This window comes from Echeneis naucrates, chromosome 20 (assembly GCF_900963305.1).
Source record: "Echeneis naucrates chromosome 20, fEcheNa1.1, whole genome shotgun sequence".
In the NCBI taxonomy this organism is placed as follows: Eukaryota; Metazoa; Chordata; class Actinopteri; order Carangiformes; family Echeneidae; genus Echeneis; species Echeneis naucrates.
In genome coordinates this window covers 2881794-3011444 of record NC_042530.1, presented here as the reverse complement: position 1 = coordinate 3011444, position 129651 = coordinate 2881794, and the positions used below count along the sequence as shown (strand labels likewise).

Below are 129651 nucleotides of genomic sequence, written 5' to 3'. Positions count from 1 at the left end.
TAAACTGGCTGTTTAAGTCCAAATGAACAAAACAAGAAGTGAAACTCCTGACTCAATCTTAAAGGCCACAAAGGCTCCTGTAGAATTGAAATGATGCAACAGCAAAAAAAAAAAAATCTAAAGATAAAAAGCCTGAATATTTTCCTTATTAGCCAGATTTACTGTTGCAGTACGACGTTCTTTTGAGATGAGTAATAATTTGGAATTGAAAACATCGATCCATAAAGTTGGGTAATCCTACAGTTCCCATATGAACACAACTAATGTCCTTTTACTGAAGCTGTTTGCTGCGTTGAACTAGAGTTTTACTCCACACTTCCATCTTTCTGCCACTCATGGTCCTCTGAGTGTGAGATGTGAGAGAATTACTGTCAATATTGTAACTTCACTCAGAAAAACACAGTCGCACCAACATATAGATGATGATGGCAGGGGTGGTGGGCTTACTGACCCCGGTCTGTCCCAAAGGTCTGGGTGTGATGGATGGTTTTCCAAAGCCAACTAGAGATCACACAGTCTAAATTCCACTTTCCCCTTTAAGTCTCTTTAGCTGGAAATCAGAGGCTATAATGCGCATAAACGCATTTAAAGCAGCAGAAGGGGAATTTATTTATTTGAGAATAACTCATTGTGTGTGTGTGTGTGGGGGGGGGGGGGTATGAGGGACAGAACTGAGAATAACTTGGCTGCCATGAGGTGCAACAGGAGGACACAACGTTTTATATTTAGACAACCAGAGACGTTTCAGCCTGTGCCAGGGCCTGATTGCGTCCTGCAGCCGGATCAAACCAAAGAGACAACTTCAGGGGAAGTCTCCGGGGGATCTAGTCGGATCCAGTCTGGGGTTGGGGGGTTGTAGGGGGGGGGGGGACTTCTTGGTGCGAGATAATCGGCGCATGATGTGAGTTAATGAGGCGGAGATGCCGGCTGACAAACTCAGACGCGACGTCAGGTGCGCAACAAGTGAGGAAGAAGCCGGAGGAGCGGACACAGAATAAAGGGAGTAACCCGGAGAAGGAAGGAGAGCAGAAAGCGTGAAGAGCAAACAAACTCCTCCGGTTCACGGAAATGGAAACCGGGCAGAGCGCGCAGGTGGCCGACATGGGAGGGGAGCACTCGGCCGGGCTGAGCGTGGACCGGGACCGGGAGAGGGCCGAGGTGTCCAGCCCCAGCCCGCCCTTCAAGCAGCGCTCCCTGCGGGTGGTGTACGTCCTGAACGACGGGCTGAAGGCGGTGATGGCCAGCAGCCCGGAGTCCGGAGCGCTGCAGAGCCTGCAGAGAGCCTGCGACTCGGAGAGCGCCCTGCTCACCACCGTCACCTTCGGCCGGCTGGACTTCGGAGAGACGTCGGTGCTGGACAGCTTCTACGACGCAGGTGTGTTGAAGAGGTGTTATTGCTTCTTAACAGCGCCAGAGCTGAGATAGTGAAGCAGAAAGTGGCAAAACCAAATCTCTGCAACTTCATTTTTTTTTAATTTCTAGCCAAATCGCTGAACTGCTGACAGGACAAGTAAGAAAGAATCACAAACACCCAGACAGATCCTGTAGCTTCATACCGAATACACACACACACTATGTTTTAATATCCAAGAGATATTATCATTAAACAATCTTCATTCATGTCCATTCTATTTAATAGTCAGGTTAAACCTGCCTCTTCATTTTTCTGTTTATTAGCTGAATCTCAGGTGAAACTTTCCAGATATACCTCACTATCACCACAGCTGACACCATGAGACCCAAAAAGTCTTATTCCGACTGGGATTAAATATTAACTAAGCTGCTTCTCAGTCACAAGTCCTGTTTTATTGCTCCTGGCTTGATTGGAGCGGTGAAACTAAAGCTCCTGTCAGAAGTTGATAATTGTCTTTTCGTGTTCCGGTGCAGGCAGAAGGTTTAACTCAGTAAACAGTCGTCCTCTCAGCTGTGTTTGCAGAAAGAGTCACATTCAGCTGAAATGGATGTAAAGTCTTAATAATTCAGGTGCCAGTTGTTAAACTTGTCTGAGCAGGTGAAAGACAAACGGTTCAAACTTTGATCCAGTCAGGACTTGTTAGTGGTTTTAGAAGCTTCGTTTGTGATGTGGCTCCATGGCAGTGTCAGTCTGTGAATCCCAAAAAGTTTAGGACAGTTTTCTTGGATCTGACAGGGAACTAAAGGGTTTATTGGCCCCAGACAGACTTGTTTGTATTTCTGTCAAATAGTTGTTGTTGTGTTGTTGTGTTGTTGTGTCATGTTGTCATTGTTCTAATCTTCCAACTAGACATCGCAGTTGTGGATATGAGCGATGTTTTCCGGCAGCCCTCCTTGTTTTACCACCTCGGTGTGAGGGAGAGTTTTGACATGGCCAACAATGTCATCCTATATCATGACACTGACCCCGACACTGCCCAGTCACTGAAGGTACGCACACACACACACACACACACACACACACGTACAGATAGACACTTGAATCTCATGTTGGTGTCAACAAAGTTCATGGATGCCATTCCTTCACACCTTCTCAGAACAAAGTCATCCATTAAGTTATTTACAGACTAGTGTGAGTCTGTATGAGTGTATATATTGGTCAGTGTGTGTGTGTTACACAGTCAGTCCTGTGCTGTGCTGCTTTGAGGAAACAACTGTTTCATGTAATTATCTGGCAAAACAACTCAAGAGCACACACACACACACATATGACCAGATACAATCTGATGTACTTTTTGTGTTATCTTCTTGCAGGATATGGTGGTGCAAAAAAACACAGTAAGTTTGTGCGTGTGTTTTTGCGTGTGTATGTTTCAGTGTCATTTGTGTGTGCCCAATTTCTGGTGCTATTTGTGCTGTTCAGTTTGTACAAACAAATATCTACTTGATTTCTCTCTTTGTCCTTCTCTCTCTCACACACACGCCATAAAACGTGTTCCTAAAATATACACTTTCATTATTAATGGAGATTTTTAATGTATGTATGGTGTGTTTGTGTGTGTGTGTGTGTGTGTGCGCGCGTGGAGAAGGCCACTCGTTCTCCAACATTAGGTTTTCCCTGGGTTCATTTGCCTCCAGAGTACCGAGGCTCTGGATTGAGCAAAGTAGGTACCTTACTGCACCAAAGCATGCTGGGAGATTCTGTCAAAAGCATGCTGGGAGAAGCTGGGAGCGGGGACTAAAAACACGGACTGTCCCAATGCGATGTTGTGTGAATAGCAAATTAAATCCCCTAACAACGTGCGACTCACAAAGCAGCAGGTGTGTAGGATGAATTTGGGAATGTGGTGGACACTCACAGATATTCACAAAAGAAGAAGAAGAATTTTTGCTGCTGAGTAGAAAGGCGACAAAAAAAATTTCTCCAAAATAAAATAAGAAATGCACAGAAAGTAAATGAGTAAATGCATTTTTTTTTTAACAGCGCCTTGTGTTGCTTTGCTCAAGTCGTGTCTTGATGTCACCAAATACTCTCAGTACTGAGTAATGATCTCCTCATGAATCACTCTAATCCCATCAAACCCCCCGATAGTGGCCTCACTATCTGGCATGAGGGTTTATCTGATATATTGCTATATATAGCTCTAATACATTTGAAAGCATCTCCGGGGCTCGTATGTCGATCTGAAACTAAAAACTAAAACTAAACATCCCCTGCTTTTCTGCTTCCAGGCATCCAGTGGCAACTACTATTTCATCCCGTACATAGTGACTCCTAACCATGAGTATATGTGCTGTGAGAGCGACGCCCAGCGCAGGGCCAGTGAGTACATGCAGCCCAGCTGGGACAACCTGCTGGGGCCGCTCTGTGTCCCCCTGACCGACCGCTTCACCAGCCTGCTGAAGGACATCCACGTCACATCCTGGTGAGAGCTGTACACAAGTGGAATTGGTCTGGTGTCAAATTTAGGAACCCAACATCACATTTAATGTTTTTCTTGATGCCTCGCTTTCCTCATTTACGGCCGTCTCTCCTCTCGCTGCGCGCCTTCTGCAGCGCCTCCTTCAAAGACACGCTGCTGAATGACATCAGGAAGGCCAGGGAGAAGTATCAGGGAGAGGAGCTGGCCAAGGAGCTTTCCCGCATCAAACTCCGAATCGACAACACGGAAGTCCTCACACAGGACATTGTCATGAATCTGCTGTTTTCCTACAGAGACATACAGGTACGAACACAACATACTTTGGCCTTCAAGAGACGTATAACAATCCAATATAATTAATGAAGTCTGTCTGACTACCAGGACTATGATGCAATGGTGAAGCTGGTGCAAACATTGGAAATGTTGCCCACTTGCGATCTGGCCACTCAGCCCATGATCCAGTTCCACTACGCCTTCGCACTCAACAGGTACGAAACCTTTCTTTTTCTAAATTCAAATCTCATTACTCTCTGTCTCTCTCTCTATATATTAATATATATATATTACAACTGAACAGCCCAAAGCACTAATCCACGTGTGTGCAGGAGAAACAGTCCTGGGGATCGGGAGCAGGCTCTGGGAGTGATGCTGCAGGTTTTACAGTCATGTGAACATCCGGCTCCGGACATGTTCTGCCTCTGTGGACGAATATACAAGGACATCTTCCTGGACTCTGACTGCAAAGACACTAAAAACAGAGACAATGCGATACAGTGGTAAGAGAACAGGAAATAAATTATGTTTACGTGTTACTGCTTCCTCCTGTGTGGTCATTTTCGTGTTGCCCCCCGCCTCCAGGTACAGGAAGGGCTTCGAGCTGCAGCCCACTCTCTACTCCGGGATTAATCTGGCCGTCCTGCTCATAGTCGCTGGCCAACAGTTTGAGAGCTCAATTGAACTGAGGAAAATCGGTGAGATGCAATGAATGCAAAAGCATTCAAAACACAAATAAACAAGAAAATGTTTTTTTTTTTCCCTGCTAACTGATAATTGCATGTGTCAGGTGTGAGGCTGAACAGTTTGCTCGGGCGCAAAGGATCCCTGGAAAAAATGAACAACTACTGGGACGTGGGCCAGTTCTTCACTGTTAGCATGCTGGCTAATGACATCCCCAAAGCTACTCAGGCTGCAGAGAAACTCTTCAAACTGAAGCCACCTGTTTGGTAAAGAAAAGGGTTATAATCTGTCACTATGGACTTTTGTTTAGTGAAAATATCCTTTCCTTTTGGTTATAAAGCAAGTCTGAGGTTGCAAGCGGTAATGTCCAGATCATATGCATCCTTTTTATATGAATGCATTTCGTTTATATTCAGAATTATTATCTAATATTCTGCTCAGTGGATATTTATTCTTGACTAAATATCAGCAAATGAATGAGTAATAACTGATTTCTAATGACATGTGTTTTATTTTCTTCTCACTCTTCCAGGTATTTATGCTCTGTTGTGCAGAACCTGCATCTGATCCAGAGATTTAAGAAGCAGACGGTGGAACATTCGCCTCAGCGGGAGAGACTCAACTTCTGGATGGACATCATAGTGGAAGCCACGCAACGCACCACAAATCGACTGCGGTTTCCAGTACAAACACGCACAAACAACGCAATTAAATTTGCTCCATCAGCTTCAGAATTTCGAGGCACGTGTTAAAATGCTAACACTTCCTCTGACCGTTACAGGTGTTGATTCTGGAGCCAACCAAAGTTTACCAGCCGTCTTATGTGTCTATTAATAATGAGGCAGAGGAGAAGAACGTCTCTATCTGGCACGTGTCTCCTCCTGAAACAGTAAGAATATTATTAACACTTTGTCCACCTTTATTTTTTTTATTTGTTTGTTTGCTTTCTTCTTCTTCTGAAAATAAAGCATCAATAGCTGTGATGTTTTCTATCTGATTTTATGTGTATTTTTAACCCAAAACTTGTTCAAAAAAAACAAGAACAATAAAAAAGTCGTGCATGCCTGAGGCGTGGTGTTAAAGATGGTGCAAGTGCAATGAAAATGGGAATAAATCATGTCTGCACATGAAGCTTGTGGCTTAAACATCTGTGAATGTTTCAGGTTTGACGTTAAATGTTTCAGCAGAATCAGGCGCTAATCTGATCTATATATATATATATATTTACACAGACTGGACACATGTATTTCATAAGTCCTAATGGATTGTGGTTGGATATCTGCTCATTCTCAGTAAATATCTGACTGTTATCTTCCGTTACAGAAAGGGATCCACGAGTGGAACTTCACTGCCATGTCCATAAAAGGCATCAGGTATGAAAAACGGTTTGATATCATCCAGATAAAAACAACCATTTGTTTGCATTAACCCAAGATATTTTGTATTTCTTTGCTCTTATTTTTTGAGAGGTATTCAGATACTTATTGTACAATTTTGGGCCAGGCTGTATATTTATTGAAGGTTTCCGATTACCTTAACATTATAAATATCACGAGAGCAGACATAGTAAAGTTTTGAAATTCTGATATGACGACATTGTACGTAAGCTAAGCTAACGCTCCTGTCTGCAGTATCAGTAAGTTTGATGAGCGTTGCTGCTTCCTGTACGTCCACGACAACTCCGATGACTTCCAGATCTACTTCTCCACTGAAGAGCAGTGCGGTCGGTGAGGACACACACACCTCTAGATGTGTTTGTGTAGGTGTGTGTGTTTGCCCGTGTTTGCTTTCGTACAGTAGGTATGCCCATTGTATCGCAACACAACCTGGTGGCCATGAAGTGGGGATAATAATAATGTCTGATCCTGTCTTGCTGTGTGTATGTACCTACTTCAGGTTCTGCTCCATGGTGAAAGAGATGATATCGGATGGTACAGGAAATGCGGGGGAGCTGGAAGGGGATGGCGATGGAGACACACTGGAGGTCAGGCGTGTGTTTGTTACATTTTACTGTACACGTTCCAGCTTATAATGAATAATGAATGGATTTTTCTGTGCTATAGTACGAGTACGACACAAATGAGACGGGGGACAGGGTGGTGCTGGGGAGAGGAACCTATGGAGTGGTGTATGCTGGGAGAGACCTCAGCAGCCAGGTCCGAATTGCCATCAAAGAGATCCCTGAGAGAGACAGCAGGTCGGTGTTTGTAGCTGTGTAGAAAAGTGGCATAAAGAGTCAAATAACAGTCTGTGCTTGTTCTCCTTCTTGAAATCTGAAATTCAACTCATTTCCACAAAAAGTGACAGCAGGAAATGTATTATAGCCACTTTGGGATAGAGCGACTTTCACAGAAAAGCAGTCATACATTTTTTTGGCGGATGTTTCGTAAAGTAACTCAGCAACAGCTGAAAGCTGTGAAGCGGACTGGATGATAAATTCTGACAACACTTTCTTTGCCTTCCTGTCTTGGTGTATCAGGTACTCTCAGCCCCTTCATGAAGAGATCGCCCTTCACAAGTACCTAAAGCACAGGAACATTGTTCAATACCTGGGCTCCGTTTCTGAGAACGGATACATCAAGATCTTCATGGAACAAGTGCCTGGAGGTGTGTTTGTACGACACAGAGAGAGATGGTGGAATAGATACCTTGTAGTGCAATTACTGTGTATGGAAGGAAAGTCTGCACATTCAACAATATGATGTTTACTCAGGTACAGGACATCACACTTTATGGCTTGATCTTTAAATAAATCACCGTATGCCATAACATCAATATTTCCCTTAAAGGTGCCCCTTTTCTAGTCAACACTCTTTTTTTGACATACGTTGTTAATCATGATGGGTACAAATGTCTCTCTCATGAGGTATTCACAAAGACCTTCTGACATGTCTCTGCTGTGGAGGAGTTTTTCCCCTCAGTGTAAACCGGGTCTGTACCTCTAAATACCTTACATTTCAAGTACTGAGTGACATTAATGTGATATAACTGTATTCAGTCGAAAGTGATGGAATAAAGTGGAGCGGCAGGAATCGGGTGTAATATCCACAAGCTAACAAGCTAACAGGCTAAAAAGAAGTGGCTCTACTGTCTGATGAGGACAAAGAAAAAACCTAAAATCAGAACCTTTAAAAAACAGCTCCAGGCCATCAATAGACCGGCACGAAAATATCCCTAATGAACACCAGTTCTCCATTTGTTTTGTGCGATTATTGTGCTGATAATTTTGTCTGGTGTGTTGCAACATAGTTCAGCAGCAAGGCAGATATTCTTGAACTGACTAATTGGGTACAAAAAAAACATAATTCAAGGACTCAAGGCCTGAAGAGATCGATGCTTGTGACCTCTCGGTTACTGGACGGTCTCTCTAACTGCTTGGTCATCTTCCCATTTCATGATAGGTTTTGGACACTCCTTCTCTCCTTTCTCCAGGAAGCCTGTCTGCATTGCTGCGGTCTAAATGGGGTCCATTAAAAGAGGCCACGATAATCTTTTACACCAGGCAGATCCTGGAGGGGGTCAGATACCTGCACGAAAACCAGATTGTCCATCGAGATATCAAGGTACAGGTTGGACGCCAAACTCACTGCACAGTCTGTGCGTCAGCCGCTGTGAGATAGCGTTCAACTATTTCTCCAGTTTGTGATCTTGATCCCCACAACCTCTGAAATCTTTGTTTTGTTCTTTTTTGAATTTTTTTTTAAATTCAAATTATTTCCATCAATCCAATATTTACACTGCTTTCCACGCTGGGTCGCAGGGGGCTGTACCCAATCCCAGAAGGCATTGGGAAAGGGGGGACAGGTCCCCAAAGTTTTTGGTGATCATGTATGTGCACATGTGGGAATGCTTGTTTTTGAATGAATCCCTGTATATAAACCCTGCTCTGTCCTGTCTGTCTCTCTCTCTCTCCATCAGGGTGATAACGTCTTGGTGAACACCTACAGCGGTGTCTTGAAGATCTCAGACTTTGGAACCTCGAAGCGTTTGGCTGGAGTCAACCCCTGTACCGAAACGTTCACAGGTGATTTGATGAGATGTAACTGGAGAACATCTGCCTACAGTGATGCGAATGTCAGAAGCTGGCTTGTCAAAGCGAGCAGTTAGTGGTTAGTCTGCCGAAGTGTATTCCATTGCACCTCAGTCAATTGTTAACGGAACGAAATAATCAGAAAAACAACACTGGATACTTGTTTGCCTCAGTCAGTCTCAAGAGTTTCAACAAAGTGCTGTCATACATCAGCAGTCAGTAATTCACTCTGAGCTGCATAAGTGGATTGTAGAAATGCCGTGCTCTCAGACTCGGACTGTAAATATCAAATGACCCTCAAAATGTCAAGAGCCGCCATCAGCATCTATGGAAACTCTCTCACACACACATACACTCCGTGCAAATGTGTGTGTGTGTGTGTGTGCACGCACATATGGACACACACATTCTTTGGCCATCTGGCCTTCTTCAGCAGCCAGCAAGGTGTGTAATTAGATTAGGTAATCAAGCAGAGGCAGAAAGGTGTTTACCTTTCATTAACAGGTATGTGTGTGTGTGTGTGTCCTTATCTGTTCCCTTCTGCTGCTTCACCTTTCTCTCTCTCTCTCTCTCTCTCTCTCTCTCTCTCTCCCCTCTGGCTTTTTTTTTTTAAATCTCTCTCTCTCTGTCTCTCTCTGTTTACTTCAGCATTTCGACCAGAGTACAAATGCCAAATCTGCTCAGATTTACAGTCAGAGCGCTTGCAGATAAAACAGAGACCAACAAGCAGGTTCTTTAAAACAAAAACAAAACTAAAGTGCCTCCATCTTTGTGTTTTCAGCCAGAAAAATGTGTTATAATGTCGTATTTTAGATTTTTCTTCCTCACTTTGGTTTCAAATCGTGCCGTCTTGATAGCTGCTTTTACAGTACATGACCTTCTTATCTGTTCTGGAGTAGTTGTTAATATCTTTTCTCGGGCTCCAGGCACTCTGCAGTACATGGCACCAGAAATCATTGATAAGGGCCCTCGAGGGTACGGGGCCCCGGCTGACATCTGGTCCCTGGGCTGCACCATCATCGAAATGGCCACAGGGAAACCCCCATTTCATGAACTGGGGGAACCGCAGGCAGCCATGTTTAAGGTCAGTATCTGGTATCGCTCTAGATTTCCGACATTCCCAAGTCCCTGAATAAATACCCCCCCCCCCCCCCCCCACGTGACTGTGTGTTACAGGTGGGCATGTTCAAGATCCACCCGGAGATCCCAGAGTCTTTGTCGCTGGAGGCCAAGTCGTTCATCCTGCGCTGCTTCGAGCCTGACCCTCACAAGAGAGCCATCGCCTCCGACCTGCTCAGAGACACTTTTGTGCGGCACCACACCAAAGGCAAGAAGAGCAAGATCGCCTTCAAGCCACCAGGTTGGGAAACATACACAAAGAAAAATGGTTAGTTATGACACTGAAGAGTTGAACTTTCCAATTTTCGCACCACCTGCTGTGATATGAGATCATTGTCTTAAAAAGCACCGTGTGAATTCGATCCTTCAGTTGGTTGTGTTTGTTTCCTGCAGACTACTTCCACAGCGTTTCCCTGCCCGTGCAGTTGCAGTGCGAGGCCACCGGCAGCAGCAGCAGTGAGCACGGCTCTGTGAGTCCAGACTGCGACTCCAAACATGATGTTTTCTTCCAGAAGAAGAAAAGCTCCAGGTCCGAGAACCTGCTCAAACCCCCCAACTCAAACTACTTGAGGTGAGTATGTGTGTCTAAGTGCAGTTTGTGAATTAAATCCAGGCGAGCTGGGCCAAACTTGATGCAGAGAAAACTGCTGAACTACTTACAATATTCAAACTCCATGTTACCGTCACAGTAAAGATGATGTGTAAAAACATGTGAAATAATGTGTGTCTGTCTTCGTGTGAGTGTATGAGTGTGTGTACTTCACTGCCAGGTGGCCTTATTGTGCTCAGTGTGCTCTGCTGCACTTTACAACACTGATATAATGAGGTCTGATCATTTTATGAGCTTCAGCTGGCGGCTGAGCACACACACACACACACACACACACACACACACACACATCTATGTGCACACATGCGTGCACGGCTTGTGGCGCTGACTCACGCTGCCTGTGCACTTTCCTGGGCACACACAGTAGCCAGGAGAGACTTGTATCTGTAAATAAACCAAACGGCGCTCCACATTGTTATAAATCATCAGTGCACCAGACTTTTTGTGTTATATTGCCATGAGATCACTCTGCGTGTGTGTGTGTGTGTTGCAGCGTGCCGGACGAGGGCTCAGTGTCAGAGGACCGCAGTGCACCCCCCTCCCCCGAGGACAGGGACAGTGGCCTGTTCCTGCTGAAGAAGGACAGCGAGAGACGAGCCATCCTGTACAAGGTCCTCAACGACGACCAGGAGAAGGTCATCTCCAACCTCAAAGAGAACCACATCCAGGTGTGTGTGTCTGTCTGTCTGTGTGTGTGTTATTGACAGAAGTAGAAAGTCTTATTAAGTAAATATAAATCATATAGTAGCTCTGTTTCATACCAAAGACCAGACTCATCACGAATAAACGAACAAACTTAAGTATTTAGGCGAATGCATGTCTTTTTTCAAACATTGGGCTTGAACATTGTGACTGCTAGTGACTCCCAGTGGCAACGCAAAGAAAAGAGAGTAATAAATAAACAAATGGGTCAGTTTTCATGAAAATGACAAAAGAGACTGAGGAATGGAGGGATGAAAGAAATAATGTCTCAATGCTGATGTCATAAAAACTCGTGCCATGAGAGTCACCTGAAGGTCTTTGTAACCTTATTACATCCATTTATTTGAATAATTTTGGGATTATAAAAGCTTTATAACATTTTTTTTTGCCAAACCCTGACCGGCTCAGCATGCGTCAAACTCAAAAAAGAAAATGCAGAACATTTATGCAATGTTTCCACCACTGGGTGGCACAGAAGGCACATGATTCACATTAAAGCGCGCTTTGAAATGAATCTCCACTGGGGAGACTCTAAATTTGCAGCATTTTAATTATTAAGTTTATTTCATGCTTGATATACTTACACATGTACTGATATTAGTTTTAAATGTATAGTTTGGTTTCTTCTCAGCATAAATCAACACCTTGCTGAAATTCAGCTGTGTGTGTGTCCAGGGCAGTGAAGAGCTCCAGCTGTCTGTCGACCACATCAAGCAGATCATCTGCATCCTGCGAGACTTCATCCATTCCCCAGAGAGGCGCGTCATGGCGGCCACCATCTCTAAGCTCAAGCTCGACTTGGACTTCGACTCCACCTCCATCAACCAGATCCAGTTGGTGCTCTTTGGCTTCCAGGACTCGGTCAGCACACGCATACGTCACACACAGCTGGAAGCTCACGCACCAGCTTGTACGCTTCAGTAAATGGTAGCAAAAATACTTTTGACTGATTATAAATTTTAAAACTCCTCACATAGCGCACAAGTGGCACAATGATAAATTAGATTTCTGGTGTTATTTCAGATTTAACTCCATGAAATCAAATTATTTCAGGAGAAATGTTTTCATTTAATCTTGAGGACCACACAGTTACATACACAGGAGCTAATTTAGTTTAATCAGCGTGTAATTTCAGGTCCTTTTCTATTCATGTGTGGGTTTCTCAGGTCAACAAAGTCCTGAGGAATCATCACATTAAACCCCACTGGATGTTTGCCATGGATAACATCATCCGCCGAGCCGTGCAGGCAGCCATCACCATCCTTATTCCAGGTCGGTTTCACGCTGTTTTTGTTCTTTTTGCCGTTTTGTGGCGTTAAACTTTAAAGTATAATGTTCAATGTCACCGGAAAACTCCAACGGAATATTAAATCCAATCAAGATCCTGCAACTAGTTCGTATTCACAGTATGTGACCTTTGACCTCTCAATCTACAGAGCTACAGACCCACTTTGGCCCGGCGTCAGAGTGTGAGGGCGCAGAGAAAGAGGACGAGGTGGACGAGGAGGAGGCCGAGTTCGGCCCCGTTCTTGCTCCTCACACTGATGACTCGGGCACAACCGCCGACCCCGCCCACTCCGCTGCCAGCGTGCTCAACTCCGCCCACTCCCAGGAGCACCAGCGCTCGCACCATCAGCTGGGAGCTCAGCTGGGAAGGCTCAAGCAGGAGACAAGCAGGTGCAGTCACACACGCTGAGATCACCTACCCCTTTCATTCATGTATGCAGCGAATCTGCCGTTTTTCCTTCACATCCATTACATGGTGAGGCTGCATTCCAGTTTTATGCTGCTAAAGTCTGGAACAGCCTTTCAGAAAAGGTGAGACAGGGCTCAACTGAAAACACTTCTGTTTAGCTTTTAATTTATTCAATGATTTTTTTTTTTTCATGATTCTTCTTGTAAAAAACATTTTTTTCTGTATCTGTAAAGCACTATGAATTACCCTGGGTACGAACTGTGCTCTACAAATAGACTTTCCTTACCTTTCCTTACAAAGTCAAAGTGACGTAGCAAAGCTACGGCTTTTGGCAGCAGCTCAAGAATTCGAATGCCAGTACAACATTCTGGGTGACACACAACTTCCGGGTGGTTAGTCTAGTTTTTCTTAGGTGTGGTTGCACAGGTTTGAGGGATTTTGAGATTTCAACACACTTCAACACACTTCAACACACTTCAACACACATTTCAAGACACCCTCACACACGAGAAAGTCACCCACGCTATCTCTGTCAGTGAGAAGAAGTTATAATAATGATGAGAATGCATGCATAAGTAAACCCACAGGGCTGGGCCGGCAGATTCACATGTAGGCCAACATATGTTGCATGCCATGAATGCAGCAGCCGCAGGGCTGTGTGTCATAAACATCTTGATGGATGTTGTCCTGATGATGACATGCCATGAAAGTGACAGTCTTTTGGTTAAACATATTTTTTCAGCATAATCTATTACATACTGTGGTGTCGATTTAACGCTATCATGACGGATAATTTTTAAGGCAAACTGATAAACAGAATGCAGTTTTTGTATTATCTTTAATAGCCAGGTGAATGTCTCACTTTCAGGCACCTTAGAAATGTCACAGCTGTGATGGAACAAATGACACAGACAGAGCATAAAAATGTCTGTTGAACTTATTACACACAGTTTACTCCAGGAAAGAAATTCACAGTCCCTAAGAAATGCAATCCGCAAGGGGAAAAAAAAACATTCCTACATTCATCTGAGAAAACCAAAGGTAACAAATGTCAAGGTCAATGTGTGCATCTGGAAGTAACTCATGACATTAGTGGCACTCAGAAATAAATGGGATGATACAAGTCCTACATGTCTCTGTTATTGGAAAAAATTATTGAGGCTTCACCACTTTTTGTTTCCTGTGCGGTTTGTTGCTGCAGTTATTCCACTAAACAGAATCAAATGCTGTTTTATGGCATCCACGATCGTGTCTCCTCAGTTTGTGTCATTGTTTATTAAGTATTTATTACTTAAGGCTCTTTTGTTTTTCGTCAAAAGTGTGATTGATGAATGAATGAATGAATGTTTGGCAGTGTGTTATAAGACTACACCCAAAAACAGCGGGCGTTGGTTGATGCAGTCCCTCAGGAGAATGTAGAGCTAAAACCCTTTTTAAAGTCTGAGAGCAAATAGATTCACTGGCAATAATCTTAACGTTTTCTAAAAGTTAAGATACAGATAAGATATTAGAGTAGATAAAATAAGATAAGATAAATATTTTTTATTTATAACCCGCACATAGCCAGCATGTTCCCCCCTGCTCCTGTGACTTGCTCTGCGGAGCATTGCACACTACTTCTCTCCTTGCTATGAGGCATTTTATTTTTCTCACCAACATAGCTCGAGCAGGTGAACTGAGTTGTAGATGTTTTTGTTTTCTTAAACAGCGGAAAGTCTCAGATTACACTGTGTGGACGCCTTGTGTTTAAAATTGGGGATTAACAGTGCTGGAACCAGTTCTGCTGTTAAGACGCACAAATTTAGATGTCAAAGTTTTGTTTTGTTTTTTTTTGTTTTTTTTATTTAACGGCGGCTTTGTGATTAGACTGCTCTCTGTGCAGTGAAGTTTATTCTTGGACTTTAATCTGCATTTCTTTGCTTCACATGTCACGCTAGACTTGAAGCTAAAGCTGCTGACATGTAGATCCATCCACTTCAGCACAAAAATCTATCTACATTAAGCAGTGTGTTAAATGAACCAATGAGTGAGTTTGATTCACCTTTAGACAGTTTTATTTATCCCACACAGGGTCAATTAATGAACAGCTTCACAGGCCCTACTTAAACTCCACTTAATGACCTTCCTTTAATAATTGGCAGGTCAGTGTTTCACAACTTAATAGCCGAAAGGATAAAAGATTTAAAGTAGTGATTTGTTCACGTTTGGAAGAAGTCTGCTTCTTTCTTGTTTGACCATGCAGCTAATTCACCTGTCTGGTGCTTCCTGCATGATAACAGATGTTTCCCTGTTGCTTTGTTGGGTCCCGTAGGCTGCTGGAGGAGCTGCTGCAGAAGGAGAAGGAGTACCAGCAGGTCCTGAAGGCCACGCTGCATCAGAGGACACACGACCTGGAGCTGATCAGAGTCAGACACAGAGCACCGGGTAAACACTCTGACTGGCTGGCCTTTTTCCACTTTCCTTCTTCTGCCTCATTATTTTTTTTAAATTTCAGACATTTCACCTCCCTCCATCTTCCACATCCCAGCAGACCACGAGCCAGATAAGCAGCTCACTGATTGGCTGAAGGAGCAGGGAGCCGACGCTGGCACCGTAGACAAGGTTGAGCATCAGCGCGATCATGTCCATTCTGTCTGCTCAACTTTAAATAGTATGAGATTTTTACCTTCATATGCTTCGACTGCACCTTCAGTCTTCAGAAGTGTCATTTGACGTATGTGACGCTTCTGACGAAGACTGATGGTCCAGTCGAAGTGGAAACACGTCAAGGTAAAGAAACACCTCCTTAATCTCACTGTCTGGAAAAAAAAAGAGAAGAAACCTCATACTATTGAAGGTTAAGTGCCTTCTGTCAACAGCTTCCTTTTTAATTTCCATCACGGCACACAGATTCACGTGTGATTGTAAAACTAATGGCAGCTTTTTCTGTCTTAGTTCGTGCTGGAAGAATACACGCTGACTGACATTCTCAATGACGTCACCAAAGAGGACCTCCACTGTCTATGTCTACGGTATTGCCTCTTTCATATTTGTGTGTCTTGTTACAAATGGACAAAATGTACACGCATAACATCAGTCTTTCTGATCTACACATCTTTCAGGCTTTTTTTTTTTTTTCTTTCTGTTTTCCAAAAGCATACAAAGAATCAAATTACAAACTTCCAATTTTCACACATTTACAGAAACTGGTCCATTAGTGACAATAGAAGCACGGCTCATTAACAATATGAAAATTAGTCCAGTGAATGAAACACATACAGGTCAGACTCCGGTGATGTACCATTTCAAACGTGGGTCCATTTAATTCAGTTCCAGATTGTATGTAACTCCAAGAAGTTCCATTCGTCTCTTCCATTTCTGCTGAAACGTTTGAATCCTCCCATTGATGTAAAGTCCCAGTTTTTCAAGAGTCACACCCTCAGATATCAGCGATTTCCACATCAGAACAGAGGGCGGTTCATCTCCAACCCACTTTACCAGGATTGAATTCCTTAGCAACATTAAGAGTGATTTAATCACTTCCTCAAGTTGTTTAACAGAATTGGGGACGTTTCCAAGTAAAAGTGGATGTTATCCACGCCAGAATACCTGAATTAAATTCCATTCCCACGCACAGTGCAACCTAGCGCCTGCCTGACTCTTACATTCGGGACAATTTGGTGAAATTCCTGCTGTATATTTACTGTAAATATATGGCGATATATAGAGATTATGTAAGATATTATATTGTAATTCCTTATATCTGTTGCAAACTGAGATTCTGGAAGGCAACCGCAGGATGCCCTTCCACATGTCGTCATTAATCACACATTTCAGTAAAGTATGCCATGATTTTCGAAGCCATGCAAGTTTATCCACATTTAAATTTAACATTTCTAAATGAAATTCTGACAAAAAATGTTTTTGCTCTTTGTGAATCAGAAAAAACATCCCTAATGGGAAAGAGTCATTGGAGTATTCCAGTGATTTGGTTTTCTCCTGCACGTAATGTCTGACCTGTACATACTTAATGATGACAGAATCGTCATTCTTGGATATGTGTTACTGTGTTTGTAGTGATTCAAACGTTCTGAATCTCCCCTTCTCAGAGAGATCACGCACTCTGGTAATGCACATTTCCTTTCAGTGTTTTCAATATACGAGTCTCCCTGATGATTTTCCTCAGTTTGCTCCATGTCCACAGTACATTGGTTATCAGTGGCTTATTCCTGCCACATGTGTATTCAGTGAAAGTGAAAAGGCTTCACAGCATTATTTCTGATTTATCGAAGTTTACTTTAAATAAGTTCTGTGATACACTCTATTAGGGCTGGGAGTGATCTGGCTGGGTCTGTTAGTGTCAGAAGGACATTGTATGCGTAACGAAAAATTTTATTTTGTTTTGTGCCAATATCAACTCACTGAATATCCAGATTTTGTCTAATGGCCATTGCCAAGGGCTCTAGAGCCAAATCAAATAGGAAAGGAGAGCGTGGACTTCCTTGAGCTTGACCTCTTGCTAAGCTAAAGGGAGCAGATAACAGACTGTTCGTCAGAACTGAAGCTGAAGGTTTATTCCACCTCAGAAAATTTGATCTAAATCCAAACCTTCCCTTGATATCAAACATGTATTTCCATTCAATTCTATCAAACGCCTTATCAGCATCCATAGACGTAATAGCACTTGGTATTTGATATGAGTTAAGGTAGTGAATAATGGTGAAAAGGCATCTTGTGTTATAAAAGGAGTTTCTGCCCTTAATAAAACCTCTCTGGTCCACATCCACAATATAGGTTACAACTTCAATAATTTCAATCACGGTCACCTCTCGTTTTGTTACATAACAGTCTTCTTCTAACCTTTTTATCTTCCTTTCAATTTCAAGTTGCTTTGCTACTCGCTCTTTGACCTTCGGCTTGCATATGAAATAATCATGCCCCTCGTATTGGTTTTGTAAGTATCCCAAACAATTCTTGGGTCAGCTGCATCCTTAAAAGTAAATCTGTTTGATCGTTTAAATATTTAAGACATTTTTCATCCATAAGCAATGTTGTATTCATTCTCCAAGAATATGAACATTCAGTGGGCTTAAGTGGTTTATTTTTTGTGCTCCTCACCACTAAGGTGTGTTTCTTGCAGGAAAGCGATTTGAATTTGATCTTTTTTAAGAGAGTTCAGGACAGATCGCCTCTTTACCACGTTGTTAGAGCCCTTTTAGAGTACTTATCTTAATGGACATCAATGAAAAGTTGTATTATGATTTCCGTGCTGTATGCAACCATTAAACATAAAATGGACCAGTTAACATCATTGAACTTAGGAGTGTGTTCCAAGCATGAACACAACCAAAAGCTTTGAATCATCAATAACGTAGCACATAAAACAGACGTAACAAAAAACAATCAAATAATAAACTAACTTACTTAGTTGTACTTTAACTTTGTATAATGTACAGCTGTGGGGGTCGATTGACCAACAAGAAATCAGACCTTCACTGGATTGCTATATGATACCAGTGTTCTTTTCTTTACAGTTAGTTTTACCATCAGACAGGTTTTGTCTTCAGTTTCCTCTTCATGGTTCCTTTTGGTTAATTTTGTCTCATACTCTCCATTCGGGACATGTAACCAACTCGGTGATGAAAGCCTGTGAAACTCACATTCAATGAATTCTTTCAAACAATAAAAAGCAGAAAATAAAACCTTGAATATGAGAGAAAGAGAATTTCAGAATTTTCTGATGCAGATGAAGCTACGGTGAGGTGACAACAGGTTATCCTAACCTCTACCTGCATGAAAATGTGTTACCATCATACGTCAAACAGTCACGGTGATTAACACATATTTCCCCTCAGGGGCGGAGTCCTCTGCCGCATCTGGCGAGCCATCCAGCGGCACCGAGAGCGAGAGAGACTGAGGAGTGACAGATGCTCCGAAGACGATGCATGATGGGGCATGTGGACTTCAACTGCAGGAATCTGTTTTGCAGTAACACGCACATCCACATACACGACCAGCACTGCGTGGGCTCCCCTCGGCCCCCCCCCCTCTACTGTGCCTTCTCTTATTCTCTGTGTCAGGTGCACAGCACTGACTGAGCCTTCGCCATCCATAGTCAAACAACCAGACCAAAGCGCTTTAGTGCAAGCACTTCTCTGTGAATCTTAATGTGCACTTTAATGTGTATTCCTGCCACAATAGGAGTTTGTGCTTGAGGTGTTTTCCAAGAAAAGTGTATTTTAGAAAACAAGGAATCCAACAGTTCTTTCTATGATGGTCAGGGCTTTAATGATGCCCAAACCTTTGTCTTATGGTGCCTGAAAATGAAGTAGTGTCTGTGATCTGTGACCCGACAGTTTGTATGTAGCATTAAATGTTTTGGCCTTAGTTAATGTGCACAGCTCAAAGAAGTCCAGCCAAAAAGTTGTAGGTAAGAAGAGGTAATTAAGTATTTCACATGAATCCCCTCCTGAAGTCTATCTCGTTTATTTCTATAAATGGTTTAACACTTGCACTAACTAATGAGCAGTTTTCACATTTGATTTATCATTTTCATCTTTTTCACCTCTAGTGTGATCTCCGTTGCCTATTGACTTTGAAATTTCTTTGAAATCTTCCATTTGAGTTTACTGCTTAGTTTCCTTCTACTAAAGTGTAACCACAATAGCTTGAAAATGACGTTTGGCCATGTGATTATTCCAACATCGCTGCAAAAATTCACACTCAAGCAAATGCATGTTATCTTTGTCACTCAATGCCGTAAATCTTATTGACTAATGGAAACACAACTGCCAGCGCACTGCTGCTTTTATATTTGTATGCGTTCTTCATCATTATTTATTAATTGTCAGACTTTTGTCTTTAGTTGTTTTGTTTTGTTTTTTTTTTTTCCTCTCTGTGTATCTCTATCCATTTTTTAAATTCCAACCATTTTTGTGTGCTTGTCTGTTTCCTGGTTGTTTTACAGCCATAATAAACACAAAAAAAAAAATGCTGAGGTATTCGTGTGGGCCGTGTTTTGGATCGTTTAAGATAAAAATGTGAACCACTTTGGCATGTCTCCTTTGCCAGATTATCTATACTTCCTCCATATCTGAGTGTTTGAGTCCTTTCTTCATTCATTTCCTCTACCAATGAGAGACTTAACTTTTACCTGATTGAAAAATGCTTGCTTCCTATAATAGAGCATAAATTCACTTCCTCAGCTGTAAAGATTTCACCGATAAGCCATAACATGGTCACCAACCTCTGACCTCTTGACCTCTGCAGCTGAGCGCTGCTATCTGGTTTAAGTCATTACCTGGATATTTTGAGGTGGACAGATGCCAGGTTGGATATAGATCTGGGGAATTTGGCGCCAAGTCAGACTGGTTGTTGTTCTTCAAATTGCTGGCATTAGGAACTGCTATTTCCATGAAGGCCTGAGCCATGTTTAGGTAGTAACACCTCCACCAATGGCAGAACCTCCCAGCAGAATATCGTCCAAATGATGCTGCAGAGCATACCTTTTCCCCAGGTCAGCTCACAGAAGCTGAGGATAAGTGAGAAAACGTTTCCTCTAAAGTTTTGGTGAAACTAAAGAGCTTGAAGAACATGCTTTTGCCCTATTAACAATTGGTTAGTGTCCTATTAACACAGATTTAAAGACAATGGTTTCCTGGATTAAAATTATAATCACCAGATAATAAAGTTGTTCTTATTGTAACCATCTGCAGTCTGAACTATGGCAGTTGTGATCCTGCAACGTTTGAGGCCTCACCCAGAAACCTGGCAGCAGCTACGTCCTTTTGGCAGCGACAGGAGGAATTATGTAAAGAAGAGTATGTTTCCCAACCAAACAAGTTTTTATTTTCATACAGATGGAACATGGAAAAAGAGGAGTTGTGCAGCTCATCTGAGGAGAACAGTTGTACTTTTATTGCAGACAAGATAAACATAAATACATCAATGAGTGAGGAAATATAAAAACATTTCTCCAACTGTTGGAAAAAGCCAGTGCAATCCAACTGGGTTCTTTCTATTTTAATTCTACGTATGTGAATGAATGTTTATGTTGTGAAAAGAAAACAAGCAATAAAGAACGACTCACCAAAGAAAAATGCTTCCACACTTTTTTAATCAACATTTGAATACACCTTTTTGCATGATGATGAAAGTCTACCTGAATAAAAGCAGTGAGCAATACATACCTGAAAAACAGGAGACACACAGCAGTTCAAGATAGTTAAAAAATAGCAGGAACATTTATTCATCTGTGTCGGAAAAAGTTGGTTAGGTTAATGTACACAGTGTAAAAACAGGAAATATGCCTGAAAGTACCTCAGTAACTCACTATATCCGTTTTTTTTTTATTCTGTATATAATTTAAATGTAAAAATAGCAGGTTGTTCTTCCTGTTTCTAATCTGAATGGTGAGCCAAGTTAACCAACAGCTGACTTAATTCTTTTGCTGAGAGGCCATTCAAAAAAATTCCCTGTCTTGATCAGAGTGCGGTCCATTTCTCTTTGTTGCTGCACACGTGCGTGTAGTTGTATATCAGATATCAGAGATTGACACTTGTATAATTTCAAGTCTAAAGTTATTGCAGTTTTTTAACCGATATAACTTTAATTGTGACAGCGTGGATGTGTTGATATGGTTGTGTTGTACCACGTCTTTTGTGAACCTGGCATCATCACGCGGTTGCACAAAGGTGGTAAAACAAAATGTACCTGACAATTAAACTGTTCTCAGTTGACTAATATGTTGTGAATAAAGGATAGTTGCTCAGATTTTAGTTTCCCTCCTGTAGGGGCGGCCAAGGTTTCTCACTCTGGTCTTAGCCTTTTGTCAGTGTACACCAGAGGGGTGTGTCTGCATTACTGCACAACGTCAGAGAGGGTGTTGCATCAACATTACACATACAGGTGTAACAAGTACAGAACGTAAGCAATTAGAGAGCAGGTTGTACAAATATGTTTTACTCTTTGTGGATGTGGATATTTTAATGACGGGTACATTCAGCACAGACAGCACCCAACTTAAGATGACGTTGCCCGTATGAGTAACAGGAAACCTTTTGCTGTGAAAAAGAAAAAGTACTTAATTCACTTTTTTTTTTCTCTTTACTGGTCCACACTGCACTGTTACTGATCTTTTAATAATGGGCCCATTTTATGGCTGACAAGCTATCAGCCTCTCGTTTTTTAGCATGCAGGTTATGGATATAGATCATTAATTTAGAATCATTCATTACAGTATTATAACTATGCAGATAATACTACCTAATTTTTCGGAGTGTTGCTTAAGAACAGGAGGATTCCTCAGTACACGCTGAACCCATATTGGAAATATTAAATGGTGCGAACAGGTTCTTGAACATAAAGTCCCCCGAAGCTATTTGCTAATCAAGTTCACACACTTACATTCCTTTTTTAAGTGGTAGCATTGTTAATTGTGGCCTAGATTAAAGCACATTAAACCACATTTTTGTGATTGGGTTAGTGTTTTTGGCCATTACATAATGTTGTCACATTAACGTGTGAATACATTATGTAATAACTGAAAATTTGAAACTCCAATACAAAGAGGTACTGGAGGGGGGTAAAAAACTTTCATTGTGCATTGTTAGACTGCGTGTGTGTCCATTTTAACACAAATTTCCAAGCTGTGTCTTCTCAGGTGTCAAATCCACAAATATTTGATGACCTTTCTTTCTGGTTTAATATGCTTAAACAGGAACAATGTGGAGCTGTTGTCAGGATCCTGTAATAAGGACCAAAAGGCAGGGCAGTGAAAATAATACCAAACAGTGTAAGATTATAAATCACTGTCAAAGAGGGAGGAGGTGATGTGAAATTAGAAACTTGTAAACTAAAAAAAAAATAAAAAATGGGTCATCCTGAAAGGAAAAGATCTGGTCCGAAGAGTCACATCCTATATCATATTTACCAAAGTATTTCAAAAAGATAATCTTACACAGGAATCGCTGTTTGCTTCTTCTTCCTATAAAAGAGTTCAGCACTGCCTCGACAATGAGGCCTTTACAAGAGCAGCGAGACCTGCACAGACAAAGACGACATCTGATATTCAATGTTAAATACCGCGGATACCATGTCGAAGGCTGTTGTTCATATACCTTTTGTAAGGTGTGACTATCCACAGATGTGTTTTGTGTTTCAGGATAATTAATGTCAGTCGTTCCCTGAGATTTAGATAAGACACTGACAGAAGAATGTAGAAGAGAAAGCACAACGAGCATACACCCACGGCAAACGGCATTTGTGTCACGAAGACAAACTACATCCTCCACGCTCAGTTTTTCACCATCCAGAAGGAATTCAACATATCCAGTTTGTTTTAGGCAAGTCAGCAAATTCAACCGTCATGTAAAGAGCTGCCGCTAGTCTGCGTAACCAACACTGATGACATCCTACGACTGCGTTGAGGAGTTTTGGACTCAAAAATCTACAGAAACCGATTTCGCTCCAGACATAATAGCAATGTCAGAAATACTGTGATCAGTCTGAAATCATGTCCTCTGGAAAGTGACAGCAGTTTGCATGATTGTCAACAAGACAAACTGGACAACAAAAGGAGAAATTGGCGCATTTGAAGCGGATCGATGTTAGCTAGTTTGGATAGAGCAGCTTAGATTTCTAACATGGAGAGCAATCCAAACTTTGTACGGCTTTTTTAAGAACTGAACTGTATCATGAGCTCAATTCAAACGCAAAAGCAAACCTTTGAATAATGAATTCATTCGTTCATCTCTTACCGCTTATCGTTTCCTGGTTGCGGCAGCTGCTCACATTTTGTGGGTGGGTTCATACTGGACAGGTCGCCAGTTCTTTGCAGGGCCTTTTGATGAAAAACTACCTTAAACAGTTGTATTTGTTTGAAAATGCTCGTTTGGCAAAAATCTCATGTTGTGTTCGTACTGTAGGTCTGTTTTTTGCCAGCTGTTGCTGAACTTTCTCTGTGCTGGACTCCAAAGATGACACAATCAGTTGAATGAATCATAAACAGATAAACAAAACACTTTTTTTTTTTTTTTCACATTTCCAACCATGATGTAACTTAAAAAAAAAAAAAAAAACGAAACTCTGCAGAGGTTACAGAAAAACGAAAGTTTGTTCTGTACCGTTCATAAGATTTTCAACAGGGAGGAAAATCAAGGCAAGGCACCTGCTCCATTCTTTATTCTGATTGATATATTAGGAATAGTTTCTTAATCTCACAGGAATGTCTTGCTGATGTCGCCTTCCTTCCTCCGTCCTACAGGAGCTCCCTGACTGAATGTCCATTGTGCAAACTATATAATAAAATAAATAAGAAAGAAAAAGTTACAAACCCATGAGGTAAGCAGAGGAATGGCCGTGTACAATCCCAAGTTGCAGCACTGTAATCTCCAGTTGCTATTTTTAGCTCTCTGCGGTTGCGTCACCAGCCAGAAATTGCAGGACGTGTAAACAGAATTGGCCACAAGGACATATTTACAATCTGTTGCTATTTAAAAATGTGCTGCTATTTTTAGCTCCTCGAGGTCTATTATAAGCACAGCTCTTAACCTCAGAGCACTTCGTCATACATTGTGACGTCCAGCAATCAGGTCACAGAGTTTCATGAGGAATATGAGGAAGCTCTTCATGGTTCTGATTGTCACACAATTCAATGCAATTCGATGATTATTCTGATTGCTATTGAGCATTTCTACATATTTTGCCACAGCCCAAAAAAATAAAAAATAAAATAAATAAACTAACAAAAATAAATTAGATTTAGAGACTTTGGAGAATAACAACTCTCAAAAAAATCTTTTGCAGTGCCACGATTAAATGTTAAATGCTTACTACAAAATTCTAACAAAACAAAATGTGTGAATTTACCACTAAGTCCACTCATTGTAGCTGTTATTAAAGATCTCACTGTTCCCACACGCAGGTGAATGTGTCATTCAGCAGGAGCTGCCTTCATGTGTAAGTTTATGTAGTCACATTTTGAAATGATACAAAAGAGTTGACATGATTCATGAAAAGGCATTTTCCGTGATGTGAGATGTGTGATGCATTTTTGCTGCTCACATGTATTTCCAGAGAAAATGTTTCACTCATGGTTTTTCCTGATCTGACCTGAGACCAGCCACTAGAGCACCAAACAGCGAGATTTATCGTCTTTGGTTTGCAGTTGCAGACAGTTAAGAAGCCAAATTAAAGAATTTCAGCAACTAAAGTGTTCCAACATTTAACCCCCCGTCGTCGAAACAATCAAAGAGTGATATAACAAACAGTAGATGTGTCTACAGAGTTCACTCAGGGGGAAGAAAGGAGATGTTTTTAAACATCAACAAATAAACGGCACATTTCTGCAACCATCATCAAAGTTGAATGCTGTTTTATGATACATAAAACCTGCTGCATCTCATTCAAGGCCCGCACTATAGCAATAAAGTGCATTACACTTGATTGTGAGCTTGGACACAACTGGCTGGAAGCGTCACACTTTGACTTGATGTGGAAGAATCTGACTTATTAGAATTAGACTTATTAGAGTTATTTAGAAGGTATGACGTTTATAAATCATTTGATTTTCGGGCAGCAGCCTGTTATTGGACAGTGAATCGTGTGAAAGGAAATTCCTTCAGGGATCAAAGTGTGAGTGTCAGACGCTTTAATTAATAATTAATCTGAGAATGAGCACATACAAAAATAAATGATGAAATTATTGCACAATATAAAGGTGTGGGCCTTTCTGCTCTTTTTATCTCCCCACTCATTGTTCAAACATTCCTACTCCAACGCTGTTTGCTCACTTCCTGCATACAGAGCAACCAAACAAATTAAATTGAAATTTTTATGATAAGTCCTTCATTTGAGCGTATTAGTCACTCTGGTGACTCCAAACTTTCCAGCTCTTAGGGTTTGGGTTAACCCTAACCCTAACCCATCCGAACTGAACCATCTGTCCAATATTCAAGGCCAACACAATCCAAGCTATAGCAGTGTTAAAATGAGTGAACAGCAGGTTTTAGTAAAAAGGAAAGGGTTCAAATCGTACCTCAAAACAAGTCTAACACAAGTCGCATCAAGTTTTTGCTAAGACTTTATATCCAGTCAATATAATGACAGAATTTTCAGGGTTTATTTTAGATTTGTGATTTTTTTTTTTTTTTTCCCACAAACTAATTTTAATAAAATGGCTTAAAATTTCAAAACAATTAAATCAACCCTCGGTGAAGTTTAACCTGCACACTTCACTGATAACAATCAGTAATAAGTAACGTAAGAAAACTGATTCATGTGTAGATTACAGCTGCTTCATTTCTGACACATTCCGATTTCAGCAACATCAAAGTTCCTGCTGTTATCTGAGGCTGTTTCCTGGCCGGCGTCCAAACAGAGTCCAGCCCAGAGGGAAAAACCCAGAGAGTCCTATTTAAGCGCAAGCTCACTGGGACTCTCTCATACTCTGACTAAATGCCCTTGAGCGATTGATACCAGATAAATAACAGAAGTTGACACAGAGAAAACGAAAGGCAGCGCAAACCTATCGACTGCAGAAACATGGCTACAAGCAAAGCGTGTCTCGTGGCAGCTCTGTGCTCCCTCATCATCATCTCTGCCTTCATTGATGGCACTCAGTCAGGTGAGTCCCTCAGTTTCTATTTTTTATGCAGGTGAAATTTGACGGCCATCACTGTCAAAGTTTTATGATTTAGGCAAGTGTGAGCCATTTGAGGCTCAGACCAAAGGTTTATATTGTTTAATTTGATGAAACTTAATCCAGCAAATGAAACATGCTGACAAGATCGTCTGTTTTTGCGTTTTTTTCACTGACAGTTTGTTTTCTGTGTGTTTTTACAGCCAGCTGCTGCCTCAGGTACACCAGGAAAAAGTGGACATGCCGTCAGTTGCTGGGATACAGCATCCAGAACATCAACACTTCCTGCGACATCAGCGCCACTATGTGAGTCTACAGTCTCGTCTCGCCTTTCCCTGCAGACGATGAAGCTTTATTCATTAGAAATCACAAACCGATGTCTGATATTTATAATGGATCTGCATGCAGAGCAACGTGTTTTAATTGTGAGAGGGGTTAAAGCCAACTACCGTGTGAAATGTTCAATTTGCTGTGATGTCAGGCGAGGAAAAGTTTACACTCAAAATGTTGGATGTTTATCAGCTTCCAGAATCGTAGCAGATTGATTTTTTTTTCTGTTAATTGATTCTTTGATAAAGCTTATTGTTGTGTGTCAAATTAAATTAACAGAAGATGTTGGAAAAAAGGCATTCAGAACAGCAACTACAAAACATGTGAAATATGAGTGAAATAGGCAGAAGGCAGCACCAGAGTGATTAAAAATCAGAAACAGAAACAGATCGAAATGAAGGCATTGATGTTTTTCTGCTGCAACAGCTTTTTTGTAATAAGTTACGCCGACTATTCTTTCTGAACCACCTGCAGAGTTGAAGTTAGCTTGTGGATCAAAATGCCACATTCCTTTGTTTAAAAAAAATCCAAAAATTCCCAGCGTAGTCCTGAAGGTTGGGATTTTCTGAGAGCGGCTGGAGTTAATAGATAAACTGGAGGGAGATTCCATGTGTTCATCCATGTGACTCTTTTTCTTTTTCATCCAACAGCTTCCACCTTCCTGAGAGGTTTGTGTGTGCTGACCCTTCCATGAAATGGGTCCAGAAAGTGATGGCATGTCTCGAGTGAGTACAACCATTCAAAATGATTTTGCTCTCCAGCATAACCGTTTCATATTCTAAGAGTTCTCACTGAAACAAATTCTAACTTCCTTTTTTGTTTTTTTTTTTTTCTAGTGAAAGGAGAAAGAAGGCAGCAGCGGTCACCAAAGACAACGTTCACAGCACCACATCAGGATGAATTTATGGAAACGCGATTCCTGTGTGACATTTATTGAAATATTCACTCTGTTTTATAAACAGGAAGATGTAGTATTTTTAATACGCCAGCATTAAATACAGATGTACAAGCTAAGCTTTAACTGCAGGAAAAGAGTACTGCAAGTAAATATCTATTTATATATGTATTTTTTGATTGTTTCAAACTATGAGACTTGACATTAACACTATAATTCCCACAATGTGTGAATGTTTGACCGTATGATATTCAATATATCTTTAATAAAATATTAATATGGATTCACTGAAACACTTGAGTAAAAAGTTTTTATTTCTTCAAACAAATGATAGAATATTAAATATAATGCGAAGAAAGACTGGCAGAAAAATGTTACACTGCATTTATGCTGCTACTTTCATTAGTATGTTAGTACTACAATTAAAATCCTGGGCTGTGAAATATGCAGTTATTTAAGGTACATTATAATCTTCACTCTGTTCACATCTTCATTCAGTATTTTAACATCCTTATCATCTTTTTTTTTTGCCACAAACTAAAGAATTGTGCAGAGTCTAAAGTCTAAAGAAAGAATTATTACGTAAACTGTAAAACGGCTAAAAGTGAAATTTGCATCAAAGCACTCGTATCCTTCAGCAGATAAATGTACTGTCTGACAAATAATGGCCGATATTTATGTCCAAATAATTTTGAGTAATTGTGACACAATGCTGAGGTGAATGGAATATATTTAACTACTTAACATAGTCTATAATTTTCTCCTTCTTTCACATGCTGCTTTACCGTTCCATAAATCTTGTTCCACTCTATCCAGTCATAAATACTCACTGTGACAGGTTACAAGACTGGTTAAGCTGCTTTACTGTTTTATTGGCACTCAATCATGACTTATGTTTCCAGTTTGGTGTTTGGTTACATACAACTCTTGATTTTTCCATTCAAGTAGAATAGTTAGCAAACCTGATTTAATTTGAGTGTCAAGATGGACCAGACAATGATTGAGTCACAATCCCTCCAAAAAGTTTTGGTAATGGATCCCATTACAATTTGTGATCCCAACCAACTGAAATCAGTGAACAAATGGCAACAGAAACATCTGATCATGGTCTGTCCTACACAGCGACCTGGAGGACGCCTTCACCATGATCTTCTCCAGTCCTCAGAGCCTGACGGAGCTTCTCCCAGAACAGCGCTGGGTGCTTTTCAGCTCTCTGCCAGCTCAGGTATGTTCGCTTCTTCAGCAGCTTCCTCATGCGGAAATAAGGAGACAGCTCACAGGTGGGAATCTCCTCCAGGAAGATCAAGATCAGCACGTCCTTCTGCTCATCGAACAGACGGAAGCTAGATGGGACAAACAAAGATGGGAAAGTTTGTTGGAATGCACCTTTCACGACCCAAATTTAAGGCAATAAAAGGCAACAACTACATATGAATGAAATTGGTTTGTTTAATTTGATTATTGACTTTGCATCCAGTTCATTCAAAATCTGAGCGATAAAAAAAAAGTATATATATATATATATATATATATATATATATATATATATATTAATTAACTGTAAAATTTTGCAAAGAAATATGTGTGATGTCTTAATGAGGTGTTGGAACGTCTCTGCAGTGGTTTCATGGCACCTGACTGAAGAATTGGCACCACTAATCATTGATCTCCTCTAAACAATAGAACCACATTCATCTGTATATGGTGAAGACTCTAAAATATGTTGGTTTCATTGTATTTGGACTGAGACTTTTATGGTAATTAAGATCAGCTTAATTTATCCAGCAGACGTGCGTGACATTACCTGGCCACCTGGATTTCTCTGGAGCACCACTCGCTCTCAAGGTATCTTCGACTGATCACGCAGATGGTCTTCCTGCTTCCATAGATGGCATCTGTGATATTGTCTATGATGGGTTTACCTGAGGGAGAGAGGAAGCCGTCCTCAGTAAGACCATAGTCACTGTTCTGATCAGTAATATGGTGCCACCTACTGAAGTCTGGAGAAAATACCAAGTGAGAGAAAATGTTTGCTGATGAACTGTTGATGTTTGAAGCAGGGGCTTTACATTATCTGGTTCATTTTGATTTCCCTGCCAAAACTTAAAATGTTGTTGTATGCAAGAAATCCAGAAAACGTGGAAATGTCTGTTCGAAATCTGATTGTTACGCGGCTGACCAGGTCCTAACTGGCGAGTGCAAATTTCAAGGTGGCACTATAAGAAAAAGTCACGTGACTGCTCACATGGCTTGACTTGCCATGTCACAGCTGGGGCAGATTAGAAAGCAGTCTTACCCGGCTCGAAGTCTCGATGGTGCAGACACAAGCGCCACCCTTGTTCTCCCTCCAGTTTGGGCAGCAACTCTTCAATGATCCAGGGCTCATCGTGGGTGTTGTAGGAGATGAAGGCGTCGTACTGATTGGGCACTTGCTTGTTTTTATGTTTTTTGTCAGTGAGTAAAGCCAAGAAGAGGTAGTAGGCGTAGACCAGGTGCCACCTCAGGAAATGGTAGGTGTAGGACACCACCATAAACAGGAGGATTGCACTCGTGGTGGAGATATAGCAGATGAATGCAATGTCTACTGAGCAGGACCGGACGTCGATGCTCAACAGCTTCTCACCTTTAAGTTTAGCAGGATAGTTGCATGCGAAGCTGTACGCATCATAAACTTGGGTTTGGCTCTTTTCTATCCACTGAAGGAAAAAGGAGTTATCACAGTCACATGTGAAACTGTTGCCTTGAAGATCCAAATAGACAAGAGCTGGCACAGACCTAATCACTTCTTCTCTGATGATTGAGTATTGATTCTTTCTCGCCTGCAGGAAGCTCAGTTTGGTGAGGTTGGCATCTATAAGGAAATCTAGAGAACTGAGACTTGTTCGGGAAATGTAAAGGCTTTTAAGGTTTGGAATTGGGGAAAACAACTGATCAGAGAAATCCAAAAATTCATTTGAGCTTATGTCAAGCCTCTCCAGCTGTGGCGTGTAGGTAAATGTGTCTTTGTGCAAGGACACAAGTTGAGCATTCCCAATGTCGAGATTCTTCAGATTTTTTAAACCTTGCAAGAAGTTACGTGGCAACTGAGCCTTCAGCCTGCGGTGTTGTGAAGGAAGAGCAAATTTCTCCAGATGGGACAGCTGAGAAAATGGTGGATCTTTCAAAGCTGAATCACTGTCATATTTAATTTTATTTTCCCTAAAATCCAGTCTTTTTAGATTGATCAGGTCATTGAATACTCCTGGAATCAGTGAGTCTTCTTTAATTTCATTCTTCTGGAACAGAATAAGTGTCAGATTCCCCAGTCCAGTGAAACACCCCTTTTCAAGTTTACCTATTTGATTGTCATGTAAAGTCAAGTTCTGGAGGGATTGTAAGCCTGTGAATTCTCCAGATTCAATCGTAGTGAGCGTGTTGTTGTTCAGCTGTAGCTGTCTAAGGTTTGTCAAGTGAAAGCTTGAAAGCTCCTTGAAAGCTCCATTTAACTTGGACAAGCGGTTGCTCTGTAGCTTTAAAACTTGCAGTTGCACCAAATCTTTGAAAACACACTCTTTCAGAACTGTGATCGAATTCAGATACAGGTTGAGCTGTCTGAGTTTTGTTTGGTTGGCAAAATCGTCACATTCAAGTTGGCTAATGCGATTTGAGCTCAGGTCCAACTCGGCAAGAGCCGATAGGTTCCTCGTGGCAGCTGGAACTGATGAGAGCCTGTTGTGACTCAGACTTAAGAATCTCAAACGCTGAAGAGATCTGAACGTGTTGTCGCTGATGTTTTCTATTTGATTGTACGCTAGATCTAACTGTGTGAGGTTAACGCACAACTTGAACAAATCTGAGCCGACATGTTTGATCTTATACTTGCGGAACTGCAGGCTGGACAATGTTGGGATGGAGCAGGAAATGTTGATCAGTGCTGCACAGTTATGTTTAATTGCATTCATACTTAAAGTCGTTAGTGAGGAGTTCACAGTCTGTAGTAACAGTTTAATGTCATCTAAAGCCATTTGAACTCCCGTCATATCTACAGTAGACACTCTACCGAGGTAAGTCTTGTTTTTCACATCCCATCTCATCTGGTGCGTTACGGAGGAACCGCTGATGTTAAGCCAGGTGAGATTTGGTAAAACATCTGCAGTGATCTGAAAGATCTTGATGGGATTCTGAGACACATCGAGATATTTAAGTCCTACCGAGCTGTTTGTCAGCTCCCATGAGTGAAAAGAGGTGAAATGGTTGTTTTTAATATACAGCTCTTGTAGATTAGGTAAATGCCGTATTATAGAATGAACTTTTTTTACGTCCTGCAGTTTGTTGTGAGAAAAGTCCAAAAACTTTAAGTTTATCAAGGGCCTGAAAGACGTGGCTCCTACAACTTTTATGCGATTCCCAATAATCCTGAGCTCGGTGAGGTTGCTCAGACCGTTAAAAACATCCTCTCCAAGTTGGACGAGTTTGTTATTGTTTAGATTTAACCTCTTAAGGGAAACCAGATCGGAAAAGGCACCGTTATCTATCTGCGAAATGAAGTTGCTACTTAGACTTAACCATGCTAAAACAAAAAAATCTTTGAAATCTGATGTTTTTATGGTTGAAATGCTGTTGAACGACAAGTCAAAACCTTTCACTGCTGGGGGAATATCTAGAGGGACTTTTGTCAGACCACATTTGTCACATTTGGCAATATCATAACTGATTTTGCAAGTCTTCAGTGCAAACCCCGTGACTGGAATAACAACACTGCTGATATTCAGCAAGCAGAGAAAACAGAAGACGTGATGTTTTAAATCTTGTCTTTCTCTTGTTGCCCTTCTTTCATCCATTTCTTGGTTTTACTCCAACTGATGACTAAAACTTCAGAAAGCAACGCTGTAAATGGAGTAAAATAGACAAATAAAGGCCAAATATTCAGAATTCCCAACACATGAATAAATTCTAATCATGTAACATCTCATCTCATATGGAGACTTTCAAGAAATAGAATTGAAGATTATATTTAAAACTTACTTTTTCTTTCCCTTCCTCCAAATTTCCTCGTCCTGGTTTCTTCCATTAAACCTATAGTTAAGTATAAGTTGGAAAAGGTCAGCATTTTATTGCCGGCTGCATCAAAACTCATGACCCAAAAAAACTAACAAATCAGAATTTAATTAGAATTAGACCTTCTTGTTATGACAAACATTACTTACTACATCATGCAGAGAACGGCTGCTCGGACTGCTGGTTTAATCTTCCAGTTGGATCCGCTTTCACGAGTCAAAGAAAACGTGTGTCAGCTAAACGGAGTAAAAAATTGTGTCTGTTTATTTATATCAGTTCGAGAGTTTGTACTGCTGTGGGATTTAACACTTTTACCATCTCTTTACCCTGTTTCATAATGCAAATGAAGGAAGTGAGATTTCACAGCTCGTGTTTTTTGTTTCAAATCCTGATGCTGCTTCGTTGTTTGTCTTTTCATTATGCTGAATTTGCTATCATCGTCACGATTTTGTTGATCCATGTTGGAGGATGCTGTACAATTCTGAAAGACAAAAAAAAAAAAAAAGTTAAACTTGAGGTCCAAAATTACTAGATGTTTATGCAAATTCTTAATTGAGAGTTTCTTCCTTATTTAACCATTTTGTCAACCCCAACTTCCCTGAAAAGTACAGCAGTGACTTCTGCATTGGTGCAGAAATGCACAGACACTTCCTCTTTTCTTCTGACTTGTAGACTCTGTACCTCAGCCCAGATAAAACTTAAACAAAAGAAGCGGAAATCATTCATTCTTGTGACCCTCTATGCACCAGCGAATACACTGAGCATTGGTTTACTTAAAATAAGTGAGTTTGAATATCATTTAAATTTACTTCATGTGTTTAGGAACGGAGTTTGCAGGACATGCTGTGTGGCCTCGAGCTGAAGAGGCCACAGAGACAGTTCAACGTGAGCAGATTTGTCAAAGATGATACATTCCTGCATGTTTGTGTTCTTCCACTGTGACTATATGGAAACAAAGCCCCACGTCACCTCTGCCAAAGGCTACTTTGACACTGATCAGCCATAACATTAAACATCCTGTCTAATATCTGCCACCATAACCAGGCCTGGACTCATCTAAGCTGAGCTGTGGTATCTGGATTAAGACATTAGCAGATGTTCCCAGCATCACGCTGTCTCGATCAACTTGTTTCCTTCCCGTAGTGGATCCTGGTGCCACGTCTGCCACAGGTGGGCAAGTAAATGTAGAAGTTCATTTACTGCTCTGCGGTCGCATTCAAAGGACCAACTTCAAGGACAAAATGTTCATTTGCTGCCAAACATGCTGAAAGATACATTAATGTCATTATTTTATCCGTCACTGGTCATAATGTTATGGTTGTTGTTGTCGTTCAAAACGTGATGAAAAATGCTACTTTAAATGCAGTCACAAATTTTTGTGGTTTTGTTTCTAAAAGCAACACATTTTACACACACAGCTTTTAATTGCTGAGTAAATTGATTGTTGAAGAGTGAAAACTTTAAATCCTGGATTTGAATTTCAACAGGTATGACAAAGCTGTTTGTCTCTGTTCCCTCTGAAAAGCCCAAAAACTTCTGCTGGTTTTAAACTAAACTTGAAAAAGACAAAGGAATATAAACATGCCAAAACTTTTATTCAGTATTTCTTTAGAGTGAGTTTGCACTGGAGCTTTAACACTGTGGCTCAAACTCAGTTCAGGAAAAAGAAACTTAAATGGCATGATCCAAGGGACAGCAAAATGTTCTTGCTTTTAGTCTGCAGTTGGTGAAAATAAAGAAAAAAGAGATCCACTCAACAAAATGTGTCATCTGTATCTAAAAAAAACCCAAAACAAAACAAAAAAACCTAAATAATCCAAAAACAGCTTTTATTTATGGGGGGGGGGGGGGGTTAATAATACACCACAGATTTTGCATATAGTTTTAATTTTCCCTTCAGTGTGGGAAAATAGCATGATGTGAATGTTCATATGTTCTCAAATCCCCTTTTTCATTTCCTCATCTGTGTTTTATATACTGATAGTTCCTTGAACAAGATGTCCCCCCCGTGACTGCAGCAGTGGTGGAGGTGAATGTGAAAGTGAACAACAACAAAAGTTTAACTCTCACACAGAAAAGGTGGGAAATAATTGACAAAGAAAAAAAAAAAAAAACCCCTCCATTTCCACATAGAGATGTCATCAGATCTGAGGATTATCAGGAAGTTGGGGATAGTTTCCACAGAAATGGGAACAGTTCAATAATAATAATACATTTCATTTATAAGCGCCTTTCAAAAACACTGAAGGACACTTTACAAAAGATGAAACAGACAGTAAAAACACAGGTCGAAAACTATAAAAAATAAAATGGAAACAGTGCAATTACGGAGAGCGTGCAGTTTTGAAAGGATGAGTTTTTTTGGTTTGAAGGACTCCTGTGCTTTTCTGGTTGTTTAGTTAATATAAGAAGGCTGGTCATGAATAAATATCTAAATATCAGAGACATATAGAAAAACATCATATTTAATACATGACAGCAATAAGTAATAGTAGTGAAGTTGTTATTTATCAGTGTCTGTCCACCACAGTGAGCTGGAAGGCGTCCTGGCCAAAATCGTCTCCGGCGGTCAGAGCCTGGTGAAGTTTCTCCCAGAAGAGCTCGGTGTGCTGTGCAGCCTGAGGCCAGCTCAGGTAGGTCTGCCGCTTCAGCAGCTTCCTCATGCGGTAATAAGGAGACAGCTCACAGGTGGGAATCTCCTCCAGGAAGATCAGGATCAGCACGTCCTTCTGCTCATCGAACAGACGGAAGCTAGACGGGACAAACAAGATGGATGAGAGGCTACGAAGGCAAATCATGCCAAGACAATTCTACTTATAAACTTCATTTGTAGAGACGATATCAGGCAGAAGAGAACTATGTCTTAGCTACAATTAAAGTCATGTTCAATCATTCCCCCTATTCCAAGTCGAAACATCTGCTCCAATGAATCTTATTTTATTTATTTTATCTATTCTTTTGGCTTCTTCCTTCTCCTCTTTGGCACTTCTAACCATTTCTGAATGAACACACAGGCTTAGGGGAAATATCTGAAAATACTGAATAAAATAAACAGTCTCTTATAAAATATATATATATAAAAAAAACCCAAACATTTGGCTGAGTCTGCTTAGTTTTCAATAAAATAATAAATAAAAAGAATAAATGAAACTGTGAGATCAAGACTTTTGTGGCGGGGATTCATTTCATCATTCATTTTCAGTGTGTCATGATTCCCTCTAGTGGCTTGCTTACTCTGCCTTTTTTCTTTGGCCACCTCACCACTTCCTCAGTTTCTTCTGCTGCTCAGAGAAATTTCCATCAACTACATTTTACACCTCCAGCCACCAGATGTCCCCGTATGCTTCCTGGGTTCCTGATCACCTGACTGGCCCTGTCCACTCCCACACCTGAGCTCAATTTCCCTAATCAGGGCCTCCATTATTTAAGGCAGCCTGTGTTACAGCCCCCTGTAAGACTGTCAGAGCTGTCATGTTCCATAAGTAACTCCCAAATCAGCTTTTAAACTGAGTGTGTCTGTTCAAAGCAACAGCTGATGACGTGTGTGGATGTTAAACATTAGTTTGCTTCATGCAAGCTGGGAGCTGATACGTTACCTGGCCACCTGGATTTCTCTGGAGCACCACTCGCTCTCAAGGTATCTTCGACTGATCACGCAGATGGTCTTCCTGCTTCCATAGATGGCATCTGTGATATTGTCTATGATGGGTTTACCTGAGGGAGAGAGGAAGCCGTCCTCAGTAAGACCATAGTCACTGTTCTGATCAGTAATATGGTGCCACCTACTGAAGTCTGGAGAAAATACCAAGTAAGAGAAAATGTTTGTTGATGGACTGTTTTAGAAATCGCTAACTGAAGTACTTGAGGCAGAGAAAGGGGAAACAGTCAGCAACCAGTAATCCTCTGAAGCCAGTTTAAAAAAATAAAATAAATAAAAATGCAGTGATATGGTGACACCTGCAGGTGAATGAATGGAAGTTGAAACTGGAACCAGCAACATTAGCTACTCTGAATTCAGGATTTTTGGCTTGTCCTTTACTCATGTATTCGAACAGAGTTGATTTTTGTCTCTTTTTTTATTTTATTTTATTTTTTTTTTATGATATCACTTCTTTAGCTGCATGATGGGTCTCTCATTGTTTAACACGGTGCAGCTGGAGCAGATTAGAAAGCAGTCTTACCCGGCTCGAAGTCTCGATGGTGCAGACACAAGCGCCACCCTTGTTCTCCCTCCAGTTTGGGCAGCAGCTCTTCAATGATCCAGGGCTCATCGTGGGTGTTGTAGGAGATGAAGGCGTCGTACTGATTGGGCACTTGCTTGTTTTTATGTTTTTTGTCAGTGAGTAAAGCCAAGAAGAGGTAGTAGGCGTAGACCAGGTGCCACCTCAGGAAATGGTAGGTGTAGGACACCACCATAAACAGGAGGATTGCACTCGTGGTGGAGATATAGCAGATGAATGCGATGTCTACTGAGCAGGACCGGACGTCGAAGCTCAACAGCTTCTCACCTTTAAAGTTCACAGGATAGTTGCACTCAAAGCTGTACGCATCGAAAACCTGCGTTGTGCTGCTGTTTTTAGCCCACTGGAGAAACCAGGAGTTATCACAGTCGCACCTGAAACTGTTTCCTTCAATATCCAAATAGACAAGAGCTGGCACAGACCTAATCACTTCTTCTCTGATGATTGAGTATTTATTCTTTTTCGCCTGCAGGAAGCTCAGTTTGGTGAGGTTGGCATCTATAAGGAAATCTAGAGAACTGAGACTTGTTCGGGAAATGTAAAGGCTTTTAAGGTTTGGAATTGGTTTAAACCACTCTGAAGTAAGACCCACAACTTCGTTTGCGCTCATGTCAAGTTCTTGCAGCTGAGGTGTGTGTATAAATATGTCTTTGTTCAAGGATAAAAGTTGAATGTTCCTGATCTTGAAGACCTGCAGATTTTTTAAACCTTGCAGAAAGTTGGTAGGCAGTCGAGACTTCCCCCTGCCGCGCTGGTAAGTTAGCTCCAATGTCTCTAGAAGGGACAGCTGAGAAAAAGGAGCATAAGGCAGAACTGATTGGTTTTCATATTTAATATGGTTGTCTATCAAGTTTAGTCTTCTCAAATTCACCAGATCATTGAAAAGATGTGGATTTAATTCATCCTCTTTTATTTGATTCTGCTGTAGCAACATATCTGTCAGATTCCCCAGTCCAGTGAAACACCCCTTTTCAAGTTTACCTATTTGATTGTCATGTAAAGTCAAGTTCTGGAGGGATTGTAAGCCTGTGAATTCTCCAGATTCAATAGTAGTGAGCGTGTTGTTGTTCAGCTGTAGACGTCTAAGGTTTGTCAAGTAATCCTTGAAAGCTCCATTTAACTTGGACAAGCGGTTGCTCTGTAGCTTTAAAACTTGCAGTTGCACCAAATCTTTGAAAACACACTCTTTCAGAGCTGTGATCGAATTCAGATACAGGTTGAGCTGTCTGAGCTTTGTTTGATTGGCAAAATCGTCACATTCAAGTTGGCTAATGCGATTTGAGCTCAGGTCCAACTCGGCAAGAGCCGATAGGTTCCTCGTGGCAGCTGGAACTGATGAGAGCCTGTTGTGACTCAGACTTAAGATTCTCAAACGCTGAAGAGATCTGAACGTGTTGTCGCTGATGTTTTCTATTTGATTGTACGCTAGATCTAACTGTGTGAGGTTAACGCACAACTTGAACAAATCTGAGCCGACATGTTTGATCTTATACTTGCGGAACTGCAGACTGGACAATGTTGGGATGGAGCAGGAAATGTTGATCAGTGCTGCACAGTTATGTTTAATTGCATTCATCCTTAAAGTCGTTAGTGAGGAGTTCACAGTCTGTAGTAACAGTTTGATGTCGTCTAAAGCCATTTGAACTCCCGTCATATCTACAGTAGACACTCTACCGAGGTAAGTCTTGTTTTTCACATCCCATCTCATCTGGTGCTTTACAAAGGAACCGCCGATATTAAGCCAGGTGAGATTTGGTAAAACATCTGCAGTGATCTGAAAGATCTTGATGGGATTCTGAGACACATCGAGATATTTAAGTCCTACCGAGCTGTTTGTCAGCTCCCATGAGTGAAAAGAGGTGAAATGGTTGTTTTTAATATACAGCTCTTGTAGATTAGGTAAATGCCGTATTATAGAATGAACTTTTTTTACGTCCTGCAGTTTGTTGTGAGAAAAGTCCAAAAACTTTAAGTTTATCAAGGGCTTGAAAGACGTGGCTCCTACAACTTTTATGCGATTCCCAATAATCCTGAGCTGGGTGAGGTTGCTCAGACCGTTAAAAACATCCTCTCCAAGTTGGACGAGTTTGTTATTATTTAGATTTAACCTCTTAAGGGAAACCAGATCGGAAAAGGCACCGTTATCTATCTGCGAAATGAAGTTGCGATTTAGATCTAATTGTGTCAAAAGGGGCAGATTTTTGAAATCTGAGCTTTTTATTTTTGAAATTTTGTTTGTAGCCAAGTCTAAACTTATCACCGTTGAGGGAATATCTTGAGGAACAACTTCACTCTTGAGACATTTGGCAGTATTAGAACTGATTTTGCAAGTCTTGAGTGCAAATCCCGTGGCTGGAACAACAAAACAGCTGATATTCAGCAAGCAGAAAAAAGTTACGAGGTGAAAATGTTTTCTTTTCCCCGTTGTTGTTGTTTTCACTTCAGCAGCCATTTTTTTTTTAAAATCCCATTCAGTGCAGCCTGTGTTAACTCCAGCTGACAAAGTGCAGAAAATAATGCTGTTTAAGAAAAAAAAAAAAAAAAGTCCATCAGAAGCAAGGACACAACAAATTCTGCCTCTTTAACTTTGACACTGCAAAGTTTACAATTATTTCCTCTAAAGGTTTGTTACGTCATTGGTCTTATAGGCACAATGGAGAATAACTATAAAGGCAGAATTTAGATTGAACATGTTGGCCTGAATTCAAAAATATCAAGATGAACATCTTTTGATTTGGTCCAGACTACCAACAAACTTTAGCGGTCATGAAAATCTTATTAAATCACATGTATCAGTCAGCCTGATGTTATGAGTAACTTACTGAGTCACAGGGTGAAGAGCTTCTTCATCATTGAACTCCAGTTTGCAGAATCTCATTCTTCAAGTTTCAATCTTTGTCCAAATGTCGTGCTTCCCGATTCAAAAGGGTGAATATAAAGTGTATCTTTCAAATATCTCCTGGTCATGGGAAGAATGTCTGTCCCATGTGGTGGCTCAACAGTTCTTCTCTGCTCGCTGCCTCTTCTCCTTTTAATAACAGAGGAAGTGAGCAGATTATGGGGTGGAGTGTCTTGACCTGAAGTTTACTTAATTCAAATTTCTGAGCATTCAAGGAATTTGAAAATTCAGAAAATCGTTAATATTTCCAGAACTCACAATCATCTCCTTGTAGATTTTTGATACGTTTGCTACTCATTTGTATTTTTATGTGCTAAGCAGGGAATTGCAGATTTTTTGTCTTTTCTTTTTTTTTTTTTTTTCTCCCCCACTTCCTTTGAAACATCTGGCTGCGGTTATTACAAGTCAAGAGTCGAGCAAAATCAAAGCTTCCTCTGATGCTTCATGGATTTCACAGAAATAACAGAGCGATGGTGTGTAAATGGAACATGAGTGATTATGGCTCAGTGTTTGTTGTGCAACTGTGAAAGTGCGTTCCCAAGAGATGGTTGTTAGGCACATAGATAATAGCTGTTGTGGATCTGTGAGTACGTTTGCTTCTATTAGCCATCAGTTAAAATGTCCACACAGTTGTTAATCTGTTTGTAGAACCCGTGGATGCATGTAAAGTGTGACCAATGTCACTGATTTATGATGAAAATAAAAATGTCCCAACATAGATTGTTTTCCAGCACACTTGTCTAACTTTTATTAGGCCATATAGAAGTATTTGTGTAGGTGGTCCGTGTACATGATGTGATATTATTACATTTATTTTTCCATGTGAGGCCCTTTAATTTGACTTATACTGTCATTTAGCTTTCACTGAAGTAAATCTGCTTTAGATTATTCAACCTTGCTTTAGGGAAATATTTGATTTGAGAAACATGCAGTCTTGCAATGAATGATGTCTTCAAATGAATTGAGAAACAGCTGCTAGTTTATTTGAAGTTTTTTTCCCTTTCTTTACCATTTTAGTGGCTTTCCACCTTCCACCCGCTGAACTGCTTCGGAAGTTAAGTCACCTCAAATCCTCTGTTCCTCTTTTTCACTTCATGTATCCACAAATTGTTAATCATGAGTTCCTTAACTGGGTGAATGATTTGCGTGTCATTGTCATCTATGCCAGATCTATAAATTCAGAAAAGATAGTGAGCGCTGACTAATAACGCAAGTGAAGTGCACTTTACTTTGTTTCCTCTTGTTTCATAAGTTCCACTTCATAAGTGAGGAAATGATGTCGAAGGGTGACGAAATCTTTATTTCTTCATTTGGTTCTTTTCTTTCCTAAAAATGTGTTTTTATGCAAAGTGAGGTCATTAGCAGCTGGTTGAATATCTAACACTTTTATTTTAGTTTAACTGTACTGTGACCTTTTTGTGACAACATAACTTCTCGTTTCAAAATGAACACAGCCAGGCAACTCTTACAAAACGGTCCTAAAGTCAAAGAGAGACAATAAACCGAAATATTTTCCATCACATCTTAAATCTCTGCTGTTGTTCCCAGTGCAAGTTGAGCTTCAAGTCCTGAGTGCTTTAGCTGGAAACATCATTAACTTTGCTTTTACCAGCAGGGGTCTCAGTTGGGAAAGGAAACGGAGTCCTGGCTCTGCTCACTGTATTTCTGCCTCTTTACTGTATATGCATGCATCCACCTACAGAGGAGATGACGCAGCAGTGAATCAAATCAAAAGCAACCAGATCAGATTTTTTTTTTTTTTTTTTAATTTATGTCCAGTACTTTTACGTTTTCCTTCAGTTAAAGGTGAATTTTGCGTGCGCCGTGCTGACTGCATGACACACATACACAGCACAACACAATAAATCTTTAATGATTTGATTAAATTGAGTAATGCTCTCATCATACTTTCATTATACGTTCACACCAGCTCAAATTATGCCGATGCGTTAGGTTAATATCCAACTGGTAAGCATAAATATGTATAAGACTTCATTAGTGAGACACGGAGGAGCTTTATTCACCACTGACTGGAAAAATATGAGACAATGTATAATTACTGCAGCACAAATGTGTCAATGTGTGAATGAAAACAAGGACGTGACATTAATCAAAAAAAGATTTTTTTTTTTTTTTTTAAGCTTTGTCCTTCAGCCAGTTTACTTTGAAATAAAAGAACGGATAATGCATTGAAGAGCCTCGGCTTTAATTTGGTTAATATCAATATAGAAAGAAGTGTTTGGGAGAGACAGCCACCTTTTTTTTAAAAAAAACAAAAAAAAAAACGTAAAGGTTGTTGAACATTGCAGTCAAAAAGCGCCTGAAGTCTTCGGCCAACTCTTTTGAGGATATTCCATCTTTGGAATCTGGATCTGCTGAATGATGGAAATGTCATACATTTGGATGAATTGAATGTCAGCTCCAGCACCTCTGCAGCAGTGAAGCCATCAATAAGAGCTTGTGTCCTCTGGCAGCCATACAAACCAGGTGGTAACAGGACCGAGTCAGATTTTTGGGTCATGAGCTGCTCAGTTTTTCTCCAGACTATTTTTTTTTTTCCCATCTTTGTTCCAGAGGTCTGCTGCTTTGAAAGGTTTTGTCTTTTTTTTTTTTTTTTTTTCCTTCATGCTAATTTTCCTGCTTGTTCAAAACACATGCTGCCCTTTTCTGCTTTTCCTGCACACACCTCCTCCTCATTTAGTGAACCCCAAATGTCGGCTTTGCCTTCGAAATACCTCAGGTAGACTTTTAGCTATTCCTGATTAACTTCTCCTCCTCCTCCATCTTTTTATCCATACTGACCTCAATCTTGACGACAACTCCCAAGGCTGATCCACACATGAACTTCTTCACAGACTAACAACGTGAAACACACCTTTTTGGGCAGTTTGTGTGTTTTTGAAGGATGTAGACTTGGTACTTTAATGAAATATCCCATTATTTAATTCAAACAGTCTGAGCCAGAACTGCCCAGGACTGTTTGTATTACATCACCGTGAATAAATGCAATGTGAGCAGAAAAGAGAAAGAGGTAGAGAGACATTTTGAAGCTAAAGCAGAGGGATTTATTAGGTTCCTTCAGCCTCTTACCTAAAAGTTGTTTTTCTCTGCACCTGTCTCCATCCTCATCACTGAGTGGGATCCTTCATTAGGTGGGAAAGCAGTGAAGTGATCGAGCTTCTCTGTTTGGGGGGGTGAACAAAACAGCACTACACCCCCGCCCCAAACCCATTGGCCTTATTAGACACCACCTGAGAATATCCTTCCCCTCCACATCGCCTCATATCTGCGTGGTTATGTCGCTCCGGAGGGAAATACGCTGATATGCGGTGCGCGCGGAGCCACCCACAGGGCGCGTGCACGTTTTAATCATATCCGGAGAGAGAGGTAGAGTGAGGTAAGGAGAAAGAAAGAAAGGGAGCGGGGAGAGAGAGATGCTGTTGGATGTTGAGTCCGGTGTGACTTATCTATCCTACACTGCTGCTGTCGGTAACGGAGCGGCTGCGCGCACACACACACACACACACACACACACACAAACTGGGAGCCAGGGCTGGCGCACTGGGAAGAAGGAGGGAGTGAGAGAGGGAGAGAAGGGGAGGGGGGAGACAGGCGACACATGTCAGACCGGAGCGTTCAGGGGAATGTACCGGATTCCGCTGCGCACACGGCCGGCCTGTCCCGCACTGACGGCTGCGCTGCGTTAACGGGACGCGACACCAGGCTGATCCGGGGGCGGCAGGGGGACCGGACCGGGAAAGAGTGACAAAAGAAAGAAAGAGAGAGAGAGAGGGAGGGAGGGGGGGGGGGGGAGAGAAGGGGAGGGTCGGGGGGAGGTGTGCCCTGCTCACCGAGCTCCGTTTTGGGTTAACGACACCGCTGGAGCGCAAAACCAGAGTCAGCGCAAAGTTTCCTCGATGGCGCTGGTGATGGAGCCGGTGAGCAAATGGAGCACCAGCCAGGTGGTGGACTGGATGAAAGGTAGGCTGTGCAGAAACACACACACACCTAATGAACACCATCAATTAGACACAACACAGAAATCTAACGAGCTGCACACTTGGAACACACAAACACACACTGTTGTGTGATCATCATGACTAATTTACATTAATGTGAGGGAGACAGAGGCTGCTGAGATGTTGTGTTGCGTGGGAGGTGTGTGTGTGTGTGTGTGTGTGTGTGTGTGTGTGTGTGTGTGTGTTTGTGTTTGTGTGCATCATCCTAGCACCTGATGATCAGTGGGTGATGATGTAATGTTGAAGTGGCTGGAGGACATATAGCCAAACTTCAGTGTTGAGAGCAGGGCCGGGTGGAGAAACTTTGGCTGAGGGGGTCAAAGACCCAAAGAGGGCGAAGAAGTGTGTGTGTGTGTGTGTTGGGGGGGGGGGTGTCTGGGAATGGAGTAAGAAATGAATGTTCAGGCTCAGATGTAAAGCTCCGGTTCTTGGCAATAACAAGCTGTAAATTATTAACAGCTGCATTATTTATTGGGTGTAATACATGAATACTAAAATGGGAGCAAGACACTCAGACTGAAATAGAAACAACATGTGTGCTGCCTGTAGTCCTCATGTCTATTTGCATTTTGCTCTTGTTTTGCATCTCTTTGTTGTCATTTTGCTTAATTTGTGTCTCCTCATCATGGTCGAACAGAACTTTGTGGCCAGTTTCTGCCAGTTGGTTGTCATTTCATCACTGCGGAGGCTGGTTTTTGTCACAATTAGTGTTTTTGCATAATTTGTGTTGGCTTTGAGTCTCTGCGGTTGTTTTTATTGGTCATGTTGGGGCTGTGTGGTCAATATGAATCACTTTGTAATCATTTGAAGTCTCTTCTTTGCATCGCTTTCTCGTGTTTTTTCCAATAAATGTCACGTCTTGAGGTTCTGATTCTAACAATCTGTATATGTGTTCCTTTGCTGCTCGGGCAGACACACAAAGGGCTGAGTTAGTATTTCAGCAGTTATATAAAGTGTCATGGATTTTTGTTTACAACAGTGCCAGTGATATCTCGGTGTGATCGGACCAGAGATTATTCTCATGCATAATTCAGCAGCAGACTGAGTATGTCTGTATCCAGTGGCCTGAGTGAACATTGTAAAACTCCTTTATACATAAAAAAAATAAATAAAAATACTGTTATATTGTGTGTTCCTCCCACGCTGCAGTTTGACAGTGCACTCTTGTTATTCCTGTGGATAATGGGCCAATGCAGACAACGTGACGTACACATTTCCCCCAAATCGTAAAAATTATCTTAATCAATAATGTACACCAAATTTTGGACAGAAACAAGCGTCCCCTCAGGCTCAACATTTTATTTTTCTTTCTACCAACAGTAATTTGTTCCAGTTTTCATTTACCTCTCATAAAACACATTCAGTAGGATATGACTTGCTGCCAACACAATTATAACATTTTGTATGTTGGTAACAACTCCATTTGGCTCAACACACAGTGTCAATATCACACAGGCTTCCCCTCAAAGAAAATACCTGCCAAAAGGAGCCCTGCTGCATTTAAGGCCAATCCAATAATGAGATTTATTATCTAACCTAATTTAGTTTCAATTAACAGCCAAGTCTCAGCTGTGGTGCCAATGCTGTACGTTTCATAAAAGGAATTTACCGTATAGACTATCCACTCTTTCCAAATCTCAGCTATGCGAAGGTCATTCAGAACTTTCTGGGAAGACGCATCCAGTTCGTAAAAGCTATGTGGGCTAGTACAGACTATAATTCTTCCTTTTGCTCCCAGTGAATAAAACCATCATGTCCTAAAATTTCCTCCCAGTTTCCCAGCTGTTGGATTTTTTTTTTTTTTTTTTTTTTTTTGGAAACAAAACTCAGAGCCGGATGGAAATTTATGGGATCAGGGGGAGTAACTAGGTGCTAAAACAAAATTGCGGGATTTGTCTTAAAAGTAATACCCCATCCAAAAAAAAAAAAAAAAAATCTATATTTTTAGTATCAAACGCTCCCAAGTGGTGTTTTTTTTTTTTTTTTAAAGCAATGTTGTTGGAAAATGAGGGCTGTGGTCAACTTGGATTCACAGCTGTTATAACAGACTCCAGTGGAGCTTTCACACAGCAGACTTTTTTTTAAACTTGTCATAGAGCAAAGGTAAAAACACATTTCATTCACAACGGCGTCGGCTCCATCGAGTGTCTCTGTAAGCCGTGACAGCGAGGCATACCGCACAATAACCGGTCACTGGAAGCATCTCACCTCAAAACAGCCATTTCCTGCGTTTTCAATCACATCTGCTCTCTCTCCTGACGTGTCAAATTGCCTGCCACCCCTGGCACCTTTTGTGAACTCATTATTTGCAAGGCAACAATCAGTTATGCGCTGGGAGGTGGTTTTCCTAACTGACTGATGCAGTTGTACAAATGTGCCTCGTCTGGTTGCGCACTGCAGCTCTGCTCTGATTTTTCTTCGTCTTTTCACCCCGAGCAGCTCAGTTTTCTTTCCATCACCCTCATTCCTAATGGACATAGTGAGGATACATGTCAACAGTATATTTATCGACACTATTACGGTATGATACGTTCTCATCGCATGTAAAATGATCCCATGTTGTTGTCGTCAAGGATCCGATGGAGCGTCTGCTTCTCCCCCCGTTGTTTCTCATTTCTGTGGAGGTTTCGGCAAATTTTTCGCTGAACGGGATCCAAAGGCGTAACAGTATAACAATATACATCTAAAATTATGAATCACCCAGAAATGGTCTCTTGAAATAATGCATATTTGATTTTTCAGGCGGAATTGATCCAACAATCGGGATCAACATTGATCATCATGTTAAAGGATATTTGACCAGGTTATTTTCACTCCTGGCATTTTTTAAATTAACCCCCCCCCCCCCAAAACCACGTGAGTCAATATAGATATGTTAGCATCTTAATTTGATCTGGATTTTGCCCTTTTTGACCTTTTTTTTTTTCATGTCACTTCTTCCGAGCAGTCAGTGGTGGACTGAGCTTTAATGGCCAGGTGAGCCACCGGAGTGACCCATATTAGTAATTATTGTTATTCACCATCGCCTGCTTCATGCATAAATAGCAGGTTGGGAGATCTATTGACTCACAGACATCAATAAAATGCAAATGTGGATTGAGACAAACGCTGACTTTAAACAATGTACTCTGTCAGTTTCTCAGAGCTTCGTCATTAGAAGGGTTATTGGTTGGTAATGTGCATATGGCATGTGTTTATAAGTGCCCCTGCTTGTGTGTGTGTGTGTGTGTGTGCGTGTGTGGGTGTGTGGGTGTATGGTGAGTTGTTCGTGTCAGACCGTCTGTGCAGAACAGCTGACAGACACACACACCCGCTCCGAACAGAAGGCTCCACCCAGGCCCACGGACGTTTGCACAAAAACGCACACACATTCACATATACATACACGTACACAACACACGTGGCATGCCTTAGTGTGGTATTCGGTTCATGCTGGCTCTCTCGGGTGTGTCTGTGGCGACAGAGGGGAAACATGATATACTGTATCCATATACTGTGTGTGTGTGTGTGTGTGTGTGTGCGCTCAACAGCATACTGTATACAGATCACATACACCGCAGGCGTTTGGGGCTGGAGGCCATTGTTGACTTGGCGATAGTGTTGTGTTGGCACGACTGGGGCTGCAACAGTCTGGGAGTGGCACACTTCAATAGTAATAAGAGAAGTTGCTGCACGTTACTGGGAATGGTGGGAATTTTTGTTGTGTTATGCTCCACTATCATCTGCTCACACAAAGCTTGGCAGAGTCGTACCCCTTTGAAAATCAGCAGAGAAACTGCCGTGACGGCGGTGCGATGTCTGATGAGACCACTTCGCACAAAAGAAAGCTGCCAGAATGATAGTGACATCCTTTAGGATCAGATGGTTTTAGGTCTGTGCGCTTGATCTTTTCTGATTAAATCTTTTTTTTTTTTTTTTTTTTTTTTTATTAAAGGTGAGCTGTGACAAGACTCTGGAGGATTTGTGTTTCTTGTCTTCACATCAGAAGAGTTTAGTTTTGTGTGCACTGGGGAAATTGTGGTTTGAAGCGTTTCGGTCACTCAGCGGCCAAAGAGTCCAGGCAGGCCTGTAAAAGTTACTCCAGCGTGGTACGGTGCTGGGTAAGGTCATTTACAAACCCAGTGATACAGCTCAGTGATTTATTTATTTTTCACTGCCTCAATTTTATTGAGGCATCGAGGTGAGAGGTTTTTTTTTTTAATGCCTCGGTGAAATTATTTTCTCTCTCACAATGCTCAACGGGAAGAACTTCAGTCAGAGTAATGGATTAAGAAAACCTTCAAACTGGAGACGATTTGCTGATGAAATTTCAGCAGTTTGGTGAATATCATTTCACCATTAAAAGAGAATAAAGAACGGTGCTATTGTTCTTTATTACTGTATGAAGCAGCAGCAGCATCATCATACTCAAGACTCGACTTCCACTGGGATCTTTTAGCTTCAGCTTCAGTCCCCTACTGTGATGTAAAGTTGTACATGGCTGCCCATGAGGGACCAGAGCCGCTGATAGAGGTGATTGTGAAGCTTCATTTGGATGGACTCAGTCAAGGGTGGTACATTTTGGAAAACTGTCCCGCCCTCAGTATTAATTCTGATATCGTGTGCAATAACTCAAAGGCTTTATGCAAAGAAATGGATCATTATAGCCCGCTACTGCGGCACTTTATCACTGAGCACTTTGCCCCCAGCTCTCATTTTTTAAGGTGTTTCTAAGGTGTGCTTTGAGATTTGTCCATCTCTGTGTTCTCACTTTGTTCCTGTGTCTAATCGTATTTTTCCTGTTATGCCAACCTGCCTGCCGTTTACATATGAAAGTTGATTAATGTGCACTGTCCCTTCTCTTTTCACCCAACTCAGAGTAAATGATAGCTTTAGTAACTACAGCTGGCTAAGTTCTTCTCCACATCTTCTTGAACTCGAGGTCTAATTATTTGAAACTGAATCAAACAAAGTGTTTAAAGTGGGATATGTCTTTATTATAACCGTCTGCTGAGACAAACTAGGAGACCAGGCACTGATCTAAGCAAACAGCTGACAGTTCTTGATGATCTAGTTTGGTTTCCACCAAGTGACATCCTACCCCAAACTGTGACGGCAACAAAGGCATAAAAAAGATTTCCATGGTTAATTTTGAAAACTCTTTTTAAAACCGTATAATTAAAAAATATCTGTGTTGCTTGCATAAAGGAGTCTTCATTTAATTTGGCTGTAATATTCTACAGACTAATATATTTTTACCTTCACACTGTGATGCATTTTAATTTTTCTTTTTTGTGCTCAGGGCATTGAAACCTTGTGAAACTTTTTCTAGTCCTTAAAACCAAATATGAACAAGAGTTTGCAGGCAGCTGAAGGTGCATGATGTTTACTTGATTTAAATGTTTTCTCCTGAGAAATTAGCATTTCTCAATAAACAGATTTCTTTGCTTTAGCGTTGCTCCTGGCAAAGTGGCATTCATCTTGCTTGCGCTTGCTCTTTTTTTTTTTTTTTTAGTTTTTGTGAATGTATTGCCAGAAAACTGATGTGACGGGGAGGAAAAAAGGTGCGCAGATGGTTTTGCAGTCGAGGTTTCTCAAATGGAATCAAAATAGATGAATGAAGACATTGTTTAAATTTAATGCCGTGCAGTTAATACCAACTATTACTCTCAGCAAACGCAAGAAATTGCAGACCAAAGGCAGTTATTACTGAAGGAGCGGATTTTCTTTTTTTCCTCCGATGAAAAAATGTTCTCAGGCAACATTGGGATTCAAACCGGCAACTTTCTGGTCATAAACTCATTTTGAATAGCGGGAGGTCTTTTATTGTTACTGAAGCTTCTGAGCGCTCGGAACAGATGACACATAACCCGACAGGGAGGGGCCAGATCTTTTATAGGACTCTCAAACATCCCAGAAGTCACCACAAAATCAGGGTTTATTAGACGCGTGTGTGTCAGAAAGAAAGAGGGAGTTTGTGGGAGTTTGGCTCGCCTGCCGTTGTGAAAAGTGTGCCTCTGTGGGAGTTAAACGTGTGAGTCACCTATGAATCACACTTCTTCTGTACCAGTGCACACATGAACTCGCTCACATAGACACTCATAAATGTACACCCTTACTGTACATGCAGAGATAAGACTGCCTGATTGTCCAGATTAAAAAATAAATGAATAAATACAGCAGCATCCCGACTGTCAACCGAGGGTACTTTGTTCCCGCCAAAGGGGGGAAACAGAAGCATTACTGAAAACTAATAACCAAAGCAGCTATTTACATGACGGGTAAATTACAGTTGAATTATAACAAACAAACGAAAACATACTGAGTGACTGTAGCACTTCAACAAGTGCAGAGAATGTGTGAAAGCCAGCAGAGAAGTTGGAAAAACTTGTCAAGTGTTTAGTTACTGATGGCGACATGGGGCTATATCAAAGGAAGATTGGATGTTAAAGTCTCTTTAAGAAAAAATGACATTTGACATGGTTGCACAGTGAATCTGCTGCTGAGCAGCAACCCAGGTCAGCCATAGTTGGCTAAATACAGTGACAGACGAAGAAATACCGGTTAGTTAGTCTGTGGTCTAAATGTAAATGCTGAAAGATGTAAAATTGTTAACCAAAGCAACAGATAAGCAGCTCATGTATTGAAATATCTGGCTCAATGAGATACATGAACTAGCTGAAGACTTAAAGGAGGTTAATAGATAAAAAAAAAAAAAAATCTAGATGTTTCAACCGTTTATACTCCTTCTGGCTAATACTAATTGATAATTCTTAAAAGTATTATCTGAAAATAATGAAATGCTGGTTAGCAGAAAGATGAGTTAAATTACAAGCTGAATTTCTATGATGAAATGGCTGAAATTATTTGCAGTGTACTTCTGGGATTGAAGAAGAATGAGTCCTGCACAGCAGTCATGATACTGTTGATACTGTCGATACATATAAACCGTATAGCTGTTTTCTGTGTGTGTGTGTCCGCTGACGTCAACCTACAATGCGACTCATCAGTATTCAGAGCATTCACGCTCTCCCTCACCGCCGGTGATAAGTGATGCTGATTATCACTGAACTTTCACCACACAGCGCTTCTCTTCCCTTCTGCTTCTGTCTGCCTCTCAGCAACTAACAGTTTACCTCCGAGAGCCAACACTGTTCGCAACGGCGTCACATCTATTTGAAATCAGCCACTAGCAGCACTCATTAAAACACAAGTCTCAGTGTTGGCTGAGGGGAGGGGTGCTCAGACGCATTACCGAGTGATGCAATGTAAAAATACGCTGCGTAGCCAAGTATGGTGTCTTCACTGGGAAAAGTTTCAGTTCCAGCTGAGCGTTCGACGGGAAAATTGAAGTCTGTTTTGTTTGGGTCAGGCCTACAGTTACTGTGTTACCGTTTCAGAAACATTACGTCGGAGTCACGTGTAACATAAAAGAAATTGTCATTTGTGTACAGATGGGTTACCTTATGTTTTTAAGTGAGCTCTAACCATTAAAACCATGCCCTTTTTTTTTTTTTTTTTTTTTTTTCCTGAAACGCTCTGTTAGTAAACACAAATGGATTTGAGCAGTGAGCAGATCGTGGTTACTGCCTCTTGGATATTTTTCAAAATGTGTTTTCCAGCCAAGGCTGTTCTGGTTCTGGTTGTGGACTTATTTTGGTCCAATTCGTAAATGGTACAAAAACAAAAGTCAGTGTATTCAATAGCTTTGAATAGAAGTTCACTCAAAGAGCTGCTGCTTCAGAATAAAAGAAAAAGTGTTGCTCAGCATTAAAACCACCCCAAGGTCTGCTTAAACACGTCACTATAACAGTAATATACGAAGAAAAGGCCTTTGGTACGGTAGATTCCTCCTGCTTCCAGTTTTTAAGCTCGGCTCTCTTCACGCCTCCAGCTTCACTCTTAACACGCCATTTAAAATTTGGACAGCAGCTTGTGAGTATGGCTGTTAATTAAATGAAGTGCAGTGTTTTACACTGAAATGCTCCAATAAAAATGATAAAATTGAGAACTAAAAACTTTTTTTTTTTTTTTTTTTTCAGAGCTGAGGTGAACCTTAAGTGACCTTGACCTAACATGAAAGCTGGAAGCCTCCAAAATGAATCAGACGAGCAGTTTTGATTGTTCATTCTTATCAGGTCCTCTCATGCTTGTCAGTGGAAGCTGTGAGCCACGATATCACACTTTGGGGGTCAGTTGGAATCAATTTGTCGAGTGAGATAATGGTGAAAAGACGTCGCTTAATCTTTCAAATTGATTCCTTGTATTTCGTTTAGTTTTTAAGACCATAAAAGCTTCGTTAATTTATGTCCTTTTTTTTTTTTTTTTTTTTTTTTATTTCCTTCTCCCCAAAACTCGATATGGCATTTTGGAACCGCATGCTTCATTTAGACTTGGAAGGGGGGAGGAGAGGGAGGAAACGCGTTGCGGGTGCAGAGGCCGACAAATGCTGCTCGCCTGACGCTGAAGAGGGATTAGAGAGTGTTTGTGTGAAATAGTTTGCATACAATTTAACAGCTGGCTTATGAGTTTTTTTGTTTCTAAACCTTTTTCCTGCACTTTTCTTCATTCACTCTCTTACCTCTCTTTTTTTTTTTTTTTTTTTTTTAAACCTGATTTTGTTAGTGCGGTTATGATAGATGAGCGTATAATGAAGCAGGGACCTGGAGCGGGGGAAATCAATGCTCATTCCTCAGCGGTGTGTGTGTGTTTGTGTGTTTGTGTGTTTGCCGGTTGGCTGTTTGTTAAGAGGTTAGACGCTGGATACATTCATTGTTTTGGGAGCCAGAGGCTGCAGCTGACCTGTTCTGTCTTGATCTGCTTTCCTTTGACTCAGCAAAACCTGCTACAGCCAGACAAACACACACACACACACGTTCGACACTAACAACACACACACCCACCCATTTGAACACTTGCAGATCTAGACCGATCTTCCCACACATACTTACAACACAGACATTATAAAATCCAGAAAAGAGTGCAGTCTTGGCTGGACGGCTGCCTGATTGCCCATCCATAACGGCTTTTGTTTTAGTCTCCCGAGTCTGCTTTCACATACACAGTTAGTTTTGGATCCTTGTGAGACTCCTTGGCTGGACACGAAGCAGTAAATAGTGCTGTTCTGAGGCGGCTTTGTTTCTAGAGTTATAATAAAACTTCATACAATGGGCCTTTCTCTGGGGGATTGCAGTCACAGGTGCACCACAGCAGCCAGCCAGGATACAAATGCGGTTCTTTTCCAGGATATAAAAATGTCAACAATCTAAATGTCCTACACTGAGACAGATTCCCACGTTACAGCTAACCACTTCCAGAAATATGCTACACTGGAGCTTGGAATTATTTTCATCATCGATTAATCTCTTACTTACTTTCCCCGAAGATGACGCTGACGCCTTCAGTTTAGTTTGTATTATCTGAGCAACAGACCAAAACGCAGATATTATTTGTTATATATAGGTGACAAATAAAAGGAGTAGATCCACACGTCTGAAAGAACGGTGTTTTGAGGGAATTTGAGTTTCAAGATTCAGTTGTCAAATGAGTCGCTTGGTTATTTTCTGTTTGATTTGATTGTCACTGAAACTGTGACTCCAGGGAGTTACAATTACGATCTCTGAACCTTTCAGAAACGTGCAATCAGATAATTTGTGTCTACCATGCTCGCAGTCCGGAGCGGAAGTAGGTGTTGAAATCAAACGGTGAAAATAGGCAGGATTTGCTTGTTAAACATCATAAGTGCCTTTTTCGACCATCTCAAAGTGTACAATTTGTTGTGTTCAGACAACAAAGGCACAAAGTTCTTGAAGCCTCCAGAAATGATGCTCATTTTGGAAAATTTCACATCGTTCCAAACCAGGAAGCAGCATGTCCTTCACAGATCGACGTGTAAAACCTGAAAACTTTCTCTCCTTTAAATTACAATAGCATATATATCACCAGGTTGTTTTCTCAATTAAATTGTGCAGACACATCACTGGATGGATTGCATTCAAAGGCAATTTGTTTAATTTAATGAATGAAGTAGAAGATGACGCCATCTGGATCAAGACTTAAAGAACAAAAGAACTTTAATTATATTTCACCTAAACCATCAGACACTAACCTCAACGAAACGCTTGAATCTGAAATCACTGTGAACGTTTTCTGTAGTAAACCAAAACCAAACCCTTTTCCCCGCCTCAGCTGAGTGCTGTCTGCCATTAGAAGGTTTAATAACGCCTGGCAGCTACATCAATTAACAGCACTTTCCTCATTATGTGAATATAAAACGTGTTTTTCTTTCTTATAAAATGTTCTATGCTGTTGCAAATGGTTATTTCAATTCTTATAGATCATGTCTTTTCACAGCCATGGAGCTCATTTCCGAGATCTTTACCAACGCTTCCATCTGCTGATGTTGGTTAAAATGAGGATTTCAAAACCTTTTTGTATCTGTACAAATTTATGTTTTATTATTAAACTTAAACCTGTGACGGTCTCACCAGCTTTACTGATCAGCATAATGTAAAATATGCACAACAGTTATTTAATTAAAAATTGCAAACCCAGTGGCTTTGGTAGATTTAGAGATTGTAAAGCTTTCTGGCAACAATTCAAGCACAAATATTATAAATCATCTTTATTGGTCCCTTCAGCACTGAGGTCGAAGGAAACCAGGAGTTTGTCTTTGTTTTCTCTTTCCATTCAATCTCATGCGGTGAAACAAGTCTCAAAGTCAAACCAAATGTTCTCTGCCTCGTGTTAAAAAAAAGGAAAAAATGTCCCAAAATTTTGCAGGCCCTTCTGGGGCTCTTAAATATATATTTTTTTACAGTATTTTATAATTCTACTTTATGCTCTTGTGATGTCGCAGCTGCTTCAGGTTGAAAATTTCAAAATATCCCAAAAAATAATGATAATAAAAATGGGAAAAAAAAAAAATAAATAAAGAATGTGAGAGAAATCATCAGCAGCAGCTGTTATGTGATCTGAAATGAAGTATAACAAGCAGCAGTAAAAATGTATCTTACAGTCTCTGGAGCTGCCTGAAAGAAATCTGTCGCCCTTACAGGCCTTATAAACTTTGAAGAGGGAAACCGCTGGCGGAAAATATATCACAGAGAGCTGATTAGTTCTTCTGGAGCGAAGCCTGAAACCTATAATTTGGAGTAGGGAATGTGTCTAGTGATTGATCGGGGAATGAATGTGTTGACGAGCGTCTGAGCCATGAAGGGGTCCTGAAGCGTGATCGGCGTCCCCCTCCAGCGCAGACAGCTCATCATTTCTAACCTTATGTGCTCTTATGACGTAAAAACAGATGCGATTACAGGCAGTCTATAAACACCTCATCCAGCAGTGTGGCCACCATATAACTGTTTCACAAGGAGGGGGGGGGGGGGCAAACTTATCTTCATCCAGCTGAAAGTCCATGAGAGCGTTTATTATACTTTTTGTCAGCAAATGTCAACGTCTGCCAGTTTAAATAAATATTCCAGACTACGCTTCATCATTAACAGTAAATTTCAGTTTGAAACACTTTCTGCTGCAGCACACAGATGGTGGTAGCTGCTCTGTGAAGCTGGGCTTTATGCTAAAGCCTCATATTAGCATGCTGACTGTGACAAAATTATGAGTTGATGCTGTGTAGGATTAACTTTTACCTTTTTTGTTTTCCTGAGAGGAATGTTATCAGGTATATGTTGGTAGGTAAACTAAGGGAGAAAAATTCTGGAAAAGTTTTTTTAGCAATAGAAATATAAGATTTGAGGAAAGATATGATACAGCTTGTGTAAGTAAAAGTTCATCCGTAGCAAATTGGTTATTGTGTTGTTTTTTTTTCACATCGCTTTGGCTCTGATCTCGATTTGGAACAAATCTGAGTTCACTTATTGGGAGTGACCTTGACCTTTAAATGCTTTTTCCTGCAGGTTTGGACGACTGCTTGCAGCAATATGTGTGTGTGTTTGAGCGCGGAGGTGTGTGTGGGGAGAGGCTGCTGAGGATTAGCCACGCCGAGCTAGAGGAACTGGGAGTTTCTCGAATCGGACACCAGGAGCTCATTCTGGAAGCTGTCGACTTGCTCTGCGCTTTGGTGAGTTTGTGTGCGAGTGTGTGTGTCTGTGTGTTTGTTTTTTGGTTTGAATGCAGAGTTGGACTCCCATTACCCGGTTTATACAGCTGCACATTTAATGTATGCTGTTCTGCTTGAAAGCAGAATGTGCTACATTGCAGAAAGTAAATTGTCGATGTCCTGCTTTAAATCTGTGAACCTCCCAGTTGTCAAATCCAAAAACAATATAAGCGGGGAGGTGAATATTATGCCTTTGGTATACTTTCTAAAGGGTATAAAGAAATTAAAACCTGTGTATTATATGGCCTCGGTGTTGGAGGGACGGGGGCTCGTAAAAAAAAAAAAGCCATAGCTTCAGGGGAGAAAGTTTGTCGTTTTCACATTGATCATGCAGAGAAACAGCAACACTGCTTCCCAGCAAGCATATTAAGGTCAATGAGCTCTTGAAGTATAAATTCAATCATCATAGTGAGCTCCTCCAGTTGCACGCCGGCCTAGTAACTTTACCAATATGACATGAATTAGGTTCGCATTATACCAAAGTGCCCCCAAGGGACATTAGATCATTTTGTTCTGAACAATGAATGATAATATGAAATGATGACTACGTGTGCATCACTTTCATGCTGTCGCTGGTGGAAAAGAAGCTGCTGTTAACCGCTATATATATGGTTTCCTGGCGTTTTAAAAGCTAAAAATATGGTTTGGATGTGAAAACCTGAAACTACAGCTCTTGAATAAATAGTTCATAGTTCCCTCTGAAATACAGTGAAAGTCTGAATACATTATAATAGTTCAGTGCAGTGAGTGTAAACGTACTTAATTACATTCCACACCTGCCTGGTTTCTGTGTGATTGCTCTCTCTCCAACATGGAGTCATTAATATGCACCAGACTGCTCAAGAAAACCTGGTAAACAAGTCGACTGTCTGGAGTTTTAGCTAATCTGTTTGTGTTTGTGTGTGTGTCTGCGGGCGCAGAACTCGGGTCTGGAGACAGAAAGCGTCAGGACTTTGGCTCACAAACTTGGCGCCTCAGCGAAAAACCTGCAGAACTTCATTTCGGGCCGGCGCCGAAGCAGCCAGTCAGAGAGCAGAACTTCGCGGCGGCTACCCAACGATCTCCTGACCTCGGTGGTCGACCTGATCACTGCGGCCAAGAGCCTGCTCGCCTGGCTGGACAGGTAATAAGTCTGAAGCCTGAAGTTGTATTGCCGATAAATGAAATTATTTATTATTTCTTCCTGGTAGTTTTCCAATCAAATTGGTGCTTTATTTTCCAAAATTCGGCTCACAGAACTGGAAAGTAACGCACCCTTTTCTTTACTGCTGTTGGCTAAAAAAATGTTTTTGTGATCACATTTCATTTTTTTGTTATTTCCAGTTTCTCCCCTCTTAATGTACATAAAAACAGGAGGATGGGAAGCTAATGACAATAACATTGTCTGCAGAAGTCATTCATTTCATTACTCACGCCTCCTCCTTTCCCGCTGCGACAGGCCAAATGTCCTCCCATTGGAGGCCCCGCACACCCACACTGGTATTTGCATTTATTCCAGTTATAATAATGTAATTTGGCTGCATCATCACACTGCAGGATGATAATGGAAAGTCCAGGGAAACCTTTTGTTCTTCCAACATGGAAATGTTCAGACCTCGAATGACTGATTTTAGGTTTTTCTGTATTTTTTCTTTTATTTCTAGTTGTTTGTTGATGTGAAGCAGACAGTGAGTCGCTCATATAAATATGGATGTCTTTAATAACTGGGAGATGGTTTTCATGGATTTGAGGTTTAACTTAAAGCGGGTTGGTTGGTGCATATTTTTTATGATTGCAGAAGTGAATTTTTTGTCGTGTTGCTCCGTGCTATAACGTAACCACTAACCATCATTCAGTCACTCAGCTGTTCTAAAATGTCGCACGGGTAGAAATCTGCTTTGTTTCCAAGTGACATCTGATAATCATTAATAGGTTACATACAGCAGTTAACAACACAACCTCCACACAGCGAGTACAAATCAGAGTCAGAACACCGAACATCAATAAAATGAAAACATGTCATCCCAACATCCAAAGACAAAGCAGTCATCAAATCCAGAGGAGTTTGAAGCAACAAAAGAAATCCGTGTCACCAAACACTTATCGCACACTGAACAGCAACACAACACAAAGTTAGACACAAACAATGTCAGTGACAAGTAAATGTAATAAAGTGGCATTACGACAGAATACCGTACAGATATTGTATGTTGGATGGATTAATAGAGAAAATGTCCAAAACATCAAGATCTTAGGAAAATACAGTGTTTGTTAATGAGGTAGATATTTCCAAAAGCTTGAAATAAGATGATGGAAATGAATCAGCAGATTTCACTTCTTCCTGGATCTAAAATATTTACTTCTTATTTGTCCTCTGTGACTCAGACTTCTTCAAGTTTTGGACAGTTAGGAAGGAGAAAATTAGACGATTAAATATGTTATTTTGGAAACAAAGATGACTACCGACTAACACACACATTCATTACTGCATTTCAACTTATGGAAAACTTCATATGGAGACTGTAAGTCCTCCTTCTGAGGTCTTTGATGCAGCAGTTTCCTGAATTGTACCCTTTTTTTTTTTTTTGACAACTGAAACTCCAGTCTTCAGAAGACAAACTTGCTAACATCTTTTTAAAAATATGTTGTTTGTTTTTTTCCTTCTCCGTCTTCATCTTGTTTTTCCAAACGGATAATGTCAAACTTTTCTTTTCACCATGTCTCTCTGTTTCTTCCCCTCGCTCTCCTCCTCTTCTTTTTTTTTTTTTTTTTCTCCTGTCACTTCATTTATTCATAACTCAACACGATCTCCTGCACGCCACACACACATCAGATACAGAACTAAAGGTCTTAGACACTGGCTCTTGAAATGCCAGGCACCCACATCTGTCCTCAGGCCAATCTAGGCACGCATGCACAGAGCCATGTCCACAAGCACACTCCACAGAAAGTTGAAGTGTGATCCACAGACCCATAGAAACGCCCACTCCCTCGTACAAACACTCACCGACAGACGCACTCCCACATTCACACGCACTGACACACACTCGTATAACCGTGCGCGGGAATCGCCCACGCACCAACAGTGATGCAACTGTAAATGGCAAAGCGACAGCGAGAGAGGGATAGACGCAGCAGAGCTGCCTTTCCATGCTCTCTGTTCATGTTTGTTTCATGCTTTATTGTTTTTAATTCACTATATATATGCATATATAAGGCCCATTCTGCACGACTAAACACGGAGAAAGAGCATCTGTGTGAAGCCGTACTGCTGGATTTGCCCCCAATGAAATATCATCATCTGCAATTGATTTATAACGCCGCGCACTAACAAATGGAAATATGATCTGCAGGGTGAATTCATTAATAAACGCCAACAATGTGAAGAAGGTTATGCTTTCCATGCATGTTTGGCCTAAAATCTAGTTTTACCGTTTGGCGAAGACTCCTATTTATTTATTTTATTTTTTATTTTTTTTGGCAACAGAGAAACTTTCATCTTGTTCTGATTACTGGTTTTCAAAGCTGTCAGGCGCAGAGAGGAGCAACCACAGTTCAAACGTGGAGCCTTCTCCTTTCTATCTAAATGACTGGAGAAGACACTTTGCAGCCTTTTCATGTATAAAATAACAGCATGTGCACAGTGCAGATGATGCTTCCTTTCCCGCCTCTGATTCCCTAAAGTGTCTTTAGCTATAGACTTTTCTCCCTCGCTGCGGTGGCAAACACCATTTTGATCTGCACGCACATTTCACAGTGCAGGAGGCAAACACGCCCTCTTTATAAAAGTGAGTTCATCTCTCCAAAATGACCTAAAGTTGTAGCCCCATCGCTGTGTTGTTGTTTTTTTTTTCTTGAACTTCTTATTTCCTCTCTATATGCACACATTTGAAAGCCCCAACCTATGAATTAATAACATGGCCACAGAGGGAAGTATTTATGCGGTCTATTTTGCTGATAGCTTCAAAACGCAGTAGTAGTTTTCTCTTTTCTTTTTTATATTGCAATTTCTAACCGATGCAGTGAATGAGCAGACTTTAAATTTTCACCCAAATGTGGATGACAGGGCTCAGTGGTATTGATTGAAACTGTGCCTGTTGGGGAGTTGATCAGAATTGATGTGGTGATATTTTGTGATGCGACGCAGTGGAGTGTTGCATGATTTGATCAGCGCTGACCCGTGTCGTGCAGACAGACGACGTGTGTGGCATCTTGTCCATCGTGTAAAAGTTGACACAGGAGATGAGCTGAAGACGGTTTAGATTTTAGGAAAATTGGGCTTGTGTAAGTCGTGAAATCACTTTGCTGTAACTCACAAAGGCTTGTAGGCTCTGTGTCAGATGATGAGGAGGAGGGGAATGGCATGACTAATTTTCTATATTGGGACACCTTCAGGTGGATTTATCGCTCCATTTGCCACTGAAAAAAGAAAACAACAAGGAAGGTTGTGTTCACTATCCCCTTTTGTTGGTCTGGTCTTCTGCTAATTTTCAGTTGTTAAAATGGTAACTATGTTCTGGTGAATGTGTAGGCCATCCACCTCACTGACTTCACCTGGAAGGCTGCTTTTTGTTTTGCCAGCTTTTGTTTCAGCACATCTGTTTGTATTACGACAAATTTGCAGCATCAGAAGTCTAATCAGATGTTAGCATTGAACCGTTGTACAGACAAGAAAACTTGAATATGGTTTGATTGCTGGGCAAGTCCTGATTTTTTTTTTTTTTAATTATTATTTATTTAATTATTTATTTATTTTTTTTATTGCAATGATTCCAAGCAGATTTGTGGAAACTTACTCAGAGGGGAGGCTGGAGATAATTGTGTCCCCAGAAGGCGTGAGTCACAACCGTTCCAAAAATATACTTATCATGTCTGCGTCAGGTTTGATTGAATTCCTGCTCAAAATCTTGAAACAAACCAGAGCAATGAGGTTTCGAGAGTTTTTGTAACTTCGGATTCCGTCTTGACTTCCTTTCACTGGGACCGAGGCGTTTCTCTCTTCTTCTGTCCGTAAAACTAATGTCGCCACCTCTTCGGGCAAAAGCGTTTTCTGGGTGTTGTTTGAGGGTTGGAGCCTGATGGCGGGCAAAACAGTCTGTGTAGCCTTAGGTCCTGCGTATATATAGCACTCAGCCTCAATACTGATGACCCAAATCACATGAACACACACCACAGAAAAAATCATACACTAGAGGCTGTGGCCGAATTTCAATCTAGGTCTTTAGAACAATGGAGGAAAGTAATGGTGTGCTTCATACTGTGTTTCATTTCATCGCTCTGTTGTATCCAAAAGCATAATGTGCGTGAACGTCATTAAGCCTGAATTTGCGTTGTGTTACGATAATGACTTCCGTATGCTTCTATAGCTGTGGAATTTTTGTGCCTGCATGCAGTCATTAGGACGCCATTATCTGCAGGATATTCTTATCGTTAACACCTTGTTCACACCTGAATGGTGAATGTTACAGCACACCCGGGCCCCATTTGTAGACACAGTGCAGGAAAATAGGATTTTATTATAGAAAAACAAAACAAAACAAAAAAAAAAAAAACTTGACAACTGAGCATGCACTCAGTGGAAATTTTGCCTCTGCACACAAGGATGTGGGAGACATGATGCCAGCGGCGAAGAGTCATAATAAATCCAAGGTGGTCTAATAGCGCTCCTCACAATAGCTCGGCCTATTAAAAGATCGCCCAGGTCCAGGCGGTTCTTTGTTTGTTTGTTTATCTGTCTGAGTGCAAAAACCTGGACTGAGATGACAAACAGGCAGTGCCAGGTGTGTAGATGGGTGCGCTCAGAACAAGATGGCCTATTTACCTGGTTCGCTAACGCGGCTCCATTCATCCATCCACCGGAGACGCATCCTCGTCTCCCTGTGGAGCAACGTTACTGTCGAGTTTCCACTTAAAGAAGAAACATGTCAGGCGGCGCTTCCTGCAGTAGGTAATGATTTGGATATGTGAGCTTCCATCAGCTCTTATTGAGCATTAAGGTCATTCTGGACTTGTGGAGCCTTCTGTCTCATCGGTGATCAGGCCTGTTTTTTTTTTTTTTTTAAAGTCGTCCATGTACTGAATTCACAAACGGCATGTTTTTAATCATTTTGATAAAATGGACTGCAGGACCTCCTTATCTTTGTTTATCCACAGACTGAATATAAAAGTGCACGTGGCTGTAAAGTAAAGAGTCATTTCAATGTCAGATTGCATTGAATTCTATGGGAAACTCTGTTTATTATCACAGTATTTGTTTTCCTTACGATCTCAGTCTATTCTTTCAAGTCTTTGGTCAAATCAGGAGATTTCAAATCAGAAAAACCAAGATGTCTACATCCAAATGACAACGGTAGACAAACCCAGGGGTGATGTCACGGCTCATCTGTGAGAGGGCCAGCGTATAGAGATCAAAACACACCGACTTTGTTTCCTTTTTAGAATTAACGTCAAACACTGCCTCAATCTTCACAGTGAAAACTACATCTGCTGCTGCTGCTCCACCTCGTAACAAATGAGATGAGTGCAGCAGTTATTTTAACCAGTTTACTAAAATATATTCAGTTTAATCAAATCAAAACAAGGAAATGTTTCTTTTTGAGAAGCTGCTGGCTGCAACTGCTTTCCCATTATTGCTTGAAAAATGACCGAAATGATTAAACTATTAAACAGTTGCAGATGAATTGACTTCTAGTTGCAGCTCTACAACCGAGTGTCTAATTAATAATAGATGCACAGCTTGACAGATTCGCTCATGAATGAGTTGTAGATGACGTCCCCTAAAGTTATTGCACTCATTGATCAGATTGACTCCGATCTTCCTGTGTATGTGAGCGTTCTTCCCCCGTCTGTAACCGTCCTCTGTCCTCCTCTGAGCGTCATCCAGCGCAGCAGAAACAATATAAGACATATTCATGTGCTATCTGTTCCTCCCAGGTCTCCCTTTGCTGCAGTGGCAGACTACTCAGTAACCCGAAATAATGTCATTCAGCTCTGCCTGGAGCTCACCACCATCGTACAGCAGGTGTGTGGAATTGTTTGTGTTTGACTGATTTTTGTGTGTGTGTGTGTGTTTTGAAGGCTGATAGCTCTTACTCTCCTCCACTTGAAGTGCGAGGCAGAGGATAGCTGCCTCGGGTTGTCACATCCCCCTACGAAGAGTGTGTGTGGGTGTGATGCAGCAGCCTCAGACCCGCTGCGTCTACGCACGAGACGCTGCTATTTACATCCTTGCAGTCTGTCTTCTGCGTGACTGATGTGCGTATAAATGAGAGAAGAATGCGTCTGATTGTGTGGGTGAGTGTTTATCTGTGAGGGTATAGAGTGTGCAGGTGGAGGGCTCAGCAATGTGAGGCCCAAATAGTATACAGAAGCTGCAGCAGAGATGGTGTGTGTGTGTGTGTGTGTGTCTGTCTGTGTGTATTTGCAAGACAGGATGTTCTTCTCCCGCTACATTAAATTCTGCTTGTCCCTCAGGACTGTACAGTGTTTGAGACGGAGAACAAAATCCTTCATGTGGTGAGTCCAGTTTCCTCCACCAGCTGTCACCTGCTCCGTGTTGATGGATAGCCCCCTGTTTTTTTTATATTTTTATTTATTTATTTATTTTTTTACTTCTTTCAAAATCTCACACATTTTTCTCCTAATACCTTTTCACACAATACTCCACAAGCAGCTCTGGTGTTTCGATAGATATGACTGGAGCTCGCAGCAGCATTTTAAAGGAACAATGGGGGAAAAAATACACTTTGGTTTTCTGGAAGGAGGTGATTAGTGTCGCTTACCATAAAGACTGGAAACAACGAGCCTGGCAACGGTCTAAAGTGTAAAACTAAACTCTGATAAGCTCATAAATATATGAAGGAAGAATAAACGGTGGTGGATCCATTGACTCCAAAGCTTTCACGCAGTTAAGTGCAGTTTTGAGTTTCCCACTTCACGAGGCAAATATTGATCTTTTTCCTTCACTGAAACTATCCGGAGACTTAAATTACTATTTTTATTTCAAAGAAAATTCAAATAATTAATACAAAATAGGCACCACACACATTTACAACAGTTTTTTCCCCCAGTCTATATGCTAAGCTATGCTAACCACCTGGTTGAAGCCTCGTAGTTAATGGAAAACATCTTATTATTCTAACATGGCAGTGTCGATGCAGTGCTGGCATTAAGTACACAATTCAACTGCCCCAAATTAGTCATTTTTTCCAAAGTTATTGTGTTTGGATTGTTAATGAGTGTAACCAGATCCAAACAGTGTATAGCACCTTTTTTTCACAGAAGTGTTTTTAAGTCACCAGTGATTTTTGCCAACGCTTGTTGATGTTTTAGTTCTCAGATATCCAACTCGGAGGATGATGTGAATGGGTTTTAAAAGATCTAAAATTAACTGCAGTCGTATTTAGTCGTGCAGATGGTTGTGTTTTCCCGGGCTTTGAGGTATGCACCACTGAGATTATCCCAATATAATGAAAGTAGTAGTAGATTCCGAGCTGCAGAGAGGGTGCAGCTGAAATCTAATTGGCTTTTCCTCAGCAGCCATTTTTATTCGACAGATGCAGGTGTGTCCAGTAACAGCAATAATTTCTGCATTGATTCACAGTAATTGCTGGATCGGAGCCGTCACTGCTGGAATTGGTTCCACCTGTTTTTCTGTTATTCCGCTGTTTTCAATTTGGTCACAACATATAAGCGACAGCGCTAACGAGGCTGTCAAGCTTCAGCTCATAAGATTTAATGAGCAAAATAACCTCCAAAGTTCAAGATGGACACATTTTTAATGTGAAGGAAATGAAAAGTCCAGTAGAATAGACATCACGCTCCCAGGTTCACGTTTAAGACTGCAAGAAAAGTTTCTTGGCAAAGTTTTGCAGATACTGCTGGAGATTAATTTGTCAGCACTTCTGAGGAGACATTTGCTGTTTGCGGGAAAATAAATATTGCTCTTAAAGGTATTTTTTTTTCCCCACAGTCAACCATTACACTATCTGCATGACCAGATACTCCTGAAATTCGCCTTCTAAAATGTAATGACAACGGATTATGAAATCACAGCCGCATCACGTGTTTTATTTCCTCAGTGAAACCAAAAAGGGAAAACAAAACAAAACAAAAGTAGCACTACCCTTTGTGGCATGAAGCAGGGAGTCTTATATTAACAGACGTGAGATACAAGTTGTTCATTTTATTTTCCTGTTTTCTTTTTTATTGTCGTAACAAATCACCACTGCTGAGAGTGTTGTGAGCTCGATGCAGCTCTGCACCACGCACCTCATTTTCTTCTTCTTCTGTGCAGTGTAAGACTCTGTCGGAGGTGTGTGAGCACATTGTGTGTGTGTCGTCGGACCCGCTGGTTTCTCAGTCGGCCCACCTCGAGCTGGTTCACCTCACCAACATCAAACCTTCTGAAGGCCTGGTAATGTCTGTGTTCAATCCGGTAACTTGTACATTTGTGTGCGTTTTTGGGTATTTCATGTTTTACAATCAACACAACAAGTTAGAAATTAGTCATATAGCGAGTATAATATGTGTCCCTTTAAATACTTAACAAAGCAGCGTCAGCACAAAAAAAAAAAAAAAAAAAAAAAATCGATCTTCCTCTATTGCTAAAAGCTGAAGCGTGTTGTAAGGTTAAATTTCTTCCTCCTGTGAGTCCCAAGGTTTTTTGTTTTTTTTTGTACTGCACTGGATAATACATTTTCTAACATTCAAGGAGCAAGAATGAACTAGATAGTAATAGAAAGTGTAAAGTGCTCACACACAGAATGCTGTTGTGACCTGCATGACACAAAAACCTTTTAATCACCGTTTGTGTCCTTCTGTCCACCAGGGAATGTACATAAAGTCGACTTATGATGGCCTTCACGTGATCACTGGAACTACTGAAGGGGTGAGAGACCTTTATCACACATCAGCACACTAAATTCCAGTAAAACACTTCATCTTGAAAGCGTGTGTGATATAAATAAACCACCAATGAAGTGGATTTCCCACCATGCCCAGGTACAGGAGGGTGGAGAAAACCGATTCCTCCCCAGAATAACTGCCAAACTGGCATTTCGATCTATAGCAGCATATTAGATTTCATACGGATGACTCTGCAAGGCAGTCCCTCTGTTATATTATACCTTATTAAAGTCCACTTTGTTGTGAAACTTCCACGCTCTGGTATGTGCGGATCAATAAGTCCAGATCAATTCATGCTTGTCTGTTTTCTCTCCCTCTGTAGTCTCCAGCTGACCGCTGTAAGAAGATCCACGCGGGAGATGAAGTCATCCAAGTCAATCACCAGACTGTGGTTCGTTTCTTATTGTGTGTGTTCTGTCTTACAGGTATTACAGATGCCTTTTGGTGTTGGTTCTACTTTTTTGCTGAAGGGGGAGTTTAACTTTTTATCAAACTTTTACTCGAGTGAGATTTTGACTGCAGGCTTTTTGCTTTAAAAGGAGTATTTTCACATTGTGAAGGAGTATTTTCACATTGTGAAAATACTCCTTTTAAGCAGCAGCAGCAGCCGATCTTTCAGAGTTAAAAAAAAAAACAAAAAACGATGAATCTAAATATCTTACCTGAGTAAAAGCAAAACATAAAGTGCATGTTAACAGATTAAAGGGTCTTTCTGACTTTAATCTATAAAAATGCAGAATTTCGATGTGTGATTTCTTTTGATGAAAACTGAAACAAGCTACCGGTTTTAGAGATACTGCAACTCAGTTCTGCTTGTGTGTGTTGATTTGTTTTGGTTGTGGCCACCCATCTGGTTACATCTGTATTGCAGATCGTGCCCTTAGTTTAATAGGCGCAGATGCACACAGGGTGCATTTGAATGAGTGCAATCAGATCCTCCAACCTTTCCCTGCACGATCAGATCTCAGCTTAACTGCCTAAATGCAGTGAAGAGAATTTATTTGTCAAAATGAGAAAGCTATCGCCACACAAAGGAGATTCAGAGTCAGATGATCAGCAAAGAGCCGCACTGCAGCCATTTTTATTTTTGTTTACAAGGTTTTGTTCACAAGTCTCCTACAAACAAAAAGAGTTGGTGTTGTTTTCAGCAAATAGCTTCTAAAAATGAAGGAACATATATGATAAAAAGCATTTGTTTTCAGATTGAGGGCAGGTTACATCACATGAAAGCTCTATAGATAGACTTACCACCTCCACACCCACTTGCCTTGCACAGAAGGCTTAACAAGCAAGATCCAATCACGACATGGCCACAATTCAAACTTCATGCTGAATACAAATGCTGGTTATGATTCAGGTTATAATTGCATTGTTTTCTTCCTCAGATGAGGATGTTTTTCCAGCTCGGCAGTGTGCAAACTTTGCTGATGCTCTTCCATCCACAGGTGGGCTGGCAGTTACGCAACCTGGTCGGCTCATTGAGAGCAGATAAAGGTGTCGTGTCCCTGACCCTGAAGAAACGTCCGCAGAGCACGCTCAGCTCCGCCCCCGCGCTGCTGAAGAACATGCGTTGGAAACCCCTGGCTCTGCAGGTGGGACCGGCTCTACCTTTTATAGACTTTATTAAAGCACCACACTGTCCCACATAATTCCCCACAGCATTCGCTCTCCCCGTACGGCTGCAGCCAAAGTGTGTAATTAGGTCAGGGAACGGTGGCTCAGCATGGTTTTCGCCAGCTGAAGCAGTGGGAAGGGAAAATTGATGGCACCTTCCACCCACGTCCCCACACTCCCGCGAATCATGAAACACATCTTCCTCATTAACACCGATTATCCAGGCAATCAGGAGGAAAAACAGTGGTGTGCCCCTCCCAGTGCAGTCTTTTGTGACCACATTAACCACAGACTTGTGAAAGATAATTCGTCTCTATTACAACTTTGGTCTAATTTTGCAGTTTTGACTCTTATTTCCGCTGGTTATTGTGGAATAACGCTGTTGATGCAAAGGTAATTGCTGAGATCTGGTAATGCGACAGAAGCAGACAGAGGATCAGACGGGTTGTTCATCCAGATTATGCGAACCAGCTCATTTGAAGGTAAAACTGAATATAAGCTCACCTTAAAGGTGCAACAATTCCCCTCAGCAGAAGAAAACAGAAAATATCACGTTTTGGATTTTTTTGGTTTTAGTAGAAGGTTTCGGGGATGAGAACTAGCTGGATGTCACAATCTGATTAGTAAAGAGCAGCATGCAGCCACTTCCCTTTTTTTGTTTGTTTTTTGGCACTCTGCAGTGTTTAGGCCTCTAATGGGAAGCAGACTTTCACGAATGCATCTTATTGTCTTTTGCAGTTATGTGTTTAACAATAGTCTGCTGAGATTTGTTCCTCGGAAAAAAAAAATGAGGCTCTTTCATGAAGTTTGTCGGTGGCTTATTGTTTTTGGCCACTAATCTGGTGTTTTGGTTTCATCCTACTTGTCACTGAGCTGGTTAGAGACGACAGTGTTTCCCAAAGATGTTTGTGTGTATTAACAACTCAGTTTGTTGCTGTCTGATGTGCAACTTGCACTGAAAGTCACTCATGTAGAGTCAGTGTGACAAAAGCAAATAGGAATCAGCAAAAGTTTTAAAACAATACATTTACAGATGTCATAACGGGCAAATCGTTTTTGTTTAATGTCAGTTTTTCGGGGCTTGTTTCGTTTCTTGGTATTCAAAGACACTTTGACTGTTGGTCCCGGGAAGGGTTGAACCAAGACGCACTGTTTGTGTAATCATTGTTGAAGAAGGTGATGGAAGCAGTGACAGCTGTTATATTAAGAGTCACCTCTGGCATCAGAAGTCTTAAAATAAAAAAAAATAAAATAAGTCAAGAAAATGAATGAGTAATTAGTTCTACCCGCGTAAATCCACTTCTGCTGTCTTCAGCCAACCAGAAGCCCGAGCAGCAGTTCGGCCACACCCTCAGGTACGCCCACCAAGAACTCAGCCCTCCAGGACCTTTACATCCCGCCTCCGCCTGCTGAGCCATACACACCCAGGTACTGTGTCTGCTTGTCAAAGGCAACGAAAAAACATACTTCAAAGCAAAGCTCGGACATTGAGGCACATTTCGTTTTCTCTGTGATTCTGCCTTTTCTGTTGCCATAGAGATGAGAGCGGTGCCTTGTCTGGGGACGAGGCATCTCGTAACCATGGCAGCGTCAGCATCGCTAAGCGCTCTGAGTCACCAAACTCCTTCCTGGATCAGGAGTCTCGACGGCGAGAAGAGGAGGAGCCTGTGTACTGCACCACGCCCACATACGGTACGGTGACAGAAAGTGAGGGCAGCGAGGTCAGCCTCGTTCTGCTGCACTCAGCCACTTCATGAAAGAAAATAACTAAATCAAGGTAATTTCTGAAATGTCACACAAAAACAAAAACTCAGTGTTAAACTTTCAGAATGAAATAAGTATGATGAAATAAGACTAATATAGATGAAACTAAGAGACTAAGCCATTTGAGGGATGACGAGGCATTTACTGCCCATGTTGTTCATTTTTTTTTTTTTTTTTTTTTTTTTGCAAAACCTGGAGAGGAAAACATCAAATGGAATTCACTTTTTTGTTGTTTTTGTTTTTTTTTTTTCTGGTAACAAATGTCAGAGTGAGGAGACACCCTGCTGATTCCTGTGTGGTATATTTTTTAATTAATTTAAATATTAAGTTTTGTCTTTGTGTGTGTTTGTGTTTGTAGGCAGGTTGAGGCCCATCTCCATGCCGGTGGACTGTAACTGGGTGGGCGACTATGAAGACCCAGCCAAGCTGAACAGAGAAAGCCGCAGAGGTGAGTGTCGGCGTGCAGAGTGTGTGTGTGTGTGTGTGTGTGTGTTCTCATCTCCTAAAGAGCCCGTTAGAGTCTGTTAAATGTTCCCATCTCTCTGTATTATGTATAGATCAGTGTGTGTGAAGATCAATGCGCCTCCATCCCCCTTCTCTAATTCTCTCTGTGATTAGCATCACAGAGAAATGAAATAAGAGGGGATGAGAAAGGAAGGGAGTGGAGAGACAAAAAAAAAAAAGGTAGGCAGTGGGCACAAAGGAAGAGAAAATGAAAGGGATGAAGAATAAAAGCAGCAGACAGAAAGAAAGCAGAGAGATGGGCTGGGAGGAGGAGGGAGTAAAAAGGAGGGATGAGAGGAGAAGAGAAACAGGAAAAAAAAAAAAAAACAACTATTCCCCCTGACCTCCACCTGAATCACTCACACAGTTGCCATGGTGACGCTGACAGCAGCCCTTCTCGGTGTCTCACTTTCCTCTGGCCGCTGCCTAGCAACCCGGGAAGGACAGGAGGATGGGAACGAGAGAGCGAGAGAGAAACCTGGATTTCCTCCTCAGTGGGAAGAAGTTGATTGGGAAAAAAAAAAAAAAAAAAAGATGGCACATTCTGCTGAACAAATTCAATAAACACTCAGTCCTCCAGATACACACACAACACACACACACACACACACAAAGAGCATCATTGTGTCCCAAACTGTAACACAGGCAGCAGAATGATGGATCAATAATTCCACCTAAAATGGACCAACTCCATCTTTTATCTGATCAAACTAAAATGGAAAGTGAAGCCAGTGCTGACGAGCCTTAAACCTGCAGTATGTGTAATTATCATGGGGGGGTGGAGAGGTGGGGGCTCTACTGCTAGTAAAATAAATAAATAAATAAGAGGTTAAATTGAACTGAAATCTATGGGAAAATAGTCATAGAAGAGGTGAGGCCAAATTTCACTGGAAACACACCGCACACTGATTCGACTGTTTGTGTGCTTCACAGAAGCGTCTCTCATGCGTTATGTGGGGCTGCCTGGCGGGGACGAGAGGACGGCCTCTGACGACTACTCCTCCCACACAGCTCGTCCAGGTAAACGGACCAACGACACGGCCAAACGCGCCAAGAGGCGGAGCCACCACAGCCAAAGCCCCTCCCACTATGTCCTGCAGGCAAATCAGAGGGATTCTCCACCCAGAGACCCAGCCTCCATTTATCATGTAATTCAGAATTTTTTTTGTCCTTCACATTATATTGTTTCTTAAATCACACTATTCTCAGTGTTGTATAGAGTTTAAAAGGTATTCCTCGTGCCTTTACTGATGCTTAAATCAACCATGCGTTTAGCTTTCACTTCCTGATTTGGACGGGAACTTGCTATCCAAAATGAAGTACAGAAGTACAATAACTCGAGTCAGTCGGCTCTGACATCTATTAGATAAGCGGTTAATTGTTTATCTCAAAGCTTTCTTAGCATCCAGCTTCTTACACAGCTTCCTGTATGTTGTTGAATGTTGTGAGAATTTGAACAGTTGTTGTTTAAAGAAAACTAATTTTGCCATTAAGAAATTATTCGTTCGTGACTATGACTACACAATGTGAGGTGAAGTTTCTGACCCAGCACGCTGTCGAAACGAAGCAGATCTAAACTACCACGCTAGGCTGCTGCTGCCTTAAGACCATGTGTTATTTGTCTCTGTCGTGTTCCTTTTTTACTTTACAGTTCTTAGTTTGGTTCAGCATGACTTTATTTCTTTCTGATCATTAAGTCAGCGTCTGTTTGTGTTGCGTTGTATTTGGCTTCCCTTTCCTCAACAAACTTTCTGCACCTTCCCTGGATCAAAACTACACCGGAGAACACAGTTAGCAAACTCCCCTCTGTTGTTTTCTAATAAGACTTTATTAAAGTTTTAAAAGGAAATCTGCCTCTTCTAATAAGTAATTAGCTTTAAGACGGGACCTAAGTACAATAAAAACAAAAAAAAGTTTGAGCTGTTTCCTTTTGATGGAGAAGAGCTGCAGTGAAGTGTGATCTGAGCAAATGCTGACTTGTTATTCCACACTGTCACTGGCTGTCCGTCTGAGTCCAGTCCGTCAGTGACCTCGTACATCTTGACAGCATTCTCTTTGGAAATTAAATGTGTTTGCATGTGTGCGTTTGAGTGCTGTGTTTACAGTGTGCACGGACACTGAGATGGCAGATGGTGTGTCAGTGGGTGGAGGTGGGCCCGTGTCATCTGCCTTGCTGAGCGCGGGGCTGTGAATGGCCGAGCTCCAGAGCTCCGACATGTGTAATATCGTGACATCAGAGCTGCTCTGCCGCCCCATCTGACCTGTCGGGAGAGGTCACGTCTGATATCTGCCAGGCTAGGCCCGAATGTTTTTAGATCAGAGGCTTCCATGCTGCGAGGCAGAACGACTCTGAAAGGAGCATCAACACACGCTCGACTTGTGATCGTTTCTAATGTCTGCAGCGCAGAAACATCCACAACAAGCTGTTATTCAATTGTTGAATGATGACCTAGTTCCAACAGATATAAGGGGAAGTGTTAGTTCCTGCAGTCATTTGATAGATATTTGAAATTATGTGGCATATAAGTTCATAAAGAGATCAGCATCTGTCACTTCCCTGACAGCGAGACTGGCAAGAAATATTATTGATAAGTTAGAAATGTGCCACACTGATCCAGGAAATTAGGACAGAATTTATATTTCTGATGAATTAAAGTTTATGGGATTCTGATTTTACTTGTTGATCGTCATCTGTCCCACTGCAGATGATGATGCATGCAGTTCATTGATTCAGTCAATATCCACTGAGCGTAATGTGTTTCAGCTCGAATTGGATGCCGGCGCTTATTTTTCCCTTACATGCTAGAATTTACTAGTTTTCTCATAAAAATTGCGATTGGACGCTGATTTTCACGGGCGGCTCTTGGAAATTCCCTGTTATACACCAGAAATACCAGATGCATTTTTTTTGGGGGGGGTTTCCTGCAGATTAGTTGGAAAAATTCAGGAGGGTTACATCTTTGTCCTTCACACGTCGCCTCACTCCCAGAGGGCCCGAGTTTTATATTCTCACCTTTCCTCCATCACCTGGACGTCCTATTGTGCCCCCCGTCACTCTGTTCTATGTTTAGAGGTGTGAGAGGTGCTAAAGTCGTCCGTAAAGTTGACTTTTCCATCTGCTCGTGTGTATGAGAGGAACAGATAATGAGCGACAGAGTTCTCCCTTTGAATCCTCCGCCTTCTGCCTCGTGTCCTCATCTGTTCCGCTCCTGAGATCTGTTGTGTTTTCTATCCCAGGATCCTTTGCGACAAACAAAGGCCACTGTTTCGTCCTGACCGCCACCCTCTCTCTCTCGCTCTCTTTTTCTCTCCTCTTCAACCTCTCTCAGACGTACCAGCAGTCCTCCTCTCTGCAGTCAAAGAACAGGAAGAAGAATAAAGGTAAGCAGGGAAGCCATCTGTTCCATTTAGTCTGACGCATCCAAATGCTCGGCAGCTGTGGTCGTTCGCGCCTTCGTTCAGTCTCGAACTTTTGGCGGTTTGTGTGAAAATCAGACAGCAGCTGCTGACTCCTGGAGAGAGGTGTGCAGTTATGAGGGGAGAACATTTTCACTTTTTCCTATATGTTTAGAATCTGCAGCTCCATTTGACTGGCGGAGGCGACAGGACCATTAAAACAATGTGTGACTGTCAGCAGACATGTCTTATAGACGTCCCCACTTTTATTCTGGCAGAGCTGGCAATGCTCTACCAAACAACGTTTCGACTCCCAACCAACAGCCCAAAAATCTCAAGTATCACCTTTTTATAACAATGTAAGCAGCATTTTTTGTTTTTTAAACAATTAAATTGTTCTATTGGTTCATTAAGTTATAATTTAATTTCTATTTAGTAATTTAGGCGCCATTTTTTCTTTTTGTTGGGGGAGGGAGGGGCAGTTAGTCTGTAAATTTGGAATTTAAGATAGCTTGGTACCTAGCTTGGTGAAATGGGAATTAAAACTTCTATGCTGCCAGCTGGGTGTTCATCCAGCTGGAGTCATCAAATTATTATCTGCCTCAGCTCGAGTCTCCACAACAAATTCATTTTGTAGAAAAATATGTATGTGGATATACTTTTTTTTTTTTTTTTTTTTTCCCCTCTCCCCTTCACATGCTGTGCAGAAAGCACTGGATTTGCATTTTCACACATCGTGCTCACACTCTTTGATGAGTCCAGACAGGACTGCAGGCGAGGCAGCTTTCAGTCTGGATACTGGACCTCCAGTCCAGATGATCAATCCAATGACTCAGCAGTTTTATTTAATTTTTTTTTTATACGAGAAGGACGTTCCTATAAAGATGAAAGCCTCTTCTCTTTTAGGTATATTTCTTTATCGAGCATGAAAAGGTAACAGTTTTTCATCATCCCTCTCATGGTGAGAGCAGTTCTGTAATTACTTTGGCAGACTTTTTTTTTTTTTTTCCTTCAAACAGATACAATGGTTGCTGTAATTGGTTGCCACATACACCATTTATTCTTTCTCCCTCTTTTGTTAGGTGATTTCAGCTCCGAATTGTTCTTTTCCAAACTCCCTGCTTTCTTTTTTTTTTTTTTTTCCTCCTTCCATGACACAATCGTGGATCAACATTTTAGAAGGGATAGATTTATATATATTATATTGTTTTTTTCCCCGCTGACTTTTCACTTGTTTCACCATCTGTCATCTGCGAAACTCTGAAAGCTTCAGCTCCATCTGCACTCTTTCAACAGCAGCTTCGTTTGCTCACAGTGATCAAACCAAACTTTAAAAATGAATGTGATTTAAAAAAAAAAATAAAATAAAGGATTTATTCGTTCTTTAAATGGTGCAAATAGCAATTTTGCCAAGCAGGTAGTGAAATAATAGTGTGGGCTATATTTTTTGTCTGAAAATGAGTCCGTCTCAAAACCAATAAACTCTAACTGGTGTTGCTATCAGTTTATGGTCTGTGGCTGTTCCACGTTTATTAGAGGACACTTTTTTCCAAATCCAGGATGCATATTTTTTTTTTCTATAGATGAATTAACTTATTGAGTTTATTATTCTTCTTTTCCACGTCACGTTTCAGCACTAGTTTTATTTCTTGCCCTTTTTTTTTTGGGTTCCTTTACCGTACACCATATTTTCCATTGCAACAAACTTAAATGGAACATTAAATTGGCCTCCCCATGTAAAGCTGAAAGACTTTTGATGCAGCACAATAAAAGTTTCTATGCGGTCCTCAACTGGAAGCCAAGTTTGCTCAGTAATCTCTAATGAGGAGTCTGCTAAGAAAAATGTTGCAGGGCTTTTATGCCAGAAGAAAAAAGCCAATTTTTATGAAACACCTCTTGCCTTACTGCAGCGCTATGTCAAATCCACAGACTGAACTCTTGCCAAGAGTTAATGGTACATTAAGATGTGGCGTTTTGTGAATGTGTGTATTCATTCTGTATTGAAAGTGAATTCTCGAAAAAGAAGCTTTACTGCTTGATCCTTTTCTTTTGCTCTTTCATTTTTCTGATTTCTATTCTCAGTTATTTTCTGCCTGTTATTCCAGGACGAGCTTTGGCCTCCCTAAGTCGGAGGCGTGTTTCCTGCAAGGCGCTTGGCAGAGGAGACTGTGAGGGCTGGTTGTGGAGAAAGAGAGACGCAAAGGGTTACTTTTCTCAGAAATGGAAGAAGTACTGGTTTGTTCTGAAGGACAACTGCCTGTACTGGTACATCAACGAGGAGGTGGGCTAGAGCTCAGGGGTGGGCGGAAAAAAGTGATTTCAAGCGTCAATCTCCCCAAAAATGGTGGCAGATTTTCTGGGTCGCAAACCCAGAAACAAAAAGGAAATGATGAAATTTGTCAAAACATGTTCTTTCTGTAACCTCAAGGAAACTATGCAAGTTTCTGAAATAGCTGTGCTTGCTGCTCCGTGGCAAAGGGTCGGAGAGAACAGCCTGTTCGAGTTACCCTTCAGTAAAATGTCGCACAAGCAGATTACACTTAAAGACTTTTACCATCATTTCAATTTAAAGTTTCATGAAGTAGAAGTTTGTGCAAACTCTTTGAAAATATTTCAGTGAGATAACTCTTGTGGTAGCTGTACAGTGCCAAAGGAGTTGGCAGTGTCGCTCTCAGTGTAATTATTTCTTTGGATTGCCCCAAAATGTTGAACTGATACCAAATCCTGACACAGCTCCATCACAATTAGTTGTACTTCAGTGCTGGCTAGTAAAAGCTGGCTAGCTAACCTAAGACTGCAACCATTACACCATTAAACCATTACACCTGTTGGCAGGTTAATTCAGGTGAAACTGCGCATTGAAAACTAAATCAGACCAAAACACTAATTTGTGAAATTAAGTTGATCTTGGAGAAGCTGTTTATTTGTTTCTGGCATCACTTCTCAACAAACTCCAACAACAACTTAACACAGGAGGTAAATAGGCCATTTAGTCTATTTGTCAGGCATGACAACAAGGTTGGCACTTTTTCCAACCTCCTCGAAAAATGTGTGCTGTAATAAGATGTGTTCCCTGGTTCTGCTGCTACTGACAGAAAGAAGGCTCGTGTAAAACCTCCTGTGGATTCAGACACTTAGTGTGGAAACAGATGCTCCACACTGCAGCCTCACACATTTTGCAGTGCAGACTGTGCAGGTCCCTCCACAGTCAGCCATAATGGCCGTCTGAAATGGCATATCAAAATCCTGTTTATTTGGAGGTTCGTGCAGCTTGCCTTGATATCTGTCGTTTAAGTGAGTCCTCACTAACCTGAATCAGCACAACCGAAGCTATCACGAGCCACAGCGGTCCCATTTTATAGGAAATATGGCAGAATGAAATAAACTAGAATTTTTCCTTTCCGTTTCCTCACTTCTCTTTAGCTTTTTATTCATCGTTCTGTTTATCTCTTCAATCTCCTCTGCTCAGGATGAGAAGGCAGAAGGTTTTGTCAGTCTTCCGGAGTTTAAGATCGACCGGGCCAGCGAATGCCGCAAGAAGTAGTAAGTGCATCATGAAAACCGCTCAGCTGCAAAATTTTCGTGTATTTTTTGCGATTTACCGTATGTGCGTTCATCTGTGAATGTTTGCTCGCAAAAATAACTCCCTCCATCTCCCCGCTGCTCTGCTTTCTCTAGTGCTTTCAAAGCGTGTCACCCCAAGGTCAAGAGTTTCTACTTTGCGGCAGATGGAGTGGACGACATGAACAGGTAAATCAGCACATGCTAAATACGGATGAAGGTTATGCAGAAGGGCAAACGCCCAGCTGGGTGGCAAGAGTGCAGCTTCCTGTTTTCCATCCCCAAAGCAAATACCTTTTGCATGCGATGACAAAAAGGAGGCTTGTTTCTATTTGGGAACGAAGGTAAGATAAAAAAAAATTGCGCCCATATTTCCGTGCAGTTTACTGTTTTCTCATAAGCAAAGCGACAGAATAATTTACATGATCGCCTCGATCAACATCTCCAAAAATGTCTGCCTTAACATGTCAGTTGTTGTAGTTACTGAAAGAAAATCAGGTCAAAAGGTTGTGCAAATATTGAAATATTTGAAAGAGCTTTTGTTTTTCCCCAAGTCGTCTTTATAACATATTGAGCCATCAGTCATTCCAGATGTACTCAATTATCCTTATTTTTTAATTTCCCGTTTCTTTGGGGCATTTCTCCCTCATGCAGTGTTTGCTGTTGATTATAATGCGGTCTCAGCCGACGGGGTTATTTGTTTCACATCGCTCTCATTTTTAACACATTTGTTTGTTTTTGTGCGTTCGGTACGGTAAATCCATCAGTCTTAATCCTTCTGGATGTTCTGTCCCTCTGTTAGATGGCTGAGTCGTCTCAACATGGCGGCTGTTGGCTACGCTGAGCGCGAGAGGATGCGCCAGGAACAGGGTGAGGGTTCATTCTGTGACTTGCTGAAGGGCACTTCAGCAGATGGTCACAAGCACGATAGTGTCTATAACCACCAAACACAAACATAATCGTGCGATCTTCCTGCTGGATCTGCTGTGTGCTGAGGATTCATTTTGGCACAGTTTTGTCCGTCCTGTGGTCGTTTTTTCTATGATGCTGTTTCATGTCTATGACAGTTTGTATGTGGGTTTCCTGTAGATTACTGGAGTGAGAGTGAACATGAGGATGACACCACCTCCAGCCCCAAACAGGACAGCCCTCCACCTCCATATGATACCTACCCACGGCCTCCATCAGTGAGTCACAAAAACGTTCATATAATTCACGTACCGTGCTTGAAATCTTGCACAGTGTTCCTCTGCTGCTCGTTTTTAATAGTTAAACTTATCGCCAATTAATCCTACGGGGAGTGAAAGGGCTGAATTCAATATAATTGTTGCTATAATTGGCGCCGGAACTGGTTGCTCTACATTCAGAGAGTTTGACTTGGGGCTTTTTTTTTTTTTTAGTTCATGATAAAATGAAAAACTAAAACAACAACAATTATTACAGCATCCTTTTTAGTTGAAGTAATCAGGGTCAGCAGACGCAGAAGTGTGTATGAAGTCTTTTCTACCCTTCGCTCTTCCTCTTTGTTCTCCCCTCTCACACACTTCAGCTCAGTGAGTCTATTATCACCCTGCCTCATCGGCGGTCATCCGGCTCCTTCGCTGGATTAAATCCTTCACTTAAGTGTGTCATTGCAATTGAAATAACACGCAAGAGATCAACTGACGTCTGACATGCCTTCACCCCCCGCCTCCCCAGATGAGTGCCTACTTGGAGGGCCGAACCACTCGACTGTCTTCCACAGAGACGTCTCGTTCCCGCTCTTCCCAGGAGGACTTCCTGTGCGGCGAGCCCCCCGCCGCGGCCGCAGAGCCACAGTACCACCCTGGTCCTCTGAGCGGCGGCGCCACGCACAGTGGGAGGAAACCAGGCGGCAGCAGCAGCAGCGACGTGCAGTACAGATGTGATCCTGTAGAGGTGCGTGTGTGTTAACGTGACCTGTGATGAACAGAGGAAGCGGGAGGCGGTAAACTTATTTCTATAAGAAATAGAATATCAAATACAGTATGTGCTGCTAAACATCTTTAATTTCCTTTGGAATAAATAAAGTCTGGACCACCTGAGTCAGGGTCGTTGGTGGGCTGGAGCCAGCTGACACCCTGCACAGGCCGTCAGTCCATCAGGTCACCATCTATTTAGAGTCAGCAGTTAAACTAAGCCTGCACGTACCTGGAGAGAACCCAGAACCCTAACCCTGGGATTCAAACCCAGAACCGCTGCTCCACCGTGCTGCCTAAGTCTGCTATTAAATCATTTCAGACAGATGGTTCTCCGGCTTTTCAAATATGTCCATCATTTCTCCGTTACAACTTGGAAAAAATGAGAACAAATGCTGGGATTTACACGAAATATGCAGCGAACATTAATGAATGAATCTGGTCTGACTAACTGCTCCTGAAAATGGAGTGCTGTCAATCAGATCAAATCTAATTTATTTATACAGCTCTGAATCCTAACAAAGTTGTATCCCCGTGTAATTTGCTGACGTCCGTATTCTCGCTTCCCACAATGTTTTTCCTTTTCAGCTTTACTCCCGTCGCAGTTAAAATTCTGCTCACAATGTAAAGCCATAATGTGATTAGCAAACACTTTGCTGATTACATTCATCCTGCCAACAGGGGGCTCTTAATTTTAATTTCCCTAGAAATGATTTTAATGGCTTGTGTTTAAAGGCGCCCTTGATTTGAAATTTTTTGTATTGTATGTTGTGGTGTGCGATGAAGATTGCAGCCACTAGGGGGCAACGTTTTTCCTTTAATTCACATTTTTTTTTTATGTCTTGCTTTTTTTTAGCACATTTATTTTGATCAGATGGGACATTTCATTTTATATTTTAGTTTTGCTGAATCTTCATTAGCAAATGCAGGTAGAAATAGTTCAAATGTGTGTCTTTATCATCATATTACCTGTGATCAGTAGTGAACAGAAATCAGCCAACAGCTTAGCGACTGTCTCTTCTGTCGTTTGCTGCAGTATCGTTCCAGCCCCGCCGGCGGCAGCAGTGAGACGGGGTCACCAGGTCGCTCGTCGTCGTCTCAGAGACGTTCTTGGCAGGACCTGATTGAGACGCCGCTCACTGAGGCCGGACTGCACTATTTACAAACTGGACCGTTAGGTAACGCCCCATTTAACCGGAGTTCAATGAATCCAAAGGGTTGATGTCTTTTCCCAGTGTTTGTTCAAAATGCTTGGATTGGAGGTTTGGATCAGTTGATACTGCGCCAGTCTTACATTCAAGTCTGAACAAAGTATAGAAAATAAAAACAGCTTACCAGTGATTTGAGGATGTTTCCAGAACTCTTAAAGAATGGAAACAATGGAAGCTCTCATTCTGTGGAGAATTAGGAAAAAAGATTGTTGGGACACAAATGTGTGGGATTCATCTGTAGTTCTTTATCTGCATACATTCAATGTCGGTTCAGTCACCTATTATTTTTAATTTCGACCTTTTTAAAATATAAGATCTCTGTCATTCCATGTCGTATATTTTCTTTGTGTTAAAGAGGACGCAGTCTTTGCCGAGCCAGGTCCGGGCGGTGGGACGATGACGGCCGGAGCCGTTTACACTCTTCCTGCCCAGAGGAATGTCCCGTTGCCCGTGGCGATGCAGAGGCTGATTCCTATGGCAACCCAGGGAGGGAAACCCCGCAGCTTCACGCTGCCAAGAGACAGCAACCTACACACGCTGCTCACGCCCCCTGCGAAAGGCGAACAGCAAACGCACAACGGTGAGTTCAGCCAGGAGCACACAACATGAAGCATGAAACTTCAGCACATACAAAGGCAACACGCTTTGTGTTGCATTGCGCGTGCGTCAGGGTCTCACCGTGAATGACAGCCACAAGAGACTGGATGGAAATTTAAAAAAAAAAAAAAGGTGAACACATTGACATCAGCACATGTGCCAGAAATAAAAACGCTCTGAGGCAGACACATTTCCATTTAGATCATCATCAGTATTGAGAAGGGTAACACACACACACCAGCCGTACTCTGGTCTAATGAGGTTAATGAGACGATGGAAGAGAAGTGTCTTCATAAAATAGTAAACAAAGCTGATTTATGTAATCGGGTGGTATGATTTATTAAGGAAAAGAAAATTTAAACTTTAACAAAGATGTGAGAAGTAAAATGTAATCACCACCTGAATTATCCAGGCTGAGGAAATAAAATCATCTGAGAGGCTGAAAAATTATCCCCGAGGCTGAAAGCAGAGGCAGAGCAGGACTTTATCATCATTAGTAATATTTTTCTGACGAATAGAAGTCAAGTGTTGAGGTGTGTGCTGCTGTCCTCCAGTGGCTGCTCTGAGACAACTCAATCTAATCACTTTTCTGACATCTCATCAGCCTTTCAGTTCGAATTTCCTAAAGGAGAAGTCAAACAGCCACATAAATGAGCCGCTCTCTCTCTCTGCTCGGCTGTGTTGAAGGTGGCAGTGAAGGCGCGTCCCTCGGCGACTTGTTCCGAGCGTGCGAGCAGGGCGGGGTGTGCCCTTTAGGCCGCGGGTCGGAGGCCAAAGGTCAGTCAGAGTTCAGGCAGTCGTTCCTGCGACGGGCCGCCGACCCTCAGCTCAATGAGCGTCTGCACCGCCTCCGCATACTGAGCTCCACACTGAAGGTTGGTGCAACAGTCTTAACCCCACACATAGACGCACAAAGACGCATGCAGTAGGAGCATACTGTAGGTGTGACCGTGCACACAAACGCACATTAACAAAAACACGCAACATAGTTCTACAATAATGATCCTTAGGATTTCTATTTTGAGTCTGACTTATTAATACAACAAATCCTTAGCAGAAATACAAAGGAGCTTTATAGTGCTGCCAAACAAACCTTTTTTGGTTTAAAAAGAATTAAATAACCACAATTTCATCTGGCACTCATTCACTGCAGGTTCGTTTCGCCTTCCAGCATTTCAAACTAATTTCCTGTCAGAAGAAATTGCCAAAGCGAAGACGTTTTGTAGAGATTGTTCCTGCGAGAGCTTCACAATAAAAGCCCGCGCAGCAGGAAATGTCTGCAATTGCTTGTGGTTTGATTTCATCGAACTCTTAAGGATCATAACTTAAAATTGCAATATGTGTCACACATCTCACACGCATCACATATCCCACTGTCACATCCTACAGACACAGAGAGAGCACTTCATCCTGTTCTTTGTTCACAAGCCAATCTTTCCCTCCTTCAGTTGTGGAGGAGTTTGTATGATGCTGGCACGTTCTGATGCGTCTCATTCGACAGAGATAACGTTTGCTGCTACAACACAAAGGCCATCATTCTTTGGTTGAATTCAACTGTTATTTACGTCCCAGTCAGTGCAACTCAGTGTGTTTAAATGTGAGCAGAGTGAAATGCGTAGAGCGGTTACTGATCAAAAAGGTTAAACAGAAAGTATCGCACGTGCTTTAGAGCTGATACAAATGTCAAACATGAACACATATATACACACACATGCTGGAAAACGTCTGTTAACTGTCTTGTTAATTTTAGTGATGTCATCTGTCCTAATCTGTCTCCTCGGTTTGGTTTCAGTCCTTCCTCTCAAACTCTGCTAAGCGACCATCTGTGGTTTCATGCGTTATGAGCAGTGGTTATGTTCCTGGTTGGGTGCGAATGGGTCATGTGCTGCTGCTGTTGCTGTTGTTGTTGTTGTTGTTTTTCTTTTTTTAATTGTTTGTATCTTTGTTGCTTCCTCCGTGTACGTGGGCGGGGTCTGTTTGGCGAGGTTCAGCGGGGCTTTGTCGGTTGTGGCGTAGCTCTTTTTCTGGGGGAGGGAGGTGGGGGCGGGTGGTGGTGGCTGGGTTTGCCGGGGCAGGTCGGGTGGAGGAGCTTATATGTTTGTTCCCTGTCTGGTTGTTTCTTAAAGGAATACACCAAGTTTCTGGGGGAGTTTGGATCTTTCTGTCAAACAATGTGACTGCACAATAGACACCAAAGTATCCACGTGACCTTGGTAGGCCCCGCCCATATTTGCTGTTTACAGTGATTAGGCCCTGGGGATCTTGTCTTTCTGCCATTTGAGTGTGTTCATGCAGCAATAAGTTATCTGCACTGGTTGCTGTGGAAACAACAAAGACATGCAGATTTCTCAGCATATTTTTTCATGCATCAAAACTGAAGCAGAACAATGCGCTGCAGCGTAGATAACAAGTCGGGGGGTTCTCCAAGTATTCATAGCCGTAGTGATGCAGACAGCAGTAAAATCGGAGGAAGTCCAGATGTGATTCGTGTCCTCGTCGTGGCTGAACGCCACATCTGCACCATCAAAAATGGGCTGAGGAGACTGAAATCTGGTAATATTTCTCTTATCACTTCATTAAAACTATTTCACATAATTGGCATTTAGAGCATCTCCAATCAGACTCGATCAGAAGATACAAGAGAAGTGAGCAGAAATTTGATTAATTGAGAGTCAGCATTAACATTTTATTTTTAGACTGTTTCTGATATTACTGTATAAATATTTTACCGTCATTTTATGGGAACAAAATGAAGCACTGAATATGAAATGTTCATTTCTGGCTTTATTAATGGTTAATCAAAAGTTAATGATTTAAAAATCCGTAATCAATAAACACAAAATAAAAATGAAACAAATGAAGACAATATACATAAGTTAAACCGTAGCACAGATAATTGATTTTAAATGCCTGATTAAGCTTAAAAATTGTTTTCATTATCCCAAATCACAATATCAGTGTGAAAATGTTAATTAAAATGTTTTCTTAGTAAAGCAGAAAGGCTGTATTTACAAATGCTGATGAATTTGGACGTTTCTTACATTCAAATAACACAAACATAACACAACTTCATCATTGTGAATAAACGCTGCAGCCTGGCTGTGGAGAGTTGATGATAAATAGAAGATAATACGATGTCAAAATATACACAGTAAGTCGGTTACACACAACTACGGATTCTAAACAAAAAGTAATGAATCGAATTAAATTAAACAGTAATTAGTCATTTGTGGTTGCAAATGTTAATAGATGGGTTTCATTCCACTGATGTTGCATCCTGATAAATGAGATGTCACAGTGGCGGCGGAGGAGGAAGAACCAGACGAAGGGATTTATCACACTCTGGCAGCGAAATTGGGAAAAATCTGACTTTATTGGTAATTAACTCACCAATAAAGCCAATAATGAAGCGATTAGCAGTGATTAAACCCTCTGCGAAGTGTCATTGAGCTTTAAAGCAGCTGCAAACTGAAACGAAAATTTCAAATTGGAATTGAAAAAGGAAAAAAACAAAACACAACACAAAAACGAATCTACCACGAGCAAATGGATGCTCTTCATATCTGTGTCACGATGAAGATGATGTCAGATCTCCCCAAACTTAGTGTGTCCCCTTAAGTGTGTGTCATGCTTTTCATGTGTCTGCGTTTTTAAAGAATAGTTGGTTAAGACAAAACTAAAAATTTTAAATTGAAAGAAGGCCCTCCTGTGTTTCTGCATCCCCATAGGACAGGGAGGGGGAGCTAGCGCTGATTGACAGGCTGTTGGCCAATCCCCAGCTGTCGTCGGCTGAGTTCCAGGAGTGGAAGCGAGCCTATCAGGAGCTGTTCTCTCAGGAGCCAAACTCCACCGCTGAAACAGACCCCGGCCCCCCACTGACCCCCTCACTCTCTCACACACACTCCTACATCGAGACCCATGTCTGATGTGTGAAACCCACTCTCACACACACACACACACACACACACACACACACACACACAACCGCTTAAGCTGCACTCATCTCCTGATCTCTGGAAAGAGTTGAACAAACTGCAGCTGATGTTTTGATGCATCAGCGCAGATAGTGATGGATTGTTTCAAGAAAGGGAGACGTAAGGACAACTTGATCCACATCCCGATAGCTTTCAGCAAACCACAGTGTACGAGCTTTTCTGAGGACGCCTCCGTGCCCTCACGTCAAATCAGTCCATGAGCTGATTGGTTATGCCACTCCAAATGGCCTCGGGTGGGGGAGGGGGGCGGAAGATACACTGATTCTTAAGTATTAAATGTTAGCTTTTGTGCTCTTTACCTAAAATGCGGAGCTGACACAACTTTCTCTGGACGACGTTCGTCAGACGGGTCTCAGAATAGTGTTCTCATGAGCTGCCATTACACACCAACTCCATCCTGCTTGTTGTGTTTATACTGACTGCACAGCGTCTCACAGAAGGTCGATTAGCCTCAGAGCGACATCAGTTGTGTCCCATCAAGCCTCCTACTGGATGTCTATGATGATATAAATCTGTACAGTGAGTGTTAACAGCAGTGAAAAATAAGCACAGGCTCATTTTTAACAAAAAAAGAAATCAATAAAATGAAAAACTGGTTTCAGATTTTATTTAGTTTTAGAGATTTTTCTTGTTAGTGCTAGTTTGGTAGAAATTCTTACTGTGCTGGGCTGGACCTGAAGCATGCACACTGAATAGGATCCATGAGAAGGAAAAATCCACCCTAACGACACTTTAACGCTGCTAACTTCCACTTGGATGCAGTTTGTGTTGGATTCAGAAGCCCACGTTGTGTGTACATGTGCACTGTGTTTGTTCATTTGGTACTTGAATGTTTTTTCAGGGAAGGATCATAATTACGTTACCTTAATTGGACAGAGTCTTTGTTTCAGGGCGTAGTTATTATGTGTATTCCCACTGATACCACTCATTTCATTTCAGATTTCGCTCTCATTCACTCACTGTATTTCTTTTCTTTGCACCAGGACGATGTGGTGTGTGTCTGGATAATGACATCTGCTCCGCAGGCCTTTGTTTTTACACCCAGCGTTAATAAACGCTCTTATCATCTCAATTTGTGGCTTCATTGTGGGCAGAGCTCAGAGTGCTGATTGTATCTTGAATGAAGCGATGCCATTAACAGGCATCATTTTAATTTCGAAATCTTAGGAGCAACCACTTGGCAGCCGCTGCTATAACTTCTTTTGTATATATTGATTGTCGTGGGGCAAACTTAACTGTGTGTGGAAAAGCCTACTTGCCAACGCACACATTTCTGAGATGCAATAATGAGATCCGATCACAGTGAGTCAGACGGGCGTGAACCCGTCTCATCCAGATACACACTGCATGTTCATGTCAGGTGCAAATGAGGCCAGTATCTCCATAAAACCACCTCAATCTCAAACACTCTGGGTTGGACTATTTAAGTGCATTTAGTGGGGATTTATTTTGTTTTAGAAACTTCTGACTTTTTATCCACCGCACTAAAAGACTTGTGAAGTGGTATGAAGTGTTCATACTTTGAAGTAGAGCTTTAAGTCAGCAGGATTCCTTTTTCTTTCATTTTGGGAACTGTGAGAGACCAAACTGCATTTGGTCTTGCTGTATTTTTGAACAATTTGTAATGATAGATAAAGATGAGGCAGAGGATTCTTCATCTTTCCACGTATAACAAGCCTTCAACCTGCCTTGAAAAAAAAAAAGAAAAATAGGAAAGAACAATATCTGTCCTTTTTATTATTGATACTATTGTGTTTTTAGGGCAGTTTCTACAAAATTTTGCTTTTTGCTCTGCAGGATTTAATTCGGTGCATTCAGTGGGTTGTTTCAGAGTCATGAATATGGAACAATACAATAATGACTTAACATAAATGGTGTACTTTTGAATACTGAATAGTTTTAATATTCTCAATTGCAACTACTTCACTGCTCTCCTGTTTTATCATGTAATTCAGTTGTCTTAAGCTTAAATGACCGGGATTTTAACACTTTTGGAGTGCAACGTGTTAAACGGCATTCACACCAGAAAACACCTTCAGAGGTGGGACTGAATTCTTTCCTCTGGATGTTTTTCCACTTTTATTTATTTATTTATTTCTTCCTTTCCTTTTCTCCGAGTTTCTGTCGCTTTAACAGGAAGTTTCATCCTCTTCATAAAACCTGAGATACTGTCACCATGGCAACCGCAAGTATATCAAACAAACAAATGGTTGCCTAAAAAAAAAAAAAAAATCCAATTAATCTTCTGTTTGATTAAAGTAGAAGAGTAGAGGGTCTGCTGGGTAATCGCCTCAGACAGTTTCATTGATTATACTTCAACTGTGTTAAAGTCTCCAAGGGTGGACTTTTCTTCAGAGTCCACTCGGCTCTCTGTATCCTGCATGCCACTTAAAGAGTGAGGAAATATTTGCATAGGATTTGAAATATGGATCTGATTTAAATAAAATAAATATATATATATATATATATATATATATATTAGTTTGTTATTTGTACACTGCTGCCAAATGACTTTTAATACTCAGTCACTGCACAAACCCATGAAAGCAATCATGCACACGAGTACACGCGCACACAGTCCACTCAGTTTGAATGCTCTTTCTATGCTGCTGCCCGTGGTTGGTTGTAGTAGCATGTCTTTGTTGTAGAGAAACACAATATTCCTCTTCTGTTTTTGTGTTTGAAATCTCTAGATGCAGTAGATCTCTCTTTGTAGAGTGCAAACTAAGTGTCTTGGATAATCTTCTCTAATTCTACCAGTTTTGTTTTTTTTGTTTCTTTGTTTGTTTTTTGTTTTTGTTTTTGTTTTTTTTTTTTTTGGGGGGGGGGTGGATTGTGACTGAGTAAAGATTGTTCAATGTTGAAGCTACAAATTATGGTTGGGAAAAAAAACAGTATTTATTTACGTGATCAATCTACGTGTTGTGTCGGAAGGAGAGGGTGGATCAATAAAGTTTGGTTGTTTGGATGAAGGTGTTTCTGCTGTTTATTTTATTTAATTTCTTTTGTGCTTGTGGGTGCTGAGGAGGAGATGAGCAGCGCTAACAGCTGATGTACTGTCTGCACTTTTGTTGTGATGGGACTATTCTGACACCAGCAGGTGATTCCAGCTGATTTATAACAGTCTCACTGTTTTGTCTAATCTGTGACAAATCCTGACAAACAACGTAATCGCCATTGTCTGTCTTCGCTTTGCACTTCTGTGTTCCACAGCGCGGTAAACACACAATAAAGTGTGAAAATGAGAAAATAATACTTGGACCAAACATGAAGTCGTCATTTCAAATCACAAAAAGTGAAGTCAGTGTTATCATGACAAGTAACGGTACCACGATTAAAGGATTAAAAATAATTTGGATCATTCCTACCTAAAATATAAAGTAGATCACAATTTCATGTTCTGAAATTTGGTTTGGCACTGCAGAATAAGAAAGCAGAAAGTTTTGGATGATTAGTCAGTCAGAGAAAACAAAACATTTAATGAACTCAGTTTGTTTTCAGTTACAGACCAAACAATCATTGGACCAACCGAGGATGTACAATATTTTGTATATTTACTAACATATATCTTTGTTCATGACTCTAACTAAAATTTACACTAAATGAAATAAAAATACCATAACACTTCAGGTTTAGAAAGTTTTATTGTTGAATTGTATGAGTGTTTTAAATATTCTCCAGTGATTTACGATATTGTCCTGTGTGACTGATACGTCAGAATTCATATGTCAATTACTTTATGATAATCACCAATTGGAATGTGTAATTGTACAAAAATATATTCAATTCCATCAATTTTGACAGTTTAATACAATATCATATAGTGAGTATTTTAATTTAACTTTATAAGATTAGAATTTTTAATCTAACCCTTTTAATATCACTAGAATACATGTTTTTTTTAAATACATATGTACTGACATTACATACTACATGATGCAATCCAATTAAATTTGAGTGTAATATTTAAATTTGGTGATCAGAAAACATGTTGAAAAGTGAATGCAAAAAGCACTGAATGTATTTAGGATTAAATGGATGTAGATGGAACCGTAAAATATCCTGAATAATGCATTCCAGCAGCTCACTATTAACCAAAAAAACATGCATATGACATGTCGTCTGTCGCTTCGACTCTGCAGCTTTAGCCCAGTTTGCCCATTTGGCTGTCAGGACAAAAAATTAAATGGATGAAGCAAGAAAACACAACAGAAAAAGAAAAAAGGCCACTTGTTACCTTTCCGTTCCCACATCTGGCAAATCTTATAGGAAACATGAATTATTCATCACTGGTAAATGAACAGGAATGTCACACGCATTGAACTTTGATCTGCAGCTTTTCAAAAAATATTCAGCTCAGCTTTGCTGTTGTTTTTTTTTTTTTTTTTATTTTAAAGGTATTCGCCCCTTCACTTTCATCAGCTTATCTCCTGTTTCGACTTCTCTGTTCTTCTCTTATGCATGATAGCCTCCACCGGAAAAATGTTCAAGAATTACCTCCTTCCCATTTCACCCCATCGCTTTTATCTCTGCGCTCGGCTCCTGTTTCATTTTTCTTATATTTTTGCTCATGGCAGAATCATTTCCAGAAAACCAACTGTCTCACTTCTACCTAGTGGTTACTTTTCATTTCTGATGAGCTCAGACCTCTGAGCTTATTCTACTGTTACACTCATATCTCACTCCAAACGATAAAAAGTTAGTTAAATAATAAACAAATGTTAGCGATACAACATAAACATGCATTAAGAACAACAAATGCAACATGTAGCCTCCTTTAGCTTGTGTAATTTCTTTTTCTTCCATTGATAGTTACCGTAAATAGATCAACATGAGAACTACTAAAAAGAAAAACGACTCTGTATGTGAGAAAGAAGCAGGAGATAGTTGGCTATCTCAGCATAAACACTGTAAACAAGGGAAAACAGCTAGCCTGGAATAAAACTCACACTTTATATTTTGTTTAATTCCTTAAACAGAAGGTTGTGGATTTACATTTTTTTTTGTCTTTTCTTGTTGCAGTAGTTTAAGCTAAACATCCAACTGGTTTTAATAATATAGCTAAGTTACATATTTAACAGGAAGATGTGTTATGACGACATTGATTCTTTTATCTGACTTTTGGAGAAAACAAAGAAAAAAAAAAAGAAAAATAATCCCCAAAATGTTTAAATACTCCTACAAGCAGCAGTAACTTCAGTTAGCTTAACAAAAAGACTGGTTAGATAAACTAGCTGGCCTGAATTTGTCCATAAAGACGTAAATTAAAAAAATAACTATCCACCTTTTTAAGATGACCAATTAAGATTCATCAGGTGGTTGTGATTTGTGTAATTGGATGCTTTGTGCTGAACCAAGCCAGCGGACCGGCCTCTGGTTCCAGCTTCATATTTATTTATTCTGCAGAGAAGTTTAATGAGGACAAACAGCTCCATGTGGTTTGAAAACAAGATTAACCAGCGTTTGTTTGCTGTCTGTTCAAACAGAAGACGTTATGGTTCATCGGGAGATTATGTGCTTTATGCTGAGCTGAGACAAAAGTCTCATCTCATTTTTTTTTTCCTCCCTTCTCCCAGCAAGAGATGTATTTTTTCAAAAATATGCATTCATGTGCTCTCCTCTAATAGAAACCGGATGAAATTCAGAAGGAAGTCCAAATTATGATATTGTCACATCATCATCTTTGGCTCTCGGCGTTATCAGATTACTTTGCACCTACTTCTGAGGGAGGCAGCCTCAGCTGCTCCTCTCACATCGTGGTGCTTTAGTCGGGCAGGGGTAACAGCGTGCACTCGGTCCCGGTGAGGGGTCGAGGAAGCTGACAGATTTCCCTCCAGCGGTCTTTCTTCGTGTCGTACTCCAGCACGCTCTTGGTGACGACCTCCTGGCCGTCGCTCCATCTCCTCCCGCCGAACACCAGCAGATTTCCGGACGGCGTCGAGGCCATGCCGTAGCCGAAGGAGCCAACCAGAAGCGGTCTGAGGCGCGTCCAGTGGTCCGCCTGGGAGTCGTACCGCTCGATGTCGCAGAACGGCTCGTACATCCCCAGCAGGGCGTAGATGAAGCCGTGGGCGGAGGCCAGGCGGTGGCCGAACCTGGCGATCGACATGGAGGCCCTCTTTTCCCAAACTCTGCCGCTGAGGTCCCAGCGGAGGAGCTCTCTGCTGCCCTCCCTGTTTACATCGCTGCTGTCACCGTGGTTACCGCCGCGGATGCTGCCCCGGTTGCCCGGGAGACCGCCCGACACGTACACGCTGTCGTCGAGCACGGTGGAGGCGTGGCCGTGGAGGGCGCGGGGCAACGTCGCCCCGCGCCTCCACGCGCGCGCGGTCATGTCGTAAAACTCGACGGAAGCCACCGAGGCGCGCGCGTCGGCGCGCCGCCCCCCGATGGCGTAGATCACGCCGCCCGCCACGCAGCAGCTGAACTGGGCCCGCCTCTCCAGCATGGCCTCCGCCTGCTCCCAGCGGCCGAAGCGAGGGTCGTACCGCAACACCTGGTTGGACGTCGCCACGGCGACGGACTTCTTCCCGTCCTCGTCCCCGTCTTTGACTTCCTCCCCTCCGAGCACAAACAGGAAACCCCCCACCGAGCACGCGCAGTGGTGTCTCAGTCGCAGCGGCAGACCGGAACTCAGAGACGAGAACGTCCTGCTGCTCGGGTCGAACGCCAGCACGTGCTGTTCCGGCCGATCGACGCCGGACCCCCCGCCGACGAGCAGCACGCGGCTGGCCGACGCTCTGAGCGTGGACTGCTTGCTCTGCCTGATCGGCTGAGCCGGGCCCATCCTGTGGTACTCCAAAGCCCGGGTCAGCTGACTCCTGATCAGAGGTGTGCTCAGGGCCCGGTGCTTGAGTCTGGCGAGGTCGTCGGGGCAGACCAACCCGAACCGGAGACGGCTCAGCAAGAGGTTTGATTTCAGCAGCGGGAGCGGGCCGTTTCCATCCAGCCAATCGAGAGCCAGCTTTACGAGCTCCACCTCCCTGACGCCAGGTATCTCGTCGGCGTCGAGCACCGCCAACAGAGACTGGACGTTCAGCTGCAGGAGGTCGTCCCTGCTTTCCTGCAGCAAGGTCACCATCTCCGTGGCTATGGTTTGATTGGCAGCCTCCAGAGCGTCCGATAGCACCTGGCTTTCGGCGAGGTTGGCGTAGCAGCAGCAGGTCTGAGCACTCAAACCGTCAATCATGAATCGCTCGCATATCGACACGGCGGTCTCCACTTGCAGGTACCTGGCTGCTTGGAGGACGACGGCAATGGTGGAGGGCGACACGCTGAGCCAGCCCGAATACAGGAAATCCAGAACAGCGTCCAGACCTTCGGGTGTCAGCGCCGGGAGGTCAACCGAGGCCGCTGAGCTCTCCTTGGTGGTCTCTCCAAACAGAGCCCAAAAATACTCGCTGGAGCTGGCCAAAAGGGCGCGGTGACACGGGAAGGCAACGCCGCCGGCCTCCAGCACCACATCGCACATCTTCCTCTCAGAGCGCAGGCGCTGGAAGCCGGAGAGAAGTCCTGTCCTGTGGGAGGAACTGTAGAGGCAAGAGTAGCTCTCCATCCAAAAGTTAGGAGGCGAGGAAAGCTGGCGAAGGAGATGGGATGGGTAGCAAGTCGAAGAAAGAGTTTAGTCTGGAAGGTGCAGCAGTCAGTAAAGTAAACTAGAGAATCGTCAGACATGAGCGAGTGGAGAAGAGAGAAAAGCGCCTGTCCTGAGTCGAGCTCTCTCCATCTGTGTTTTTGTCCCGCTCCGTCTGCAGTGGCCAGCATGCCACACTGTGATAGGAAGATTAACAACTGCCAGTCCTGTGACCCTGCCCGCCCCCCCGAAACACAGTCCGTCCCGAGGTCTGCTGTCACTTCCTGTGTTTGATTTGTGTTTGTCCTTTGCCCTTTCCAGTCCATCCAGGAGGGAATATCACCCAAACATGTGCATCCAACATACACACCAGAAAGCAAGCAGATGCAAGAATAAACACACTGAGCACATAGACACACACACACACACACAAAGACTAAAGGGAGCCTGGCAGGGCTTTAGTGTCTATCCCAGCAGATGAACTCATCGGTAAATACAGCTGCTATAGTCTGCGACCAAGATTTCAGGGCACGCTGGCACGGCACCTATCTGCGCCCCCGTCACCATGGCGACAAGGCTAGAAACACAGACACAGCTCGGAGGATTTCGGCGCGAGGTACACAAACACGCTGAAGTTTTGCCAAGCTGTCGACTACTTTGCAAGTGTCAGGAGTAGCACATAGCGTTTGGCAGTAGAGTAAGCCCGTGACCTTTCGGGAAGCATTTAACCTCATACTGACCGTCTCTTAAAATCACGACGACGGATGTCATGATATTATTTTCAGGTGGAGAGAAGAGGAGATGGATGTCGGTTTATCTGTCGGTGTCACACTACAAGTGTGTTTACGGTTGTCCAATTAATGCTGAGCTTCTGTCACACATGCAAATGCGACGTGGAAACGTTGCTTTGTCACACAGTTTCAAGTTCCTGCAGCATTCGCAGCTTTCATCATTGTCTCTGACACCCATCATATGTGTGTACTTTTGTGTGTCTGTGTGTGTATGTGTGGTGGGGGGGGGATCATGGTTGTTTCATGGAACACTAGTTCAAAATTCAGCATGCAGTTTATTCGCCAAAGAGAAAAACTTTTTTTTTTTTCAAATCCAAAGTGTTTTTAAACTTTCCCACACAATGTCAAATGCTCCCGTATGGTTGTTAAAACACCAGCAGTGTTTCTCTCCCGGCTGAATATCCCACCCTGACCCGATGGAGGCTAAACTTAGCTACAGCTGCTCCGTGTGTTTGAGAGGACAGAGGACATGTGATTTGATGATGGATTTGCAGTGTAATGAGGCAGCGAAGGGGCCGACTCTCTGGGCTGCCCTGCTGCCTATGTGTGTGATGACATCTGAGCTTGGATGTAGCAAGCCTCTCTGAAACAGATGGATCTGAAGGTTTAGGTCAGGATAAATGTGACTCCTTTCACAGAGAGGCCCCTGACTCCAACTTAAAACCCTGTAATACCCCGTAATATATGCACATAATAGAGGGGCATTACACCTCGGGGCTATCAGGAACTCTGTGTTTGCTCTTCAGACAGTGCAAGTAATGCAGAGGCTAACTCAAAAACTCTCCAAGCTACATTTTCGTGAAGCTTTAATTTTCTTTTTGTCAGCCTTTTCAGGTAATTTAAATTTGCCTGAATGGAGTAATTTTTTAAAAGATAAATCGGAGAGCGTCAGGCTCTCTTTACTGTCAATCTCTTAACACCCACAGCGAAAAATTGGAGCATCTCCGGCAGGAAGTCATCCACTTTATTATGTTATTACTTTTTTTTTCTTCCTTTTTTAAAGTGAAGCGATAATGAGACAAAAAGTTTCCAGCCACATTATTAACTGTATTTATAACGTCGGCATGTTAGCTCAGCATTTTAGTGTGCTTGCTTTTACTGCTTAGTGTTTAACTCCCCCTGCAGGAAGGTCATTAGTGAAGCAGGTGTTGAACCAAACTGTTTGATAAATTAGTGCAAGAAAAAGTGAGAGGATCGTCAAAATCATTACAGTTCATCCTGAAGGGAACGCAAACATCTGGAGATTATTTCCAATCCGTGGAATAGTCGTTAAGACAACCATCGTGTAGATGTTTGAGAGGAAACAGGACTCACCCTGGGGGAGGTGAAGGTCTACCAAACTTCATAGCAGTCCATCGAATAGTTGGTGGATTACAAATGTGAACCTCAAGATAGTGCTAGAGGAAAAGCTAAGGGGTAGCCAACGTCAGTGGGATTTATCCCCCAGAGACTAAAACATCTGTTCAAGATCGCACAACAATCTTTTCCATAGTTGTTGAGATATGTCTTCCTGGAGCAAAGAGGTGGAGGGCATGACACACTACTGCTGCTACAGCCTGGAACAGTATATGCTCATTCAAAAAGACTGAGAATAATGATAACTCTAAAAAAGTCAGTATTCTCTAGATTATGCAGTCTGTAGTAAATAGGAAAGGTTGGACTTGGTAGTTTTTAAAACCATCTTGATTTATTCGTAACCGTAAAACAACAGCAATAATGATCATGTCTCCTCTAAAAAGTAGCACAGTTAAACTTAAATCCCACAAATTGTGAACAACATTTAGAAAGGAATAACTTAATAGAAAGCATTAGTATAAATCAGTGTAGAATAGTTGGAGCTTTGACAGTTATGGAAAAACTTGGTCGTTATCGGGTTGGATGGAAATCACAGCTGATCGTGTTGATCGTCACCAAATGACCCCGACTTAAATAAAATATTGCCCCAAAAACAGAAAAGCTTAGATATTCCTATACGTCTGAGAGCCTCGAGTAAAGAGAAGGCATTCATTTATACGGTTTAAATTTGGATTTAGTGACACAACAGCATCAACAGACACGGTAATAAACATGTTTTTGTTTCAACCTGCCCTTTCAAATTCATTGACAGAAAGTTTGTGGCTTCCTGCTTCTTGGTGGTTGTAGGAACTCAATGCTGGACATTTTCTGCAGACGTGGACTTCACCGAAAAGCTGTTTGTGTTTGCGTCTCCGAACGTTTGGATTAGCTTGTAGTTTGCTAGTCTTCAGTGGCGGTGGGCAAGTCTGTGTCTATGAAGATTATCTGCTTTCGTCTCCGCCTGGCTGGCTGGGGGGGGGGGGGTCCTGGAGGAGGAAGACAGATAAAGACACGGTGAGGGATTTCTGTTATCGGTGGTCTCAGAGCTGCTGACTGCTGAGAGGCAGAATGAGGGCCGGGCCTCTGCATTCATACGGGTCCGCTGCGAAGAAATATAAGATCTGACCGATCTATCGGCTGCTCTCTCTCCCTGTGTGCTTATCTCTCCCTTGACCTTTTTCCATTTCAGTTTCTCTCCGTGGCTTCATCTCCCTTGCTGTTTGCCATGTTTTGCTTATTATTTCCATCAGAAAAGAGTCGAGTTTTAGTCATGCAAGCCTTTCTTGGAGGCAAGACTTCAAATTAAATATCAGCAGATGAAGCAAAAGAGCCAAAGCAGGAGCGTTAGGACTTAACTGACAAAGCGCATGATAGTTTGTTTAGCTGACTCTCCAGATTTGAGGCAAACTAGGTTATGCTATCCTTCAAGATTTCAAACAATAGCATCATATGGCTGCATACTGAGGAAGAGTATGCAGTATGCTACACTTTTTGGTGCAGTTAATGTGCAAGAAATTGTTATTTTTCATTTTGCACCAACAAACCGATGTCGTGCATGGCCAAAAGTATGTGGACACCAATATCAACAAATCTTTCTGTGCTTATGTACTCGGTCTTATTCACATTTTCTTCATCTTCTTGCTAAACACAATTGGTTGAACTTATTTTCAACCTTTTATTTTCTGCTTTCTGAGCTAACAGTTTTGTTTTTCAGCAGCTGTGCAACACTTATAATGCTCATTGAGAAATCAAGTGGTCTTGGTATGCTGCTTCTTACATTATTGCCACAACTATGTCACTTTGCCAACGTAAATGCATGCCCCGGCTCAGAAATAGTACATAGTAAAATGTAATTTTCCAGAGCAGCCTCAGCTTCTTTCTTTCCATTGCTCTCCGTCTCTCTCTCTCTCTCTCTCTCTCTCTCGTTTATCTCCTACACAGCACTCCCACACGGTTTGGGCAGGGCAGAGCAGTGGCACTGTTTGGATATTGTGGTTTCTGTGTCCCACTGAGAAAGTCACAGCACAGACTGCCCCTCAACAATAACACACACCTACTTTTTTATAACACACACACACACACACAGCACAATAAAGCATAAATATAGTTCCTGACTCAACCCTTCCTGCCCACGCACAGGCATCAACACACACACACACACACACACACACACACACACACACTGCATGACCCAAACAAAGGCTGAGCAGCCCACACTGACTCCCTGTGGTGAGCTTCAAGCACTGCATGTATTTATTGTAGAGATAAATGTCAACACTTTCCAGGATCAGGTAGAAAAGTTTGCTGCAAAATCATCTAAAAGAATAAAATAACAAGAGTTTTACCTTTCTCCCATTAGATCCAAAGTGAATCTGAACTGATATATATATATATATATATATATGCATTTCTGTTATATTTTATGAGCATAAGAACAAAGAAATTAGTTTAAATAAGAGAATTGTGTCTGATGACTATGTTTTTATGCTACTGTTTTTTTCATATCTGTCCTGCATGATGACAATCTAGAAATGCAGCTGAAACATACTGAATTCATAAACAAGCACCGGAGGAGACATAGTTTTGGCTCAACCGTCTTATCTTTTGGATTTCTTATATAATAGTTGTTTGTGTGTATTTTCTCCCAGGAGAATAATAATGCTTTACATTAATTACATTGAAGCTTGCAAATGATCTATTTCGTGCCATTATCCAAATGTGCTTGGTCTTAGTTTTATTTCTACTAAATGTATTTGCTCGGGCGTAAAAGAAAAACAACAAAAATAAATCAATACTCTGGAGGAGAATGGGTTCTTTCAGTGTACAGCTATAAACAAATTACATAAAATGGTTAAATGACAGAGAGAGACAGAGTCTGCGGTTAGTTATGCTGCCTCACAGCAAATAGATCCTCAATTTCACCCTGAAGTAGACAACTGCAGCTTTTTCAGTGTACATGTGTCACAACGACTTAGTGGTTGCGGTGATTAAGAGCTTTGGAGTAACCAACCATAACTTCCTCCATGAGCTGTCACTGCTACAACGTTCTATCATGTAAAAAGCAGCCCAATAACAAGAACTAACGAACTAACATCCTTCTGTTGGCGCCGGCACTCCCTCCTCATTTCTTTACCTCTGCCTCTGCTACACTTTGTGTTTACCTCCGTGACACAAAAATGTGGCCTAAATTATAACACACTGCCCAAATTCAGCTTCACCTGAAGAAGAGTTTGCCTAATTAGGCCCGAGCCCGGTCTCCCCCCCCCCCCGTGATGGGGGATGTGGAAATGGCAGACTCACAGTGATCATAGTGTGTGTATCTGTGTGTGTGTGTGTGTGTGTGTGTTTGAGTCAGCAGAGGGTTTATAACCTGGCTTTTCTTTCCTGTTATCAGTAAGTCTGATTCTCTGCATTTGTAGAGGTGCAGTAGTTGTTTGCTGCTTTCCTACTCGTGGGCTCTATTTGCATCCCTAACAAAGAACTAGTAACTTTATGAACTCATCTCTGAGCTTCCTCGCTGTACTTGGGTTCTGATTTGCATCTTTTTCTTTGGACTGTTTGAACCCGACCTGTCTGCTCTGCACACTGCACACATTTCCAAACAAGCATTTATCTCAGGGGAGTAGAGTACGGTGGGGGTCGACTAACAGCCTGTAAACATCCTTAACATGGTTTACATTCCTACATTTTCCATTTTAATGTTTCGTGTTGGTTCCACTGTGACCACCTACTTATATTTTATTCCTTGGTGACCCATCGTAGCTCGCTCTTGACGTTCTGCAGCTCTGATAGGTTAACGGCTGGCCCAGGCAGTTTCACCGCACCCGGCAACGCCTTCTTTTCCTCTGGCGTCTGGGCTCCAGCACTGGGCTGGTCTGGTGAATCAGGCTGATTAAAATAAATAAATAAATAAATAAATAAATAATAATTACAAAACAACAACATACCCTTTCAAACCTTAGATGAGACCATTCACACCTTTCTGTGTGTGTTTGTGAGCAGCGTTTCTTCTGTGACCACCTCACAAAAAGGTTATTGAAAAACTCCAAGACTTCACTGCTCACTATTGCATTAAGCTTGTCAGCACCAGAGCTGCATTGCTCTGAAAACTAGACATTAATTTGATACAGAAGTAACATTTTACGTGTATTTATCTTTTAAAAGATTATTATACTTTTAAATTGACAAAACTGCAAAACACAAAAAATGTGCCACCCAAAGATATGAATTTTAACAACTGGTTTGTGAGCAAAGAACAAAACTACAGTGCCCCTGAAAATGTTATTTTTTATTTTATTTATTTCTTTTTTAGCTATAGTTTCGAATGTCTGACAGCCTCTGCATGGTTAAGTTGTGTTTGACCTGCTGCACCTTTACACATTTAAAGGTGTTCTTTGCACAAACTTTACCGGCTTTCATGTTGCATGTATTCGGTGTTGAGACAATCCACCATATGTGGAAAACACACACAGAAATTTTTTCAACCGTTGAGGAAATGTGCTCCCAGTTTATCTTTTCTTTCGCCACTTACCTGTTATGTGTGCGTTTGTTTGTTTGTACGTCCCCTGTGTTGTCTTACCTCCTCTGTGTGTACTGTCTCCTCTCTCCTCTTGACAGGATGTCCCGCCCCTGGACGCAAAGCTCCCATCGGGATGTTCAAATTAGCCTGATGGACATGGAGAACAGCCAATCAGAGCCTCTCATCACTAAAAACAAAACTAGATTTTTCCTGTATCATTGTCTCTGCTTGTGTGTGTGTGTGTGTGTGTGTGTGTGTGTTTGTTTGTACTCCTGCTGTTTCCTCAAAACCACCTGTTTTGGTTATAACCAATGTTTCCTGGTTATCATCGTGGACGTAAAAAGGACTTATGTTTTTATGAAAATTCAGACACACACACACACACACACTCTCACTATCTCTCTCACACACACTGAGCTCAGAGATCTGCCTGCTAACTTGATGTTCCACTGCTGCGCGCCCTGACGTCCCGTTATTTGGATTTGATGTTTTGTATCGTACTGTACTGTAATGTATTGTATATATGCTCATATTGTACAGCTGTACAGATGTGTGCGTCAACGAGGATGTTGAGTATTGTTCTATGAAAGAGTTTTATTTTTTTCCAGATATGAAGGTGTAAAAGTTGGCGGGAGAGTGTTGTGAGAAATAACCTCATTCGCAGCATGTTTGCTAAGATTTGTATTACTGTGACGTCGCTTTGGCTGAGGTTGTTTACTGTCTCTATGCTTAGCTTGCTGTTAGCTGGGAAGGAACACAGAAAGGGCCCATCAGGGCCCAACGGGTCATGAAGGGACCGCTGGGCAAAGTCAGTCAAACAACCACAAAGAGACTCAAAACAATTAGATGCAAACAGAATAGAACCTCAGAGTGAACTACAGAGGAAAACAAATCACAGACTTCCTGCTTTGTTTAGTGTGACTTTAGGTCTGAGGTACCATGTACACAGGCCTGCAGCGGGGTTTCACACATTAGTTCCCAGCAGACTGACGCCTCGTAATCCGTCCATGGAAGTTTGGAATTATCCTCTGCCACTCCACAATGCGCCACCAAAGATTAAAAGACTATTTCACCCTAAATGGAGAATTCAGTCAGAACGCTCGCTGTTAAAGATGTCCCAAAATTAATTCACAAGCAAACAAAACACAGACTGAAACTGACAATGTGCTGCAACTCCATGACACACAAAGAAAAACGCAGCTTAGCCAAATTCCTTTGGAGGAAAATGAAGGCTAATGATAAAATTAAAATGACTGGTTTAGGTTTAGATAGTTTTAATAAATGTTTTGCTGGTTTACAACCAAATCACTGAGCAGCTATTCCCTGCAGATGTCCTCCAGCTCATTATCATCTATTATCATTGTTTATTATTATTAATTGTTATAACAGTTTTGCGGACCATTTTAAGTGCATGATACAATACGATGTTTTAGATCTACATGTGTTTTCCCTGAGCACTTCCAATCATCAGTTGGTTTCCAGACTTTTCTGACACGAATAAAAACCACCTGATGTCTGGGTGGAGCAGTTCAACGTGTCTAGAACACGCAGCTCTTATGTCAGTAAATGTGATTTGTAGTCTCCTAAATCTTCTTACATGGCAAACTCTAAGTGTTTTACAGTCAAACGACTGCGCTGAAGGCCTAAATATTTATGCTTCATGCTAACAATGCACACGACGGAGTAATGTCACTTCATACTGGATCGCCGCTGGGAATATTTTGAGAATAAATTCATAAACTGCACGAGCTGTACGGGGAAACGTACCGAGTTGATTTCTGGAGCTACAGTGTATACTGGGAGGAGATGGATTATACAGTGAAACGTATTGCAGTTTGATCCGCCCCATGAGCGTTATTGAAGGTGAATTAATCCTTTAAGCTGAAAATGTTTAGCGAGCATGAAGTGAATGTCTCGATGAGCAGTGAGCCTCCGGGCGTTTAGGAGAAACAGGGTATTTGGGGCGGGAAAAAGGAAACAGGCTGTCAATTACACTTTAGTATAGTGTCCTTTAATCCTGGCCTTTATAGTTGGGCTTTTCCAGCTCCAGGCTTTCACTTTACTCTTTGGCCTTGAGAGGTGTGACATATGGATGAAAGGGGTGAAATTGACGATTTTATCAAAGACTGCTGGGTTTTTGTTTTTCCCCTTTTGTAGTATAGTTGTTGGGTCACGTGTGAAAGCTGATCTGTAGGGACCATCAGTGTTGTGCATCTGTTAAGTTAAAGGGCCATGTTTGTAAACTACATCAATATACAAGTCAAGCATTTGCATGTTGCAAAGCTGTAGGTTTTTCCACTGAAGTGCACTTTGACTTCTTTTGGTCAATTGTTTGCTTTCACGCCGTCTTGATGAAGGTATCTCACTGAGACTATTTAATTTAAGACCAACGTCTGAGAGTCTGCCACCAAATTGTAGTGAAATTCAAATAAAGTAAATAAGTAATAAATAAGTAATAAAGTAAATTGGGATTTTTTTTTAAGCACCATGCAAATTTGGGCTTTTTTGTTTTTTAAATGTTGATGTTCAGCAGCCAATTGAATTTTACGTCTCGCAGCAACCTTTAATACACCAACAAGGAGAGTTTCCAAAGGAAACAATAATAAATGGTTTTCTGTCTGCAGTGATATAATGGACACTAATAACTGTGCGGAAAACTACAATTCAGATACAATATACTTTTGAAAATGTTTGAAGATTTGTTGTTATTGATGTAGATCCACTGGCATTGAACTGGAGTTTGTATTTTTTTTTTTTTTTTTTTAATGAAAATATCAGTTATTTATAATGTGAAGTTTTACTGCTGTTCTTGTTCACGATGGCATGAAACTGATGATGGAGAATAAGTACTAAGAACCTCATGTTTATACTACAGTGGTATTTCAAGACCCCCTCGTCCTGATGCCACGCTCATGGTTAGACATGAAAATGAGCACAATGACAAGAGAGATGACGTGCAAACACAAAACCAACACAAACAAACACAGACGACTCCTCATCCTTTCGCCTCGCTACGATCTCTGCACTAACAAAGCCTTGATACTGTATATGCACAGTCAACTCTGTATTTGCCTTTACCAATAAATTCTTAAATGTGGAAACACTTCTGTCTTTTCTTTGTGTGAAGAGTTGCATTGCACTGTTGCATTTCTTACTGAAATATTACATTTTTCTCTCTGCCGCCCCGTTATGTTAAACCATTAATCATCTGTGTATGAAATGTGTGTTAAAGGGCCAAGTAATAAATGGAATCAGAAAAACAACAGAATTTGTTTGTGCTTACAACAAATGTTGATATTAAGGTAAATATTATAGATGAAATGTTTAATACTTTCATCTGTGAGTAATCATGTGATTACTGAAGTAAGAATGAAGAATCATGACTTTTCCTTCAGAACTGATACTGAGGAAACTTCTGAACTTGAGAGGCGAGGATGTGAATGAATCCTTCAACGCTGCTCAGGACTAATATTTGGTTTTAGGGTCATGAACGCACACATGCATACACACGCATACGCTGCAAAACCACATTCGCACATGGGACAGCTCACATTGTGCAGACAGGTGAATATTTCTTACCTGAAGGGCCTTGACGTTGGATGAAGGTTTGGACATAATCCCCCCGGTAAGTCCACTGACCTGGAGGAAGCACAGACCGCAGACATTCAGCTATGGTGTGTGTGCGTGTGTGTGTGTGTGTGTGTGTGTGCGCGCGCGTGCACGCTGGGGCCATTGGGACTCTGTTTCTGCGGTTTTAAAGACCCAGGATAGTATTTCAGTTGCTTAGCGACTCTTGAAGAGACAAGCAGGTAGAGGAACTGTTCTCTGAATCATTCATGAGAGGGAGACAGAGAGACACTGGGGAATGTCAAAATAAATTGCGCCTCAATTTCAGCAGTAGCGCTGAGGCTCTTAGAGAGAAACTTTTAATGAGCGTAGTGATAAACAGATGCACTGTGAGGTAGGAAAAGTAGTGCACGTGAAATTAATCGACCTCCACTTTCATTTTCCGACAGTTCTGTGATAGTTTTGCAGGTTATTACTGACGTGAAGTATTACTATGATAAGTAGTTTGTCACTGTCCAATAAAAAGTGTTCTAAATTTTCAAATAAACTGAAAGATGAATTTCCTTCATCTGTCGAGAACTGAGAAGTGAGATCAGATCAGATCATAGCGTGTAAATGTTTTTATACACTATGATCTGATCTGAAAAATCTGAAGATGAAAGTGACCAATGATTGCATTTCAGTGTATATATTAAAACAAATGGCATATGTTAAGTTAAGTTACACTGGCATCTCTATATTTTTAACATGTGATTACTTAAAAATGCACCAAAAAAATATATTGTTTCATTTATCAATGCTCACTTAATTTCAAGACTGCCATAAAAATAAAACCAGCCTCACAGGTTGGTTGTTCAAGCAGCTCATGATGCGCCATAATGTTGAACGCATCGAGCCCCAAAATGTCACGGCCAGAGATAAACAAGATAATAATCCAGTTGAAGACTTAACTGTAAATGTCAACTTTAACCACAGTGTTGTCATGTCACAAAATTACTTAGAAAGGCATCTTAATGTTTGTATCACCCTGGTGTGTAAATGCTGGGTTGTTTGCTTTGGCGCGAACAAATGGCATTTGTTATCAAGTTCATCATCCCCACTGATGCAAATAATTTTAAATGAACACCCAAAAGTTTCATTTTTCTTTTCAGTTATTTTCTACTTCCTCCTCCCTCCTCTCCTGCTGTTTCTGCAGATCAACACTGACCCAATCGGCTCCCGATAGTAGAAGTTTCCATGGCCTATTTATCTAATCTGTGATGAGCCCAGAGGACCGGAGGGTCTCGGGCTCTGCTGCTGCTGCTGCTGCATCGATGGCAGCCCTTAGATACTGTTGCCTGGATCTTGTTTAGCCAACAACATACAGTAGGAGCTCCGCTGTCCTTGACATGACAGCAAAATCCTGGACGACCCCAAAAATACACAACTGCCCACACTTGTGCTTACACAACGTGGTGATATTTATGTTGGCCACGGGTAGCAGCTGCCTTCTGAAGCCTGACCAGCCCTTTCACTTTCACACATATTGTACCCTCGAAACCTTTAAGAATTTGAGGTTGTGTGTGCCATTATATTTGGGTATTTCTGGGATATCAGCTGGAGAGCATGAGCTGCAGTCGCATTTACATTAGAATAAAAAAATATGTGTATATTCCTGTTTTGTTTGTTTATCTTGGTCCAAACAAAAACGTTTTAAAAAGCTTTTCAGAGAACTGACATGAAACAGACATTCGTAGTCCTCAGAGGATGATCCCACGATTTCAAAACTTTTCCCATGGCATCATTATAAGGTTGAAATTTTGTATTAATCGTGAACTATTGACAACTTACGCACAGACTGCTGCTGTGAAATAAAAAAAAAACATTAAACAAAACCTTGGAAGGATTTTTTCCTTTCTGTGCTGTTGTGGTTTTGAATATGAAGTAAGAAGTGTGTGGGGCTATTTCTTTGAATAGCTAGTGTTTATGCTAAGCTAGGCTAGGCTTTACCTTCTTATTTAGCATATGAAGATATATCAGAGATATTGGTCTTATATAAGAAAATGAAGTCTGCTGAAAGTTTACGCTTCAGTAGAAAGTTTGTGTGAGTCATAAAACACAATGCTGGGAAGTGCCGTTCGTTGTGACTGTCACGTTGTTAAGGTTACAGTAATGTTTATCAAAAACACAACATTCATATTGAGACACACACACACACACACAGATAAAGCAGATGTAACTTACCTGTTGATGACAACACTAACGTGTATTGCTTGATTTTGTACACAGCTCGACTTATCGTGCTTCTTCACTTTTACTTTGTGACTCTCACAGACTTCAGTCTGCCCTCCATCTCTTTTTCTTTTCCCTTCTCTTTCCTTCCTATCTCCCTCCTCTCTCCCTCTCTCGCTGCCTCTTAAGTGGTGGAAGGATTCCTCTCATATCTGGGATTTGTTCTCACTATAAATAGACGAGTGATACACAGAGGGGACCTGCTTTCCATCCACGCGCACAAGGACACGCGCAGAGAGGGACCAAAACTTATTCAAACAGTAACACCATGCACTCAGATGGCTTTCATTTGAGCACCGTTTTGAAGCCTCATGGTAAAAGTGGGAGAAAAGAATATCCAGTGAGACCAAACCTCATTGAAAAATGTTCATTTAAGCATGACACAGCTAAACACAAGACTCTCTGCTCCCATAGAATTTAAATTGAGATAAAAGTATGGGCTCTAATTTGAACATCTTTTGAGGGTTTTTTGTTTTTTTTTATTACAATCACAGAAAAACAAAAAAACCAAACTACATTGGAAAAAAAATGCCAAACACCTAAAATGCTAACTTTCTTCTTAAAGGATATTCATGATGCCTTATATTTAAAATTTTTCTATCTGGTAAAATTTGAAAATCTGTTCTGGTGATGCAAACTGTTGAACTGCAGGAACAAACTTCATTTAAAAGCAGAAAACATTAACACGAAACAACCGCAGAACAGAACTTGACTTGTAAAGGTTGGTTGGCACAGTCATTGACTTTAGCACCTTCTTTTGATTTTTGCATCTTTTTTGTTTGTTTTGCTATCAGCTGGACTCAACTTTACTTTGACCCAAAAGTTTAAGCATGGCACAGAATTGTCTGCTTGTATGGCATTCCCATCTGTTTGTATTAGCAATATGCTATCAACTGCATCATCTTTGAATCCTGACACTTCAATCCCAACACTTCAATGCTCAAAACACTCCTCCTAATCTTAGTGACTAAAATGGCTCTGCCCTATTTCTGTTCTGTCACTCACTCTCTCTCACACACACACACACACACACATATCCATGCACACAGAAGTTGTTATGCTGGTATATATGCTTTTAAACATTAATGCGTAACCACAGGCCCGATTGTGATCTCACAGGGTTATAGGTGTGTGTGTGTGTGTGTGTGTGTGTGTGTGTGCGTGTGCTCCCTTACCTCCTGTTGTGCGTGGCTGCTCTGCCCTGCCTGCGCTCCCTCTGAGGTCCTCTTCAGCTACCTGACCTGTTTCCGCTCCGCCTGATTGGCTCGGACAGACAGGAAACTCCTCCCTGACTGGAACCCAACCCAGCATCAGAACAGCAGAATGAGTTTTCAGCTTCCCTCCAGTGTGCATATGTGTGTGTGAGTGTGTTTCTTTCTATCCGTGCATGTCTTTCTATGTATTGAAAGTTTCTTGGAGTGTGTGTAACTCCAACCTACCTTTCTTTCAGTACGTTACGCAGACGAAGATATTCCCCTTTGATGCATCAAAGCAGTGATCTCTTTCAGCCTCACAGATAAAAATTAATCCCCAGTGTGTCCTGGTAGTAAAATGAACAGACTCAAACTGCGGGCTTGTTATATATTTCACATTATGCAAATATACCCCACACACCGTTCTTACCTGTTGCCAAGGGCAGTGCTAACCTGTCATAGATAAAGCATGTTATGTTATTGCCTTTAGTTAGATGACATTTTGCTGGGCCAAAATTAATTAAGAAAAACAATGGCACTGTGTGAGATGGTGCACATGATTTTGTGCATGCCTCCTCCTCAGAGTGTGAAGATGTGGACAATGTTATGACATAGTTTGGCCAACTGACACAGAAAGGAGTGCCAGAGTAGCAACTGCTCTGAGCCTTCATGTGATGTACTGTGGCACTTAGCATTGGTTAATTTGACTTAATGCAAATTTGTTTGGTAACCACAAAAACAACACTGAACTGAAACGACTTCACCTGCAAATGCTGATACAAAAACTGTGTATTTACACTGCTTGGTTTGTGTGAGGGTGATTATCCTTCTAATTTCCTAAAACTTTTTAAGAAGAACTTTGTTTGTGCTAGAGATTCATTTTAAAATTGGAATAGCTAAATTAGGGGGTGGAAGAGGTGTAGATTGGGGGCTAGGATTTAGATTAGAATTTAAATTGTGGAGTAAAGTAAGAGGCTTGCAGTGCTGAGGGTAAAGACTAAATTAATGAATGCAGCCAGCTGAATGATGAATTTACCCTCTGGTGTGTAATTTCTTGCGTCTGTTAATTTTGTCTGTGTTGACAGTTAACCTTTTATCTGAGGTTACATGTATCTGTCATAATGTTACTGAAACTGCAGGCTCTGTTGGACACTGATATGTGGCCATATCGATGTCTGTCCACACACTCAGCTTTATCTAGGGAACAGTTTTATGCTCCTGTTTACTTTTATGGTCTAATGAGTCAGACCAAGCATTTATTGGTGCTCTTTTGCCCTTCTGACCTTTACGGTAGGTTGAAACCCAATATCTGGGCACACTGCTGCCCTTTTTTTTTTTATCACTACAGCTTAGGCAAAGCAGCTCTGCAAGCTCAGTTTGATTGTTCTGGGCTCCATTTTAAGGACTGGTGCCTTTGGGGGATCAGTGTGAGGTCAAATTCAAGTTATTTGTGTTACCCCCCCCCCCCTCCTATCATTGATTTTTATTTTTTTTTTCACCTTTTGATCTCCAATACCATGATATAATTTTCTAAATTGTAATTTTTTAATATCTATTTAATTGTTAATTTACGATAAGTTATTGTAACTATGTTCTGATGGTAAATCTGTAAATCTGGCCAATAATTAGACCGTTTTTTCTTTTTTTTTATGTCTGTAGTTGGTTTCATTTTCGTGTCAGTCTAACTTTATTTGCTGTAGACTGTAATAAAGATGTAATTCCTCTGACTGAACACGGGGTGGCGGCAGCGCGCTTAAACCGTAGAAGAAGAGCCGGATTGAAACCGTAGAAGAAGAGACCCAACAGGAAGTGTTCGTCTCACCGTCCTGGCTGAACGTTTTAGAAACACGAGCTGTGTCGTTCTTCACCGTTAAAACTGAACATATAATAACATTGTTATTAATAATAATGAAGCTAACGATGCCGTTTTTGACGCGAAGGTGAAGAGGAGCGACAGCGGCCATCAGCGTGACGACGAGCCGGCGGAGGGAGCGATGGAGGCGGCGCCGCTCGGATGATCCCGCCGCCGCCGCCGGTGCACCATGATCCCCGTGTCCCTGCTGGTGTGTGTGATGGCAGCCTGGTGTGTCGTCTACCTGGCCGACACACTGCTCAGGGTGAGTGCTTTGCTTTGCTTTTCTTTGTGTGTCAACAGGCCGCCAACGTTAAGACAGAGATGGGACGTGTGGTTGTTAGGTAAACAAAATTAAATAAAAATAAATAAACAGCTCCTCACTGATTTTTCCTGGGACAGGAAGTGGAAGCTGTCCATTGAGGTCATGTGTGCTTTTCAGCTGAGTAATCAGGAAATAAATAAATCCAGCTCTTTTATAATAGTCTTGTTAAGAGCTTCAACTTTCATCTTAGAAATGTTTCCAAACACTTTCTGGACTGTCCATCTGCATCAGGCTGCTGATCTGCAGAGTCAGTCCCTTTCTGCCTCCACAGCCAAGTTTCTGATTTTCATTTATTTATTTATTTATTTATTTGTTTTGGATAAATGCACACTGCATGAGTTGGAACACATATGCACACACTGTAGGACAGAATTCACTCATTCTCACATCCTATGGTGTGTAATTCTTATGATATCTCATCAAGTGCTTTTTCAGAGAAGTCTGTGTATCAGTTTTTAACACTCTCTCTGTCCCGCAGTCATCAGTGACGCACCGGATCAGTTATGAGTCATGGCTGGCGAGCCGAGGGTTGATGTTGTCTCCTTTCCACCTGCGTTGGCAGACCACGATGTTCAACCGGCTGTTCGCATACTGTGCCCGCATCAACCCCCAAGCCCTTTACCTGTGGTGAGAAACTGTCACTTCACCAAAAAAACCAAGTGGTCCTCTTTCTTTAAATGTTTTTGAGACCTTCCAGTCACTCACCTTTACCTAACTAGTCACCAGTGCTTTAGATTTAACTGTATTAAAGCAGGCGATAAAAAGAAATCAGAGCTGACTGCGGAGGTGGAGAAGCTCTGGGCTGAAACTGAGCCTCGCTTTAAAAAAATCCTGCAAGCTTTTATTTGTTTATTTATTTTATTTTTTATTTTTTTATTCCGTCACAGGTTCAATAGCGGCTTGATGTTTGGTATAGCAGCCATGTTGGGATCCGTGGTGCTGCTGATAAAGACGCTGCAGCAGACGCTGGCTCAAATGACCACAGACAACCCTCGGATAGGAGGGCAGCAGACCCTGCAAGTTGTGGTATGTACAGGCTGGACTGGACATGAATGAGCCGTTGCTGGTGAATTGAACAGATACAGGACTTTTTATTTCCTGGTATCAGTGTTCATTATTTCAAACTACTGGCGGGAAACATAACGACAGGTGGCATATAAAAAAATGTTGCTTGCATCAAATATTCTCTGTAAATCACCAGGTATCTCTTTTCAGTTGATGGTGATTAACTCCGAGCAGAAATGTCCTTGACTGAAATTCAAATGAGGGGGCCGAAAAAAGCCTCCCATGATAACGAGGGCTCTTATTTAGCATTTTCCTCCTCTTCACTTTTATTCATTGAGGTGTCAAACGGCGCACATTAATGTGAGTGCTGTTCCCTGGAGACCTGTGCAGGTGATTCATCGGAAGCTATTTGCAGGCCATTTATAGTCTATAGCATTCAGCCTGGAGAGGCAGAAAATGCCCCACACAGCCAGGCGAGGGTGGAAATTGCAAAGCGTGCAGGAAAATCATCCACTCCAGCAAAACGTGACACAAAACAGTGGACTAAGACAAATGTAATGTTTGTCTGCAGGGAGGATAAATCACGCTGGAATGCAGTAACATTTTCGGCTATAAAAGTATATCAGCTTGTTTAACGATGACTGTTGGCGTTCATGTTGTGTTTCCCTGCCTCGTGTGCGTTCTCAGGTCCCTGGTGTGAACCTGCCCACCAGTCAGCTGGGCTACTTCTTCATCGCCCTGCTGCTCAGCGGAGTCATACACGAGCTGGGCCACGCTGTGGCAGCACTGAGGTAACACGCTCACTAGTCCAATAACACAACATGTTTCCATGGCAACCAGCAGGCAATGGTGATACTTTTTTTTTTTTTTTTTTTTTTTTTTAAATCACTTGGTGTAGTACAGGAAAGAAATGCCGCTTTGCTTCATGTGGATTTAAATCTCAACTTCTTTCTGTTTGAGAATATATTTATTTTTAAATGGAGACATTTTTTTTTAAAACTAGGTTTGGTGTTAGTGTTTCCCTCTGTTCCTCTGTTCCACTGGACTTTCATCTGTTACCATGTCAACTGCTGCTTCAAAAAAGTACCCCCCCCCCACTTTCCATCCCACAGGGAGCAAGTGCGAGTGAACGGATTCGGCATGTTTGTGTTTGTGGTGTATCCTGGTGCCTTTGTTGACCTTTTCACCACTCACCTCAACCTCATATCACCCACGCAGCAGCTCCGCATCTTCTGTGCTGGTAAGATATATTTATTATTATTATTTTATTTTTTTAAAATCTGTTCAGGGTAGAGATGATGATAACAATTCTGATAATGCTTCCAGCTCGCTGTGATTATTGTTTTTAATCAAAATTATTACTGGCACTGTGTTAGATCCTCATTTTAGGTGAGATCTTGTGATGGTGACTCAGAAAGATGCTTTTATTCCTGAACAACAGACGTGCTTCACAATCAATTTTTTCTACAATTAAGAGGATTAAATTCCAATCAACTGATTGGTGGAGCTGGCGCTTATTCATGAATGAATGGCACTGATTTCTCCTGTGGGCCACCGTTGGTGATCAGCGGGAGCCGGTTTAGGAGTGATTATTTCATTTAAAACCTTTCAGCAAAAATAGTCCAGCTTTTGATAAGAGAGAAGCTGTCGCATTGCTCTGATGTTGAAATTTTACTCGGCCAAAAGATACCAGCTCTTTTTCTGCCACTGGGAAATGGTTGTCAGGGCGATTTACAGCTGTAAATAATAAAAAAAAAATACACAGTAAATTTCCCAATTTTAGTTTGGGGCCTTCAGAGGGCAGCAAAGAGCCACTTTAAAGCCATCAGCATCCTAAACTTCATTTATTTTTTGCTCACCATAACAAGAAAATAAGTTTGTTGTGTGGAGTGCAGATGTAAAAGTGAGACATAGTGTCCAGTCAAATGACAAACCAGAGGGATCGTGATATAACAGCACGCTGTGTTTATTTATTTATCCCTATCTCTCTGTTTACGGATGAGATTGCTCCATTCTTGATGGGCGGGCTCCCTGGCATAACATGTTTATTACTGTCCCTGTAGCGGCTGATGATACAACTTTAATAGTTTGTTACTGTAAAGTCAATATCAGAAACTTTCTTTTTTTTTTTTCTTGCCTGGAGGCACAAAATTAAAAGCATTCTGGGATTTCTTTTAGCTTGGTAGTAACCAACAGTGCGGACCTTTTCACACATAAAAACAGGATTTATTTATTTTTTTCCCCCCAAGAGGAACATAAGCTATTTTAAGCCATGACTTTTGTCTGGTCTGTTGCATGATGTGCTGCCTCAAACTCAGCAGGGAATAAGACACTTCCTCATGATTTCGGGTGGGCGACATCATATATAATTATAATGGTATAGGTGGTTATTTTTAGTGCACTGCGGTTCCAGTTTTGCCGCAACATCCTATAGCCAAGATACAGAGAACATTGAGAACAGATGTAAAACAGTTTGTGTGGGGGCGGAGCTTCAGTATAAACTGGGTGTGTCCTGTGTGTGAAGTTGAGCATTTTGATGAGCTGCAGTGATCAATTAATCAATCAACTGATTGGACCATCTGTTGGCTCCAGGTTTTCAAATGTGCTCATCTTAGTAAGAAATGTGAAGAAAGTTGCATATGGCCGAGTGCAATACTGAAATCACAGGAGCTGCTGTTTCTTTAATGAAGGTAAAATATCTTCCAGCAGACCATAATGAAGCATTGCAGTGGTGCAGATCTACCCCACCCAGATCTACAGATAAAATCCTCCACGTTTAAAAAAAAAAAAAAAAAAAAACACCAGAGGTTTTGGTAATTGATAAAAATGGTCATTTTATCAATGAAAATGATCATTGCAAATTAAATTGTGGCTTCAAAATTGTAAATCCACCAAAAATAATCACTGCACATTTTTTTATTTATTTATTTTTAACATGTCTTTCAGCCCTGATTTAATCTACGCTTTTCATAGTTAATGACAAGATGTGACTAGAAAGTGTGATAGATAAATTAATGTCAACTGGTTTGAAGAATCATTCATTATTTAAATAGATTTTGAGCCTCTTTTTTTTTCCTTCTTTGATAATAAACTGAATATTGGAGCTGGAGCCATTAGATTTATTTTCAATAAATAGATTGATGGAACAGAAAGTTAAAAAAATTTTTTTTTTTCCTGTTTGCTGACATTTTGTAGACCAAACAATATTTTATTTATCAAGGAAATTAATCAGCAGACTAAATAATAATGTAGTTGTTATTCACAATACTGTTATAACATAAGTGAATGTGATTTAAAGATTTTTTTGTATCATCATCATTATTATTATTATTTATTTTTTTTTCACCTTTCCATAGGAGTTTGGCACAACTTTGTTCTGTGTGTGGCAGCGTTAGCCGTCCTCTTCCTGTTGCCTCTTTTCCTGTTTCCCATGTACTCCACGGGAGGTGGTGCGGTGGTCATTGACGTCATTCAGGTTAGTGCTGCCGGTTTTTATGTCTCCAGCAACTTGAAAGTTGACTGAGGCATGACAGGAGCAATCTTACTTTCTTGCACAACAGGTAATTAGGATTAGATGGGTATTATTGACTCTACAGTGAATATGAAGTTACCCTTATTTGAAAAATAATCACAGAGATGGATCACTTGTTTGCCATTAAATATCATCACTTTCCTATTTGAGCAGGGTTTGTTTTTCGCTCTGAATTACACGGATTAACATTTTTCTGTATTTTTCCTGTATTTACATGATCTAATCTTAAACTGCGTATCTACAGCACTTTTCTGGCTAAAGCTGAACCAAGATTTGAAACTTCTCTAACCATCCAGCTATGTTTTCCCAACTTTATGACTTTTTTGAACCAATGTTTTCGTTTGTGTGTGTGTTTGGACCAGGGCTCTGCGGCCGACGGTCCGCGGGGTCTGTCAGTTGGGGACATCGTGACGGGGCTGGAGGACTGTCCAGTCAGGGGGGTGGAGGACTGGAGCAGCTGCCTGTCTCACCTTTCTCACACTGTGCAGACTGGATACTGTGTCCCGGTGGCCAGCCTGCAGCCAAGCTGGGCTCATGGACGGGGTGAGTTTGCTGTTTATGCAGAGGGAGGCCTGAGGGCCTCTGTCAAAATAAAAGACAAAGACACGTTTAAAGTGACAAGATGAAAACTGGATTAATTCCACCGGCATTGGGAAAATAATTTACAATGATGCCAAGCAGGAAGTATTCTAATTGTTAGATTGTCAGAATACTTTGATAATTAATGAATAGTTTCAGGGACTTTATACATTTCCTCCTTTTTAAAGGTTAGGATGTGCCTTTTTAACACGATTTATAAAAAAGTTCCTTCCTCCATTATCACATGATGTGAAACTTTTTTAGACAGGAAAAAAAATACAGAGTGTATTTACGTTCAAGCCCATCTCTGTCTTTCCACTTACAGTTACTGAAACATTTTTTTTCCCACGGACTTTAATGCTTATGTACATAAAGAAGTGTTGGATGTCTTGTAATTTTCTTCAGGATTAGACAGATAATTATATTTGCCCGACCCAACTTGGTGGTGTAAAAAAATTAGGAAACTTTGACTTCATGCAAACCAATTATGAGCAGTCTGCTATTTTCACTCACAGCTGAACTTTGCAAACTGGCATGAGGGATTTTTTCAGTCCTGATTTTATCAAATGGAGAAACACCTATAAAACCAGACCATCTGTTATTCACACCTCCACCAAGGCCAAGTGTCATTCCGCATTCATTGAAAGAAATCCAAATTGAATTATTAAATGATTGAAATCAGTTGTAAAACTGAAAGTGTTATTTTCTGGCCTGCTGACCGGCCCTCTGCCAAGTTTAGTGCAAATCAGTTCTGTAATCCTGCTTACAACAAATAAGCTAACAAACCAGTAAACAGACACAATGAAAACATGGCGGAGGTGATGAGCTTTAAATTGATTGTATTTCTTTACTATATTTGCCTTGTCAACTGTCCCAGTTTCTCTATTCTTTTAACGTTTATTGCCTCATTATTATTATTTTTTGCATATGTACAGCAATTAGTATCTCTGTGTTTATAAGTGCAATATAAAGTTCTCTTTAATTAGGTAAAAACAGTTTTTTAAGCAATCTTAGTCAGTTTTCTGGAGTTGTTTCTGTCTTAGTTGAGAACACCTTGTAATTTGTGAATAATTTTAGTCCATAAGCAGTTATGTCACTTGTTGTGCACAGCTAGAGTCATCAGAACAATAAAAAAAAAAGTCACATCATGAGGCATTGTGATACTCTGATTTTGTGTAATCTTCTGCTGAGTAATGTCTGAAGGGGAAAAAAAAAACCTCTGCCTGACACTCAGAAAGCCTGACTCCCAAATATCTCATCAATCTGCTTCTCTCTCCTCCATCCATCCTCTCTCTCTTTGAAGCTTTCAAGCGTCTGGATGGAACAATGGACTGCTGCAGCAACAACAGCCTGACCGACCTCTGTTTCTCCTACGTCAAACCACAGGGCAGGAGCAGCAGAGAGAGAGAGGTGACACACCCTCACACAGCCAGGGCGTTTTTATGACTACTTCATCCTGACAATTGTTTCCAAACCATTTTCCATGTTTATATCACTTCCCTGATTCCTTTTGGTTCAGTTCATTCTCAACGTTGGCCTGCGTGGCTTAAATACACAAAGAAGAGCAGATATTATTACACAAAGCCTCAGTGACACAAAACAAAGCACTGTACTCCGTTTGATTTACTTGCTATTCTTGCTTACTGTTTGCTTAGCATGCCTGCTGCAGACTGTTGCACATTAAACAGGCCATCAACAAACAAGATTACTGTGCTCAGAAATCGACACAAGAATAAGCAGTGCAACATAAAATAATGAACAATCAGAGGGAAGATAGCTTAAAAATAAACAATAAAAAACAAGGTAACAAAAAATAAAACTAAAACGGTAGTTTAAAACGTCAATCCTAACATAATTTGTTCATCTCTTCCTTTTGTGTTTTCCTTGTGATATATGTGTGGCTGCAGTACGCCTGCATGCCGGTGCGTAAGATGGTGACTGGGACGCCGGTGTGCCATACAGATGCCGACTGCGCCGCACACTCCCACACCCCCAGCGTCTGCGTCACCCCTTCCCTGGAAAACCAGACCCGCTTCATCCGTGTCACACACCCCCCCAACACACACATGCTGTTTGTGGGATATCCGCCGCACCTTCAACACGCTGGTATGCTGATAATTTTATACATCATATTTGTTGTCTCTATGATTTTATATGATTTATAATATTCGAAAAATTGCTTTTATTTTCAGTTAAACATTTTTAGCAGTTTCTTCCGAAAGGAGCGTTGTGCTTGTATCTGTCATATTAATGTAATTGCTGTTTACATTGTGGGTGTTGAGCTGATTCTCCAGTCTGAGGGGATATACAGCGAATGTGTAGGTTGAGACAGTTAGTTCAGAAATGGCTTACTTGAGCGTTTTAGAAAAGAAAGACCAGACAGTGAGAGTAAAACCTTGTTTTGTGTTTTGTCTCCTACAGTTAGTCTGACCAACTTTGTGCCCCGCTTTGGTTTCCTCCACCTGGATCTGCCTGTCTTCTTGGAGACGTTCTGCAAGTATCCTTCCACTCAGCTAATCAACAGGTGATAGATGTAAGGGGAGGTGGCTTTAAAATAAACAGTACTTCTCAGTCGACATTCCTCACACACAATATAAACACATGTCCAGAACTGACAAGCAGAACAAACATTTCACCGTTTTTTTTTTGTTTTTTTGTTTTTTTTTCTTCCAGAGTAGTTATGTAAGTACTGAAATTATTCTTCCAACCTGTTGTAAAATGATGAAGAGTACAATATGATAAATGGTTATCCTTTCCATGCATGTGAAAACTTAGTTACTTAGTTGTAGGATGAACTAATGAAGTGATCACCAGGACAAACTCCTAAAATGTGAATGAAACAGGAGTCTGTTTATCATCCTTAGCCCCGTTCTCTCCCAGATATGTGGTGTCCCTCTCTGGCGCATTAGCCGTAGTCAACTCCGTGCCGTGCTTTGCCCTCGACGGTCAGTGGATGCTGAACGCTTTGCTGGAGGCCACGCTGGTTTCCGTGGTAACTGACCGTCAAAAGCGAGAGCTGATTGGTTTCTTCCTGCTGTTGGCAGGCAGCGCCCTGCTGGCAGCCAATGTGGCGCTGGGGTTGTGGATGGTCACGGCGCGGTAGCCACAGCGGTCTGCCTTCGCAGACACCTGCGGAAAAAAAAAAATACTATCCACATGTGGACGGAGAGGTGTTCTCTCAGGATGCGCTCAAAAGGTGTTGACCATTAAACTGTGAACGTGCAGGAAACAGACTGCATTACCCAGCTGTGCTGCCCATTTTCAGAACTTCGCTCTACCTTCAAGCCCTCATGGACCACCAGGTAAAACACTAAACAACTTCCACCCTGTTGCCACCGTATACTGCAGGAAAAAGAAAAGCTCATGCACCAATTAATATAGCACTAGTGTAAAGGACTGTTCTGTGTGACTGTTTACAAAAACCGCACAGTCTTTCCAAATTTTACCTGTGTTGTGTTGTTTGCGTTTGAAGTCATTTTGGTTTTTCAAGGGTTTCGTGCCATATGAACTAGTTTTTGGCCTCATCTAATGCAAAAAAAAAAAAAAAAGAGGTTAAAAAGTTCAAATTAAAACGGCTAATGAATGGCAACACATTGATTTTGATTTACCGCCACGTATCAGCTGGGGGGGAAGAGCTGCCCGTCATAATTGTGTAAACTCATTGATGAATTGATGAAAATGTCTCCTTCGTTATTTTGTAATGTGCAAAGTTGGGAGTTGGGTGTTTCGTCAGAAGTCTGTATTTCGTTATTTTCACTCTCTTGGCCTCTCACTGTCTGTGACCTGGTTGTAAAAATTGATTGTGTCAAGTGTGGAATAAAGGACTAATTTTTATTTCAGGACTCTCTTGTAATAAGCCAGAGGATTCAATCCAATTCATTTATCTTATTTTTTGTGTTGTTGTTGTTTGTTTTCTTTTCTTCTGTCAGTTCTCTCAGTTGAGACGCTATTTGACTGACAGGATGATGCACAGTTAGCTACTTGGAGGGACTTGCAGATTGAAATTCCATCCATTGATCCAAAAATGATGCTGCTCAGGGTCAGTGGAGGCTGGAGTGGAAAGTCAGGCTGCAGATGTACAAGTCTTCAATCCATCAAAACATTTGGACAGACAAACACAAGAACAATTTACCATAGACAGGACTTTAAAACTACAATATATAGACAAAAAAAAAAGCAAAAGCAAAAAGCAGCTGTATTTTATGTCATTTTATTTACAAGCAGGTTCAAAAACACGTCAATTTGAGCTACACTGGACATAAACATTTTGACACCTGTCTGTGACCCTGGAGATTATCATTGGATGTGACGCTTCATCCTTGTGGACGCATCTGCTAGATATGAAGGCTAAAGTGAAATGCAGCGTGTTCTGTGCTAATAAGAGACAAGTATGAAAACAAGCTGTGTTTTATAAAGGAGAAAAAAAAAGATTCTCTTAAAGGTCAACACGACTCACTTAGCCTCTTTGTTTCTTCGTGTTCTTTCTGAGCATTTCTGACTAAAAGTTTAAACATCTCTTACTCCTGATATGTAATGGAAACCTCTCCAACATAAGCAGGTTCCCGTTCCTCTCTGGGGTTCGCCTGGACTGCAGAGCAGAGTGACTTTCTAATTTTATACCCCCTCGTATTCCCAGCACATTGTCTTCCTCAGACACTGTAACAAAAGCACACAGGCTGCACTTACAACTGCAGCTCCAGACTGCAGTGTTGCCTCACTCTCTTTGAGGAGTTGTGCAGTGATTGTTTATAGTTTTTTTTTTTTTTTAACTTTGTGTGTGTGTGTGAGAGCAGGAGAGATGACACATTGTAATTTGGAAGGGTGTTTCCCTCAGATGTATAAATACTGAACGGCCTTCAGCTTAATCACAGAGGTGTGTTTAGCAGAGATGTGCAGACAACTCTGTCAGCAGATTTGAGAATATTGCGTTTTTGCAGGCACTATCTTTGAATAATGAGGAGAGAAATGCGGGGGGATCAGGCCACGCTGCACTTAGGACTTGGCGCCTTTGCCCTATCTGTATGTTTTTTTTCAGATAACGCATTTTGAAGGCTGATTGTCCTCCCTCGACTCTTGATGAAAAGATTACTCTTGTGTCCTTGCATGTGTATTCCTGCTGCTTATCTTGCACCAGTGACACCCTAGAGGGGGATGTTTGTGTAAACAGACATGGGAGGATGATGAAGGGGGGATAGAGAGGTGAAGGGAGGTATGTTCTGTCTAATATCATGGGCCATTTTTATGGGCCCTTTTATTTATTTATTTTTTTTAACTTTGGGAACGCCTTGTGTTAATACTCAACAGATTGCTGCTGCTAAAATGCTAGCTTGTTGTCATTGAGCGTGTTTGCTGTTATTTTTTAGCTCTTAAAACAAGTACAGCTGAAACTGGTGGAAATTCCCGTAGCTGTGCCTGTTTTGAGTCATAAAGACATATTGGACAAGATGGCGCCAGATAAAGAAAGACAGTAGTGTAAAGTTATTACATTTTATCCTCACTCGACCGCACATGATTGTGCCAAATTCCGTGATATCAGAGATATTTTCATCAAGGGATGATCAAAGCCTGGAGGAATGATCCCCTTGAGCTCATGAATCACCCCAGAGACTGTGGAGTTGAACAATGACGTAGATGTTGACAGGATCGTGAGATTTAGCAATATATATCTACTTGGCTTAAGATGCTGATGGCAGAAGGCTTCAAAACAACCGCTGGCAGACCAACAGCGATGCTTTCCAAGGCTGGCCCCAAGTTGTTTGTTTAATGACAAATGCCGTTGGAACCGCTAAATTTTTTTTTTCTTAACCAAACCAAGTTTTAATGTGTTTACTAAGTGGAGTTTTATGCATTAGGAGGTTAAAGCTGCATCCCACAAACTACTTATGCACATAAAAACTCATCAAAGAAAACTCATGCTAGCTGGCCAATATATGATCAGTTTAAATAATACAGAATCAACTAATTTGACACTGACACAAACTCTCAAAGACAAATGTAACCATCAGCTAAATTAATGAAACAAATGCTTTGAATGTGTGAAAAGGTCTTTCTTTAGGTTTTAGACGCCGCTTTAGCTTGGTGTGATCAGTAGCAGACCTAGAGCACCTCTCTGTTGCCATCAACCGAGTCATCCTGCAAATGAAAACTCAGATTCCAGCTGAGATTTCAAACAATGAGAATAAAAATAGGATGCAAACGATTGCTTGATGGATGGCTCTTTGTGGCAGCGCAGGAAGTCAAGACTATATAGGGACAATTTGGCCGACGCCCCCCACACAATATATTCACAATATGTTAAGGAGGAGGGTCGGCTGGTTGTTTAAGACCAATCAGGAACTGTCGTGTTATCATCATCAGAAAATATTGATGCACTGTGAAAACAACACTGATGTGTTTCTACAGGCAGCATCACCACCATCATCATCATCAGATTAATCGATTGTAATCAGTGTCCTGTGTGTGTGGCAGAGCCAGAATCTAATTTGATTCTGGTCTACTGACTGTCTGATCTGATAAATAAGAGCAGAGCAGATGAGACTGGCACGTGTGTTTTTAAGGCAACAACAAATTCTGCATCCACTAATTCGCCACACACAGTAATGTTCTGCTTTGAGCCCGTGACTTTAGTAAATGATTTCTGTTCACCCCTGGGAAGCCTGGTCCCCTGTTTCCTAGAAGGAAGGAGGGAGGAGAGGAGAGGAGGGGAGGAGTGGCGAGGGAGAGGAGGAGTGATGAGGGAGGGACAGTTTGAAGAGCTGGGGTGAAGTTAGAGTAGCTGCAGATAGACAGATAGCAGAGAAAGGAAGGCAGACTGGGTGAAAAGTGTGAACTTTTTTTTTTTTATTATTATTATTTCAGGAATATGTTCCTATAAAACCTTGGATTTCATTTAGTCTAAAAATTCTATTTTTATTTTTTCAAATTTGTCTACTTTTTTTTTTGTTGTTGTTGTTGTTTTGGTTGTTTGTTTTTTTTCCCCAGTAAGCTCTCTAGAGTGTGTGAGTGAGTGTGTTTGTGTGTTTCACTGTGTGTATAGTGTAAGGTAATAAAGTTATGGAGCTGGAGCGTTTAGGCAGCAGCGGGGTTAAACCTGAGAGGGGCAACACTCGTCTCTACAGGATAGCACTGGCCATGTGTGTGTGTCTCTGTGCCATCCTTCTGCTTGCACTCATACTGGGTAAGTCCACCACACACAAACGCACACACACTTGTTCTCATCCTGAGTTCTAATTTATAAGGGATAACATGGAAATATTTATGACCATACTGAACACTGTTCTCAGGTTGTCGTGTAAATAACACACAAACATGTCGCCGGGAGCAAAGGTGTGTGTGGAAGACTTGTGGGTAAAGTTATGTCAAACTATTTTTGGCTCATATAAGGTTTCATATACACCCACGTGGACATGTAGTACATCAATCTGTCCTGAAACGCACAGTGGGAGTCAAATTGGAGAAAGAATGTGTGTGTTCACCTTTTGTGGGTATTGTTTGCTGCAGAATGTAAAATCAATTAGCAGGGACTCTGTGGCAGAGTAGTTGTGGGTGGTGTGTGTGTTTTATTTATTTTGAAGGGGCAGTGCTCACTGAACAGCGCTTACACTTTCAGAAACATGAAAAATGTGATAAGGAGAGAAAAGGCAGCCACTCCTACAGCACTCCTGCCAAAAACAGACAAATATAATAATACGTGGGGCGATGCATTTAGTGGAAGGAAGTGTAGTTATGCAGCAACAATTTTCACATGAGCTGTAAAGCCAGCATGAATCAGATGTGACAGATTTCAAGTTATTTTAAAAGCACTACTTGTAGCATAGTTGATTTTTTTTTCTGGTTTTCACTGCATGCAACAATTCACATAAAATTCAACACAAATTATATCATGTAACTGTGCCTGATGAATTTAAGGTTGTCGGCGCAAATGTGCTGAATTTAACCAACTTAAGTAAACATTACTTCATACTGAAGGTTTCTTTTGTCCCCCGTCTGTTTATAAAAAACCCAGATGATACATACACATACATTTAAATTTGTAGCTAGTTGAGACAGTCAAGCATGGAGAAGTGGAACAAACTCCAAAAAGAAACTGAAGAAATTTGAAGAGCTCAGTAGCTTTAGGCTCGTGGTTGCTTGTGGCTGGGAGGGGTACAGGAGTACGTCTTGGGTGGGGTAAGTATTGTTTTTCTTTGTCATTGAGGGAACCAGCATTTTTGTGGTGGCATTGAAGTGTAATTATGTTATATCCCCCATATATATAGTACAGCAAACCCTCTCTAATGGAGTCCCAGTTTGATGGTCTACAGTCACGTGAGAGAACAGACACAGGAATACCAAAGGATGTTGTTTTTTGTGTGTTTGTGTCCCATTAAGGATCTCAGTAATAATCAGGTTGGTAGCTGTCCTGACACCAGAGCTTCAGACATCTGGAGTGTTTGTGTGTGTTTAAAGCCCCATTTATTCTCCAAAGAAGCAGCCAGAGGGGTTGTCAGGGTTGTTCCAGGCCAAAGGGGTTATTCCAGGTTGATGTTGTGAGTGGGAACATTTTTCACTCTAAGTAGCCCCCAACATTAAGCAACCAACCCTCATAAGCATCTCTGACTGGAGAACATGACCGTTCAACCTCAGAGGTCAGACACTGCGGTGCAGCTCTGTAAACGCTCCACTCGTCCGTAGACAATGGGGGATTTGGTTTCTAAATCCGTTCTCACTCTGCCGGGCCTGAGCTGTCTCCGGACGCCCTCTGAGCCACACCACGTAACAGTGGTTTCTGCCAAGAGGCTGAAGAGGCACGCTTTCGTTCACCTTCTAGGAAAGGAAGTGATTTAGTAAACCTGTGGTTACGCTGCAAGTAGCATAAACAATAGCGGGTTCACTCTGTCTATTCCTGGACTTCCGATTGCCCAAAATGAAGTATGTGGAGTAATTACAACTGACAGTTCAACAAAGAAATATGATCTTTCAGGAAGTACTTCAGGATTTCCTGTGACTTGATAAATAAAGATTTATGGGCAAGTGATGTCAAAAAGTTAAAGATTATGTGGCAGACTCTCTTCAGTCCAGGCAGACATAAGGTTAAAAAATGAATCCATCATCTGTTTACTCTGAAGGCTCTCCAGCTGTTTCAGCTGCACTTTGGACGTTGTTTGTCCCAATTGTGGGAATGTCGCCTGTTAAAGTTCCTTCTGATGACCACCATCATTTAGGGCCTTGTTTAATTATAATTATGAGACACATGTAGTTTGACCTCAATAAAAGGACACACCAAGAAAATAAACATTTTCTGTAGTGCAGGAAGTCACAGCTCAGTGTTTTTGTGTCCTTTAATTTGTTTTTAGGATTAAACAAAAAGTACTGAACTGATTGGCATCCAAGTTGGTTTAAGGATTAAAACGTGGGCCGGGGAAGGAGCCACGAAAGTTTGGTTTGGATCAATTACATTTATTTTGAATTGGATTTATTTCCTCTGACATCTGGTGTAAGTTGTTGGTCAACGGTTAACCCTAACCCTTCTGCTCGTTGATGTTTCACACCCTTCCAAACCTTTTCCTGAGCTTTCAACTCTACACCATATTACATTTTAAATCATGTTAAACCATGTTTTTGGTCTGGTGGTTGATCAAAAGAGGCAATCGGAGTACGGGAATTATTTGGGTTTTTTTTGAGTTACCATTAGAAGAAGAAGCTATGGAAATCCATTTTTCCCCCTCCTTTCCCTAATGGCTGATGCACCTCAGCCAACTTTTCTGGAGTAACATGTTTTGCCCGCCTACGCAGAAAGTTTGGTTGAGCTTCTGCTCTGTGGACGGGCCGTGCCACCAGCAGACTGTACATTTATGTGGTTTGGGGCAGTATATATAGACATGCATGCAACCAATGTTTTCAACAAAATGACACCACTGGTTGAGTCACAGGTCGATTTCTGCATGTCACTTGTTGCCCTTCATCAACTTTTCTCTTCCCTGCCAGTCTCTCAAAAATCCACTCAGGAGGAATTCTGTCTGACCCCAGAATGCATCGAAGCAGGTGAGGAGAGCTGAGCTGAGCCTCCACTGTTATTTTTATAGAAACTGGTTAAGCATGAGGTATTTCAATTGTGCCTGAAGTATCTGCCACTTAATGCGACCATGTTTTATCTCATCCCTCCTAAAGCGGGGTCCCTTCTAAGTAAAATGGATCGGTCTGTTGACCCGTGTGAGGACTTCTATAGTTTCTCCTGTGGAGGTTGGCTGAAGGAGAATCCGATCCCAGAAGATTCTTCCTCTTACGGCATCTACCCCTGGTTACGGCAGCATGTCGACATCCAGCTCAAAGGTTGGCTTTCACATCAACCTTCATGGAGAGTAGTTTACACTTGGCTTAAAGAGCTTCTATGGTTCTTATGAAGGACATTTGTTCGGATATTACACTGGAGTGAATGTCTTTGCTGAGAAACGTTCAGAAAATGATTTCTGAAAATAAATGATGTAATCATTATTTTCCAAACCAAGTCTCAACATGACTAGTTGGATACCTCATAATCAGACCCAACCACAAATGAGAAATTCTGTGTATCAACAGGTGTCTTATCAAGAGCACCAAAAACATTTATTCAATTTGTAATCTAATTTTGTTTAAATACTTTCCCTTTTGTTGATATTCACCTATTTGAAATAGGTGTTCTTGTAGAAGGCAAAAGAGTCAAATCATAGAATATATTACAAATAAAATATTTATGTGTTAACAAAAGTTCTGTTTTAACCAAGGTTTGTCATTGAAAGATTGATTTTTATGCCCCAAACTGCTTTTTGTCAGAGTTACTGGAAGCTCCTTCAAAGCCTGATGAACTGGAAGCAGTGTCCAAGGCCAAAATCCTCTACCGCTCCTGTATAAATGAGGGTGAGTCTAACAGACACGTCCCTGGTTTTGTTACTCGGGGGGGACGTGACATTGAAGGAGCCAAAATGTCACCATTTCCCCTGTTGGAAACAAGACGGTGTGAATCAGCACACATACAAACACACACAGCCAATATGAAATGGGAGATGAGCTTTTATTGATCCCCACGACAGATCCAGGTTACTTCAGCCTCACAAGGCTGAGAGTCACAAACAGGGGAAAAAAAGAGAAACGGCATGATGATCACAAAGCCAGACAGACAGGATAATAGAGCAATATCAACTCAGATATAAAGTCTTTTTTTTTTTTTAACACAAAGCTATGCTGGAGAAGATGGACACCAAACCGATGTTGAAAACTCTGAGACAGCCAGAGTTTCGTTGGCCTGTTGTTGGCGACGGGCTCGGCGGAGAGTACCAGTGGTCAGCAGCTCAGTGGAACCTGCTCAAGACGCTGGCAGAGATGAGGAACCAACACGGTCGGAGTGTCCTGATTCGCCTCTTTGTCTCCCCTGATGACAAAAACTCCTCACTCTATATCATCAAGGTGAGTCATCCACACACGTTTTAAGGGACTGTCACTGATATATGATAGAAATATTCTGTATTAGGTCTTCCTTGAAATAAAATTTCAGTGCGGTTTAATTTCCTGCCAGTCAGATCGAAGTTATTTCGTATGTACTTTATCTGATACTTTATTTATCTTCAGGGGAATATTAACAAGTGTATGTTTAAAACTGTGTAGCTGTATGACTATTACATTAATAGTTTTCAATGAACATAATTCCTGCTGACATCTCAGTGTGGATCCTGATTCTTTTACTTGAAAACGCAGCTTTAACCTGCATAGAAGCCATTTATGTTGTGCAAGTATACACATATTTTTTGCAGCTTGACAAATAAAAAAGATTTTGCTGCTGCAAATGTTTCGAAATGGACGAGCCCAGAAAGCAGCATTTGTGCTCTCTGTCTTTATGCAGCTGGACCAGGCGTCCTTGTCTCTGCCCTCCAGGGAAGACTACATCACCAACACTTCTTCTGCACAGGCGGTGAGTTTCCGCTTCATCTTTCACCGCTGACCTGTCATCTATAAACTCCTCTTCCTGCAGCCGCTATTTCCTTCCTGCTGGGTTGATAAATCGTTGCCCAAAAAAAAAAAAAAAAGAGCTCCAGCCACTTGAAATATGAGTGGTTAATGTTGGGTTTTTAGATCAGAGCAAGAGCTTCTTCCCAGACTCAACATTTTCCGATGCTAGACAGTCACACGGCAAGAAGTTAATTTGGGAAGAGGGAGCCAATAATGATTGCTCCACTAATAGCCACCTCATTAGCCCAGAGAAAAGAAAAAGTGCAGTATGCAGTGACTTAGTTTTCTCAACTGGAAAAACTCACTGTAAAGGTGTCCCTATCACTGCTGTACAGAACAGACTGGATGTTCAAGGCTCTGCGTCGGGCCGCAGGAGGAAGATACAATTCCTAATTTATCTTAAAGTAGTTGGATGTTTTTTGCCCCGTGACTTATATTAATTTTATTAATTATTAAAAAAAAATGCTTTATATATATGACCTTAACATTACCGTACACAATATAAATCTTTTTGTAATTTGTATTTTTTGCTCATCAGTTTTGCATAGCTTTTGATGTGTTTTAATATTAGATCACCGTGGGCAATGCAATCGATGGCTTTATTCATGATAAAATAAATCAATAATTTTCTAATGCTTTATAGATGTCATCCAGAATAGGGGGATTATGGGAGTTCTCTCCAATGAATTGTTTAACATATGGAAAGAGTTCGACAAAACAGATGAAAGAGAACAAATGTAGAAAGGGCAGGAAAAAGATATTTACAAAGAACACAAAGACTATTAAATGACACAAACTCATGCAGGATAGTACTGCACAGTGTAGTACAGTGTAGATGTAAGCCCTTGAGGTCTGATGGCGTCTGTTGTTCAGCTGCTCACAGCAATTAAAGAATAAATGACATTTATCCTTTCTGCCTTTGTTTCCCCCTCCTCCTCTCTCGCTTCAGTACCGTGCGGCTTTGCTCAGTCTGATGGTGGACATAGCCGTCATGCTGGGCGCTCCGGAGAGAGCAGCACAGACCCAGATGGAAAAGGCTCTGGCCTTCGAGACCCAACTGGCTCATGTAAAGACGTCATGATGAATACAATCTGACTGAACGTATGGAGATGATCTGATAGGCCCGCGTGCCTCCGGAGCTAATTAAAAGCCTAATTTTTACCAAGCATGAGATATGAGATGGATTCTTCAACTTCAGCTGTATAAAGGGAGATTATTTCCTGCATAAATGTTGAATCAGTCATGTCGGTGTGACATCCCTCGTTGTGTCTGCAGATCCTGATCCCCTATGAGAATCGCACCAGCGAGAACTTGTACAACAGATACTCACTGTCTCGCCTGCAGCGCTCCATACCACAGGTACTTTGCACCCATACTGGCACACATTGCAAACAAAAACATACCATGAGGGTGTATGTCAATATATAGTCTACATCTACTAACTGGAATAATCATTAAATCGGATCTCCAAGTTGAAAAATGTTGAAATGTTGCCACATGACATAAAAGTACAAAGCAGCTAAAAATCCAAATGATTCTGAAAATCTTCTCATATGCTACCAATTTTATTTATTTGAAAACATTGATTTTGTCAAGAGAAACTACAAAATACCGTTAACCTGTGTCTCCTCGTGTCTCCTGGTGCCTGTGTGTGTAGTTTGACTGGCTTGGGTTTGTAAAAGCTGTGGTGGAGTCTAAAAGCGACCCGGCTCGGACCATCTCCTCCTCTGAGCCCATCATCGTCAGAGTCCCCCAGTACTTCAAGGAGCTGTTGAAACTCATTAACGCTACAGATCCCAGGTGCACACACAGACTGGGGCCTGGGCTTCCTGTGTCTCATTACAGGGACATTATGGTATATAATAAGATTATACGTGGGCTGTGTTTAATTCTCCTCACTCTGTCTCTCTCTGTCTCATCAGGACTGTAGCAAACTACGTACAGTGGAGGACAGTTTTCTCCAGAATGACCACTCTGAGTCGTCGTTTCCTCTACAGATACCTCGACTACGCTCGGGTAAGTCCAAGAAGCATGTTCCACCGCCTGTCATTTTTTAAGTCTTTACATTAACTTCAGCATAAAATTTGTCTTTATGGGTTGAAGAGACCAAAACCTTCAAAAAATTCAGTCAGCTATGTAACAAAGCAACTTGAGGAAACCTTTTTACAGATAGTTTGGATCTTATACCATAAAGTTTGACTACAAACAGAAAACTGGCTGTTACCAGTGTAGTTAGTGACATTCCTGCCCTTGATATGCACGAGTTACCTTTAATTTATCTTCATTTCAGTTTATTTCAGTAGGAATCTGACTTCGTGGCTTTCTGCAGCACTTCCCTGAATCACTCTCTACCTGGACCTTTAATGTAGCACTCAATATATTTTTTTCAACAGCTTCATTACATTCGAGCCGACATAAAATGAAAAAGAAAAGAGATGAATGAATCATCATTTAAATGTTCTGTTTTTTTTATGTCTGCATAGAAAATTTCCTTTCCTGGAAGTCAGAGCTTGAAGGCATGATGTTTATTTGTAACATTCTCTTTGCAGCCCTGCTGATAATATTTTGTTCTTATAAGAAATAATGCAAGCAATGAAGACAACAAGCAAACTATTGTCCTCCATTTCCTCCAGTACTATCCTCCGTTTACTCTGTGCATTGTGAGTTGGAAATAAATTTATTATAAAGATAGTAAATGCCTTTGAGAACAGGCAGGAGCATTTTTGATGTTCTCAGTTTTAGTACTCGCTTGAAACCAGCTTTGAGTTTATGTAATATGAAATTGAAACGTTTTATGAAACTTTGCTTCTGGGACTTAAAATCAGTATCACCGTTATCAAAGAGCTGAGGAAGATTTGATTTCCTATGAATACAAACAATGATGTGCTGTATGTTTGAAATACGTTATTTTAATGAAAACAATTAAATAAATTAAATGTGTAGATGTGTTACTTGAATAACGGATGCCACTCCCCTTCCAGGTCACCACGGGAACCACATCTCTAACCCCGCGTTGGGACAAATGTGTGAACTACGTTGAGAATTCGCTTGTTTATGCCGCTGGACGTATTTTTGTCAACACACACTTCCAAGAGGACAAGAAACACATGGTGCGCATACACTGTGATGTTGTGTGCGTGTGTGTGGTCTAACATCATGGCTTGAGTGTTCAGTGTTTGCGTCTATGTGTGAGCAGGAGATGACGCTTTTCCATGTTGTGGTGTCTGTGTCAGCACAGGCATTTGTGTGTTTACGTGTCGCTAATCCCGAGCACTTAACTTTCTGTTGTGAAGGCGACTCGTACATGTTTGTAGTTCTCTCCATTCTTAAACTGTCACAGCTGAACCGATGAGCGCAGGCTCTAATGACTTTCAGTTTCCTGTGTGTGTTTCCTGGAAGTCAAATCATCTCCCTCTTCTGTTGTTTGTTCATTTGTGTGTGTGTGTGTGTGTGTCTCAGATGGAGGAGCTGATTGAGGGCGTCCGTTGGGCGTTCATCGACATGCTGGAGAAAGAGAACGACTGGATGGATCAACCGACGAAGAAGAGAGCCGTAGAAAAGGCAAGAAAGGCGGGCGGTCGTCAGCTCATTCCCCTAACAATGAACATTTCTGTGTGCGAACTGGCTGCCTTGTGCACAACAGTAAATTTGATATTTTCTTTTTTTTTTTTTTTGGAGGCGGTGAAAAAACAACACTTTTTCTACACGGTTTTATAGCTAATAAATCGCTGATCTACTGCTCACATCTCTTTGAGCAGCACAGTTGTGTCCTTGAGTGCCAATGAATAAAATACTCTGTTGTTTTTTCTGTTCTCCCTGAACCAAACCAACCTTGATTATTTATAACACTTTTGACCTGCGCAGTTCGACAATGACCTCTGAAAATATATTAAAAATAAAAGGGTAAACATTCACACACACTTCCTCATTCAGACCTTATATTTCCTCTTGTTCTATCTTCTTCAGTGTAATCTAAACGTGTTTAGGTGAGATCTCCTGTGAAAAACATGAATGATTATTATTGTTGAACTGTCCTTAATGTTCACTCTGCTGTTGCTCTCTTAAGGCTCACGCTGTCCTGGCTAAGGTCGGATACCCCGAGTTTATTCTGAATGACACCTACCTCAATGAGGATCTGAAGGAGGTTCGTTTGGCACTGATTTATACAATACGGGATCAGAAATGAAAAAGAAAAACACTTTTGTGGTTTTCATTTGTCAATCTTGTCATCTGTTCACCCATAATCACGACCTTGAGCGACTCACTCGCTCATGATTGAGCTCCCAAATAAAAAATAAAAAACTCGCACACTACATCTGAAGTTTGGCGTTACTTAACACTTTTAGTTCTGTTTGTTTTATATTTTAGCTGAAGCTCGACGAGGCGGACTATTATGGTAACGTGATGCAGACGTTGAAGTTGATCGCTCAAACTGATATCTCCTGGCTTCGAAAGAGCGTCCCACGTACGGAGTGAGTAGCTAATGTAACATCTGCAGGTGTTTCAATCCAGCTGGTATCTTCAGTATGTACATGTAAAAAAAAAAAAAAAATGCAGTGAGAAATCAGCAGCAGGTGAAAACAGATTCATATGTGAATGAA

The 129651-nt window shown here is 41.4% G+C and overlaps 9 protein-coding genes across 18 annotated transcripts in view; 5 read left to right on the top strand and 4 right to left on the bottom strand.

Annotated features, from left to right (window-relative positions):
- The first annotated feature begins 976 nt into the window (after positions 1-976).
- On the top strand, positions 977-20951 carry map3k15 (mitogen-activated protein kinase kinase kinase 15). Of its 6 annotated transcripts, none has more exons than XM_029529375.1 (30): positions 977-1375; positions 2264-2403; positions 2728-2751; positions 3003-3077; positions 3646-3839; positions 3971-4139; positions 4218-4324; positions 4442-4612; positions 4695-4807; positions 4900-5059; positions 5326-5476; positions 5575-5682; positions 6117-6166; positions 6425-6520; positions 6690-6777; positions 6857-6990; positions 7273-7400; positions 8226-8356; positions 8712-8817; positions 9750-9907; positions 10000-10210; positions 10336-10513; positions 11046-11220; positions 11930-12115; positions 12421-12526; positions 12691-12931; positions 15262-15374; positions 15445-15551; positions 15885-15961; positions 18785-20951. In XM_029529375.1, the coding sequence occupies exons 1-30, from the start codon at positions 1069-1071 to the stop codon at positions 18876-18878; spliced, it is 4098 nt and encodes a 1365-aa protein (XP_029385235.1). In that variant the 5' UTR covers positions 977-1068; the 3' UTR covers positions 18879-20951. The 6 variants fall into 6 exon arrangements, with proteins under 6 accessions (XP_029385235.1, XP_029385236.1, XP_029385237.1 ...); XM_029529376.1 differs by having other exon boundaries at positions 3000-3077; positions 10000-10183; XM_029529377.1 differs by having other exon boundaries at positions 3000-3077; positions 15481-15551.
- Positions 20952-26392: 5441 nt separating this feature from the next.
- ccl20b (chemokine (C-C motif) ligand 20b) lies at positions 26393-28086 on the top strand. The gene is made up of 4 exons (XM_029529041.1): positions 26393-26553; positions 26772-26874; positions 27549-27623; positions 27735-28086. Exons 1-4 carry the CDS (start codon positions 26472-26474, stop codon positions 27796-27798), a joined length of 324 nt encoding a protein of 107 aa, XP_029384901.1. The 5' UTR covers positions 26393-26471; the 3' UTR covers positions 27799-28086.
- Positions 28087-28099: 13 nt separating this feature from the next.
- On the bottom strand, positions 28100-33239 carry LOC115060897 (toll-like receptor 13). 3 transcript variants are annotated; one of them, XM_029529039.1, is made up of 6 exons: positions 33157-33239; positions 32980-33066; positions 32798-32848; positions 30090-32659; positions 29598-29715; positions 28100-29136 (listed from the first exon to the last, which is right to left on the bottom strand). In XM_029529039.1, the coding sequence occupies exons 4-6, from the start codon at positions 32611-32613 to the stop codon at positions 28908-28910; spliced, it is 2871 nt and encodes a 956-aa protein (XP_029384899.1). In that variant the 5' UTR covers positions 32614-32659; positions 32798-32848; positions 32980-33066; positions 33157-33239; the 3' UTR covers positions 28100-28907. The 3 variants fall into 3 exon arrangements, with proteins under 3 accessions (XP_029384899.1, XP_029384900.1, XP_029384898.1); XM_029529040.1 differs by lacking the exon at positions 33157-33239 and having other exon boundaries at positions 30090-32061; positions 32137-32659; positions 32980-33136; XM_029529038.1 differs by lacking the exon at positions 33157-33239 and having other exon boundaries at positions 32980-33136.
- Positions 33240-34687: 1448 nt separating this feature from the next.
- LOC115060896 (toll-like receptor 13) lies at positions 34688-40041 on the bottom strand. 2 transcript variants are annotated; one of them, XM_029529037.1, is made up of 5 exons: positions 39894-40041; positions 39050-39590; positions 37012-38974; positions 36427-36544; positions 34688-35581 (listed from the first exon to the last, which is right to left on the bottom strand). In XM_029529037.1, the coding sequence occupies exons 1-5, from the start codon at positions 39947-39949 to the stop codon at positions 35341-35343; spliced, it is 2919 nt and encodes a 972-aa protein (XP_029384897.1). In that variant the 5' UTR covers positions 39950-40041; the 3' UTR covers positions 34688-35340. The 2 variants fall into 2 exon arrangements, with proteins under 2 accessions (XP_029384897.1, XP_029384896.1); XM_029529036.1 differs by having other exon boundaries at positions 37012-39590.
- Positions 40042-43826: 3785 nt separating this feature from the next.
- On the top strand, positions 43827-86805 carry cnksr2a (connector enhancer of kinase suppressor of Ras 2a). 2 transcript variants are annotated; one of them, XM_029529034.1, is made up of 24 exons: positions 43827-43951; positions 55881-56044; positions 57004-57206; positions 62996-63083; positions 63536-63577; positions 65358-65477; positions 65892-65951; positions 66291-66359; positions 67414-67560; positions 68898-69010; positions 69120-69274; positions 69705-69794; positions 70784-70998; positions 73180-73231; positions 75352-75527; positions 76716-76789; positions 76925-76996; positions 77610-77677; positions 77897-77994; positions 78506-78724; positions 79781-79922; positions 80311-80535; positions 81240-81427; positions 84281-86805. In XM_029529034.1, exons 1-24 carry the CDS (start codon positions 43888-43890, stop codon positions 84476-84478), a joined length of 3042 nt encoding a protein of 1013 aa, XP_029384894.1. In that variant the 5' UTR covers positions 43827-43887; the 3' UTR covers positions 84479-86805. The 2 variants fall into 2 exon arrangements, with proteins under 2 accessions (XP_029384894.1, XP_029384895.1); XM_029529035.1 differs by lacking the exon at positions 81240-81427 and having other exon boundaries at positions 84281-84440.
- Positions 86806-89713: 2908 nt separating this feature from the next.
- On the bottom strand, positions 89714-92255 carry klhl34 (kelch-like family member 34). Its single transcript, XM_029529405.1, has one exon. It carries the CDS (start codon positions 92100-92102, stop codon positions 90312-90314), a length of 1791 nt encoding a protein of 596 aa, XP_029385265.1. The 5' UTR covers positions 92103-92255; the 3' UTR covers positions 89714-90311.
- Positions 92256-95179: 2924 nt separating this feature from the next.
- Positions 95180-104695, bottom strand: smpx (small muscle protein X-linked). The gene is made up of 5 exons (XM_029529286.1): positions 104556-104695; positions 102345-102404; positions 98826-98912; positions 97978-98134; positions 95180-95232 (listed from the first exon to the last, which is right to left on the bottom strand). The coding sequence occupies exons 2-4, from the start codon at positions 102378-102380 to the stop codon at positions 97985-97987; spliced, it is 273 nt and encodes a 90-aa protein (XP_029385146.1). The 5' UTR covers positions 102381-102404; positions 104556-104695; the 3' UTR covers positions 95180-95232; positions 97978-97984.
- A 3143-nt stretch (positions 104696-107838) lies between these two features.
- mbtps2 (membrane-bound transcription factor peptidase, site 2) lies at positions 107839-116672 on the top strand. The gene is made up of 11 exons (XM_029529265.1): positions 107839-107913; positions 108452-108600; positions 108861-108999; positions 109666-109769; positions 110091-110218; positions 112335-112453; positions 112873-113053; positions 114393-114499; positions 114997-115195; positions 115511-115586; positions 115970-116672. The coding sequence occupies exons 1-11, from the start codon at positions 107839-107841 to the stop codon at positions 116190-116192; spliced, it is 1500 nt and encodes a 499-aa protein (XP_029385125.1). The 3' UTR covers positions 116193-116672.
- Positions 116673-119918: 3246 nt separating this feature from the next.
- The window catches only part of phex (phosphate regulating endopeptidase homolog, X-linked), a 12676-nt gene continuing 2943 nt past the window's right edge, over positions 119919-129651 (top strand). The window contains exons 1-14 of the mRNA XM_029528929.1: positions 119919-120266; positions 123056-123112; positions 123239-123400; positions 123881-123964; positions 124284-124510; positions 124944-125012; positions 126000-126116; positions 126326-126409; positions 126708-126850; positions 126973-127066; positions 128032-128160; positions 128510-128611; positions 129117-129194; positions 129419-129522. Of these exons, the coding sequence (XP_029384789.1) occupies positions 120143-120266; positions 123056-123112; positions 123239-123400; positions 123881-123964; positions 124284-124510; positions 124944-125012; positions 126000-126116; positions 126326-126409; positions 126708-126850; positions 126973-127066; positions 128032-128160; positions 128510-128611; positions 129117-129194; positions 129419-129522 (1574 nt within the window). The 5' untranslated portion in view covers positions 119919-120142. The remainder of the gene's footprint in view (positions 120267-123055; positions 123113-123238; positions 123401-123880; positions 123965-124283; positions 124511-124943; positions 125013-125999; positions 126117-126325; positions 126410-126707; positions 126851-126972; positions 127067-128031; positions 128161-128509; positions 128612-129116; positions 129195-129418; positions 129523-129651) is intronic.

Bases quoted from the DNA above. Each gene is read 5' to 3' on its own strand.
- map3k15 (XM_029529374.1), top strand. From the start codon at position 1,069: ATGGAAACCGGGCAGAGCGCGCAGGTGGCCGACATGGGAGGGGAGCAC. The intron at 9,908-9,999 runs GTCAGTATCTGG...TGTGTGTTACAG, and splicing joins CGCAGGCAGCCATGTTTAAG to GTGGGCATGTTCAAGATCCA. The intron at 15,552-15,884 runs GTTGAGCATCAG...TTTCTGTCTTAG, and splicing joins ACGCTGGCACCGTAGACAAG to TTCGTGCTGGAAGAATACAC.
- ccl20b (XM_029529041.1), top strand. From the start codon at position 26,472: ATGGCTACAAGCAAAGCGTGTCTCGTGGCAGCTCTGTGCTCCCTCATC. The intron at 26,875-27,548 runs GTGAGTCTACAG...TTCATCCAACAG, and splicing joins TGCGACATCAGCGCCACTAT to CTTCCACCTTCCTGAGAGGT. The intron at 27,624-27,734 runs GTGAGTACAACC...TTTTTTTTCTAG, and splicing joins AAAGTGATGGCATGTCTCGA to TGAAAGGAGAAAGAAGGCAG.
- LOC115060897 (XM_029529039.1), bottom strand. From the start codon at position 32,613: ATGGATGAAAGAAGGGCAACAAGAGAAAGACAAGATTTAAAACATCAC. The intron at 29,716-30,089 runs GTAAGACTGCTT...TCTCTCCCTCAG, and splicing joins CCATCGAGACTTCGAGCCGG to GTAAACCCATCATAGACAAT. The intron at 29,137-29,597 runs GTAATGTCACGC...TGTCCCATCTAG, and splicing joins AGAGAAATCCAGGTGGCCAG to CTTCCGTCTGTTCGATGAGC.
- LOC115060896 (XM_029529036.1), bottom strand. From the start codon at position 39,949: ATGAGATTCTGCAAACTGGAGTTCAATGATGAAGAAGCTCTTCACCCT. The intron at 39,591-39,893 runs GTAAGTTACTCA...TTTCTTAAACAG, and splicing joins GCTCTTCACCCTGTGACTCA to CATTATTTTCTGCACTTTGT. The intron at 36,545-37,011 runs GTAAGACTGCTT...TCTCTCCCTCAG, and splicing joins CCATCGAGACTTCGAGCCGG to GTAAACCCATCATAGACAAT.
- cnksr2a (XM_029529034.1), top strand. From the start codon at position 43,888: ATGGCGCTGGTGATGGAGCCGGTGAGCAAATGGAGCACCAGCCAGGTG. The intron at 79,923-80,310 runs GTAACGCCCCAT...TTTGTGTTAAAG, and splicing joins TTTACAAACTGGACCGTTAG to AGGACGCAGTCTTTGCCGAG. The intron at 80,536-81,239 runs GTGAGTTCAGCC...GCTGTGTTGAAG, and splicing joins CGAACAGCAAACGCACAACG to GTGGCAGTGAAGGCGCGTCC.
- klhl34 (XM_029529405.1), bottom strand. From the start codon at position 92,102: ATGGAGAGCTACTCTTGCCTCTACAGTTCCTCCCACAGGACAGGACTT.
- smpx (XM_029529286.1), bottom strand. From the start codon at position 102,380: ATGTCCAAACCTTCATCCAACGTCAAGGCCCTTCAG. The intron at 98,913-102,344 runs GTAAGAAATATT...CATGTCCATCAG, and splicing joins CCAACGTCAAGGCCCTTCAG to GCTAATTTGAACATCCCGAT. The intron at 98,135-98,825 runs GTAAGACAACAC...TATTTTAATCAG, and splicing joins AGACAGTACACACAGAGGAG to CCTGATTCACCAGACCAGCC.
- mbtps2 (XM_029529265.1), top strand. From the start codon at position 107,839: ATGATCCCCGTGTCCCTGCTGGTGTGTGTGATGGCAGCCTGGTGTGTC. The intron at 113,054-114,392 runs GTGAGTTTGCTG...CTCTCTTTGAAG, and splicing joins AAGCTGGGCTCATGGACGGG to CTTTCAAGCGTCTGGATGGA. The intron at 115,587-115,969 runs GTATCCTTCCAC...GTTCTCTCCCAG, and splicing joins TTCTTGGAGACGTTCTGCAA to ATATGTGGTGTCCCTCTCTG.